This window comes from Mobula birostris, chromosome 11, assembly GCF_030028105.1.
Source record: "Mobula birostris isolate sMobBir1 chromosome 11, sMobBir1.hap1, whole genome shotgun sequence".
Taxonomy (NCBI): Eukaryota; Metazoa; Chordata; class Chondrichthyes; order Myliobatiformes; family Myliobatidae; genus Mobula; species Mobula birostris.
The window spans coordinates 36925376-37069554 of NC_092380.1; the positions used below are offsets into that span (position 1 = coordinate 36925376).

General features: G+C 45.5%; 1 protein-coding gene across 1 annotated transcript; it reads right to left on the bottom strand.

The window, feature by feature from the left end:
* Positions 1-30432: 30432 nt before the first annotated feature.
* LOC140204656 (uncharacterized) lies at positions 30433-103915 on the bottom strand. The gene is given in 10 exon segments (XM_072271352.1): positions 30433-32916; positions 34449-34564; positions 39192-39391; positions 58769-59722; positions 62497-62621; positions 68359-68466; positions 92978-93086; positions 97330-99455; positions 103258-103399; positions 103854-103915. Coding segments are annotated over 8 exon segments (5076 nt in total). The 5' UTR covers positions 98767-99455; positions 103258-103399; positions 103854-103915; the 3' UTR covers positions 30433-30889.
* Between the last annotated feature and the right edge of the window lie 40264 nt (positions 103916-144179).

The window sequence follows — 144179 nt, forward strand, 5'->3', positions numbered from 1 at the left end:
ATTCACCCTGGGATGCCATCTGGTGTAGTGAAACCAAGAAAAAAAAAGAAAGGCACAATCATCAACTCCCAAATTTCACCTCCCCACCAAAAAAAAAGAACAAAAATGGACTAGGCACATCAACCCCCACATCCCTCCTCCCACACAAAAAACAAACAAAACAGATTAGCCATATCGACATGCCACCCCCCCAAATCGCTCCTCCCACACATAAAACTGAACAAAATCGCAGCCAAAAAAGTCATTCAAAAAGGAAGCAACACACATCAAAGTTGCTGGTGAACGCAGAAGGCCGGGCAGCATCTCTAGGAAGAGGTACAGTTGACGATTCAGGCCGAGACCCTTTGTCAGGACTAACTGAAGGAAGAGTTAGTAGTCTCTTACTAACTCTTCCTTCAGTTAGTCCTGACGAAGGGTCTCGGCCTGAAACGTCGACTGTACCTCTTCCTAGAGATGCTGCCTCGCCTGCTGCATTCACTAACAACTTTGGTGTGTGTTGCTTGAATTTCCAGCATCTGCAGAATTCCTGTTGTTTGCGATTCAAAAAGGAACACATGCACATGCGTGTGTGTGTGTGTGTGTGTGTGTGTGAGAGAGAGAAGAAGGCTGTCTAATACTCAATGTGCAGACAATAAAAACCACATCATGCTCATAAAAAGCCATAAAGAATAAAAGTATAAAATAACCCATTAAAAAAGACCGTGAAACACCGAATGATACAATGAAAAACCATCATGCAAACAGTAACTGTAACAGCAAATAGTGTTTCTGAACTGAAGTCCCATAGTTCAGTGCAGAGCTGAGTAAACATCATGAAGCAACAACCTGAACCAGCTCCCACCTTGCCTCCGGCCTCAACACTCTGACCTTTACAATGTGGCCCGGTGCTTAAATCTCCGTCCAAACAACAGTTCTGCCACTTGGAAACGCCAATCCTTGCCCTTTGATTCAGCCTGTAAATCTCTGTCCAAACATCATGTTCTGTAGCATCAAAGCACTCTGGGGCCTGGACCCCTTGGTTTCAATTTGGCCTGTGCCCAACCTTTCATGCTCTTCCACACTCTCGGTAACGGGGCCTACAACCTCACCGTGCCTTGGGAATGCCACATCAAATTATCTCCAAGTCCAAAGGGAAATTACAAACTATTACTCACGATGATCATTTGCCAGAAAAAGTATGGTTAACTAGGTATTTAGTTGCTTTCCTTGTTCCATTAGCCACCAGCTAGAAGTCGCTGAAGGTCACCAGAACCATCTTAAACTGGAAAAAGGGGGCAAAATAAATTCAACCTAAATCGTTTGTTTGCCTTCTCTGACTGAGGCCTCAGAGAGCTAAAGCCTACAATCTCCACATTGACACTGTCCACTCCAGTGCTGGCCACTTGATACTGGTTGCTCTGCTTGTTTTGATTGGTTCTTGCTAATCAATCCCAAACGCCAACCGGCTACTGCTAGAAGTCCAAAAAAATGCCGCAAGTCATTGCCATTAATACTTGATCAGTGATACCTGAGTGGATTATGTCCTCTCAAGCTCCAGCTGCCACTGCTCCAAGCTCCAAAACAAAAAACTGCCATGAGCCACTGCCTTTAATACTCAATCAGAGATGCCTGAGTGGATTGCATCTTCTCAAGCTTCTGATCTCTCCAATTGGCCACTGCTCAAAGCTCCAAAAAATTTCCAGCATTTTCCGACAGTCAGTAAGAGAGACAACATGGCAAATTTCAGGAACTTTGGCCATTAGGAGAAGCTTTAACGTTAGTTAAAAGGGAAATGAAGATGATGTCAGACATCAGAATGTGAAGCTGAGCATGGCTTTTGAGAAATATAAAGTAAGTGAGGACTATAGACCAGGAAACATCAGAGCAGAATTAGGCCAGTCTGTCCATCGAGTCTGATCTAGCATTCCAGCATGATTCAGTTAATATCCCTCTCAAGCTCATTTTCCTGCCTTCTCCCCATAAACTTTGACGCCTTTACTAACCAGAAACATATCAAACTCTGCATTAAATATACCCAATGACTTGGCCTCCACAGACACCTGTGGCAATTAATTCCACAGATTCACCACCCTTTGGCTAAAAAATTTCCAGTTCATCTCCATTCTAAGTTAACTTCCCTCTATTCTGAGGCTGTGCCCTCTGTCCTAGAATCCCCCACTATAGGAAACATCCTCTCCACATCCACCCAATTTAGGCCTTTCAATAGACTTCAATGAGATCCTCTCCTCATCCTTCTAAACTCCAGTGAGTAGAAGCCCAGAGCCATTAAATGATTCCCAGGTGCAGTCTAACCAATACCTTTTAAAGCCTCTGCATTACATCCTTGCTTTTATATTCTAATCCCCTCAAAATGAAAGCTAATATTGCATTTCCCTTCATTATCACCAAGACTGAAAACTGCTAGTTAACCTGCACTCCCACATACCTTTGCACCTGATTTCTGAATTTGGTCCACATTTAGAATATAGTCTACACCTTTATTCCTTCTGCCAAAGTTCATAATCATAAACTCCCTTACATTGTATTCCATCTGCTACTTCATTGTCCATCCTCCTAATCTGATCACGTCCTTCTGCAGACTCCTTCCATCCTCAATATCACCTGGCCCTCCACCAATCCTTTTTTGTCTGCAAACTTGGCCACAAAGCCATCAATTCCACTATCGAGATAACAGGCATATAACATGAAAAGAAGCGGTCTCAACACTGACCTCTATGAAACACCATTAGTCACCAGCAGCCAACTAGAAAAGGCTTCCTTTATTCTCACTCTTTGCCTCCTGCCAGCTAACCAAGGTGTCAGGGAATCTGGAGGGTTAAACGGGGCCATGAGATGTCCTTGGTGAGTAGAATTTAAGTGAATCCATGATTTTTATGTACACCAACAAACAAAAGGATACCTTGGGCAAAGTTAGGATAATGAATTCAACAAGTATTGTGCATTGTAATTCTGCAAGGAGGAGGATGTAGAGGACAGTGAGATCAGGGAGGATCATGCTGATGAGGTGTTAGAACTCCTGAAGAACATTAAGAGCCTGGAGCCCATCTTAGGTATTAGAGAAAGTCTAGAGAACAGACCAGTGGGGCTCGGCAAAGATCTTTATGTCCTCATTGGCCACAGGTGAGGTCCCAGAGCTCTAGAGAATAGTCATTGCTGTTCCTCCTTCAACACCACAATTTCTCACTTTTACATGATGCATAATCAGAGATATCAGAAGCAAGTTCTTTGTCTTTCTAGCAATAAGTAGTGAGGAAGGTAGAGAGATACAGGGAGAGAGTTTAAGAGCTTGAGGCCTGGGTCACCAATCTGAAGGTGCCAGCACTGATATGACGAATTGAATGGCCTTAGTTAATGATATTGGCTGATTTGATTTCAGAACTGCACCATACAGCAGGGAGATGATGAATGAAGTGTACTTGGAGCACAACAAGTCGAGGAAAATTAATTTTGAACACTGAACGTTCGAGATATTTGGAATTTAAAGCACAATCTAATAACAACAAGCCTTCCTTTTGCCACTAAGGAATGATGGTCAACCTTACACGGACAACATCCTCACCTTCTAGAGAAAATCTGCAGATGCTGGAAATCAAAGTAACACACACAAAGTGCTGGTGGCACTCAGCAGGCCAGGCAGTGTCTATGGAAAAGAGTAAACAGTCAACATTTCAGGCCAAGACCTTCTATCAGGCCTGGAAAGAAGAGATGAGGTCAAAGAAGGTGGGGAGAGAGGAGGAAAAAGTACAAGGTGGTTGGTGATAGTGAAACTGGGGGGGGGGGGTGGGTGTAGTAAAGAGTTGGAACACTGATGAAAGAAATAAAGGGCTGGAGAAGGGGGAATCTGATAGAAGACAGAAGACAGAACCATGGAAGAAAGGGAAGGAGGAGGAGTACCAGAGGGAGGTGCTGGGCAGGTGAGAAGATATGGTGAGAGAGAGAAATAGTGAAAGTGGAGGAAATAACCAGAAGTTCAGGAAATCGATGTTCATGGCATCGATCTGGAGGCTGCTCAGATGGAATATAAGGTGTTGTTCCCTCAACCTGTATGTGCCATGGACTGACATGTTGGAATGGGAATGGAAAGTGGAATTGAAATAGGTGACCATTGGCAGATCCCACTTTTTCTAGCAGACTGATAGGTGCTCGGCAAAGTGGTCTCCCAATCTATGTAAGGTCTCACCGATATACAGGAGGCCACACTAGGCGCACCGGACACAGTCTAAGACCCCAACAGACTCACAGGTGACATGTCGCCTCACCTGGAAGGACTACTTGGGGCTCCGAATGGTAGTGAGGGAGGAGATGTAGGGGCAGGTGTGGCACTTGTTCCACTTGCAAGGATAACTCTCCCAGTTTCACTTATCCCCTATTACCTTGTACTTCTTCCTCCCCTTCCCCCACATTCTTACTCCGACTTCTCATCTCTTTTCTACAGTCCTGATGAATGGTCTAAGTCCAAAACTTTGACTGTTTATTCTTTTCCATCGATGCTGCCTGGCCTGCTGAGTTCCTTCAGCATTTTGTGTGTATTGCAAAAGTATTCACCTTGTAAAATGAATGAGAGCAGGGAGACAGGAAGTGGGAAGATTGGGTGGAAATGTAATGGAAAAACCAAGTACCTGTTGCAGGTCTCTAATAATTTAACTGAGAATAAATAAATAATCAAGCAGGGTAACAGTTTGTGTCATTCTTTCCTCTTCAGTCCCACTTACTTCATTCTTTGCTCTTTATGAACTGTTTAGAGGGCATCTTATCCAGAGCCCATCTCAATAGTGAAATGAAGTGACCTGGGATTAGTGAGCCTGGGATTATTCTCACACGCCCTTTCTCACTCCTGAGGAAAGCAAAATTATTTCTCACCAGAGAGACTCTGGATTCATTCACTATGAATCATGGTTGTTGGTGAGGGAATTGGGTGAGCAGCTGCTGCCACCTGTCTGTGCTGCGCAATTTCCATTTCAGCACCATAAGACTATAAATATAGGAGCTGAATTAGGCTATTTGGCCCATTGAGTCCGCTCCACCATTTCAGCATGGCTGATCCAATTTTCCTCTCAGCCTCTCTCTCCTGCCTTGGCCACCACAGCTCCCTGTGGCAAAGAATTCCACGGATTCACCATTCAGTGCCTAAAGTAATTACTTCACAACTCTGTTTTAAAAGGACGCCTTTCTATTTTGAGTCTGTGCCCTCTGGTCTCACACTCTTCCACCAAAGGAATCATCCTCACCACACCCACTCTATCAAGGCCTTTCACCATTTCATAGGTTTCAATGACGTAACCCCCTCAATCTTCAGAATTCCAGTGAATACATAGAAACATAGAAAATAGGTGCAGAAGTAGGCCATTCGGCCCTTCAAGCCTGCACCGCCATTCGGTATGATCATGGCTGATCATCCAACTCAGAACCCTGCACCAGCCTTCCCACCATATCCCCTGATCCCTTTAGCCACAAAGGCCATATCTAACTCCCTCTTAAATATAGCCAATGAACTGGCATCAACTGTTTCCTGTGGCAGAGAATTCCACAGATTCACCACTCTCTGTGTGAAGAAGTTTTTCCTAATCTCGGTCCTAAAAGGCTTCCCCTTTATCCTCAAACTGTGACCCCTCGTTCTCGAATTCCCCAACATTGGGAACAATCTCCCCACATCTAGCCTGTCCAATCCCTTTAGGATTTTATACGTTTCAATCAGATCACCCCTCAATCTTCTAAATTCCAACGAGTATAAGCCTAGTTCATCCAGTCTTTAATCATATGAAAGTCCTGCCATCCCAGGAATCAATCTGGTGAACCTTCTTTGTATTCCCTCTATGGCAAGGATGTCTTTCCTCAGATTAGGGGACCAAAACTGCACACAATACTCCAGATGTGGTCTCACCAAGGCCTTGTACAACTGCAGTAGTACCTCCCTGCTCCTGTACTCGAATCCTCTTGCTATAAATGCCAGCATACCATTTGCCTCTTTCACCGCCTGCTGTACCTGCATGCCCACTTTCAATGACTGGTGTATAATGACACCCAGGTCTCGTTGCACCTCCCCTTTTCCTAATCGGCCACCATTCAGATAATAATCTGTTTTCCTGCTTTTGCCACCAAAGTGGATAACTTCACATTTATCCACATTAAATTGCATCTGCCATGAATTTGCCCACTCACCTAACCTATCCAAGTCACCCTGCATCCTCTTAGCATCCTTCTCACAGCTAACATTGCCGCCCAGCTTCGTGTCATCCGCAAACTTGGAGATGCTGCATTTAATTTCCTCATCCAAGTCATTAATACATATTGTAAACAACTGGGGTCCCAGCACTGAGCCTTGCGGTACCCCGCTAGTCACTGCCTGCCATTCTGAAAAGGTCCTGTTTATTCCCACTCTTTGCTTCCTGTCTGCCAACCAATTCTCTATCCACAGGCCCAGGGCTATCAAAAACTCTTCATATGACAAGCCATTCAATCCTGGATTCATTTTCATGAACCTCCTTTGAACCCTCTTCAGTTTCAGAACATCCTTTGTAAGATAAGGAGCCCAAAACTGCTCACACTACTCCAAGTGAGGCCTCACTAGAACTTTATAAAGTCTCAACATTACATCCTTGCTTTTGTGTTCTAGTCCTCTTCAAATGAATGTTAATATTGAATTTGCTTTCCTCACCACAGACACAAACTGCAAATTAACCTTTAGGGAATACTGCACAAGGACTCCTAAGTCCATCTGCACCTCAGATTTTTGTATTTTCTCTCCACTTAGAAAATTGTCAACCCTTTCTTCTACTAAAGTGTATGACCATACACTTCCAACACTGTATTCCATCTGCCATTTCTTTACCCATTCTCCTAATCTGTCCTTCTGTAGTCTCTCTTCCACAAAACTACCTGCCCCTCCGCATATCGTCTGCAAACTTTGCAACAAAGCTATCAATTCCATCATATAAATCATTGACATATAATGTAAAAATAATCGATCCCAACACAGACCCCTGTAGAACACTAGTCACCAGCAGCCAACCAGAAAAGGCTCCCTTTATTCCCATACTTTGCCTCCTACCCATCAGTCACTGCTTTATCCATGCTAGAAGCTTCTCTGTAATACCATGAGCTCTAACTTATTAAGCAACCTCATGCGTGGCACCTTGTGAAAGGCATTCTGAAAATCCAAGTACATCAACCCATCAACCGATTCTCCTTTGTCTATCCTGCTTGTTATTTCTTCAAAGAATTCCAACAGATTTGTTAGGCAAGATTTTCCCTCAAGGAAACCATGCTGACTACAGTCTATGTTACATGTGCCTCCAGGTACCCGAAGACCTCAGGCTTAATAATGGACTCCAACATTTTCCCAACCACAGAGGTCAGACTAACTGGCCTATAGTCTCCTTTCTTCTGCCTCTCTCTCTTCTTGAAGAGTAGAGTGACATTTGCAATTTTCCAGTTATCTGGAACCATTCCAGAATCTAGTAATTCTTTAAAGATCATTACTAATGCTTCCACAATCTCTTCAGACACTCCTTTCAGAATTCTGGGGTATACATCATCTGGTCCAGGTGACTTATCTACCTTCAGAACTTTCAGTTTCCCTGGAACATTCTCCTTAGTAATGGTAACTTCACACACTTCATGACCCCCTGACACCTGGAACTTCCACCATACTGCTAGTGATTTCCCCAGTGAAGACGGACACAAAACACTTATTCAGTTCATCCACCATTTCCTTGTCCTCCATTACTACCTCTCCAGTATTGTTTTCCAGTGGTCCAATATCCACTCTTGCCTCACATTTACACTTTATCTGAAGAAACTTTTGGTATCCACTTTAATATTATTGGCTAGCTTACTTTCCTATTCCATATTTACCTTCTTAGAAACATAGAAACAGAGAAAATAGGGGGAGTAGGCCATTTGGCCCTTCGAACCTACACCGCCATTCAGTATGATCATGGCTGATCATCCAACTCAGAACCCTGTGCCAGCCTTCCCCCGCCATACCCCCTGATCCCTTTAGCCACAAAGGCCATATCTAACTCCCTCTTAAATATAGCCAGTGAACTGGCCTCAACTGTTTCCTGTGGCAGAGAATTCCACAGATTCACCACTCTCTGTGCGAAGAAGTTTTTCCTAATCTCGGTCCTAAAAGGCTTCCCCTTTATCCTCAAACTGTGACCCCTTGTTCTGGACTTCCCCAACATCGGGAACAATCTTCCTGCATCTAGCCTGTCCAATCCTTTTAGGATTTTATTTGTTTCAATAAGATCCCCCCTCAATCTTCTAAATTCCAATAAGCCTAGTCGATCCAGTTTTTCATCATATGAAAGTCCTGCCATCCCAGGAATCAATCTGGTGAATCTTCTTTGTACTCCCTCTATGGCAAGGATGTCTTTCCTCAGATTCGGGGACCAAAACTGCACACAATACTTCAGGTGTGGTCTCACCAAGGCCTTGTACAACTGCAGTAGTACCTCCCTGCTCCTGTACTCGAATCCTCTTGCTATGAGTGCCAGCATACCATTCGCCTTTTTCACCGCCTGCTGTACCTGCATGCCCACTTTCAATGACTGGTGTATAATGACACCCAGGTCTCGTTGCACCTACCCTTTTCCTCATCGGCCACCATTCAGATAATAATCTGTTTTCCTGATTTTGCCACCAAAGTGGATAACCTCACATTTATCCACATTAAATTGCATCTGCCATGAATTTGCCTACTCACCTAACCTATCCAAGTCACCCTGCATCCTCTTAGCATCCTCCTCACAGCTAACACTGCCGCCCAGCTTCGTGTCATCCGCAAAGTTGGAGATGCTGCATTTAATTCCCTCATCTAAGTCATTAATATATATTGTAAACAACTGGGGTCCCAGCCTTGATCCTTGCTGTACCCCAGTAGTCACTGCCTGCCATTCTGAAAAGGTCCCGTTTATTCCCACTCTTTGCTTCCTGTCTGCCAACCAATTCTCTATCCACATCAATATCTTACCCCCAATACCGTGTGCTTTAAGTTTGCACACTAATCTCCTGTGTGGGACCTTGTCAAAAGCCTTTTGAAAATCCAAATATACCACATCCACTAGTTTTCCCCTATCCACTCTACTAGTTACATCCTCAAAAAATTCTATCAGATTCGTCAGACATGATTTTCCTTTCACAAATCCATGCTGACTTTGTCCGATCATTTCACCGCATTCCAAATGTGCTGTTATCACATCTTTGATAACTGACTCTAGCATTTTCCCCACCACCGATGTCAGGCTAACCGGTCTATAAATCCCCGGTTTCTCTCTCCCTCCTTTTTTAAAAAGTGGGGTTACATTAGCCACCCTCCAATTCTCAGGAACTAGTCCAGAATCTAAAGAGTTTTGAAAAATTATCACTAATGCATCCACTATTTCTTGGGCTACTTCCTTAAGCACTCTGGGATGCAGACCATCTGGCCCTGGGGATTTATCTGCCTTTAATCCCTTCAATTTACCTAACACCACTTCCCAACGAACATGTATTTCCCTCAGTTCCTCCATCTCACTGGACCCTCTGTCCCCTACTATTTCCAGAAGATTATTTATGTCATCCTCAGTGAAGACAGAACCAAAGTAGTTATTCAATTGGTCTGCCATGTCCTTGCTCCCCATAATCAATTCACCTGTTTCTGTCTGTAGGGGACCTATATTTGCCTTAACCAATCTTTTTCTTTTCACATATCTATAAAAGCTCTTACAGTCAGTTTTTATGTTCCTTGCCAGTTTTCTCTCATAATCTTTTTTCCCTTTCCTAATTAAGCCCTTTGTCCTCCTCTGCTGGACTCTGAATTTCTCCCAGTCCTCAGGTGAGCCACTTTTTCTGGCTAATTTGTATGCTTCTTCTTTGGAATTGATTTCCCTTGTCAGTCACAGGTGCACTGCCTTCCTTGATTTATTCTTTTGCCAAACTGGGATGAACAATTGTTGTAGTTCATCCATGCAACCTTTAAATGCTTGCCATTGCATATCTACCGTCAACCCTTTAAGTATCACTTGCCAGTCTATCTTAGCTAATTCATGTTTCATACCTTCAAAGTTACCCTTCTTTAAGTTCAGAACCTTTGTTTCTGAATTAACTATGTCACTCTCCATCTTAATAAAAAATTCCACCATATTATGGTCACTCTTACCCAAGGGGCCTCTCACGACAAGATTGCTAATTAACCCTTCCTCATTGCTCAATACCCAGTCTAGAATAGCCTGCTCTCTAGTTGGTTCTTCGACATGTTGGTTCAAAAAACCATCCCTCATACATTCCAAGAAATCCTCTTCCTCAGCACCCTTACCAATTTGGTTCACCCAATCTATATGTAGATTGAAGTCACCCATTATAACTGCTGTTCCTTTATTGCACGCATTTCTAATTTGCTGTTTAATACCATCCCCAACCTCACTACTACTGTTAGGTGGCCTGTACACAACTCCCACCAGCGTTTTCCGCCTCTTAGTGTTATGTAGCTCTACCCATATCGATTCCACATCCTCCCGGCTAATGTCCTTCCTTTCTATTGCGTTAATCTCCTCTCTAACCAGCAATGCAATCCCACCTCCTTTTCTTTCATGTCTATCCCTCCTGAATATTGAATATCCCTGAATGTTGAGTTCCCACCCCTGGTCATCCTGGAGCCATGTCTCTGTGATACCAACTATATCATATTCATTAATAACAATCTGCACTTTTAATTCATCCACCCTGTTACGAATGCTCCTTGCATTGACACACAAAGCCTTCAGGCTCGGTTTTACAACACTCTTAGCCCTTATACAATTATGTTGAAAAGTAGTCCTTTTTGATTTTTGCCCTGGATTTGCCGGGCTGCCACTTTTACTTTTCACCTTACTACTTTTTGGTTCTACCCTCATTTTACACCCCTCTGTCTCTCTGCACTTGTTCCCATCTCCCTGTTGTGAACTAACCTCCTCTCTCCTAGTCTCTTTAATTTGATTCCCACCCCCCAACCATTCTAGTTTAAAGTCACCTCAGTAGTCCTCGCAAATCTCCCCGACAGGATATTGGTCCCCCTAGGATTCAAGTGTAACCCATCCTTTTTGTACAGGTCATACCTGCGCCAAAAGAGGTCCCAATGATCCAGAAACTTGAATCCCTGCCCCCTGCTCCAATCCCTCAGCCACGCATTTATCCTCCACCTCATTGCATTCCTACTCTCACTGTCGCGTGGCACAGGCAGTAATCCCGAGATTACTACCTTTGCAGTCCTTTTTCTCAACTCCCTATTTTCTCCTTTCAGGACCTCTTCCCCTTTCCTACCTATGTCACTGGCACCTTTATGTACCACGACCTCTGGCTCCTCACCCTCCCACTTCAGGATATCTTGGACGCGATCAGAAATATCCCGGACCCTGGCACCAGGGAGGCAAACTACCATCCGGGTCTCTGGACTGCGTCCACAGAATCGCCTATCTGACCCCCTTACTATTGAGTCCCCTATTACAACTGCTCTCCTCTTCCTTCCCCTACCCTTCTGAGCTACAGTGCTGGACTCTGTGCCGGAGGCACGGCCACTGTCACTTCCCCCAGGTAAGCTGTCCCCCCCAACAGTATTCAAACAGGAGTACCTATTGTCAAGGGGCACAGCCACCGGAGTACTCTCTATTACCTGTCTCTTCCCCTTCCCCCTCCTAACCGTGACCCACTTGTCTGCCTCCCGTGGCCCCGGTGTGACCACCTGCCTGTAACTCCTCTCTATCAACTCCTCACTCTCCCTGACCAGACGAAGGTCATCGAGCTGCAGCTCCAGTTCCCTAACGCGGTCCCTTAGGAGCTGCATCTCGGCGCACCTGGCACAGATGTGGATGTCCGGGAGGCTTGGAGACTCCAGGGCCTCCCACATCCGGCACTGAGAACAATAAACTGCCCTCACACTCCTACTGCCCCTTTCCTCAAATAACAACAAAAAATGAATACCAAATCTTCCTCGCCTCGCCTGTTTCCACCTAGGCCCATTGAGCCAAAGCCCTTAAGCCTTCACTCTGCTCCCGGCTCACTCGACAGCCCGCAAACTATGCTGCCCGCTGTATAATGTTTAGTTGCCTTCTGTTGGTTTTTGAAAGCTTCCCAATCCTCTAATTTCCCACTATATTTTTACTCTATTATATGCCTGTTCCTTGGCTTTGACTTCTCTTCCAGGCCACGGTTGTGTCATCCTGCCTTTGAAGACTTTATTTTTTATTTTATTTGAGATTCAGCATGGAGCAGGTCCTTCTGGCTCTTCAAGCTGTACCACCCAGCAATCACCCATTTAATCCTAGCCTAATCATGGGACAATTTGCAATGACCAATTAACCTACCAACTGGTATGTCTCTGGACTGTGGGAGAAAACCAGAGCACCCGAAGGAAATCCATGCGGTCACGGGTAGTTTGTACAAACTCCTCACAGGCAGCAGCGGGAATTGAACCCAGCTTTCTGTACTATAAAGTGTTGTGCTAACCAGTACACTACCGTGCCAACCACATTTCTTCCTCTTTGGGATGTATATATCCTGTGGATTCCAAATTGTTTCCAGAAATTCCAGTCATTGCTGCTCTGTCACCATCCCTGCCAGTGTTATTTTTCAATCAATTCTGGCTAACTCCTCTCCCATGCCTCTGTAACTCCACTGTATTCCATTCTCTTAACTCCACTGTAACACTCATACATCAGTACAGTCAAACTCTTTCAAAATTGTGTTCAGCTTCTCTGCCTTCGCCTGGATCACCACATCCACCCAGAAACCAAAACCACTGCAGATACAACAGAGCTTGTATCTCGGACCTCCTGCTTGCTTGCTAAGTGTACGAACACCATACTTTGTCTGCATATGGAAAGAAAGTGGAAATGTTTCAATGACTTGGTTATGTTCAAAGACGTCGCCACATTAAAGATGAGGGATTTATTTTGTTTGTTAGTCAGAATTACAGTCCTCAGATTAAGGAATAATTTCAATTTGTTCTTCGTGGGTGGAGTAGCCTTGCTGCCATGTGGCAATGGTGGGTATTGCAAGAGGTCAAACCATGAACAGGAGAAAATCTGCAGATGGCTGGAAATCCAAGCAACACAAACAAAATGCTGGAGGAACTCAGCAGGTCAGGCAGCAACGATGGAAAAAAGTACAGTCGACGTTTTGGGCTGAAACCCTTCAGCAGGACTGGAGAAATAAAGCGGAGAAGTAGATTTAAAAGGTGGGGGGAGGGGAGGGAGAACCACCAAGTGATAGGTGAAACCTGGAGAAGGCCGGATGAAGTAAAGAGTTGGGAATTTGATTGGTGAGATAATGTGAGAGAGGGAAAAGGGGATGGAAAATGGATCCCCCACCAGAAGGCCTCAAAGCTTTCCGTTTTTTTTCTTAACCCCAGACCTCAAGAGTTCCCCTTCACCACTACTCTCCTCCACCTAGCGGAACTTGATCTCTCTCTCAATAATTACTCCTTCAGCTCTTCCCACTTCCTTCAAACAAAAATGGTAACCATGGGTACTTGCATGGGTCGCAGCTATGCCTGCCTACTTGTTGGCTACATGGAACAGTCTATGTTCCAAGCCTACACTGGTGACTGTCCGGCACTTTTCCTAAGCTACTTTGATGACTATAGTGGTGCTGCTTCCTGCACCCGTGCTGAACTCGACTTCATCCACTTTGCCTCCAACTTCCACCCTGCCCTCAAATTCACCTGGTCCATGTATGACACCTCCATTCCCTTTCTCAATCTTTCTGTCTCTATCCCTGGAGACAGCTTATCCACGGACTCCAACAGCTAACTAGACTACACCTCATCCCACCCTACTTGTAAATTTCTCAATTCCTCCATCTCTGTCACACTTGTTTTCAGAATGAGGCTTCTCATTCTAGAACAGAGGAGATGTCCTCCTTTTTCAAAGAAAGGGGCTTCCCTTCCTCCATCATCAACCCTGCCCTCAACCATATCTCTTCCATTTCACACGTTTGCTCCTACCCCATCCTCCCGCCACCCTATGGGATAGGTTTCCTCTTGTCCTCACCTACCAGCCTCTGTGTCCAACATATAATTCTCAAAAACCTCTGCCATCTCCAATGGAATCCCACCATCAACCACTTTTCCCCTCCACCACTTCTGCTTTCCACAGGGATCACTGCCTACATGACTCCCTTGTCCATTCTTCCCTCCCCACTGATCTCCTTCCTGGCGCAAGAGGAGATTCCCAATTATGGCCCTCCAGGTCCTCTTTTCATCCTGAGTTCTGTCAGGTCTCAGGTATTTCAATGGGGACATGCATCAAAAATGACCACTCACCCAGGATTGCTAGGACCCTCATGTTCATCAAGAAGATTCTGGTGGCCTGGAATGGAGGTCCAACAACTTATGCAAGCTTGCGAGCATGCACCCAGAACAAGGTGCCCGCACTCAACCTCTGGGGCTCATTCACTCCCTACCAGTTCTGGACATAACAAGGGCGCAAATCTGCATGGACTTTGTCAAGGGTCTTCCGTCTTCCAAGGGGAAGACTGGCATCGTGGTAATCATAGATCGTTTCTCAAAGGCCTGCAAATTCATTGCCTTAGAAAGCCCGTACCAGATCTTCAGGATCCACAGATTGTACCAGATTGCAGTTTTCAATTTGCATCACGTTTTTGGAGTGTGTTCTGTACACTGATTGGGGCAACAGAGAGTTTTTTCTCTGGATTTCACCCACTGTCCAACAGCTAGACAGAGTGGGTGAACCGGTATATGGAACAAAACCTGAGATGGCTCATCTCAGAAAAAACAGATGAGTGGTGCAATCATTTGATATGGACAGAGGTTGCCCACAACACACTACAGCATTCTATGCATGGGATGTCCCCGTCTGACTGCCAGTTTGGGTGTTATCTGCCACTCTTCCCTGAGCAGGAGGTCAAACTTAGGTTTCCGGTGGCTGAAGATCTCATCCAACGCTGCAAGGGAAAATGGACTAGGGCAAGAGAGATTTTGTTGGCCTCTATTTGGAAAGCTGAAATAAAGGTTAACTGCAAGAGAAGGCAGGACAAGTTTTGCAGCCTGGACAACATATCTGGCTGTCGACTCAAGGATTTGCCTCTCTGGGTGGGGAGTCTAGGAAAGTGGCATCCAGGTTCATTGGTCCCTTCAAAGCAGCTCCCAAAGACCCTCAAGATCTATCCCGCTTTCCACATTTCCAAATTAAAACCTGCAAATACCAGTCCTTTAACACCACCTCCATCAGCCCTGCCACACCCAGGTGTGATGATGGGGAACAGGTCTTCAACATAAAAGGAATTCTGGATCCACAAACAGTTCAGGGTGCTTGGCAGTTCATTGTAGACTAGGATGGATTTGAACCCAAGGAACAGTGCTGGCTAATGTAGCTTATGTGCAATTTGTTATAAAAACTGATCTTAACTTCTATGCACATGGAAATAACTGGTTCCAAAACACACCACACCATAGGATTTTGTTTATAATAAGTTACCACATTGTATTTTTGAGCAAAATAGAAATGTTATAGTTTTCCCTCCTGAATCATTCCCATGTATTGTGTGCAATCTCTATGAAGCCAGTGAATATGACTTTTCAGACTTAACTGGCACTATCATGCAAATGCATGTATAGTCAACAGGACCTTAGAATACATAAAACGAAGTTGTTTACAATAGACTCACACATTGCATTTTTCAGGAAATTGGCAATGTAGGCATTTTGCTCTGTAACGCTAGTACAGTTTACGTGCAATTTGTTATCAAAATGAATGTAGCTTCTATGGCCTAGGCTGCAATGCAAATTCCAAAACAATCCACCCTCTGATACTCCAAATAAAAATGTTTACAACAATTTACAAGCAATACACACAAAATGCTGGAGGAACTCAGCAGGCCAGGCAGCATCTATGGAAAAGAGTACAGCCAACTTTTCAGGCCAAAATCCTTCGGCAGATTCAAGAATAAAAGCTGAGGAGTAGATTTAAAAGGTGGGGGATGGAGAGAGAAACAAGAGAAAAAAGGAAAAAGGAAGACAAAGGAGATGTCTTCGTTTTTCAAAGAAAGGGGCTTCCTTTCCTCCACCATTAACACTGCCCTCAACCGCATCTCTTTCATTTCATGCACATCTGCTCTTACCTCACCCTCCCACCATCCTACCAGGGACAGGGTTCTCATTGTCCTCATCTACCACCCCACCAGCCTCCGCATTCAGCACTTAATTCTCTGAAACTTCCACCATCTCCAACGGGATCCCACCACCAAGCACATCTTTCCGAACGCCACTTTCTGCGTTCTGCAAGGATTGCTCCCTACATTCCTCCCCCCACCCTCCCACCCTCCGATCTCCCTCTTGGTACTTATCCTTGAAAGCGGAACAAGTGCTACACCTGCCCCTAGACCTCTTCCCTTTCTACCATTCAGGGCCCTAAACAGTCCTTCCAGGTGAGGCAACACTTCACCTGTGAGTCCTTTGGAGTCATATACTGTGTCCAGTGTTCCCAGTGTGGCCTCCTGTATATTGGTGAGATCCAATGTAGATTTGGAGACTACTTCACTGAGCACTGATGCTCCATCCACCAGAAAAAGCAGGATCTCCCAGTCCCACCTATTTTAATTCCACTTCCCATTCCCATTCCAATATGTCCATTAGTCCTGACGAAGGGTCTCGGCCCGAAACGTCGAATGTACCTCTTCCTAGAGATGCTGCTTGGCCTGTTGCGTTCACCAGCAACTTTGATGTGTGTTGCTTGAATTTCCAGCATCTGCAGAATTCCTGTTGTTTGCCAATATGTCCATCCTTGGCTTCCTCCACTGTCATGTTGAGGCCACACTTAGGTTGGAGGAACAACACCTTATATTCCGTTTGGGTAACCTCCAGCATGATGGCATAAGCATCGATTTCTCAAACTTCCAGTAATGCCCCCACCCACCCCCTTCACCATTTCCCACCCCTTTCTCCTCTCTCACCTTATTCCCTAACCACCCATCACCTCCCTCTGATGTTCCTCTACCTTTTCTTCTTCCATGGTCTCTGTCTCTTTCACCAAGTACTCCCCAGCTCTTTACTTGATCCGTCCCTTCAGGTTTTACCTATCACTTTGTGTTTTTCTCTTCCCTTCTCCCACCACCACGTTTTACATCTACTTCTCAGCTTTTTTTCTCCAGTCCTGCCGAAGGGTTTCAGCCCGAAACAACTGTACTCTTTTCCAAAGATGCTGCCTGCCTGCTGAGTTCCTCCAGCATTTTGTGTGTGTTGCTTGTATTTCCAGCATCTGCAGATTTTATCTTGTTTTTGATTGGACAACAAGTTATGAGTTTGTATTTTTGAGCAAAATACAAATCTATGCCATTTGCTTTGCAAGCAGTACTTTGTACTGCGCCCAATTTCTATAAAGTGAGTGCACATAATTCTTAGACTTAACTGGCACTGTCGGGCAAATGCATGTATAGACACCATGACTACAGAGTGAGTACAATAAAATTATCTACAATAACATCCCAAACACCAATTTTCAGGAAATTGGCAATGTAGGTGCTTTGCTCTGTTTACATTGGTATACAGTAGCCTATGTGCCATGTGTTTTGAAACTGAATATTACTTCTATGGCTTCAATTGCACATACAAATAGCTGGTTCCAATATACTCCACACTAAATAAAAATATTGGCAACAAGTTACCACTTTGTATTTTAAAGCGAAATAGAAATTGCATGCTTGATCTTCTGGAGACATAACATGACATTGTATAGTGTTTAATTTCTATGAAGCAAGTGCATGTAGCTTTCCAGACAACTGGCACTGTCATACAAGTGATGTATAGACATCAGGATCATAGAAAATATAAAACAGTTTATAATAACCTCCCACGTAGCATTTTTCAGGAAATTGGCAAGGGAGGTCTTTTGCTCTTACAACGCTAGTATAGTTGATGAGCAATTTGTTCTGAAACCAAATGTAACTTCCATGGACAAGACTGCAGAAATAGCTAGTTCCAGAACAGTCCACAGCATAAGATACTGTAAATAAAAATATTTACAAGTTACCACATCGTATTTTTGCGCAAAATAGAAATGTATGCTATTTCCTCAGTGAGCATGTGTACAATTTCCATTATTATTTTGTATATAACTCTTCAGACCTATCTGCACGTCTTGTCATCAGGACCAAAGAATGCAGAAAAATAAAGTTGTTTACAACGACTTCCCACACAGCATTTTTCAGGACAATGGCAATGGATGCCTTTTCCTCTGGTAACACGAGTACAGCTTATTAAACTGAATGTAACTTCTATGGCTTAAACTGCACATGCAAATATCTGGTTCCAAAACCAAAGGATACGCTACATATAAATGTTTACAAGTTACCACCTTGTATGTTTGAACAAAATCTAAATGTATGCTCTTTGTCTGGAAGCATCATGTTGTATGGTGCGCAATTTCACGTGAGACAGAGCGGTCACTTGGTGTAGGGTGGTCACGTGGGATAGTGTGGTCACATGGGATAGAAGGGTGGTCAAGTGAGTAGAGTGGTCACATGGGATATAGTGGTCATATGTGATACCTGCCTCCTGCAACCTCTGGATGACTACCTCCCCATAGCTCTGATCTATCATTTCCTCAGTCTCCCATATGAGCCAAAGGTCATTGAGCTGCAGCTCCAGTTCCATTAACACATTTTCTGAAGAAAAGCAGCTCAATGCACCTGGTGCAGATATGGTTATCCAGGAGGCTGTTGGTGTCTCAGAATTCCCACAACTCACACACAGAACTAAACACAGCCCTGGAGCCATTCTCACTACACTAACTGTGCCCTTACAGACAAGGAATAAAGAATAAAGAATAAGAAATTTTTGCCAGATACTTAGCTCACCCACATCTGATAGTCAAAGCCACTCTAATAGCAGCCCAATTTCCTGTGTCTTATTTGCCCTTTCTAATGAATCCTGTTCACTGATTGGGCACAGTCCAACTCCTGAAAACTACCATGAAGCACTAAGTCTGTTCATCTTCACCTCAAACTGATGTGAAATTGGAACTTCCTGTGCTCTTGTTCGCTGATTGAGCACATCCATCTCAGCAAATTCACACCATATTGAGATGGCTCACTTATTACGACTACAGAAAGCAATTCCCTGTCATCTAAACTGACCATACACCAGAAAATTTGCTTAATCCATACATGGGAACAGATTCACTCACTCAGGTGACCTGCAGATACACTAGTGAATTCCCAAAGGAGAGAGACAGATCAACTGTTCTGTGTCTGGGAAGAGATTTACCTGTCATCTGATCAGTTGACAGACAAGTGAGTTCACACTGGGGAGAGGCCGTTGATCTGCTAAGACTGTGAGAAGGCATTCACTTACTCAACACACCTAGTGACACACCAGTCACTTCACAGAGAAGAGGCAAGTTGATAAGTGAGTGTTGATGTCGAACTCTGCAATCATTGCTGATGCTCTTCACATCCAGTTCTGTACCCGGGTCACGGTACATGGGATGAGCCAGGATTAAGGATTTGGAGAATGGGGAAGTCAGGGTTGTCACAGAGCTTGTGTGTTGGTGGGGAAAGGAGATGGGCGGAATAAGGTGTCATAGAGACGGGAGGAATGGGTGACACTGAGACAACAACGAAGGGGTGTCCCAGAGACATAGGGAAAAGGGTCTATTCCAGACACCCGAAGGACAGTGGTAGTGGCGTGCTGTAGAAGGGGGTAGAGGAGGAAGAGGATGTTGTTGAGACTTGGAAGGGCATGACCCAGTTTGGGGTGAAGTGAAACAGATAGGGGAGGAGAGGAAAGGGGTGTCAAAGGCACAGGTTCAGGAGGAGGAAATGGTATCGATGAGGCAGGTGTGGAAGTGAGGAAGGGGGCATTCTGGAGAATGGTTGAGGAGGGGTGGGGGAAAGGGGCATCCTAGGAGTGTTGCTATGGAGTGTGAAAAGGTATTCTAGTGAAGCAGGCAGGGGTTGTCCCAGATACAAGAGGGGTAAGGAGTGCATAAATAGAGTTTGGTGGGGATGATAGGAGGAGAAAGTGGGGCATCCAATTGCTAGTGGGGTACAGTCGCCCCAGAGATGAGGCATCGCGGATGCAGGGAGGAAGAGGGCGTCGTGGAGATGTGGGGAATGGAGATGGAGATAGGGAGGGTCCATTTCAGAGACAGGGAAGGAGTCCTCCCAAGACCGGATGGGAGAGTGGGAGATTGGTGGCTGTCCAGACACAGGTGTGGTTAGTAGAGGGGACGGGGGAATTCCCATATATGGGAAGGGTGTGTCCCAGAGACAGAGGGGGTGGTGGTGAGTGGGGTATACACGGACGTAGGGCTAGAAGGCACATCTCCTGATGGGAAGGGCTGGAGGCATATTAGATGTGGGGGTGGGTAGGAAGGGCATGTCACAAAGACAAGGGGACAAATGACATGCGGAAGTGGCTGGGTATGGTTTAGGGAAAAGGGAGCTTCTCAGAGCCAGATAGAATGGCATGGAGTGACAGGAATGAAGGATGCACAAGAGGTGACTGTGGAAGGGAGGGTATCCCAAAGATGCTCTCAGAAATGGGGTGTCCCAAAGAGAGAATGGAGAGGGGGAACCACAGAGAGGTGCAGTGGTGGAAGAGACAACACAGAACTGGGGGAAAGGGGGTGATGAGATGGGAAGAGGAAAGGAGAATACAGAATTGAGAATAGGAGGCTGGGGGAGACAGTGATATGGGAGGGAAACAAGAGGAAGCCAGAGGCCTGAGGGCACTAAGGGATGGTTGAGGTGACCCAGAGACAAGGGAGGTGGGAAGAGGAGATGCAGATATGGTGACGGTGTAGACCCGGATTCGGAGAGGGGGTGGGGCAGAGGGAAGGAGATCTAGAGACAAGTGTAGGGGAAGGGCGGATACCCAGAGATGAGGGAAGGAGAAAGGAGATCCAGAGACAAGGGGAAGATTGCTACCCCCAAGGTGGGGTGGGAGAGGTGAGTGGAAGAGACAAAGAAATGACAGGGGAGGTGGTAAGGGGTGATCCAGAGATTCCAGTGAGATGAAAAGGGCCAGCACAGAGGAAGGGGAGGAGAGTGGGGTGGACTGACCCAGAAATGACAGGAGTGGCGGAAAGAGGGCACTTCAAAGACAGGAGGAGGGGGCAAGAGGGTGGCCTTGAATGGGGCAGGAAAGCAGGAGACACAAGGACAGGGAGTGAGGGGGAAAAAGGCAACACACTAAAGAGGATGGGGAAAGGGTGACCCAGTGATGAAAGTTGTAGGTTTGCAAGTGGACAGAGGGAAAGGGGAGTACCAGACTGCGTGGGGGAAAAGACAATGAAGGGAGAGACCTGGTGAAGAGGGTAAAGGAGGTAAAGCGTAATAGAGACTTTGGAGAGAAGAGGAAACCCAGAGACAGTGAGCTGAGGTGGGGCAGCCCAGAGACGGGGGTGCGACTGGTGGGGGGGGGGCAGCAGACACGGGGTTGCGGCTGAGGGGGGGGCAGACACGGGGGTGCGTCTGAGGGGGCAGACACGGGGCTGCGGATAAGGGGCAGACATGGGGGGGCAGAGATGGGGGTGCAGCTGAGGGGAGGGGGGCAGCCCAGAGACAGGGGTGGAAGAGGAAGGTGAGTGACCTAAGGAGGAGCTGGGTAACCCAAAAAATTGGTGAGTGGGGTGACGGGGAGAATGTTGGGGGCAGGAAGACCAAGAACGTGTAATATATGGTTCAGCCTGAAACATCGATTGTTTACTCTACTCCATAGATGTTCTCACAGTTCCTTCTGCACTTTGTGTGTGTAAATCGTGTGTAGTTTTGTTCGTTATTTTACTGCCCGTGGGAATGTATTATGATCTATGTATAAATAGAAACACTGGCAGGAACCAGAAGAGCAAAATGGCCTCATGAGTGTGCTGCAGAGACATAAGATCTAAACTAAAATTGATTTATTTATAACAGCTCCACAACATTTAACTGTAGTCCAATGAAAAGCTAATGTTATCAGAACCCCTCCAGTGATCAGTGATCAGGGTTCAGTTCCAGATGTCATGAACAACTGCAGGATTGAACACTCTTGAGCTTGCAACTGGATTCACTAAATGTGATAGTTGAAAATTGAATACTGAGTTAATTAAATGGCCTCCCCATGTGAACTAGCGGGTGTTTCAGCAGTTGAGCCGATGGGAGTAAACTCACACAGGTTAGATATACAGTCTGAGTTGAATTTGTTATCACCTCACAAGGTTAAATAAAAGAGTGAATTCCTTCTCACACATGGAGCGAATGAATGTCTCTCACTACTGTAAACTCGCTGGTGTGTCTGCAGGTGGGATGACCAAGGAAATTTCCTGACACATAAATAGGCTAAAGGTCTCACCCTGGTATGAACTATCTGATGTGTCAGTAGCTAAGATGACTAAATGAATCTCATCCCACACACACAGCAAGTGAATCACCTTTTCCAGTGTAAATTTTCTCATGTTCAGGTCGGACAACTGAATGAATCCATGCCCACAGTCTCTCTGTGATGTGAAATCCCTGATGTATCTTTAGGCTGGATGACCGAGTTTATCCCATTCCAAACAGCTAGCAATGGAATGGCCTCTGTGCAGACTGAACTCACTGGCGCTTCTGCAGTTTAGAAGACTAATTATATTCCTCCCTGCACAGAGAACAAGTTTTTCCCCGTTGTAAGTTCTCTAGTGCATTGTCATGTCAAATGACATTGAATCCTTCCCACATTCAAACAGTTGAGTGTTTAAGCTCTGGTGAAGATATGCTGGAGTGTTGGATCCAATGTGGTTCAATGAAAAGTTAAAACAGAAAACTTCATTTCAGACACAAAGCACTTTTACAACTCTGATGAGATACTTCTTCATCTCCTACAACCAATGAAAGATATATTGGTGTTACAAAGGAAATATCTGGTCACTTCTTAAATACCTGACAGACATTAGAACTGACGTGTTGTTGTGTCTGAGATTCCTATACACAGATTCTTTGCCTTTTCTACCCTGTAACAAGTTACAAAATATATCAATGGGTGAAGGACGGCATTTCATATGAGATAGTTTTAGTCAGCAAACTGTTACAGTGAGGCTCCACACAAGAGCACAAATCTGCAACTTCTAGCTTGTCACGGTTCAAGCATCTGAACTCAGCATCAACTTGCCTGACTGTCTACCTGTCTGTATCATAATGGGACAACACTACCCGTCGAAAGACCATAAACCATAAGATATAGGAGCAGAATTAGGCCAATTAGGCTGAGTCTGCTTTGCCATTTCATCATTTTCCTCTCAGCCCTAATCTCCTGCCTTCTCCCCATATCCCTTCATTCCCTGACCAATCAAGAATCTATTTTAAATATATGTAGACCTGGCATCCATAACTGCCTGTGGCAAAGATTTCCACAGATTTGCCTTTGGCTGAAGAAATTCCTCCTCATCTCCATTCTAAAAGGACGTCCCTCTATTCTGAGGCTTTGTCTTCTGGTTTTAGACTCTCCCACCATAAGAGATATCTTCTCCACATCCACTCTATCAAGACCTTTCACCGTTCAATAGGGTTCAATAAGAACATCACTCATTCTTTTGAACTCCAGTGAGTACAGGCCTAGCAATCAAACATTCCTCCTATGATACACTGTTCAATCCTGGAATTACTTTTGTGAATCTCTTCAGTTTCAGCACATCCTTTCCTTTTCTGGGACTCCAAGATAAGGGGCCTGAAACAGCTCACAATACTCCTCGAGAGGCCTCACCAATGCTTTATAAAGTCTCAACATTACATGCTTGCTTTTATATTCCAGTCCTCTTCCACACGAGACTCAACCTGCAAATTAACCTTTAGGGAATCCTGCACATCAGATTTCCGTATTTATTCTCCATTTAGAAAATAGTCTATCATTTTACTTCTTCTACTAAAGTGCATGACCATCCACTTCCCGACACTATTTCGTTAACCACTTCTTTGCCCATTCTCATAACCTGTCCAAGTCTTTCTATGTCCTACTTCCTCAAAACTACCTGCTCCTACACTTATCTTCAGATCGCCTGCAACCTTTGCAACAAAGTTATCAATTCTGCCATCCAAATCATTGACATACAACGCAAAAAAAAACAGTCCCAACACTGACCCCTGTGGAACACCACTAGTCACCAGCAGCCAATAAGAAAAGGCTCCCTTTATTCCCACCCTTTGCCTCCTGCCAATAAGCCACTGCTTTATCCTTGCTAGTATCTTTCCTGTAATACCACAGGCTCAAAACTTAAGCAGCCTCATGTGAGACACCTTGTCAAAGGCCTTTTGAAAATCCAAGTACACAACATCAACTGATTCTCCTTTGTCTGCCTTGCCTGTTATTTCTTCAGGCAAGACTTCCCCCTGATGAAACCATGCTGATTACACCTTATTTTATCATGTTCCTCGAAGCACCCTGAAATTATATCCAAACAATTGACTCCAACATCTTCCCAAACACTGAGGTCAGACTAACTGGTCTATAATTTCATTTCCTCTGCCTCTCTCCCTTCTTGAAGAGTGGAGTAACATTTGCAATTTTCCAGTCTTCCGGAACTATTCCAGAATCTCGTGATTCTTGAAACATCATTACTAATGCCTCCACAATCTCTTCAGCCATCTCTTTCAAAACTCTGCAATGTACACCATCTAGTCTACACTTCAGACCTTTCAATTTCCCAAGAACTTCTCCAATAATGGTAACTTCACACACTTCATAATCCCTAAACTTCCACCCTACTGCTTTGTGTCTTCCACAGTGAAGGCTGATGCAAAATCCGTCCAGCATTACCTCTCCAGCATCACTTTCCAGCAGTCTGATATCCACTCTCACCTCCCTTTTATACTTTATGTATCATCTTTAATATTATTGGCTAGTTTACTTTTGCATTCCACCTTTACCTTCTTAATGATTTTTAGTTGCCTTCTGTTGGTTTTTAAAAGTTTCCTAATCCTAACTTCCCATTAATTTTTGCTCTATTTTATGCCCCCTCTTTGGCTTTGACTTCTATAGTAGTCACGGTTGTGTCATCTTGCCTCTGGAACTTCTTCCTCTTCGGCATGTATATATTCCGTGCCTTCCATAATTGCTTCTAGAAATTCCAGCCATTGCTGCTCTGCCATCATCCCTGCCAGTGTTCTTTTTCAATCAATTCTGGCCTACTCCTCTCTCATGCCTCTGTAATTCCCTTAATCTACTGTACGACTGATACATCTGACTTAAGTCTCTCTTTCTAAAATTTCAGAGTGAATTCGATCATATTATGATCACTTTCTCCTAAGGGTTCTTTAACCTTAAGCTCTCTAATCAATTCTGTTTCATTGCACAATACCCAATCCAGAATAGCTGATCCCCAAGTGGATTCAACATCAAGTTGCTCTAAAAATTCATCCCATAGGCATTCTAAAATTCCCCTCTTGGGAACCAGCTCCAACTTGATTTTCCCAATCTGCCTGCATATTGAAATCTCCCATGACTATTATAACATTGCACTTTTGGCATGCATTTTCCATCTCTTGTTGTAATTTGTTTGGGGTTCTGTATACAACTACCACTGGGGTCTTTTTACTCTTGCAGCTCCTTAGCTCTATGCACAATGATTCAACACCTTCCAACCCTATGTCAACTGTTTCTAATTCTCATTTTTTACCAACAGAACAATGCCACCTCCTCTGACTTCCTGCCTGTCCTTTTGTTACAATGTGTATCCCTTGACATTGAGCTCCCAGCTATAACCATCTTCCAGCCATGAATCAGTGTTGCCTACAATATTAAATGTCAATACATAACTGTACCTCAAGTTCATCTACCTTACTCCATATACTGCGTGCATTCAAATATAACACCTTCAGTCCTGTATTCACCCTTTTCGATTTTGTGCACCTTTTACATTGCAACTCATCCTGTGGCAGTTTTACCCTATCATCCTTGCTAGGAGTCTCACCACACATTGCCTTTGTTTGTAAACCAACTACCTCAGCCTCAGCACTATCACTCCAGTACCCAGCTCCCTGCCAAATTAGTTTAAGCCCTCCTGAATAACTCTAGCCAACCTACCCACAAGGATATTGGACCACCTCGGGTTCAGGGTACAAAAGGGTGTAACCCGTCCCTTTTGTACAGGTCGTACCTTCCCTAAACAAGATCCCGATGATCCATAAATCTGAACTCCTGCCTCCTGCACCAGTTCTTCAGCCATGCATTCAAAGCATTCTGTTCTTACCCTTACTGAAGCGCAGCACAGGCAATCCAGAGATGACTACCCTGGAGGTCCTGCTTTTCCGCTTTCTACCTAGCTCCCTAAAATCTATCTTCAGGATCCCTTCACTTTGTCTACCTATGTCATTGGTACCAATGTGTACCATGACTTCTGGCTGCTCACCCTCACCTTGAGAATGCCATGGATCTGATCCAAGACATCTCCGACCCTGATTCAAGGGGGCAACATACCATCATCTCTATCGCATTCTCAGAATCTCGTCTCTGTTACTCTCACTGTGGAATCTCCTATCAACACTGCAGTCCTTGTCATCTCTCTGCTCTTCTGAGCTACAGCACGATCACTGCCAGAGATCCAATCACTGTGGCTCCCCCATGGTAGTTCATATACTTATTATTGAAGGGAATAAGTGTTCTCTGCACTGGCTGCGAATTTCCCTGACAGTCACCCCGTTACCTCTCTCCTGCAATCTAGGGGTTTGACTGCCTCCCTGTAGGTCCTGTCTATCACCTCCTGATTCTCCCATGAATCGAAGGTCATTGGGATAGTGCTCCAGTTCGCTAATACATTCTCTCAGCAGTGACAAACCTGTGCACTTGGTGAAGATGTGTTTATCTGGTAGATTTCCCACATCCTACGCACAACCATTCTCACTGAATTATTGTGCCTTAACAGATCAGGAATAAACAAATAAGATCGCAAAGAATGAAACTTACCGGATGTTTAACCCCAGCCAAGCCTGATGAGCAAAATCCACTCTAAAAATGGCACAGTCAAAAGAATGGCCGCTCCGTTTGCATTTGAGTTGCTGTATTATTATTGTCCCTTTCTAATGAATTCCTCTTGCTGATTGGTCATTCAACTCAGAAACTGCCACAAATCTCTGCCTTTTAAATCTCGATCTGAGTCCTGATTGAAAGGTAGTTCGTTTTTTTTACGCATCCCCTGACATTGATTGTCCAACTCAGAAAACTGCCGCATAGCTCTGCCTTTTTAAATGTGGAAAGGTAGTTTATTTTACATATTATTTGTGATTTGGTTCTGCTAGAGCTTAACAGTTCTGGGCAAGTATCACTGCCCTACCAGTATTTACCTGGCAACTTCTGATCATTGTGACCCTCAGGTGATTGATGGCTATGAACACAGTAATGGCAAAACAAATGAACGTCAAGAATAGTTGACTGGACTTTCTCGTTGGAGATTGTTAATGTGTGGAACTTTTGAGGTGTGAATGCTATAGGTCACATGGTACCCAAGAGAGAGTTGTTCATTATCATTGTACGCCCAAATTGAATAAAAGAAACACTGATCTCACAAAGGTGACCTGCAAACGAACCCAATGTGACACAAGGACTTAGTTTATCTCTGTGGTGCTTTTTTGTACTTGCACACTGGTTGTCTGACCTGTTAGTGGGGTCTTACATTGATTCTATCATGGTTATTGGACTTATTGAGCATTCCCACAAGAAAAATAATTTTGGGGTTGTATTTGGTGACATATATGTACTTTGACTTAAACTTGAAACTATAACTTTTCATCCAAAGTCTCAAACCTTTAGCTCTACCTAATAAGATCGCAGCTGTGCCTGAGAAGTACAACACATCCATTCCTGAAGCCTTTTGTCTACTGGATGTGTACCCAGCTTTCAGCAAACTTTGGACTCTCTGCACTTGCATGCTTGATTTGCAGTGATTGTACATTCTTCAGCTCAGAGATTTCCGGATAAGAACAGTGCTATTGAAAGTGTTTAGAGGAACAATATTCTTATAGGAACTCAGTTGCCAGCTTAACACAGCAAGCTTCCACAGGCAATATACTCAATGTCAACAGGCATTCTGTGTGTCAACAAAATAAATATCTATTTCTGTTACGCAGCTTCCAAATGTTGCAATTCTGCTACACATTTTCAAACTCCCAACCCACCCCCGCTCTGTTTCTTTGCTCCGCTTACCCCTACCAATGTGCAAAGACCAAAACTCTGCCCTGTGTTGACCTCGTCTCTGGTTTCTGACGCTGTTGCATTGAACACCCAACTTATGGTTCCACATCTGCTTTTAGACTTTACGGTGGTGTATTCAACAACTCCACTGTGTGAGACACAGCCCTTTGGAGTAAGTGAAAATGACCCATAACATTGAAATGGGCAGGGAACAAACACGAGAATATCTGCAGATACTGGGATTCCAAAGCAGCACACACAAAAAAGCTGGAGAAACTCAGCAGGCCAGGCAGCATCTATGGAAAAGTGTAAACAGTCATCATTTTAGGCCGAGACCCTTCATCAGGACTCATCAAGTGTCCGAAACATCAACTGTTTACTCTTTTCCACAGATGCTGAGTTCTCCAGCATTTTGTGTGTGTTACTTTGGGGTTAACAATGTCATTCTTCCTCAGCCCAGAGATTTAAGGGACAAACAACAGGTCAGACACAACTGCAGTCAGCTCACAATCTGAAGAAAGCCATGCAGGAGATTAAAGGGAAACCTCTTCACCCACAGTGGCAATTCTTTGGAACCCATCACCACAGGGAGAGTGAAAGGTGAACAGCAAACATGAATTTCAGAGCAATCAACAGGAATTCTGCAGATGCTGGAAATTCAAGCAACACACATAAAAGTTGCTGGTGAACGCAGCAGGCCAAGCAGCATCTCTAGGAAGAGGTGCAGTCGACGTTTCAGGCCGAGACCCTTCGTCAGGACTAACTGAAGGAAGAGTGAGTAAGGGATTTGAAAGTTGGAGGGGGAGGGGGAGATCCAAAATGATAGGAGAAGACAGGAGGGGGAGGGATGGAGCCAAGAGCTGGACAGGTGATAGGCAAAAGGGATACGAGAGGATCATGGGACAGGAGGTCCAGGAAGAAAGACAAGGGGGGGGGGGACCCAGAGGATGGGCAAGGGGTATATTCAGAGGGACAGAGGGAGAAAAAGGAGAGTGAGAGAAAGAATGTGTGTATAAAAATAAGTAACAGATGGGGTACGAGGGGGAGGTGGGGCATTAGTGGAAGCCAGAGAAGTCGATGTTCATGCCATCAGGTTGGAGGCTGCCCAGATGGAATATAAGGTGTTGTTCCTCCAACCTGAGTGTGGCTTCATCTTTACTGTAGAGGAGGCCGTGGATAGACATGTCAGAATGGGAATGGGATGTGGAATTAAAATGTGTGGCCACTGGGAGATCCTGCTTTCTCTGGCGGACAGAGCATAGATGTTCAGCAAAGCGGTCTCCCAGTCTGCGTCGGGTCTCGCCAATATATAAAAGGCCACATCGGGAGCACCGGACGCAGTATATCACCCCAGCCGACTCACAGGTGAAGTGTTGCCTCACCTGGAAGGACTGTTTGGGGCCCTGAATGGTGGTAAGGGAGGAAGTGTAAGGGCATGTGTAGCACTTGTTCCGCTTACACAGATAAGTGCCAGGAGGGAGATCGGTGGGGAGGGATGGGGGGGACGAATGGACAAGGGAGTTGCGTAGAGAGCGATCCCTGCGGAATGCGGGGGGGGGGGAGGGAAAGATGTGCTTAGTGGTGGGATCCCGTTGGAGGTGGCGGAAGTTACGGAGAATAATATGTTGGACCCGGAGGCTGGTGGGGTGGTAGGTGAGGACCAGGGGAACCCTATTCCTAGTGGGGTGGCGGGAGGATGGAGTGAGAGCAGATGTACGTGAAATGAGGGAGATGCGTTTAAGAGCAGAGTTGATAGTGGAGGAAGGGAAGCCCCTTTCTTTAAAAAAGGAAGACATCTCCCTCGTCCTAGAATGAAAAGCCTCATCCTGAGAGCAGATGCGGCGGAGGTGGAGGAATTGCGAGAAGGGGATGGCGTTTTTGCAAGAGACAGGGTGAGAAGAGGAATAGTCCAGATAGCTGTGAGAGTCAGTAGGCTTATAGTAGACATCAGTGGATAAGCTGTCTCCAGAGACAGAGACAGAAAGATCTAGAAAGGGGAGGGAGGTGTCGGAAATGGACCAGGTAAACTTGAGGGCAGGGTGAAAGTTGGAGGCAAAGTTAATGAAGTCAACGAGCTCTGCATGCGTGCAGGAAGCAGCGCCAATGCAGTCGTCGATGTAGCGAAGGAAAAGTGGGGGACAGATACCAGAATAGGCACAGAACATAGATTGTTCCACAAAGCAACAAAAAGGCAGGCATAGCTAGGACCCAATTTCAGAGGACTGGTGTGGAACAGAAATACTGGCGTGGAGCAGCTCGCTGAGTTACCTCCTTTATGTACACTGGATGTGATGTAGTTTCACTAAGTCCCTGAGATAAAGTTTAAAATAGAACTGATTTATTTGTCACTGATCCTGAGTATGAAACTACAGTCCCATTAAAGGTGAACAGCAGCAGAAGAAACTCCTCCCAGTCCCAGTGACCAGGATGCAGAACTGGGTGTGGTGAGCAGCAACAATAATTGAAGAGTTCGACACCAACAGTCACTTTTGAACTTGCCCCTGGACTAAGTAACTGTGATGGTCAAATATCCAGCATGCAGCATATTCAGCTCTTTCCCCAGTGTCAACTCGATAGTGTATCATAAGGTGGGAAAATGGAGTGAATCCCTTCCCACATTCAGGGCCTCTCTCCAGCACAAACCCACTGATGTTCCTTCAGTCGAAATGACCAACGAAAACCCTTACCACAATGGTTTCTTCATAGTCTGAACACACTGGTGTGCCAGTTGAGAATATGGTTCAATGCATCCCTTCCCACACACGGAACAGCATGAACTCACAGGTGTGTCTTTATGTCAGATGATCGACTGAATCCATTTCCACAGGCCGAGCAGTGAATGTCCGCTCCCCAGTGTGAACTTGTTGATGTAGTTTCAGTTAAGTTAACGCGAGTGAATTCCTTCCCACATTCTCAGTAGTTGAAAGGTTTCTCCCCAATGTGAACACGCTGGTGTGCCAATAGGGAAGATGACTGAGTGAATCTCTTCCCACATTCAAAGCAGATGAATGGCCTCTCTCCAGTGTGAACTCGCTGATGTACTTTCAGTTGCGATGACTGAGTGAATGCCTTCCCACAGTCTGAGCAGATGAACGGCCTCTCCCCAGTGTGAACTCGCTGGTGTGCCAGTAGGGAAGATGACTGCGTAAATCCCTTCCCACAGACTGAGCAGGTAAACGGCCTCTCCCCAGTGTGAACTCGCTGGTGTGCCTGTAGGTGAGATAACCGAGTGAATTCCTTCCCACAATCTGAGCAGCTGAATGGCCTCTCCCCAGTGTGAACTCGCTGATGTACCTTCAGTTGAGATGACTGAGTGAATCCCTTCCCACAGTCTAAGCAGGTGAATGGTTTCTCCCCAGTGTGAACTCGCTGGTGTGCCAGTAAGTGAGATGACCGAGTGAATTCTTTCCCACATTCTGAGCAGGTGAATGTCCTCTCCCCAGTGTGAACTCGCTGATGCAGCTTCATTTGAGATGACTGAGTAAATCCCTTACCACAGTAACAGCAGGTGAACGGTGTCTCCCCACTGTGAACTGACTGGTGTGCTTGTAGATGAGATGATCGAGTGAATCCCTTCCCACAATCTGAGCATGTGAATGGCCTCTCTCCAGTGTGAACTGACTGGTGTGTCAATAGGTCAGATGATCGAGTGAATCCTTTCCCACAGTCTGAGCAGGTGAACGGCCTGTCGCCAGTGTGAACTCGCTGGTGTGCCAGTAGGGAAGATGACTGAGTGAATCCTTTCCCACAGTCTGAGCAAGTGAACGGTCTCTCCCCAGTGTGAACTCGCTGATGTAGCTTCAGTTGAGATGACTGAGTGAACGCCTTCCCACAGTCTGTGCAGGTGAATGGTTTTTCCCCAGTGTGAACTCGCAGATGTGCTAGAAGGTGAGATGACCGAGTGAATCCCTTCCCACAGTCTGAGCAGATGAATGGTCTCTCCCCAGTGTGAACTCGCTGATGTACCTTCAGTTGCGATGACTGAGTGAATCCCTTCCCACAGTATGAGCAGCTGAATGGTGCCTCCCCAGTGTGAATGGACTGGTGTGCCAAAAGATCAGATGATCGTGTGAATCCCTTCCCACAGTCTAAGCAGGTAAACGGCTTCTCCCCAGTGTGAATTGTCTGGTGTGCCTGTAGGTGAGATGATCGAGTGAATCCCTTCCCACAGTTTGGGCAGGTGAACGGCCTCTCCCCAGTGTGAACTCGCTGATGTACCTTCAGTTGAGATGACTGAGTGAATCCCTTCCCACATTCTGAGCAGCTGAACGGTGTCTCCCCAGTGTGCACTGATTGGTGTGCCAGTAGGTCAGACGATCGAGTGAATCCCTTCCCACACTCTAAGCAGAGGAATGGCCACTCCCCAGTGTGAACAGATTGGTGTGCCTGGAGGTGAGACAATCGAGTGAATCCCTTCCCACAGTCTGAGCAGGTGAATGGCTTCTCACCAGTGTGAGCTCTTTGATGTGTCTGTAGGTGGGATGACTGAGTAAATCCCTTCCCACAGTCTGAGCAGATAAATTGCATCTCCCCAGTGTGAACTGACTGGTGCATCAATCGCTCAGATGACTAAGTGAATCTTTTCCAAGCTTCTGAGCAGGTAAACTGCCTCTCCCCAGTGTGATCTTGCTTGTGGGTCAACAGATCTGATGACCGAGTGAACCTCTTCCTACTTAGAACTGTTGAACAGTCTCTCTCCCTTGTCAAATCACTCGTGTCTCTGCAGATCAGCTGAGTGAGTGAACCTCTTCCTACACACAGAGTAATTGAACGGCTTCTCACTGCTGTAAATTTTCTAATATATTGTCAGCTTGGATGACAGAATGAATTGCTTTCCACAAACAGAACATGTAAACCATCTCACTGTGGTGTGAACTTGCTGATGTATCTTCAGGCTGGATGACTGAGTAGGTCCTCTCCCAGACAAAGAGCAGGCGACTGGCCTCTTCCCCCTTTGAGCTCACTGGTGTCTTTGTGGGTCAGTTGAGTAAGAGAATCCCTTATCACACTGAGAAAAGGAGAATGATACCTCCCTTCTATCAATTAACTGGCAAGTCATCAAGTCAGATGTCACAGTAAATCCGTGTCACAGTCAATGCAGTTGAAGAACTGATCTTCAGTGAACATATGCTGGTGTGTTAGCACCTGGGTTCCAATGGATTTCACGAGTTACAACAAAAAACTTCATTTCAGACACAAAGCATGCTTCCAGCTGTGGTTGAGATATTTCTTCATCTACAAGGGCCAACAGATAAATTGGTGTTACAAAGGAAATATTTGGTCACTCTTTAAATATCCAGACAGAGACCTTAGAACTGATGTGTTGTTGCATTTGTGATTCGTGTATACAATTTCTTTGTCATTTCTAACCTGTAAAAAGATTTACAAAAGACATCAATGGGTGAAGGACAGCATTTCAGATGAGATAACTTTATTCTCAATGGCGATGTCTGACATCACACTGTTACAGCGAGGTTCAACCCAAGCTGGAGGAATCAGGCATCCAGTTCTTTGACTGTCTTTCTGTCTGTATCAGAATGGACCATTCCTGCCCCTCTTCAATCTGTAACATGGCTGTTTGTCTCTCTCTACTTGTGTTATTTCAAGTTCTAGTCATGTCCCACAGCGCTACAAAGAGCACATGATATTACACAGCTGATCCTGGAGACTTTCTAATTACTCTGACCCCACCCGCAAGAGATTGGTGGTGGTAAACTCATTGATGATCATGCCAATGAATATGAAGGGGAGGAGGGCAGTATCTGAAGTGCGGCACTTTTGTGATATGAAAGCTACAAGTCACTTGTTAACCCGGTGAAAGGCGTTTGATATCATTTTGTACCCAGAGAGCTTTCTACAAAACAAGATCTCACGAGTCGTTCTACTCAGAGAAAGCGTTAAAACAAAAGTGATTTTCTCGAGAACTAAATGTGATGGAAAGATTTTGTTCTTTTATCCCCGGTAGCACTAATTGACATTTTCATTGACTGGAAGGTGGATTCTTTCCGAGATTAATTCGGAACGATATTTTTGTTCCGAGTTCCTAATCCTGGGATTTAGATAGATGGAGCTCGGCAGCTCATCCGCTGCTATTCCCTCCGACCCGTCAATTGGTCACCGTCCCAACCACGCGCATGCGTCGCAGAATGGCGGCAACACCTTCGCTCATCAGCAGAAAGGTCCTCAGGGCCCGGCTACTTGGGGCTGAGAGAGAGGGAAAGGACCAGGAATCCCGGGATGCAGGGCCACGGTGTGTTCGGAGCTCGCAACAATTGTCCCTCAGTCGCGATGCGGACGCCGGTGCCAATGAAACCCCCGCCCAAAACCCCGCTCTTACCTGCTGCCAATCCCTCTAGACGCCTGACGTACACTGAGCGCATGCGCGAGTTTCGGACACGGTCTGACACCACGCATGCGCGTTTGATCGCTGGGTCATCGTTGCTGAATTCTGCGCTGCAGAAAATGTTGGGGGAGCTCATCAGGTCAGGCAGCATCCATGGGAATAAATAAAGTGTCAACGTTTCAGGCTGTGCCCTTCTTCAGGTCTGATAAGGAAGGGGGAAGGACTCCCGAATCAAAAGGTAGTGGGGGAAGGGAAGCAGGATAGCCGGAAAGTGATCGGTGAAGTCAGGAGGGTGGGAAAAGTGAAGGGCTGGAGGGGAAGGAATGTGATGGGAGAGGAGAGTGGGCCATGGGGAGAGGGAAGAAGGAGGTACGCGGGGTGGGGCGGTGAGAAGAGGTAAGAGGCCAGAGGGATTTGTAAACCACAGTATAATATTTACATAAATTTCTGCTAACATTATTCCAGTAGGTGCAAAGACATTGTGATTTTAATATCTGCTTGTCATATAACATAAAAATGTACAACACAGGAATAGACCATTTGCCCCAAGATATTGTCTGAACCAGCTAAAAAGCAAATAAAAAAACAAACACTAATCCCTCCTACTTATACCATGGCTGTATCTCCCCATCCTACTTACATCCATGTGCCTATCCAAAAGTCTCTTAAAAGCCTCCAATGTATCTGCCTTTACCGCCATACCAGGCAGTGTATTTCAGGCATCCACGATTCTCTGAGTAAAAAACTTACCCCTCACATCCCCCTTGAACCTACCCCCTCTCACCTCCAATGGATTTCCTCTGGTATTAGACATTTTAACCCTGAGAATCAGATCTCACCTCAGCCTCCAACGCTCCAGAGAAAACAACCCAAGTTTATCCAGTCTCTCATAATAACACATGCCCTCTAAACCAGGCAGCATCTTGGTAAACCTGTTCTGCACTCTCTCCAAAGACTCAAGATCCTTCCTATAGTGAGGCAACTAGAACTGTATGCAATACTTCAAATGTGGCCTATACCAGAGTTTTATCAAGTTGCAACATAATCTCCTGATTTTTGAACTCATTGCCTCGACTAATAAAAGCAAGCATTCAATAAGCCTTCTTAACCACCCTTTCAACTTAGATCCCAAGTTCTCTCTGCTCAGCAACACTGTTAAGGTCCTTGCCATTCCTTTGTCAGTATTCTGCACTATCCACAACTGCACAAATCTTGGTATCATCCACAAATTTACTAACCCACCCATCTATATTTTCATCCAGGTCATTTCTATACATCACAAACAGCAGAGGTCCCAGTTCAGATCCCTGCAGAACACGACTAATTATAGACCTCCAGCTTGAATAAATCCCTTCAATCATTACCCTCTGTCTTCTATGCACAAGCCAGTCTGAATCCAAACAGCCAATTTGCCACTGACCCATGCATCCTAATCCTCTGGATTAGCCTCCCATGAGGGACTTTGTCAAACACCTTACTAAAATCCATGTAGACAACATCCATTGTCCTACCCTCATCAATCTCTCTCGTCACCTTGTCAAAAAACTCAATGAAGTGGTAAGGCGCAACCTGTCACATACAAAGCCATGCTGGCTCTCCTAATTAGGCCATGGGTTTCCAAATGCTTGCATATTCCTATCCATTAGACCACAAGACCATAAGACATAGGAGCAGAATTTGGCCATTTGGCCCATCAAGTCTGCTCCGCCATTCAATCATGGCTGATGCTTTTTTTTCTCAATTCCATTTCATGGCCTTCTCCCCATAACCCTTGATGCCATGTCCATCAAGAACCTATCAATCTCTACCTTAAATACACCCAGTGCCCTGGCCACCACAGCTGCAGGTGGCAACAAATTCCACGAATTCCCCACCCTCTGGCTAAAGAAATTTCAGCATATCTGTTTTGAATGGACACCCCTCTATCCTGAGGCTGTGCCCTCTTCTCCTCAACTCTCCCACCATAGGCACCATCCTTTCCACATTTACTCTGTCCAGGCCTTTCAACATTGGAAAGGTTTGAATGAGATCCCCCCCCCCCCACAATCGTTCTAAATTCCGGCGAGTACAGAGGGGGGACCACGTAAGCAAGCAATGGAGTAATGCGTGTGTGGCTGGGCTCCTGCCTAACCTTTATTTTATATTTAGTATAGCGCTTTCTTTCAAATCATATCAAAATAAGTAAATAAGTCGTCTAAGTACATACAGAGAGAGTTACTATGTTCTCTGACGTGTGGTAATGGCATATAAGCTTCGAAAATATAAATACACTGGGCCCACTAACACCAAGATGACCGACTCCCCAGCGCAGAGTTGAAGTGCTGACCGTGACCGCGCAAGTACTCCACCCTGCACAAATTCAGGCGAAATGGACATAGAAGACCTAAAGATTCAGCTCCTCTCAGAGCTAAAAACAGACATCTCTGCGGCGATAAGAGCTCAGCTGAAAAATGTCCTCACCGAAGATTTCAACTACATGAAAAACGAGCTGAAAAACACCCTCTCTGAAGATTTCAACTACCTGAAAAACGAGTTGCAGGTAGTAAGACACATCAAAGTTGCTGGTGAATGCAGCAGGCCAGGCAGCATCTCTAGGAAGAGGTACAGTCGACGTTTCGGGCCGAGACTCTTCGTCAGGACGAACTGAAAGAAGAACTAGTAAGAGATTTGAAAGGGGGAGGGGGAGATCCGAAATGATAGGAGAAGACAGGAGGGGGAGGGATGGAGCCAAGAGCTGGACAGTTCATTGGCAGAAGGGATATGAGAGGATCATGGGACAGGAGGCCCAGGGAGAAAGAAAAGGGGGAGGGGGGAAAACCCAAAGGATGGGCAAGGGGTATAGTGAAAGGGGCAGAAGGAGAAAAAGGAGAGAGAGAAAAAGAATGTGTGTATATAAATAAATAACGGATGGGGTACAAGGGGGACGTGGGGCATTAGCGGAAGTTTGAGAAGTCAATGTTCATGCCATCAGGTTGGAGGCTACCCAGACGGAGTATAAGGTGTTGTTCCTCCAACCTGAGTGTGGCTTCATCTTTACAGTAGAGGAGGCCGTGGATAGACATGTCAGAATGGGAATGGGACGTGGAATTAAAATGTGTGGCCACTGGAAGATCCTGCTTTCTCTGGCGGACAGAGGATGGCATTTTTGCAAGAGACAGGGTGAGAAGAGGAATACTCCAGATAGCTGTGAGAGTCAGTAGGCTTATAGTGGACATCAGTAGATAAGCTGACTCCAGAGATCTGGACTATTCCTCTTCTCACCCTGTCTCTTGCAAAAATTCCATCCCCTTCTTGCAATTCCTCCGTCTCCGCCACATCTGCTCTCAGGATGAGGCTTTTCATTCCAGGACGAAGGAGATGTCCTCCTTTTTTAAAGAAAGGGGCTTCCCTTCCTCCACCATCAACTCTGCTCTCAAACGCATCTCCCCCATTTCACGCACATCTGCTCTCACTCCATCCTCCTGCCACCCCACTAGGAATAGAATTCCCCTGGTCCTCACCTGCCACCCCACCAGCCTCCGGGTCCAAGATATAATTCTCCGTAACTTCCGCCACCTCCAACGGGATCCCACCACTAAGCACATCTTTCCCTCCACCCCCCCCCCGCTTTCCGCAGGGATCGTTCCCTATGCGACTCCCTTGTCCATTCGTCCTCCCCATCCCTCCCCACTGATCTCCCTCCTGGCACTTATCCTTGTAAGCCTAACAAGTACTACACATGCCCTTACACTTCCTCCCTCGCTACCATTCAGGGCCCCAGACAGTCCTTCCAGGTGAGGCGACACTTCACCTATGAGTCGGCTGGGGTGATATACTGCGTCCGGTGCTCCCGATGTGGCCTTCTATATATTGGCAAGACCCGACGCAGACTGGGAGATCATTTCGCTGAACACCTACGCTCTGTCCGCCAGAGAAAGCAGGATCTTCCAGTGGCCACAGATTTTAATTCCACGTCCCATTCTCATTCTGATATGTCTATCCACGGCCTCCTCTACTGTAAAGATGAAGCCACACTCAGGTTGGAGGAACAACACCTTATATTCCATCTGGGTAGCCTCCAACCTGATGGCATGAACATTGACTGTCCAGCTCTTCGCTCCATCCCTCCCCCTCCTGTCTTCTCCTATCATTTCGGGTCCCCCCTCCCCCTCCCACTTTCAAATCTCTTACTAGCTCTTCTTTCAGCTAGTCCTGACGAAGGGTCTCGGCCCGAAACGTCGACTGTACCTCTTCCTAGAGAAGCTGCCTGGACTGCTGCGTTCACCAGCAACTTTTATGTGTGTTGCTTGAAATTCCAGCATCTGCAGATTTCTTCGTGTTTGCAGGTAGTAAGAACCGTGTTAGCAAACAATGCGGCACAGATCCAAGTTGAGATTGACCAAGTAAGGGCTAATGTTAAGGACATGGAAGATGGTATATCATTGTGGTCAGATGAAATGGTATTGCTTCAAACCATCATAAACGCCCTGAAGTCAGAGCTGAAGGACTTAAATGATAAATGTGAAGATATGGAGGGAAGAATGCAGAGGTGCAATATCCGTAATTTAGGGGTTGCTGAGGGGCCTGAGTCAAGTTCCGTGGAGTCCATTTCTAAATTACTGTCAGAGGTGCTTAAGCTGGACAAAGACATTCTTATTGACCGCTCGCATCAGAGTCTCACATCAAAAAAAAACAGCAGTAAACTGCGTGCAATTGTAGTTAAACTACAATATTACCAGGACTGTGTCGATGTTTTACGTTGAGCCCGAAACCAGGCTCCGCTTAACTACAATAGGAAACCCATCGCTATTTTTCCAGACTACACCACAAGAGTCGCCAAAGCTCGAGCTGTGTTCACGGATGTCAGGAAACTGCTGCGTGACCAGCTGGGTATCCGATATGGTATACTGTTCCCTGCTCGACTCCACATTACACACAACGGGACGGAGAAAGAATTTCTGGATCCAGAGAAAGCCATGGCCTATGTAACAGAGCATATCGTCATGGCAGCAAAACACAGAACATGATTACGGACCAGTAATGCATTTTTCATATGTGGGACTCCGATGGGCTGTTCATAAACAATTACAGAATCGATATTCCCTGCAATGCCCAGAAAAAGTATTATGATTATCCTAGTCTTTTGTCATGAAAAGATGTTTTCTCTGTGGTCACTGTCGTTGAGAAGTTAAAACTTTTTTTTGCGGAAGGAATCTTTACAAGATTAGGATTAATTTTGATTCCTTCAATATGCTTAAACCAAATTGGATTCATCCCTCGGTAATTAGCAAATTCGTAATACCAGCTGTAAGTCTATATATACTATGTTAAAATTCCAAACTATGTTGATATTTATAAGCTGGGGGAATTTCTAGTACTATTCTTTTTTCTCTTGTTTCTTAATTTAGGGTGGGTTGGGCAGGAGCTCAACCTGATTTAGCTCAGAAGGCACCCAAGTAAACACTTAATGTGTGGATATGGTAATAAAGGGTTTTGGGTTCACCATGTTTGTATAGGTGATGAGGGTAGGGAAATTGCCAGACTATTTCTTTTTGTTTCATACTTAGCCTATCGTTGTTATGTATATTGTATATTGGGAGATTGTATAATATGTATATTGGGAGATAATATGTATATTGTATAATATGTATATTGGGAGATACCTATGTGATATTCTACCTCCTTCAGTTCCATATGGTTAATAATATTTCATCTTGGACAAACGGTTGCTCTGTCCAATTAGTGAGTTGGAATGTTAAATCTCTTAATCACCCTGTAAAACGTAAAAAGGTATTTACTCATCTGAAACACCTTAAAACTAATATAGCATTCCTACAGGAGACCCATTTGCGTATCTCTGATCTTTGTTGACTAAGAAAGGGATGGGTTGGTCAACTATTTCATTCTAATTTTAATTCAAAGGCCAGAGGAGGAGCTATAATAATTAGTAAAAATACGCAGTTTGTGGCAACGAGTGTTGAATCTGATCCAACTGGACGGTTTTTAATTGTAACTGGGCGACTATATGGGCTGCCTGTTATACTTGCCAATGCTTATGCACCGAATTGGGATGACCATATGTTTTTTAGTGATTTCTTCTCCAAGTTGCCAAACATTGTCACACATAAGCTCAACCTCGGAGGCGATTTTAATTGTGTCCTCTCTCCAATTTTGGACCGCATTGCAGCGAGGAATGTCCCTATCTCTAGGTCAGCACAGTCTATCAGACATTTCCTTAAAACATACCGAGTGGCTGATGTATGGCAGTTTCATAACCCTACCTCTCGGAGTTACTCTTTTTTCTCCTCAGTACATGGTTCCTATTTGCATATAGATTATTTTTTTATGGACACCAGCCTCCTCTCTTCTGTAACAGAGTGTGATTTTGAAGCCATAGTTATATCCAATCATAGTCCGCAGACTTTAATATTACATATCCCTACTACACAACCAAGTTACCGTCCTTGGAGGCTAGATCCTACTCTCCTTTCGGTTGAATGTTTTGTGAAGTATATTTATTCCAAAATAGAATCTTTTCTGAGAATTAATCAAACACCAGGGGTGTATCCATCAATTGTGTGGGAGGCGCTAAAGGCATATTTAAGAGGCCAAATAATCTCATTCTGTGCACATCGGAGAAAAATAAAGACAACATATTAAACAATTGACAAATCAGATACTGGAATTAGACCTCTCGCATAGCCAAGCATCCTCATCGGCTTTGCTCAAACAGCGTTTACTACTTCAGACCAAATACAATCTGTTAACAACTCAAGAAGCTGAATATCTTATCTCCAAGTTGCAATGTGAGTTTTATAGACATGGAGAAAAAGCAGGAAGGCTGCTAGCCCATCAACTGCGTCAAAAAATGGCCGGTCACGGTATACCTGAGATACGGGATGCACAAGGCATAAAACAAACAGATAATGTAGAAATTAACATTTACCAATCACTGTACTCCTCAGATTCACCCACCATCCCATCAGATCTAGATGATATCTTTAAAAAGCTATAAACATCCCATATATAGATCTGCATGTAGCTGCTGATCTGGAGAAGGCAATCACGACTCTGGAGATAGACTCAGCAATTAGGAGTATGCAGAGTGGAAAATCCCCAGGCCCAGATGGATATCCTTCTGAACTTTTAAAAAAGTTTTCCACTCAACTTTCCCCATTACTATCATCTGTTTTTGAAGAATCTTTTTTATCCCACTCCCTACCTCCACAATGCGTCAAGCAGTTATTCCATTAATTTTGAAAAAGAACAAAGACCCCCTTGATTGGGTGCTGTGTAATGAACCTGAGGCGATTAGGGAGCTGGAGGTGATGAAACCCCTTGGAGGTAGTGATCATAATATGATTGAGTTCAGTTTCAAATTTGAAAAGGAGAAGCTGGTATCAGGTGTATCGATATTTCAGTAGAACAAAGGAAATTACAGTGGTATGAGAGAGGAACTGGCCCAAGTAGATTGGAAAACATAGAACATAGAACATAGAATAGTACAGCACAGTACAGGTCTTTCGGCCCACAATGTTGTGCTGACCCTCAAACCCTGCATCCCATATAAGTTCCCACCTTAAATTCCTCCATATACCTGTCTAGTAGTCTCTTAAGCTTCACTAGTGGCAAGTTTCCACTGAGGCAAGGGGAGAAAAAAAACCAGAGGACATGGGTTAAGGGTGAGGGGGGAAAAGTTTAAAGGGAACATTAGGGGGGGCTTCTTCACACAGAGAGTGGTGGGAGTATGGAATGAGCTGCCAGACGAGGTGGTAAATGCGGGTTCTTTTTTAACATTTAAGACTAAATTGGACAGATACATGGATGGGAGGTGTATGGAGGGATATGGTCCATGTGCAGTGTATCTGCCTCCACCACTGACTCAGGCAGTGCATTCCACACACCAACCACTCTCTGAGTAAAAAACCTTCCTCTAATATCCCCCTTGAACTTCCCACCTCTTACTTAAAGCCATGTCCTCTTGTATTGAGCAGTGGTGCCCTGGGGAAGAGGTGCTGGCTATCCACTCTATCTATTTCTCTTATTATCCTGTACACCGCTATCACGTCTCCTCTCATCCTCCTTCTCTCCAAAGAGTAAAGCCCTAGCTCCCTTAATCTCTGATCATAATGCATACTCTCCAAACCAGGCAGCATCCTGGTAATTCTCCTCTGTACTCTTTCCAATGCTTCCACATCCTCCCTATAGTGAGGCGACCAGAACGGGACACAGTACTCCAAGTGTGGCCTAACCAGAGTTTTATAGAGCTGCATCATCACATTGCAACTCTTAAACTCTATCCCTCGACTTATGAAAGCTAACACCCCATAAGTTTTCTTAACTACCCCATCCACCTGTGAGGCAACTTTCAGGGATCTGTGGACATGTACCTCCAGATCCCTCTGCTCCTCCACACTACCAAGTATCCTGCCATTTACTTTGTACTCTGCCTTGGAGTTTGTCCTTCCAAAGTGTACCACCTGTTACATGCCTCAAGGAGATCTGTGGGGTTTTTTGTGAGAATAATGCAATGGTCTTTTGGAGGTCACCTGATGTAATTTTCCCACCGATGTGAGGTCACGTGATGATGTGCACCATGGGTATATAAGGGTAGACCCCAGATGACGCAGTCAGTTTTTAGTTTGTAGATTTCCAGGTAGAACGTGCTGTGTCTCCGTTTCTGTTGCGTGTTTCTTTTTGTGACGCAGTTTCATTTTTAAAACGGAGTGTTGCGTTCTATTGCAAGATACAATATTATTGAACTGGAAATTTTTGGCTAGATGTGCTGATTTACCCTACTCCAGCAGTAGAAGGGAGAGTGAAGATTTTATCGAAGTACAGGACTGAAGGATTGAGAGGAGTCGGCATCGTTCTGCAGTTTAACAAAGGACCAACCTTATTGAGTCTTCGTTGAAGGAGTAGTGACCTGCATCAGAGATAACCCTTGCCAAAAGAGTAGAGAGATCATGCTCTCTCTAAAAGAATTTAAGGTCAGTTGTTTTAAACTGTTCATTTACTGCATCGTGAATCCTTTGAACAGAACCAGCAGGAAAGTCTGCTGGACTTTCGAATTTACCGTTTTAAGAACTATATCTGACTTTATCGCTTTAAGAACTGTTTTTGCATTTAACGCTTTAAGGACCAGTGCCGAGTGACGATTAGTTGAACAGCTGCATAACGGTTAACTTCCGGTTAAAGTTTTCGTTTTTTTTAATCGTTTATCCGTGTTCAATAAGTGTTTGGTTGTTTTTATATAACCTGTCTCAATTGATGTTCATTGTTGCCGGTTACGTAACATAATCTGTGGAGGCTCGTCCGGGATGTTCTGATTTTGAGTTTAAGTGCTGGTAATTGCCATTTTGATTTGGAAAACGGAAATATCCAATTTTTTTTAGTTTGATTGGTGTGTGCGTTGTATTTGGCGACAATGGATATTGACGGGCTTTTGGACACGCCTAACTCGGGGTCTTTAGAGAATGCGAGAAAACTTGAGGTATTGGAGATTGCTAGGAAGTTGGATATTAAAGGAATTACAAAAAATTCCACTAAGGCTTTTATACAATGAAAAATTGCTGAGTATTATATTAATTTGAAATTGTTTGATGAGGAGGTGTTAGATAAGTTTCCAATGAGTAATCTGGAAATGCAGTCACATCTTGAACAGTTAAAGTTTGAAAGATTTAAAGCAGAAATGGAAGAAAGAGAGGCTAATAAAATAAGGGAATTTAAAGAAAGAAAAGCTGAAAACCAGAGGAAATTTGAGCTAGAGATGCAGAAATTAAAGTCTGGGAATCAGTCTTCTGGTTCTACAAAACAGTTTATTGCTAGTCATGAGGTTATTTTCAGCATTTCGAAATTATTGCTCTGAGTTTAAAGTGGCCGAAAGACCAATGGCCAGTGATGTTACAAAGTGTAATTAAAGACAAGGCACAACAAGTTTATACAGCTTTAGATGCTGAGCAAGCACTGGATTATGATATTGTTAAGCAGCATATATTAAAGGCATATGAGATGGTTCCGGAAGTGTATAGAGAAAGATTCAGAAGTTTGAAGAAATCGGTGGAAAAAACTTATGTGGAATTTGCCTATGAGAAATCTGTGCGTTTTGAGAGATGGGTTTCCTCTAAAAATGTGAATGGGGAGTATAATAAATTTAAAGAGTTGATTTTGCAGGAGGAATTTAAAAGAAGCATTCCTGTTGAAGTGAAAACACACTTAAATGAACGGGACACTGCTACATTGCAGGAGATTGCTAAACTAGCTGATGAGTATGTTTTAATTCACAAGAATAATTTTTCTCCAGGTAAAATTTTTAAAAGGAAAAATGGCACAGAGAATCAAGGTAAACCAGAAATTAAATCTGTAGTAAGAAAAGTAAGGATAAAGGGAGACGTGAAAGAAAGACATTTTGGTATTATTTGTAATTATTGTAAGAAACCTGGACATGTAGTAGCTAAACGCTTCCATTTGAGAAAGAAAGAGAAAGAAGTAGTCCCAGATGCTTGTGTGCAGCATATTGAAAAACCTGTAAAGCCACAGGATTCAGAAAATATTAATGAAGATGTGTCAGAGACTGACCAAGTTAAGAAGGGATATGAAAATTTATAACAGAAGGATTTGCATCCTTGAAAGAAGGATCCAATTCAGTACCAATAAGAATACTTAGAGATACTGGAGCTTCTCAATCACTAATATTAGACAGTGTGCTAAAGTTTAGTGATGAGTCTGACATTGGTGAGGTAAATTATATGAGGAGTTGGGAGTGCCCTTATGCCAGTACATTTACATAGAATAAATTTAAGGTCAGGATTAGTTACAGGGGTTGTTAAAGTAGGATTACAATCCACTTTACCTGTGAATGATGTTTGTCTTTTGTTAGGGAATGATTTAGCAGGTGGACGAGTTTTTCCTGAAGTGCATTTGACAATAAATTCAAATTCTGAGGAACCACAGAGGGATTCTAACACAGATTCTTCCTGTGTTGTAACAAGAGCTATGGCTAAAAAGACTGATGTAAAGGATGAGGTTGTTACCCATGACAGTTCAAATCAAGATTCGAATTTTGAGAATGTATCAGAAACTTTCTTACCTACATTATTTGATCAAGATTTTGGTGGTAAGTCTGACCAGGAAGATTTGTCTTTATCACGGAAGGAGCTGATAGCAGAGCAGGGTAGAGATCCTGAGATAGTTAAATTAAAAGAACAAGCTCTTCCAGATAGTGAAATTGAAAAAGTGCCAGTAGGATATTATTTTGAAAAGGGGGTATTAATGAGAAGGTGGAGATCGCCTACAATTCCTGCTAGTGAGGAATGGGAAGATAATCATCAGGTAGTAGTTCCTAAAATTTATCGAAATGAGATTTTAACTATGGCTCATAGTATTCCTTTGGGTGGTCATTTAGGTGTAAGGAAAACTATGAACAAAGTTTCTAAACATTTTTATTGGCCGGGTTTAAGACACGATGTGGTGACATTTTGTAGAACGTGTCATACGTGTCAAATTGTGGGTAAACCTAATCAGGTTACTCCAGTGACCCCACTGCAACCAATTCCAGTATTTGGTGAGCCGTTCTCAAAAATCATTGTAGACTGTGTAGGTCTTTTGCCAAAAACTAAAACTGGACATCAATATTTATTAACTATTATGTGTACAGCATCTAGGTTTCCAGAGGCAGTACCTCTTGGGAATATAACAGCAAAAACTGTGACAAAGGCTCTTATAAAATTCTTTACTTATTTTGGTTTGCCTAAGGAAATACAATCAGATCAAGGAAGTAATTTCATGTCTGGGTTGTTTCAGCAGATAGTTTATAAACTGGGAGCAAAACAGCTTATTTCCTCAGCCTATCATCCAGAATCACAAGGACCCTTGGAGAGATTTCATTCTACACTAAAAACTATGATTAGGACATATTGTGTGGAAAATGAAAAGGACTGGGATGAAGGTATACATTTACTACTTTTTGCAGTAAAGGAGGCAGTACAGGAATCATTAGGTTTTAGTCCTTCTGAAATTGTGTTTGGACACAGGGTTCGAGGACCTTTGGCCTTGTTGAAGGAACAGCGGATTAATAAAGAAGTACACACAAATTTGCTAGATTATGTTTTAAGATTTAAAGAAAGGTTGTATAAAGCAGGACTCGAAGGTGAGAGGAGTCGGCATCGTTCAGCAGTTTAATAAAGGACCGACCTTATTGAGTCTTCGTTGAAGGAGTAGCGACCTGCATCGGAGATAACCCTTCCCAAAAGAGCAAAGAGATCATGCAAAGGTTTGCTCTCTCTAAAAGAATTTAAGGTCAGTTGTTTTAAACTGTTCATTTACTGCATCGTGAATCCTTTGGACAGAACCAACAGGAAAGTCGCGTCTATGAAGAAATCCTTCTCCAGAGAAATCTCTCCCAATTGAACGTATAAATCTGTTGGACTTTCGAATTTACCATTTTAAGAACTATATCTGACTTTATCGCTTTAAGAACCAGTGCCGAGTGAAAATTTGTTGAACGGCTGCATAACAGTTAACTTCCGGTTAAAGTTTTTGTTTGTTTTTTTTTCATCATTTATCCGTGTTTAGTAAATGTTTGGTTGTTTTTATATAACTTGTCTCGATTGATATTCATTGTTGCCGGGTATGTAACATACCTCACACTTCTCTGGGTTGAACTCCATCTGCACTTCTCAGCCCACTTCTGCATCCTATCAATGTCTCTCTGCAATCTTTGACAATCCTCTACACTATCTACAACACCACCAACTTTTGTGTCGTCTGCAAACTCGCCAACCCACCCTTCTACCCCCACATCCAGGTCATTAATAAAAATCACGAAAAGTAGAGGTCCCAGAACAGATCCTTGAGGGACACCACTAGTCACAATCCTCCAATCTGAATGTACTCCCTCCACCACGACCCTTTGCCTTCTGCAGGCAAGCTAATTCTGAATCCACCTGGCCAAACTTCCCTGGATCCCATGCCTTCTGACTTTCTGAATAAGCCTACCATGTGGAACCTTGTCAAATGCCTTACTAAAATCCATATAGATCACATCCACTGCACTACCCTCATCTATATGCCTGGTCACCTCCTCAAAGAACTCTATCAGGCTTGTTAGACACGATCTGCCCTTCACAAAGCCATGCTGACTGTCCCTGATCAGACCATGATTCTCGAAATGCCTATAGATCCTATCTCTAAGAATTTTTTCCAACAGCTTTCCCACCACAGACATAAGGCTCACTGGTCTATAATTACCTGGACTATCCCTACTACCTTTTTTGAACAAGGGGACAACATTCGCCTTCCTCCAATCCTCCGGTACCATTCCCGTGGACAATAAGGACAAAAAGATCCTAGCCAGAGGCTCAGCAATCTCTTCCCTCACCTCATGGAGCAGCCTGGGGAATATTCCATCAGGCCCCGGAGACTTCTCTGTCCTAATGTATTTTAACAACTCCAACACCTCCTCTCCCTTAATATCAACATGCTCCAGAACATCAACCTCACTCATATTGTCCTCACCATCATCAAGTTCCCTCTCATTGGTGAATACTGAAGAGAAGTATTCATTGAGGAACTCGCTCACTTCCACAGCCTCCAGGCACATCTTCCCACCTTTATCTCTAATCAGTCCTACCTTCACTCCTGTCAACCTTTTTTTCTTCACACAATTGAAGAATGCCTTGGGGTTTTCCTTTACCCTACTCGCCAAGGCCTTCTCATGCCCCCTTCTTGCTCTTCTCAGTCCCTTCTTAAGCTCCTTTCTTGCTTCCCTATATTCCTCAATAGACCCATCTGATCCTTGCTTCCTAAATCTCATGTATGCTGCCTTCTTCCACCTGACTGGATTTTCCACCTCACTTGTCACCCATGGTTCCTTCACCCTACCATTCTTTATCTTCCTCACCGGGACAAATTTATCCCTAACATCCTGCAAGAGATCTCTAAACATCGACCACGTGTCTATAGTACATTTATCTGTAAAAACATCATCCCAATTCACACCCGCAAGTTCTAGCCTTATAGCCTCATGAATATTTTGCATCAGTCTTCACAATGGAAGACATTAGCAACATACCTGCTAGCCAGAGCTAATTAGGTACAGTCAAGATTACTAGAGAGAAAGTGCTTGGGAAGCTAAATGGACTAAGAATAGATAAATCTCCCGGACTGGATGAGGTGCACCCATGGGTTCTGAAGGAGGTGGCTTTGGAGATTGTGGAGGCATTAGAAATGATCTTACAGGAATCAATAGACTTTGGCATGGTTCCGGAGGACAGGAAGGTTGCAAATGTAGTTCCGGTGTTTACAAAAGGAGGGAGGCAGCAAAAAGAAAATTACATACCTATTAGTCTAACATCGGTAGTTGGAAAGTTATTGGAGTCGATCCTCAAGGATGAGGTTATGAAATACCTCAAGGTGCATGACAAGATAGGCCGAAGCCAGCATGGTTTCATGAAGGGGAGATACTGCCTCACCAACCTATTGGAATTTTTTGAGGTAATCTCAAATAAGATTGACAAGGGAGAGGCTATAGATGTTGTGTATCTGGATTTTCAAAAGGCCTTCGATAAGGTGCCGCGTAAGAGGCTGCTTAATAAGATGAGAGCCCATGGAATTACAGGAAAGATATTGGAATGGGTGGAGCATTGGCTGATAGGCAGAAAGCAAAGGGTGGGAATAAAGGAATCCTATTCTGATTGGTTGCTGGTTACTAGTGGTGTTCCGCAGGGGTCGGTGTTGGGACCACTTATTTTTACAATGTATATTGATGATTTAGATTATGGATTAAATGGTTTTGTGGCTAAGTTTGTGGATGACACCAAGATAGGTGGAGGAGCAGGAAGTGTTGAAGAAATGGAAAGGTTGCAGAGAGACTTGGTCAGTTTAGGAGAGTGAGCAAAGAAATGGCACCTCTGACTATCAACACAGGAGCCCCTTAGGGCTGTGTACTAAGTCCCGTCCTTTACTCCCTTATACCCATGACTGTGTTGCCACCCACGGTTCTAATCTGCTAATTAACTTTGACACTATATTGATGGGCCTTACCTCAAACAATAACGAGGTGGCCTACATGGAAGAAGTCATCTCTGACACAGTGGTGTCAAGAAAATAACCTCTCCCTCAATGTCGCAAAAATGAAGGAGCTGGAGGAATGGAGATGGGCTAACCCCTATTGACATCAATGGATCTGGGGTTGAGAGGGTAAACAGCTTTAAGTTCCTCGGCATTAACATCACCGAGGACCTCACATGGTCTGTACACCAGCTGTGTGGTGGAAAATGCACAACAGCGCCTCTTTCACCTCAAATGGTTGAGGAAGTTCGGTATGGGCCCCCAAACCCTAAGTACTTTCTACAGGGGCACTGGCTGCAGCACTGCCAGCTATGGGAACCGTACCTCCCTTAATTACAGGATTCTGCAAAGTGGTGCATATAGCCCAGCGCATCAGTAGATGTGAACTTCCCAATATTCAGGACATTTACAGAGACAGGAACATAAAAAGGGCCCAAAGGATCACTAGGGACCTGAGTCACCCCAACCACAAACTATTCCAGCTGCTACCATCCGGGAAAAGGTACCACAGCGTAAAAGCCAGGAACAACAGGCTCCAGGCCTCTTGCACCAGGCCATCAGACCGATTAAATCACAGTGGTTTGAGTGTATTTCTATGTTACATTGACTGTTCTATTTATTATATATTATTATAAATTATTATGATTGCACATTGCACATTCAGACAGAGACGTAACGTAAAGATTTTGACTCCTCATGTATGTAAAGGATGTAAGAAATAAAGTCAATTCAAATTCAGTCTGCTCCAATTCACCTACAAAAGCAACAAGTCTACAGCAGATGCTATCTCATTGGCTCATTGGAACATCTGGACAGCAAAGATGCAAACATCAGGATGCTCTTTATTGATTACAGCTCAGCATTTAATACCATCATCCCCTCTGAACTACTCAGTAAACTCCAAGACCTGGGCCTCAATAACCCTTTGTGCAATGGATCCTGGACTTCCTATTGTACTGGCAAAAACATCCCCTTCACAATCTCCATCAGCACAGGAGCACCACAGGGATGTGTACTTAGCCCCCTGCTCTACTCACTTTACACCTATGACTGGCTAAGTACAGCTCCAATACTATCTACAAGTTTGCTGATAACACTATTGTTGTGGGCTGTATCAAAGGTGGTGATGAATCAGCATACAGGACTGAGAAGGAATATTGAGAGGTGTAATAACAGCAGCAATGTCAATAAGACCAAGGAACTGATTGTGGATTTCAGGCGAGGGATCAGAGGTCCATGAGCCAGTTATCATCAGAGGTGAAGAGGTTCAGTAACTTTAAATTCCAGGGTGTCCAAGAGGACTTGTCTTGGACCCATCCATATAAATGTAATTGCAAAGAAAGCACAACAGCGTCTCTACTTTCCCAGGAATCTGTGGAGATTTGGCGTGTCATCAAAAACCTCGGCAAACTATAGATGTGTGGTGGAGAGTGTGCTGACTGGCTGCATTATGGCCTGGTAGGGAAGCACCAATGCCTTTGAGCAGAAAATCCTACAAAAGGTGGTGAATTCGGCCCAGTATATCACGGGTAAAGACCTCCTAACCATTGAGCTGAGCACATCTACATGAAATGTTGCAACAGGAAAGCAGCATCCATCATCAAAGATCCTCACTACCCAGGCAATGCTCTTTTCTCGCCGCTGCCTTCAGATAGAAGGTACAGGTGCATCAGGACTCCCACCACCAGGTTCAAGAACAGTTACTGCCCTTCAACCATCAGGCTCTCGAACAAAATGGGATAACTACCCTGAATTAAGGACTCACCATGCTCGTTATTTATTGCTATTTATTTTTATTTGTATTTGCACAGTTTGTTTACAGTTTACAATTCCTGATGTTTACAGATCCTGTTTAGTTACTGTTCTATAGACTTGTCAAGTACGCTCACAGAAAAATAAATCTCAGGGTTGTATGCGATGACATGTATGTCTTCTGATAATAAATGTTACTTTGAACTTTGACCTGATTCTGAACGAGACTCGCCTATCCATCATGGTCCCAGCGATGCACATGCGCTAAGGCAATGACGCCTCATCCCTTTCTCATGAGCAGAGAACTCCCGGGGGCTGGGGTACAGATCGTGGGGCAGAGAGATGGGGTAAGGACCGGGAATGTCCCGGGATGCGAGGATATGGTGTGTCCAGACCTCATAACAATTGTCCTCCAGTCGCGGTGCAGATGAAATGCCCACCCTGAGACCCGCTCCTACTTACTACCAATCTTCCAGAGCCTGTCGTCTACTGAGCGCATGCGTGATTTTTGGAGCGATTTGTGACCATTACACTGCCAAAAATTCCTGGAACTATTGACTGTGAAAATTATAGAACAATCAGTCTTATGAGTCACATAATAAAGATTTTGTTGAGAGTTGTTCTGAGTCGATAGATAGGAGCTACAGGGAGGTAGCTGCAGAAGGCAGGTAACTGTCAGGAGAAGGAAGGGAAATGGGCAGCCAGTGCAGATTACCCCTGTGGCTATCCCCTCAATAATAAATATACCACTTTGGTTACTATTGAGGGGGACAACCTACCAGTGGAAGCCACACCCAGAAGCCTTGGTATATGTTGGCCCCGATGACATTGGTAGCAAATGTGAGGAGGCCCTGAAGAGTGATTTTAGGCAGCTAGGTAGAAAACTGAGAAACAGGACCTCCACAGTAGTAATCTCTGGATTGCTGCCTATGCTACGCGCCAGTGAGGGTAAGAATAGGATGACTTGGCAGATGAATGTGTGCATGAGGAACTGGTGAAGAGGGCAGGAGTTCAGATTTATGGATCATTGGGATCTCTTCTGGGGAAGGTATGACCTGCACAGAATGGACGGATTACACCTGCGGGAAAATTTGCTAGAGTTGTTCAGGTGTGTTTAAACTAATTTGGCAGGGGGATGGGAATTGGAGTGACAGTGCAAAGGTTGAGGTAGTTAAGTTACAAACAGAGGCAATGTGCAGTGAGACTCCTAGCAAGGAGAGGCTGATATTAGGGCAAAATTGCAGTCAACAGGATGAGCTGCAATGTAAAAGGTGAACAAAATCTAAAAGGGTGAATACAGGACTGAAGATATTATATTTGAATGCATGCAGCACACAGATTAAGGTAGGTAAATTGTAGCACAGTTACAGATTGGCATGTATGACATTGTGGGCTTCAATGATTCATGGATAAAAGAAGATTATAGCTGTGATTTTAATATACAAGGCACAGGCAAGTAGGCAGAGGTGACATGGAATCAAACATGTTGAATCATTGTGGGGAAAAAGACCCTGATGGGTGTTATATACAGACCCCCAAAAAGTGGTAAAGATATGGTCTACAATGGGAGATAGAAAATGCATGCCAAAAGGGCAATGTTACAATAGTCATGGTGGACATCAATATGCAGAAAGATTGGGAAAATCAGGCTGGTGCTGGATCCCAAGAGGGGAATTTGCAGAATGCCTAGATGGCTTTTTAGAGCAGCTTATGGTTCAACCCACAAGGGGATCAGCTATTCTGGATTGGATGTTGTGCAATGAATCAGAATTGATTAGAGAGCTTAAAACAAAGGAACCCTGATGCTCCAGTGATCTCATAACATGATAGAATTCATCCTTCTATTTGAGAAAGAGAAGCTAAAGTCAGATATATCAGTAATATGGTGGAGTAAACGGAATTACAGGGGCGTGAATGAGGAGCTGATCAATGTTGATTGGAAGGGAACACAGCAATGGTTGCAGTTTCTAGGAGCAAATTGAAGGCACCTGATAAATATATCCCAAAGAGGAAGAAATGTTCTAATGGAAGGATGACACCACCGTGACTTACAAGTCAAAGCCATATTTTTATGTCATATGTCACTGATTTGGATGACGGAATTGATTTTTTTGTGATCAGGTTTGTGGATGATACAAACAAAGGAGGAGGAGTTTGTTTGGAGGAAGCAGAGAGGCTACAGAAGAATTTTGGACAGATCAGGAGAATGAGCAAAGAAGTGACAGGTGGAATATAGTGTTGAGAAGTGTATGGTCATGCACTTTGGTAGAAGGATTAAAAGCCTAGACTGTATTCTAAATGCAGTGAAAATTCAAAAATCTGAAATGCAAAGGAAAGATCAAAGGTTCATTTATTTTCAAAGAATGTATAAATTACACAAACTTGAGATTTGTTTGCTCACTGGTAGCCACAAAGCAAGACACCTGAAAGAAGCTAATTGAAGAATGAAACTAAAAAAAAAACTCTCAATGAGCAAGAGGAAGAAAAAAAATGCAAACAATTGAAATGAACAACAGCATTCCAAACTAAACTTGAGCCCTCAGATCTGAACCACAGAGCAGCATGGAGCAGGCCCAAAGCCTTGCTTATCAGTTCATTGTATTAGCTGGCAAGGAGCACAGCAGCTGGGCAATCTTCATAGCATCAGCACCATGGAGATGACCACCACAGAGAACAGCGATATCAGCTGTCTTTTCAGTCTATCTAGGCCAATGTTTAAATTGACCAAACAGCGAAACAGCAAGAGGCTCCAGTGCCCTGGAGAGAGGAATGAAGATTGCGGAGAACGAGCGAAATCGACTCTCGTCTCTGATCTGGGACAGCATTTAAATTGTCTAAACAGTGTGTTGTACCTCACACTAGGACCCAGGCACCACTGCTATAAAAGGCCCCCGGACCTAGACTCGCTCCATGCCAAAGCTGCTCTCAAACTCGGAGCCCAGAGTGATCCAACCTCACTCCTGGGCCAGTTGAATGAGTACCTAATGGTTTCTATCCAGACCCAACTTCTCCTTTCAGCACCCAGAGTGATACAAACTTGCCCATGGGCGTTGGGACTACATCTGTAATGATTCTGCAACACATCATCTCAGCTTATCCCCTGAACTCACCTCGCCATCACTTGCCCTTTCCCTGTTTGCATCAATAATTTACCTCAGAAAAGGTATTTTTAGTTATGTTTTTAGTCAAATATCTTAGATTGTTGACGACCAGAAGCTGTTGTACACATTCAGGGGATAATATGCAGGATCTTGAAAAGGTTAATTTGTAGGTTGAGTCCATAGCGAAGAAGGCAAATGCAATGTTAGCATTCATTTCCACAGGACTAGAATATAAAAAGCAAGGATGTAATGTTGAGACTTTATAAGGTACTGGTGAGGCCCCACTTGGAGTATTGTGAGCAGTTCTGGGCCCCTTATCTAAAAAAGGATGTGCTGACATTGGAGAGGGTTCAAAGGAAATTCACAAAAGTGATTCCAAGATTGAAAGGCTTATCATAGGAGGAGCATTTGATGTCTCTGGGCCTGTACTTACTAGAACTCAAAAGAATAGGGGTGGGGGCAGGATCTCATTGAAAGCTTTGGAATGTTAAAGGGCCTCGATAGAGGGGATGTTGAGAGGACATTTCCTATGTTGGGGGAATCTATGACCAGAAGATATTGCCTCAGAATAGAGAAACATTCACTTATAACAGAGATAAGGAGGAATTTCTTTAGCCAGACAGCAGTGAATCTGTGGAATTCATTGCCACAGGCCAAGTCATTGTGTATATTTAAGGCAGAGGTTGATAGACTCTTGATTAGCCAAAGCATGAAGGGATATGGAGAGAAGGAAGGAGATTAAGTCTGAGAGGGATATGGATCAGCCAAGATGAAATGGCAAAGCAGATTCCATGGGCCCAATGGCCTAATTCCCTAATTCTCCTCCTATATCTTGTGGTCACAAATTCTTTGTCATTTCTAACTTGTCTCAAAGACTTACAAAAGACATCAGTGAGTGAAAGACAGCATTTCAGGTGTGATAATTTTAGTCTTGACGGTGTTGTCTGACATCACTCTGTTACAGCGAGGTTCAACCCAAGTTGGAGGAACAACTTGTAGTGCTGTTGTGATGTAAAAGGTACAGGTCATTTGTTACCCAGGAGAAATGTACCCAGAGAGAATGGTACAAAACATGTTCTCATGGGTGGAAATGTCCTGAGTAAAAGGAGGTAAACACAGGTGATTTTCTCAAGAACTAAAGCTGCTTTTTTTCCCCAAGCAGTACTTGGATTTAGATATCTGGAGCTCGGCAATATCTGACAGATCCATCCACCTGCCCTTCCAAATCGCCCTACAGACTGGCAGGAAAGACCTGGAATGGTCACCCAGGTTGCCACTTTACCGTAAAATGCCCATGAACAGAGACGTATTTATTAGTCACAGTGTCAGCGACATGCATGTGCCACACAAATGGCAATACCACCATTACTTATCAGCAGGATACGCCCCAGGATCGTGCACCATTTCTGTCATCCATACTCATGTGCATTTGATCATTATCATAGTCACCAAATTCTGAAGGGCCACGCAAAATGCTGGAGGAACTCAGCATCTGTGGCAACAGTCAACATTTCCACCCAAGATCCTTCTTCAGGTCTGATAAGGAAGGGAGAAGTCAGAGTAAATAGATAGAGGGAGAGCAGAAGGAAGATGGTGAGTAAGTGATAAATGAAGTCAGGTGGGTGGGAGAAGGGCTGGCGAGGAAGGAATGTGATAGGAGAGGAGAGTGGACCATTGGGGAGAGGAAAGAAGGAGGGGCACCAGGGAGAGGTGATAGGCAGACGAGAAGAAGTAAGAGGCCAGAGGAATTTGTAAACCACAATGTAATATTTACATAGGTTTCTGCCACAGTAAAATTACTCCCCCCTGTTGCGCCCCAGGTGATCAGGAGGTGCAAACACATACACTTCTCCATTCCAAATTTACTTTGGAAATATGAATTTGAAGGCAGAATACAGAGTTAATGACAGGATTTCTAGCAATGTGAAGAAACAGAGATATTAGAGTCTACATCCATAGATCCCTCAAGGTTTCCATGCAAGTTGATAGGGTGGCTAAGATGGTGTATGGGATGTTGGCTTTCTTTACTCAGGTATTGAGTTCAAGAGCAGTGACATAACGCTGTAGTTCTATAAGATCCTGGTTATACATTATGTTCAGTTCTATGAGGGGTGATGGATAACTTCATGGTCTAAGGTAGAAGGAGTCAATTTTAGAAAACCTATCACATTTATTTTTCCTACATTTATACACTTAGTCCAGCGGTCATGGAGCATACGGATCCTTTCTTTGTAGAAGTCGGTATCTTGGGCCTCCAGAAAGTGATCCACAGCAGGAGTAATCGATAAGTTCATGGCCTAAGGTAGAAGGAGATGAGTTATTAACTTCAAACTGTCTGCATTTTCACTCAAAGAGTTGAACTGCACGTGCATGTAACAAGAGCTGTATAACCCTTCTACCTAAGGCCACGAACTTATGAATCACCCCTGCTGTGGACCACCTGGAGGTCCAAGACGCTTTTGTTACATGCACGTGCAGTTCAACACTTTGAGTGATAATGCAGAAGTGTGTACATGTAGGAGGGGACCATGTTGAAAAATAAATATGCTAGGTTTTCTAAAACTGACTCCTTCTACCCTAGGCCACGAACTTATCAATCACCCCTTGTATAGGAAGGATGTGGAAGCAAGAATACAGAGGGGCTTTACCAGGATAGAAAAATAGAGGGCTATGCAGGAGGGAACATTTAGGTTGATCTTGGAGATGATTCCACATCAGTACAACCTCGTGGGCTGAAGGACCTGTACTGTTCAATGTTCTAGTAACTCACATCTGACTAACGTTATTAAACCTGCCATGTTTCAATGAAATTTTCAGTTCAGGGTGTTGTTCTACCTGTCTGTAACATGATGGCACAATCTTGCCCAGCACTGATCTGTGATTTGGCTCAGTGTGCATCTGTCTATTCCTAGAGCTTAACAGTTCTGGGCACGTCCCACTGCCCAACCACGGCATCTACCTGGTGCTTACCCAGCTGCTCCTAGAGACTTTGTGATCATTGTCACCCTGACGTGATTGACAGTGGGGAACTCACAAAGTCACCTTACAAAGGTGATCTGCGGAGTAACCAAGCAAGACACTGAATTTGTTTTTCCTGTGCCACTCTAATTGACATTTTAATTCACTAGAAGCTGGACCCAGCTCCTTCTTTTGGGCCACAGTCCCATTAGCTACCGAGATATGGGCATCAGCTGGTCTGTTGTCGTCATCAAACCTGACCTTAATGTTCCATTTTAATTGGTAGAAAATAGTTTATCTACTTTAAGTTGGAGATATATTATATTTTCCATGTGAATCCTAAATCCTTACATAGCCTTTAAATCCACTGAATGCATATATGCCTTCGGGCACAACTTTGGATTATCAGGACCTAAGTACTTAATTCACTGTGATAGTATATTCTTAACCTCAGATTTCTGGGTAAAAACAGTGCCTTTGAAAGTGAGTACAAGCATTACCTCGTCGCTGCCAAACAGCATCTATCTGGTCAATATTTTTATAGGAGCTCAGTTGCCAGTTTAACACAACAAGCTTCCACAGGCAATATACTCAATGGCAACAGGCATTCTGGGTGTCAACAGTCAAATTCAAACCATTTTTTTAAATCTGTCAATCAGCTTCCAACTGTTGCAACTGTCATTTGTCGTTACCCCCTGTTCTCCTGCTCCTCATCATATCCTCTTACACCTCTCACTGTCTAGAAACTGAAACTCTGCCCTGTGCTGACCCGCCTCTGGTGTCTGACCCTGCTCCATTAAACATCCAACTTAACATTCCACATTCTGTTTTCAGACTTTAGAGCATACTCTCTATTCCAACAACCCTGTTGTGTGGGACACTGCCCTATGGAAGCAGTGAAAGTGACCCACAATGTTGAAATGGGCAGGGAATAAGGTGGTTAATTAACAATTGTATTCTTCCTCGGCCCAGAGACAGATGTAACTGCAATAGGCTCGTCTTCTTCAGTCTGCAGAAAGTCACGCAGGATATAAAGGGAAAACTTTTCACTCACAGAGTGGTGACTGTTTGGAACCCATCACCACAGAGAGAGTGAGAGGTGAACAAGAAGAATTTAAAAGGACTGTCATTGAACATAAAGACTGTCATGGACCAACTGGGTGGAGTTGACTCTCTAATGTACACTGGGTGTGCTATAGGTTCACTGAGTACCTGAGACAGAGTTTAAAATAAAACTGATTTATTTGTCAGAGATCCAGAATATTAATCTCCAGTCCCATTAAATGTGAACATCAGCAGAAGAAACTCCTTCCAGTCCCAGTGACCAGGGTGCAGAACTGGGTGTGGTTAGCAGCAGCAATAATTACAGAGTTTGACACCAACAGTCACTTCTGAACTTGCCTTTGGAATCAGTAACTGTGATGGTTAAATATCCAGCATGCAGCTTATTTAAACCTTCTCCCCAGTGTGAACTCCGTAGTGCTTCCGAAGGTTGGATGAATGATTGAATCCCTTCCCACATTCAGAGCAAGTGAACGGCCTCTCCACAGTGTGAACTTGATAGTGTGCCACAAGGTTGCATGACTGAGAAAATCCCTTCCCACATTCAGAGCAGGTGAATGGCCTCTCTCCAGTGTGAACCCGCAGATGTTGCTTCAGGTAAGATGAGTGTATAAACCCCTTCCCACAATGTGAGCAGGTAAATGGTTTTTCCCCAGTGTGAACTCGCTGGTGTCTCAGAAGGCTAGATAACTGTGTGAATGCCTTCCCACAGTCTGAGCAAGTGAACGGTCTCTCCCCAGTGTGAACCCTCTGGTGTGCCAGTAGGTCAGATGATCGAGTGAATCCCTTCCCACAGTCTGAGCAGCGAAACGGCCTCTCCCCAGTGTGAACCCGCAGATGTACCTTCAGATGAGATGACTGACTGAATCCCTTCCCACAATGTGAGCAAGTGAATGGCCTCTCTCCCGTGTGAACTGACTGGTGTATCAGTAGGTCAGATGATCGACTGAATGCCTTCCCACATTCAGAGCAGGTGAACAACTTCTTCCCTGTGTGAACTTGATAGTGCGCCACAAGGTTGCATGACTGAGAAAATCCCTTCCCACATTCAGAGCAAGTGAACGGCCTCTCTCCAGTGTGAACTCGCAGATGCAGCTTCAGGTGAGATGAGTGAATGAATCCTTTCCCACAGTGTGAGCAGGTGAATGGTTTCTCCCCAGTGTGAACTCGCTGGTGTCTCAGTAGGCTGGATATCTGTGTGAATGCCTTCCCACATTCTGAACAGCTGAACGGCCTCTCACCAGTGTGAACTCTTTGGTGTGCCAATAGGTCAGATGATCGAGTGAATCCCTTCCCACAGTCTGAGCAGGCAAACTGCATCTCCCCAATGTGAACTGACTGGTGTGACTATAGGTGGATTGACAGAGTGAATCCCTTCCCACAGTTTGAGCTGGTGAACAGTTTCTCACGTGTTTACTCGGTGTTGAGTCTGTAGATGGGATGACCGAGTGAATCGCTTCCCAGTCTGAACAGAGAACACTCTCCCCAGTGAGAACTTTCTCACGTGTCAGCAGATCAGATTATCCAATAAATCTCTTCCCATACATGGAACAATTGAACAGTCTGTTTCCTTGTGACTCACTGGTGTGTCTGTGGATCGGCTGAGTGAGCGAATCTCTTCTTACAGATGGATCAAATGAATGGCCTCTCACTGCTGTGAAACTTCTGTTGTATGATCAGCTTGGATGACAGAATGAATCGCTTCCCGCAGACAGAACAGACCAACAAATGCTGGTGTGTTCTCAGCACCCCGGTTCCAGTGGACTCACTGAGTTCAAAGAAAAAACTTCATTTCAGACACAAAGCACATTTCCCGCTGGGATGAGACACTCCTTCATCTCCTAGGATCAACAAAAGATATATTGGTGTTACAAAGGAAATGTGTGGTCACTCCTTAAATACCTGGATAGGGACATTGGAACTGACGTGGTGCTGTTCTTGAGATTCCTGCACACAAATTCTTTGCGGTTTCTCACCTGTAAAAAGACTTACAAGACACATCAATGGGTAAGGATAGCATTACAGATGAGATCATTTCAGCCTCCATGCTGAAGTCTGACATCACACTGTTACAGCGAGGTTCAACTCAAGTTGGAGGAACAACTCTTGATCTTCTAACTGAGCATGGATCAGGCATCTGGACTGACCATCCAGTTCTCTAACTGTATTTTCTGTCTGTATCACAATGGACCATTCCTACCCATCTTCAGTCTGTGACGTGGCTCAGTCTGTCTCTCTCCATTGGTATTATTTCAAGATCTGGACATGTCCCACAGCGCTACAAGAGCACATATTACATAGCTTTCTTTTTTTTCTTTTCAAATCTTTTTACTGTATATACAGGAAAAATAACATGAGTACATCAAAGTAACAACACTTACAATGCCTTAAAAAAACCATTATCTTAAAGATTGAAAACAAATTTAGTGATAACAAAAAAAACCTACTAAGCAGAAAAGTGAGAAAAAAAAAGAGAACCCATTAGGTGTACTACCCCGGAGTTATGCGTCATACAAAAAGCTTCTAAAAATAAACATCAAACCACCAGCAACAAAAGAAAATATACTAAAAAAATTTACAATTAGATTGTGGAAAAATTGTATCAATTTTTGTATCTCGTCCTAGAGATGCTGCCTGGCCTGCTGTGTTCACCAGCAACTTTTATGTGTGTTGCCTGAAATTCCAGCATCTGCAGATTTCCTCGTGTTTGCGTTTTTAAAAATGCTTAATTGTATGTTTGCTAATTGCTAATAGAGGATCAAAATAAGGAATTTGACTCTTTGGAGCAATCATTGGAGGTGTGGGCACTTCACACAAGTATAACAATTCCATCTGGGGTCTCAGGCTGGCAGCAATTGTTTTGTTTTGATTTAGGATCAAGTTTTGCTGCTACATTTTGTCAGCAAGGATTTCAACAGTTATACCAAACGAATAGCAGCTTGTGGCAAGTACAACCTTTTTTTGTCGTTCACACTGTGTGTTTGGTTTGAAACATAATTTTGAAGAGGCCAAAGAGGCCAGAGGCTCAACAATCTCCTCCCTCGCTTCCCACAGTAGCCTGGGGTACATCCTGTCTGGTCCTGGTGACTTATCCAACTTGATGCTTTCTAAAAGCTCCAGCATATCCTTTTCTTTACTACCTACATGCTCAAGCTTTTCAATCCGCTGCAAGTCATCCCTACAATCGCCAAGATCCTTTTCCGTAGTGAATACTGAAACAAAGTATTAATTAAGTACCTCTGCATCTCCTCCGGTTCCATACACACTTTTCCACTGTCACACTTGATTGGTCCTGTTCTCTCACGCCTCTTGCTCTTCACCTACTTGTAGAATGCCTTGGGGTTTACCTTAATCCTGTTCGCCAAGGCCTTCTCATGGCCCCTTCTGGCTCTCCTGATTTCATTCTTAAGCTCCTTCCTGCTAGCCTTCTAATCTTCTAGATCTCTATCATTACCTAGTTTTTTGAACCTTTCGCAAGTTCTTTTCTTTTTGACTAGATTTACAACAGCCTTTGCACACCACAGTTCCTGTACCCTACCATCCCTTCCATCTTATTGGAACATATCTACACAGAACCCCACGCAAATATCCCCTGAACATTTGCCGCATTTCCTCCATATGCTTCCCTGAGAACATCTGTTTCCAATTTATGTTTTCCAAGTTCCCGCCTGATAGCCTCATATTTCCCCTTACTCCAATTAAACATTTCCCTAACTTGTCTGTTCCTATCCCACTCCAATGCTATGGTAAAGGAGATAGAATTGTGATCACTGGTAAAGGAGGTAGAATTGTGGCTGCCTAGGGAGCTCATGGCTGTTATCATCAGAGCGGTGTACATTCCACCACAGGCTGATACTGACCTGGCTCTCAAGGAACTGTACGAGACCATCAGCACCCTGGAGACTGTACTCCCGAAGGCTGCCTTCATCGTCACCGGTGACTGGAATAGAGTGTTGCTGACTAAAGTCTCTGTGAAGTTTTGTCAATACATCCAGGTGAGCACACAGGGAGATAGCACACTCGACCACTGCTACCCTCCCTTCTGCAATGTTTACAAAGCGCTCCTTCGCCTGCCATTTGGAAAATCAGATCATTCCTCCATCTTGTTGCTGCCAAAGTACACGCAGAAGCTGAAACAAGCGGCAGCCATAGTTAAAACTGCCCACTGTTGGTCCAACCAATCGGTCTCCATGCAACAGGACTGCTTTGATAACGTCAACTGGAATGTTTTCCATGTTGAGGATGTCTGCAAGTTCACAAGTGGGGTCATGAGTTTCATCCAGAAGTGCATCAAGGATGTTATCCCCCAGAAATCAGTCAGGGTCTATCCAAACCAGAAACCCTAGATCAACTGTTCTGTGCAAGCAGCACTTACCGTGCAACACAGAGCTTACGTTGCCAGTAATTAGCAGGAGCTCAAGAAATGCAGCTACGACCTCAAGTCATCAAGGCAGCAAAACAACAATAATCAGACTTGCATGGTCTGTACACACCGGCTGTGTGGTGAAAAAGGCACAGCAATGCCTCTTTCACCTCAGACGGTTCAAGAAGTTTGGTATGGGCCCCCAAATCCTAAGAACTTTCTACAGGGCCACAATTGAGAGCATCCTAACTGCCTGGTATGGGAACTGTACCTCCCTCAATCACAGGACCCTGCAGAGAGTGGTATCGACAGCCCAGCGCATCAGTAGATATGAACTTCCCACTATTCAGGACATTTACAGAGACAGGTGTGTAAAAAGGGCCCAAAGGATCATTGGGGACCTGAGTCACCCCAGTCACAAACTGTTCCAGCTGCTCATCCAAAAAACGGTACCGCAGCATAAAATCCGGGACCAACAGGCTCTGGGATAGCTTCTTCTATCAGGCCATCAGACTGCATAATTCATGTTGACACAACTGTATTTCTATGTTATATTGACTATCCTGTCGTACATACTATTTATTATTAATTACTATAAATTGCACATTGCACATTTAGATGGAGACGTAACGTAAAGGTTTTTACTCCTCATGTATATGAAGGATGTAATAAAGTCAATCAATTCAATACAAACTTTGAAGGCCTCCACTTACAAGTACACCTTCGTCAGAAAACAGCCTGTCCCAATCCACACTTGCCAGATCCTTTCTGATACCATCAAAATTGTCTTTCTCCAATTTAGATTTTCAGCCTGTGGACCAGATCTTTTTCCATGTTTACCTTGCAACTAATGACATTATGATCGCTAGATGCAAAGTGTTCCCTACACAAACTTCTGTCACCTGCACCGTGTCATTCTTGAATAGCAGATTAAGTATCATACTCTCTCTGACACATTTTGACCAAGTTTATCCCATCTAGTCCTTTTACAGTGTGGGAATCCCAGTTAATATGTGGAAAGTTAAAATCACCTACTATAACAACCTTTTGTTTCTTGCAATAGTTTGCGATCTTTTTACAAATTTGCTCCTCTAATCCCTTGGACTACTGGGTGGTCTGTAATATAACCCCATTAATGTTGTCATACATTTCTTATTTCTCATTCCACACATAATGCCGCACGAGTTCTCTAGTCCGTCCTGCTGTGACATTTTCTCTGACTAGTAACGCCACCCCTCTCCTTTAATCTCTCCCACTCTTTCATGTCTAAAACAATGGAACCCCTGAATATTGAGCTGCCAGTCCTGTCCTTCCAACATCCAAACCTGATTAATGGCTACAAAATAATTCCAGGTGTTGAGCAATGTCCTGAGCTCCACTGCCTTTCCTGCAACTCTTCTTGCATTGAAATATACGTGGATCAGGACACTAGTCACACCATGCTCAAACTTTTGATTTTCGATGTTATCTGAGGCCTTAACAACCTCTGTCAACACAAGAAGGAAGAACAATAAACTGTTGGTTGGGGAGGTGGGGAGTTTACCTACAGCTTTTTTGCCCTCTCTGACTGAAGCTTCAAAATCTCCATACCAACTTTGTCCACGCTATTGTTAGCCGCTCTGCTTCCCCACTTTAATTTGCTCTTGACAATCAATCTTCTGATTGCCTGCTGCTCAAAGTTCCAAACTGCCAAGAGTTGCTGCCTTTTTTATTCAATTGGCAAACCTGAGTGACCTACGTCTTCTCAGGCTTTGAATATGACATGAGTTGAACATGCCTGCTAATATGAAGATTCTTGTAAATAAATTACCCAATTAACTTAGAAAAGAATGAAGATCAGCAAAGTATGAACTGTAAAAAAGGCACAACCTTAAGGTTAATTTCACTGACGGTGTTGGCTTTATTGAAAGGCAAGTAAACATTGTTACACACCCAGTGTTTGGGGAGGTATACAAAGCTACATCCCAGTAGTAAGTAAAGGTGTGAATAAAACTGGATGACAAATTCAGTCTAAGGCTACTGGAGGCACTGTGACTGCTGTGAAGGGAAAGTAAGGCTGAGTCCAGAACTAACGATAAGGTTTGTCTATTCTGCCAAGGTGAACATACTTTTTTTATCCATGCTCCAAACTGATGAAAAAGGTTCAGAAAGAGAAGTATGCTTCTGAAAGAAAATTGTGTCTACTTTGCTTGCTTGTGTCGGGGACACATCAGCAAGGATTGCAAGATTCACCTTTCATACAAAGTATGCGAGGGCAAACAACCCAGTATACTTCATATTCACTCCGTTAAAAAGAGTGCAAATTTGAAACAAACACAACAGCGAGTAATGCCCTGGTAACTAATGGCCTTATGGGGGCTGGTGATCATGATTGTAAACTTACTGTAATTCCAGATCAGGTGAAGTCTAAGAAGAGTATCAAGATGGTGAGTACTTATGCTTTCCAAGATCAAGGAAGCACAGTGAGTCTCATGAACAAGCTCAACCTGACAGGAAAAGAACAGTCTTTTATGCACCATGAGTCAAGAGAATGTCAACAGCTACATTGTTTCAGGATTGGAAGTAGCTGGATGGTGAAAGCTATTGTGAACTGCCTAACATCTATACACAGGAAAGTATGTCTGTCCAGAAAGGGAACATTCCTTGTCAGAGATCTTCAAGAATGGTCTCACCTGAAACCTGTTTATTTGCTGCAATTCAACAGCTGATAGAGATGAATATGCCTAAGGTGTTTGAGCTGTTGCAAGTGATTCAGTGTTAATAATGGACCCTATGCAATCAGAACAATGGTAGGTTGGGACTCCAGTTTTGTTCAGATGAGCTTTGGCAGCAGAGGTTCAAAACAAATTTTCCTGAATGCAGTTATGAGGGACAACCTGGTTTGGCAGAAGATCACTGCTTACCAAAGAGGACATTTGTGTGAATTCTGCGATTCAGGTGAGTTGAGACATTTTCATTCTCTCATTGCCACAGTCAGAAGTTTCTGCCTGCTTCAAAAGGGCAAAAATCATACCAGTGCCCAACTTGCTCCGCTCTTCCTGGGTGATGAAGTGCTTTGAGAGGTTAGTTATGGCTAGAATTAACTCCTGTCTCAGCAAAGACCTGGGCCCACTGCGATTTGCAAATCACCACAATAGGTCTATGCAGGTGTGATCTCACCAGCTCTTCACGCAACCTTGAATATCTTGACAATACTTCTGTCAGGATACTGTTTCTTGACTACAACTCAGCGTTCAACATGAGTGGAGTCGGAGTGGTGATCTTGAGGTCTTAGGACTTTGAGGCTTCAGTCAGAGAAAGGAAAAATAGAAAAGCTCAAGGTGGAAGTTTTTCTTCTTCCCATCTTTATATTTGCTCAGCTAGGACAGCAGAGATGCCAGATGGGGCAGTGAAACGCTCCTGTTGCAGAATAGAACATAGAATAGTACAGCACAGTACAGGCCTTTCGGCCCACAATGTTGTGCCGACCCTTAAACCCTGCCTCCCATATAACCCCCCCCACCTTAAATTCCTCCATATACCTGTCTAGTAGTCTCGTAAATTTCATTAGTGTATCTGCCTCCACCACTGACTCAGGCAGTGCATTCCACACACCAACCACTCTCTGAGTAAAAAACCTTCCTCTAATATCCCCCTTGAACTTCCCACCCCTTACTTTAAAGCCACGTCTTCTTGTATTGTATTGTACGAGGAGTTGGCCAGAATTCATTGGAAAAGAACACTGGAAGGGATGATGACAGAGCAGTAATGACTGGAATTTCTGGAAGCAATTTGGAAGACACAGGATACATACATTCCAAAAAGGAAGAAGGATTCTGAAGGCAAGATGGCACAACCATGGCTAAAAGCCAAAGACAGGGCAGGTAATAGAGCAAAAATCAGTGGTAGGGTAGAGGACTGAGAAGCTTTTAAAAACCAACAGAAGGTGAAACTTAAAAAGTAATCAAGGTAAAGGAATACAAAAGAAAGCTAGCCAATACTATTAAAGAGGATACCAAAAGTTTCTGCAGATACATAGCGTCTAAAAGTAAGGCGAGAGTGGATAACGGACTACTGGAGAACGTTGCTGGAGAGATAGTAATGGGGGAGAAGGAAACGGTGGACAAATTGTTCCAGGTGTCAGGGGCATGAATTGTGTGAAGTTACATGAACTGTGTGGATAGGAACATGAATGTACGGAAGATGGAGGGATACGGATATTATGTAGGTAGGAGAGATTTATGTTTGGGGTTGGCTCTTTAGCTGGTTCAGCACAACATCGTACACTGTACTGTTCTATGTTGTAACAGAATAAATATTTTGTATCAGTCTTCACTGTGCAGTATGACACTAGCAGTACGCTGGAAGTTCGAGTGTTGCAGGGACAGAAGTGAGTGAAGCTGCCATTACTCGGGAGAAACAACACACAAAATGCTGGAGGAACTCAGCAGGCCAGGCAGCATCTATGGAAAAGAGTACAGTTGACATTTTGGGACAAGACCCTTCAGCAGGACATCCGCAGATTTTCTCTTGTTTGTGATTGGGAGAAGGTGCTTGGGAAACTGAAAGGTCTGAAGGTAAATAGTCACCCGGACCCAATAGTCTACACCCCAGGGTTCTAAAAGAGGTGGCTGAAGAGATTGTGGAGCCATTATTAATGATCTTTCAGGGACTGGAAAATTGCTAATGTCACCCCACTCTTCAAGAAGGGAGAGAGGCAGAAGAAAGGAAACTATAGGCCAGTTAGTCTGAGCTCAATGATTGGGGTTGGAGTCGATTATGAAGGATGAGGTCTCAGGGTACTTGGAGGCACATAATAAATAGGCTGTAGTCAGCATGGCATGAAGAGTGAGCAATTTCAAGTTCCTGGGTATCAACACCTGAGGATCTATTCTCGGCCCAACATATTGATGCAGCTATAAAGAAGATAGACAGTAGTTGTATTTCATTATGAGCTTGAGAAGATTTTGTTTGTCATCTAAAACACACAAAAACTTCTATAGATGTATTGTGGAGAGCCTTCTAACTGGCAGCATTACTGGTGTGCGGGGGGGAGGCGGGGGGTCTGTTACACAGGTTGGAAAGAAGCTGTGAACTCACTCAGCTCCATCATGGGCACTAGCCTCCCCAGCATCCAGGACATCTTCAAGGAGCAATACCTCAAAAAGGCAGCACCCATCATTAAGGGCCCCCATCACCCAGGACATGTGCCCTTCTCGTTGCTAACATCAGGAAGGAGGTACAGGAGCCTGAAGGCGCACACTCGATTCAGAAACAGCTTCTTCCACTCTGCCATGTGATTTCTGAATGATGGACGTTGAACCCACGAACACTACCTCACTATATTTCCCCACTACATATTACATATATATTTACTGTAATTCAGTTTGTAAATGTATTGCATTGTACTGCTACCGCAAATAAAAACAAATATCACGACATATGCCGGTGATATTAACCTGATTCATCCGCTCATGAGCAGAACGTTCCCCAGGCCCGGGTATGGATCGTGGGGCTGACAGAGAGGGAAAGGACTGGGAATGTCCCGGGATGTGTCCGGAGCTCGCAACAACTGTCCCTCAGTCGCGATATGAACGCCGGTGCTGACGACACTCCCGCCCGGAGACCGGCTCCTACCTACCGCCAACTCGCCACAGCTCGTCGTGCACTGTGCGCATGCGCGATTTACAGGCCTTCGCGGAGCCGTTTACCCCTGCGCATTTGATCACTGGGTCACCAACGGCGAAGTCTGAAGCGCAGAGGTTTGTGGGTACGCATTGACGGTGTTTGCAAGCGCTGCTTCTGCACCACATTTCTCAAAAGCTGTCGATGTTATTATGCAGAAAACTCCCACAAACAATATACTCAATGCCAACAGGCAATCCGTGTGACAACTGTCAAAATCTAACTGATTGACAATGCAGATATAAAACACAAGGGATTCTGCAGGTGCTGGAAACAAACCGTAGAGCAATACCCACAAAGTGCAACAGGAATTCAGCAGGTCAAGCAGCATCTGAGCAGAGGATTAAACAGTCCAGGCATGGTGAAGTGTCTCTGCACAAAACGTCAACTTCCTCTCCATAGATGCTGCCTGACCCACTGAGTTCCTCAAGCATTTTGAAAATATAAACCTCTTATTCTGAGTCAATCAATTTCCATATGTTGCTGATCTTTCATTTGTAGCCTCATCCTCCTAGTCTGATTCCCTCGTCCTACTCCTCGTAAACTCTAGCCTCCAAAGCTTCAGAGGCTGTGTTCCCGACGCTGCTCTAACGAAGAATTACCCACCATTCTGCTGTCATACTTTAGAGGGGAGTGTTGTATTGCAACAACACTCAGTGTTCATCCGTGTTTAATAAATGTTTGGTTGTTTTTATATAACCTGACTCGATTGATATTCATTTTGCTGGTTATGTAACAGAAATTGTGGGGGCTTGTCCAGATCTTGTTCCAAAATTTTGAGCTTAAGTGCTTGTTTATTTGCCATTCTGATTTGGAAAAGGGAAATACCCGATCTTTTTTTAGTTTGATTGGTGTGTTAGTGGTATTCAGCTGCAATGAATATTGACGACTTTCTGGATTCACCTGACCCGGAGTTTTTAGCGAATGCGAGAAAACCTGTTGTATCAGAGATTGCTAGGAGGTTGGATATTAAGGGAATTATGAAGAGTACCACAAAGGCCTTAATTCAAGGAAAAATCGCTGAGTGTTATATAAGTTTGAAAGCGTTTGAGGATGAAGTGTTAGATAGGTTTCCAATGAGTAATCTGGAAATGCAGTTACATCTTGAACAAATAAAGTTAAAGCAATTAGAAGCTGATTTGGAAAGAAGTCAGTTAGAAGCTGAAAATAAACAGAAGGAATTCAAGGCTAGAGAGGCCCATAAAATAAGGGAATTAAAGAAAGAGAAGCGAAAACCAGAGGAAATTTGAGCTAGAGATGGAGAAATTAAAGTCAGGAAATCATCTTCTCGTTCTAAGAAACAGTTTATTGCTAGTCGTGAGGTTATTTTGGCTCCTCCATTTAATGAAGCTGAAGTGGACAAATATTTCCAGCATTTCAAAACTATGGATCTGAGTTTAGGGTGGCCAAAAGAGCAATGGACAGTGATGTTACAAAGTGTAATTAGAGGAAAGGCACAACAAGTTTATACTGCTTTAAATGCTGAGCAACCACTGGGTTATGATATTGTTAAACAGCATATATTAAAGGCATATGAGCTGGTTCCAGAAGCGTATAGAGAAAGATTCAGAAATTTGAAGAAATCTGTGGAAAAAACTTATGTGGAATTTGCCTATGAGAAATCTGTGTGTTTTGAGAGATGGGTTTCCTCTAAAAATGGGAATGGAGAGTATAATAAATTAAAAGAGTTGATTTTACTGGAGGAATTTAAAAGGAGCATTCCTGTTGAAGTGAGAACATACTTATATGAAAGGGACACTGCTAAATTAGCTGATAAGTATGCTTTAAATGATATCGTATCTGTTAAATAGAGGCTGTGGGTAATTCTGATTTGATGAAGATGGACGTGAAAGCACAGAGGAACATCTGGAAAAATTACTGAAACACCTGAGATAGTTAAATTAAAGGAGCAAGCTCTTCCAGACAGTGAAATTGAAAAAGTGCCAGTAGGATATTATTTTGAAAAGGGAGTATTAATGAGAAAGTGGAGTTCGCCTATAATTCCTGCTAGTGAGGAATGCGAATTTAATCACCAGGTAGTAGTTCCTAAAGTTTATCGAAATGAGATTTTAACTGTGGCTCATAGTATTCCTTTGGGTGGTCATTTAGGGGTAAAGAAGACTAATGTGACGAAAGAGGGTTACAAAAGTACACATAGACTAAGATGTTAACTGTCCTGTGTTAGCACCAGTGGGATCAACAGTTGATCTGCCACCTGTCTTCAGGAAAGAGAGATAAGTAAGACAATGGAGCAGCATTTGGAAATGTTAATGAAGAGACGAGAGAGTTTAACGGAAGGAGACACCAGTCTGAGTATTGTCAAGACCGGCTCCTTTTGAACCCTGAACTGTTTGAAGTGTGATGGACAGGCGATACCCCAGCAGGGGGATAAAAAGGGGCAGGTTCGCTAAGACACCACACACGACACCACGACGTAACGAGATCCTGGAAGCGGCGCGCACCCACAAGTCTGTGGGAGTTTTGGAGGTCTGGTCGCAGGACCAGCCATAGACGCACAGGGTGGAAAGATACGGTCGGCGGGAACCTGGTGTGTGTCCGCCCTTGCCTGGGTGCTGGGTTCACCGCTGAAGAACGATCGTGTCTGGAATGGAGGGGTCACAGTTGGTGACCTCAGAAGACATTACAAAGGGCTCGCCCGAAAGCTAACTGCGAGGAATATCGAAGGTCTGTTTGGAATCCAATTTGCATATCCATTCGTTCTCTCTCTCTCTCCAATGGCACGACGGCGGTTACTGCGAACTGAACTAAACTGAACCCTGTCACTTGTGATTGATCATCTTACCCCTAGACTGCGATAGAGCTTGATTGACCCTATTATCATAGTTCTGTGTTCATGTGTGTTTATTCATTGCTAACCTGTTGCATTTATATCCTTACTATTAGAGTACTGCGTTGCTTATTTCTTTAATAAAACTTTCTTAGTTCCAGTAAACCAGACTCCAACTGAGTGGTCCATTTCTGCTGGTTTGGCAACCCAGTTACGGGGTACATAACACTAGGAACAAAGTTTTTAAACATTTTTATTGGCCTAGTTTAAGAAAGGATGTGGTGACATTTTGTAGAACGTGTCATACGTGTCAAATTGTGGGTAAACCTAATCAAGTTATTCAGTGGCCCCACTGCAACCAATTCCAGCATTTGGTGAGCCGTGCTCAAAAACATTGTAGACTGTGTAGGTCCTTTGCCAAAATCTAAAACTGGACATCAATATTTGTTAACTATTATGTACACAGCGTCTAGGTTTCCAGAGGTAATACCTCTTAGGAATATAACAGCCAAGACTGTGACAAAGGCTCTTATAAAATTCTTTACTTATTTTGGGTTGCCTAAGGAAATACAATCCGATCAAGGTAGTAATTTTATGTCGGGATTGTTTCAGCAGACAGGTTATAAACTGGGAGCAAAGCAGATTATCTCATCAGCCTATCATCCAGAATCGCAAGGAGCCTTGGAGAGATCCTATTCTACTTTAAGAACTATGATTAGGACATATTGAGTGGAAAATGAAAAGGACTGGGATGAAGGTGTACATTTACTACTTTTTGTAGTAAGGGAGGCAGGCAGTACAGGAATCATTAGGTTTTAGTCCTTTTGAACTTGTGTTTGGTCATAGAGTTCGAGGACCTTTGGCCTTGTTGAAGGAACAGTGGATTAATAAAGAGGTACACACTAATTTGCTAGATTATGTTTTACAATTTAAAGGAAAGTTATATAAAGCTTGTAGCTTGGCAAAAGAAAATTTAAAATTAGCTCAAGAGAAGATGAAGACTTGGTATGATAAGGAAGCTAGAATGAGGTTATTTAAGCCTGGAGATAGGGTGTTGGTTCTTTTCCCGGTGCAAATGAAACCACTGCAAGCTAAATTTCATGGTCCTTATGAGATTAAATCGAAGGTAAATAATGTGGATTATGTGATAAAAATCCCAGATCGAAGAAAGCCAACATAACTATGTCATATAAATATGATAAAACCATATTATGAGAGAGAAGCTACTACTATGACTGTTGTGATCAATAATGAATCTGATCTTTCTAAAACCTTAATGGATGATTCATCTGAAACTCATTTTAAACCCAACATTATTTCAGCTAGGTTACCAAATTCAAAAATTCTAGAAAATATTGATGAGAAGTTAGCTCATTTACAGCCAGAGCAGAGAGAGCAGATGAAACAGTTAATTTTTAAATATAGAGATTTATTTCCAGACGTTCCTAGATGAACCACCATAGCTTCACATGATGTAGATGTTGGAGATGCGAATGAACAGGGAAAAATGTGAACATGCCGAACAAGAAATTAAGTATATGTTAGAGAATGATATTATTAGACATTCTAATTCGAATTTGAGTTCACCATGTGTTATGGTGCCTAAGCCAGGCAATAGTATTATATTTTGTACAGATTACAGGAAAGTGAATGCTGTGACAAAAACTGATACATATCCAATCCCTAGGGTAGGTAATTGTGTGGATAAAGTTAGACAAGTCAAATTCCTTACGAAGATTGATTTGTTAAAAGGTTATTGGTATGTTCCATTGATGGATAGAGGTAGAGAGATTTCTGCATTTGTAACCCCATCTGGGTTGGATGAATATAATGTTCTTCCATTTGGGATGAAGAATGCACCAGGTACTTTTCAGAGGATGATTAATAGTGTGATTCATGGATTAAAAGATACAGATGCCTATATTGATGATTTAGTTACAGGAAATAATACGTGGAAAGCACATATTACTGCGGTGGAGAAACTATTTGAGGGACTTTCAAAAGCTAACTTAACTATTAACTTAGCTAAAAGTGAATTTGGGCATGCCACAGTGACTTACCTTGGTTAAGTTGTGGGTCAAGGAAAATTAGCTCCTGTTCAAGCAAAAGTTCAGGCAATTTTAGAAGTATCCACTCGAACTGGTAAGAAAACTCTCAGAAGATTCTTGGGTATGGTAGGATATTACAGAAAATTTTGTAAGAATTTTGTGAGTATTGCTCTTCCATTAACTAATCTCTTGAAGAAAAATGAAAAGTTTGTTTGGACAGAGTCTTGTCAGGAAGCATTTGATAAATTGAAAACTATAATATGTAGTCAACCTGTACTCAAATCTTCTGACTTTGAAAAACCATTTTTGTTAGCTGTAGATGCTAGTGATGAAGCTGCAGGAGCAGTGTTATTTCAAAGAGATGATGGTGATGAAGTTGATCGTCCAGTAGCTTATTTTTCTAAGAAATTTAATGTCCGTCAAAGAAATTATTCAAAATAGAAAAGGAATTATTATCTCTTGTATTGGCTTTATAACATTTTGAAGTGTATGTTAATACTACTCATAAAGCACTCACAGTTTATACCGATCATAATCCATTATCGTTTTTGAGTAAGATGAAAATCAAAAATAGAAGATTATTAAATTGGAGTTTAATGTTACAGGAGTACAATGTTTTGATCACTCATATTAAAGGTAAAGATAATGTGATTGCTGATTGTCTAACTAGATGTTAAATGTACAATGAAAATTTTTGTTATGGAGTGGTATTTTAACATTTGTAACACTCCTACTGTATATTAGTTTGTAAAGTGCTGAAAGACAATACTGTGCATATTGTGTATGTTGTAAATTTTATGCCTTTGTATTTTTTGTGTAAATTATTAATAGTTAAAATTTTGTTCCTTAAGAGACCAATTTTCTTTTTGGAGGGAGGTGTTACATACCTCAAGGAGATCTTGTGACTTTCTTGTGAGAATGATGTAATGGTCTTTTGGAGGTCACCTGATGTAATTTTCCCACCGATGTGAGGTCACGTGATGACATGTTTACCATGGGTATAAAAGGGAAGACCCCTGGTGACGCAGTTAGTTTTCCAGCTAGAACGTTAGTCAGTGTCTCCGTTCCATTGCGTATTTGTTTTATGACGCAGTTTCATTTTTAAAACGGAGTGTTACATTCTATTGTAAGGTACAATAGTGCTGGATTGGCAGTTTACCCATTTCTGCCAGATTTGTTGATGTACCTTTTTAGTAGTATTGGAGAGTGAAGACTTTATCGAAGTACAGGATACGAAGGATTAAGAGAAGTCGGTAATGTTCGGCAGTTTAATAAAGGATCGACCTTATTGAGTCTTCGTTGAAGAAGTAGCGAACTGCATCGAAGATAACTCCTGCCAAAAGAGAAAGGTAGTTCATGCAGGATTCACTCGCCAGAAGAAAAGTCAGTTGTTTTAAGCTGTTTATTTCCCTCATCATGAATCCTTTGGACAGAACCAGCAGGAAAGTCGTGTCTATGAAGAAATCCTTCTCCAGAGAAGTCTCTCCCAATTGAATGTATAAATCTGTTGAACTTTCGAATTTACCATTTCAAGAACTGTATTTGACTTTACTGCTTTAAGAACTGTTTTTGCATTTATCGCCTTAAGATCCAGTACCGAGTGGTGATTTGTTGAATGGCCGCATAGCAGTTAACTTCCAGTTAAGGTTTTCATTTGTTTTTTTTTAATTGTTTATCTGTGCTTAATAAATGTTTAGTTGTTTTTATATAACCTGACTTGATTGATATTCATTGTTGCCGATTACATAACAGACCCTATTGTACTTCTACCACTGTCACTGGCAGTGCATTCTATGCACCCACCACTCTCCGTGTGAAGAACTTACCCTGACATCTCCTCTGTACCTACTTCTGAGCACCTTAAAACTGTGCCCTCTCATGTTAGCCATTTCAGCCCTGAGAAAAAGCTTCTGACTGTCCACATGATCAATGCCTCTCATCATCTTATACACCTCTATCAGGAAACCTCTCATCCTCCTTCACTCCATAGAGAAAGGCCAAGTTCACTCAACCTATTCTCATAAGGCATGCTCCCCAATCCAGGCAACATCCTTGTAAATCTCCTCTGCACTCTGTCTATAGTTTCCATATCTTTCCTGCAGTGAGGCAACCAGAACCAAAACAGTGGGGTCTTTAATATTTAACATACTTTAACATTTTTCCTTGGCCCAGAGCCCTGAGGAATGAGGAATATTTGGGACAAATCCGCAGTGAACTCACCTTCCTCTGCAGTTTGCAGAAAGCCATAGAGGAAATTCAAAGTAAACCTCTTCACCCACAGACTGGTGACCACTTGCAGCCTGACATTATGGGGTGAGTGAGAGGTGAATAACAGTGATAGTTTTTTAAAAAACAGATGTGGAATAGGAGCACGAGTAGGAACTAGCTGGATCAAGTGGTCTCTCTACTGTACATTGACTGTGCGACAGGGACGGGAAGCACCTGAGATACAGGATTTGAAATAGAACTGATATATTGTCACAGATCCACTATATTAGACATCAGTTTATTTTAAGACTAACATCAGGAGAAGAAACACCTCCAATGCTCAGTGACCAGGACCCACTCCTGGGCAAGATGAGCTGCCGCCAATATCTGCAGATCTGACATTGACAGTCCCTTGTGAACTTACTAGCTGAATTCAGTCACCATGATGGTTAAGTTAATAAAGAGCTCATTTGAACTTCCTCCCTGATGTGAAGTTGCTGGCTTTTCAGCATTTGAGATGGTAGAATAAATTTCTTTGCTGATGTAGGACACTAAGTTTGTCCTCTACGTATTGTGAACACTAGAGCCTCACAAAGTGGGTTAACTGAATAAGTCTCTTCCCACACTAAGAAAAGGTGTGAACCTACACTAATAGAAAGAGACAAACTGAGCCAAGTGTAATGACTAACAAAAGAAAATTGGCAGAGGCTGGAAATCAAAGTAACACGTAAAATGCTGAAGGAACTTAGCAGGCCAGGCAGTATCTTTGGAAAGGAATAAACAGTTGACATACTGGGCCGAGACCCTTCATCGGAACTGATATGCTATTGTGTTTGAGATTCCAATACAGAAATTCTTTTCCTTTTGTACCCTGTAAAATGTTTGAAAAGAAGGTCCATAAGACCATAAGACAAAGGAGCAGAAGTAGGCCATTCAGCCCATCGAGTCTGCTCCGCCATTTTGTCATGAGCTGATCCATTCTATCCTATTTAGTCCCACTGCCCCGCCTTCTCACCATAACCTTTGATGCCCTGGCTACTCAGATACCTTAAATACGCCCAATGACTTGGCCTCCACTGCTGCCCGTGGCAACAAATTCCATAGATTCACCACCCTCTGACTAAAAAAATTTCTTCGCATTTCTGTTCTGAAAGGGCGCCCTTCAATCCTGAAGTCATGCCCTCTCGTACTAGACTCCCCCATCATGGGAAACAACTTTGCCACATCCACTCTGTCCATGCTTTTAACATTCGAAATGTTTCTATGAGGTCTCCCCTCATTCTTCTAAACTTCAAGAAATACAATCCAAGAGCGGACAAATGTTCCTCATATATTAACCCTCTCATTCCCGGAATCATTCTCGTGAATCTTCTCTGTACCCTCAGGTCAATGGGAGAAAGACAATATTTCAGTTGAAGTAGTATTAGTCTTTATGATATCACACTGATACAGTGAGACCAAACACAGTTTGAAGGAACAACACCTCACTTCTAACTGGGAATAGTTCAGACATCCAGACACAACATCAACATTATCTGTCTTCCTCTCTATATCAGAATGGGTCTTTCCTGCCCTTTGTCAATCTGTGACTTGGCTCTGTTTGTCCTTTCATTAGTATAGCTTCACATTCTGGGCATGTCCCATAGACCTAAAAGCCTACAGTATGTACACGGCTGCTTCTGGAGACATTCTGATTATTGTGACCTCACTGGCATTTGGCGGTGGTAAATGCAGAGTCAGCAAAACCATTGAAGCCCAGGAGTAGATGATTCGGCTTTCTTTTGCAGATTGACACTGTGTGGCACTTTTGTGGTGTGAATGCGACTGGTCACTTGTTATTCAATATGTGCCTAGAGAAAATAAAAGAAAAACATGGTCTCAGTGCCAGAGAGTCAGGACTACAGGATGTTGAACAAAGATGATTTCCTCAATGAGCAAAGGTAACACAATGATTTTGTTCACTGTCCATTTCTCTCCATAGACGCTGCCTGACTCACCCAGTTCCTGCAGTGTTTGTGTGTGGCTGGAATAATTTTCAGACAGGAAGGATATAACTTTTGGAGTACCCAGTGATCGGCTCTTGACCAGAGTTGTTCACAGGATAATGACCGTGAGGAGGGGATGAGATGCAAGATGTCCAAGTCTGCTGATGTCACAGAAACAGTGGAAAAAAATCTGATGATGATTCTACATCAAGTGGTTCAGAAGGTAGCTTTAAGTTGCATGGGTGCACAGCAGCACAGTAACTGAAATGCTCCCACATGCCACGCTCTTTTATATAATGTTGATTTAACTTTGAAATGATTAGCATTAACTATCCTTGATGATGTTTTAGAAGACCATGCATCTCTTTGAAAGTTCCTTCAGAAAAAGTGTTTGAATACAATTGAAGGATTGCAGAATGCAAAAGCGATTATTTGTAGCATGCTGGAATGTGTCTGGCCTATCAATAACACCCATCAGGGTCTTCTAACTTTACAGATTCTTGACTCTATCCACAATGATTCTATATCTTCCAATCCTATATCACCTCTTTCCAAAGATTTGATTTCATTTTTTAACACCAGAGCCACTCCTGCTCTGCCTTCCTATCTGTCCTTTCAATATCTTGTGTATGCAGGGACATTAAGCTCCCAACTGCAATTGCCTTTCAGCCACAACTCTGCAGTGCCCCAACATCATACCTGCAAATCTCTAACTGCGTTACAAGATAATTCACCTTATTCTGTATACCGTATGAAGGATGAACAAGTGGCTGAGGAACTGGTGTAGGGAGCAGGGTTTCAGATTTCAGGATAATTGGGACCTCTTCTGGGGCAGGTGGGACCTGTACAAGAGAGACGGGTTACACTTGAACTACAGGGGGACCAATATCATTTCAGGGAGGTTTGTTAATGCTTTTGGGGGGGCTTTAAACTAGATTTGCAGGGGGATGGGAACCACAGTACCAGAGCTGACAGTGTGGCTGGGGTGAAAATAAATGATGTTAAAAGTTCAAGCAAATCCACTAATAGAAAGGTTGTGAGTGGTGGTAAAAATCTTCTGAGGTGTATATATTTCAATGCTAGGAGTATTGCAGGGAAGGCGGATGAGTTGAGGGCGTAGATTGACATGTGGAATTATGACGTTGTAGCAATTAGTGAAACTTGGCTACAGGAGGGGCAGGACTGGCAGCTTAATATTCCAAGGTTCCGATGTTTCAGATGTGATCGAGGCAGAGGAATGAAAGGTGGGGGAGTGGCATTGCTTGTTAGGGAAAATATTACAGCAGTGCTCAGGCAAGACAGATTAGAGGGCTTGTCTACTGAGTCCTTGTGGGTGGAGCTGAGAAACAGGAAAGGTATGGCCACATTAGTGGGATTGTATTACAGACCACCCAATAGTCAAAGAGAATTGGAAGTGCAAATCTGCAGAGAGATAGCAGGCAACTGCAGGAAACATAAAGTTGTGGTGGTAGGGGATTTTAATTTTCCATACATTGATTGGGACTCCCATACTGTTAGGGGTCTAGATGGTTTAGAGTTTGTAAAATATGTTCAGGAAAGTTTTCTAAATCAATATATAGAGGGACCAAGTAGAGGGGATGCATTATTGGATCTCCTGTTAGGAAACGAGTTAGGACAAGTGACAGAAGTCTGTGTAGGGGAGCACTTTGGTTCCAGTGATCATAACACCATTAGTTTCAACTTGATCATGGACAAGGATAGATCTGGTCCTAGGGTTGAGGTTCTCAACTGGAAGAAGGCCAAATTTGAAGAAATGAGAAAGGATCTAAAAAGCGTGGATTGGGACAGGTTGTTCTCTGGCATGGATGTGATTGGTAGGTGGGAAGCCTTCAAAGCAGAAATTTTGAGAGTGCAGAATTTGTATGTTCCTGTCAGGATTAAAGGCAAGTTGAATAGGAATAAGGAACCTTGGTTCTCAAGGGATATTGCAACTCTGATAAAGAAGAAGAGGGAGTTGTATGACGTGTATAGGAAGCAGGGAATAAATAAGGTGCTTGAGGAGTATAAGAAGTGCAAGAAAATACTGAAGAAAGAAATCAGGAGGGCTAAAAGAAGACATGAGGTTGGCTTGGCAGTCAAAGTGAAGGATAATCCAAAGAGCTTTTACAGGTATATTAAGAGCAAAAGGATTGCAAGGGATAAAATTGGTCCTCTTGAAGATCAGAGTGGTCGGCTATGTGCGGAACCAAAGGAAATGGGGGAGATCTTAAATAGGTTTTTTGCGTCTGTGTTTACTAAGGAAACTGGCATGAAGTCTATGGAATTAAGAGAAACAAGTACTGAGATCATGGAAACTGTACAGATCGAAAAGGAGGAGGTCCTTGCTGTCTTAAGGAAAATTCAAGTGGATAAATCCCTGGGACCTGACAGGGTGTTCCCTCGGACCTTGAAGGAGACTAGTGTTGAAATTGCAGGGGCCCTGGCTGAAATATTTAAAATGTCGCTGTCTACAGGTGAGGTGCCGGAGAATTGGAGAGTGGCTCATGTTGTTCCATTGTTTAAAAAAGGATCGAAAAGTAACCCGGGAAATTATAGGCCAGTAAGTTTAACGTCGGTAGTAGGTAAGTTATTGGAGGGAGTACTAAGAGACAGAATCTACAAGCATTTGGATAGACTGGGACTTATTAGGGAGAGTCAACATGGCTTTGTGCGTGGTAAGTCATGTTTGACCAATTTATTGGAGTTTTTCGAGGAGGTTACCAGGAAAGTGGATGAAGGGAAGGCAGTGGATATTGTCTACATGGACTTCAGTAAGGCCTTTGACAAGGTCCCGCATGGGAGGTTAGTTAGGAAAATTCAGTCGCTAGGTATACATGGAGAGGCGGTAAACTGGATTAGACATTGGCTCGATGGAAGAAGCCAGAGAGTGGTGGTAGAGAATTGCTTCTCAGAGTGGAGGCCTGTGACTAGTGGTGTGCCACAGGGATCAGTGCTGGGTCCATTGTTATTTGTCATCTATATCAATGATCTGGATGATAATGTGGTAAATTGGATCAGCAAGTTTGCTGATGATACAAAGATTGGAGGTGTAGTAGACAGTGAGGAAGGTTTTCAGAGCCTGCAGAGGGACTTGGACCAGCTGGAAAAATGGGCTAAAAAATGGCAGATGGAGTTTAATACTGACAAGTGTGAGGTATTGCATGTTGGAAGGACAAACCAATGTAGAACATACAGGGTTAATGGTAAGGCACTGAGGAGTGCAGTGGAACAGAGGGATCTGGGAATACAGATACAAAATTCCCTAAAAGTGGCGTCACAGGTAGATGGGGTCGTAAAGAGAGCTTTTGGTACATTGGCCTCTATTAATCAAAGTATTGAGTATAAGAGCTGGAATGTTATGATGAGGTTGTATAAGGCATTGGTGAGGCCGAATCTGGAGTATTGTGTTCAGTTTTGGTCACCAAATTACAGGAAGGATATAAATAAGGTTGAAAGAGTGCAGAGAAGATTTACAAGGATGTTGCCGGGACTTGAGAAACTTAGTTACAGAGAAAGGTTGAATAGATTGGGACTTTATTCCCTGGAGCGTAGAAGAATGAGGGGAGATTTGATAGAGGTATATAAAATTATGATGGGTATAGATAGAGTGAATGCAAGCAGGCTTTTTCCACTGAGGCAAGGGGAGAAAAAAACCAGAGGACATGGGTTTAAGGTGAGGGGGGAAAAGTTTAAAGGGAACATTTAGGGGGGGGCTTCTTCACACAGAGAGTGGTGGGAGTATGGAATGAGCTGCCAGATGAGGTGGTAAATGCAGGTTCTTTTTTAACATTTAAGAATAAATTGGACAGATACATGGATGGGAGGTGTATGGAGGGATATGGTCCGTGTGCAGGTCAGTGGGACTAGGCAGAAAACGGTTCGGCACAGCCAAGAAGGGCCAAAAGGCCTGTTTCTGTGCTGTAGTTTCTATGGTATGGTTTCTATGGTTTCTATGGTATGTATTCAAATATAATACCTTCAGTCCTGTATTTGTCACCCTTTTCAATTTTGTTCCCTATTACACTGCACCCATCCCACTAACTGCAATTTTTCCCTCTCATCTGCCTGACCTTCCTGACAGTCTCACTATGCACTATCTCTGCTTGTAAACTAACATCTCTTCCTTCAGCCCTTTCACTCCGATTCCCATTCCCCTGCAAAATTTGTTCAAACCCTCTCCAACAGCTCTAGCAAACCTGTTCACAAGGATGTTAGTCGCCCTCAGGTTCAGGTGTAGCCTGTCCCTTTTGTATAGGTCATACCTTGAGAATCACTACCCCTGCCCTAGTTCCTCAGCCACACATTCATCTGCCAAGTCATCCTATCCTTTTCCTCACTGGCATGTGGCACAGGCAGTAATCCAGAGATTGTTACCCTGGTGGTCCTGCTTTTCAGCTTTCTGCCTTACTCTCTAAGTTCTCTCTGCATGACCTCCTCTCTTCTCCTTCCTACATCATTGGGACCAATATATACCAAGACTGGCTGCTAACTCTCCCACTTTAGAATGTCGTGGACACAATGCAAGACATCCATACCCGGGCAGCTGAGAAACAACATACCATCTGGGTCCCTCTATCGCATCCAAAGACTTTGCTATCTACTCCTCTAACAATGGAATTTCCTGTGACCACTGTACTCTTCCTCAGCCCACATCCCTTTTGAGCCACAGCACCAGACTCAGTGCCAAAGACCCAATCCCTGGTAAGGTTTCCCCACCAACAGTATCCAAAGTGGTACACTTGTTATTTAGAGCAAGAGCCACAGGGCTGTTCTATACCTGCTCCTGTTTCCCTTTCCTCTCCTGGCAGTCACAAATTCACCTGCCTCCTGCACCCTAGCGATGACTACCTCCCTGTAGCATCTAGCTATCATCTCCTCAGTTTCCCATATGAGCCAAAGGTCATCGATTTGTAGCCCCAGTTCCTTAACATGTTCTCTGAGGAGCTGCAGCTCGGTGCGCCTGCAGCAGATGTGGAATTCCCAGATCTCACACAGAGAACAAACCTCAGCCCCTGGAGCCATTCTTACTGCCCTAACGATACACTTACAGATGAAGAATGAACAAGAAAAAGCTGACCAGATACTTATGTCGCCTATGCCTGTTGAGCCAAGGCCAAAATCTCTCCGCTCTAACACTGCCACACTCCAACAATGGCCGCTTCACCTGTCCCTGCCTTATTTTTATTTGACCTTGCTAATGAATCGCAAACTCCGATTAGCTGTTGCTCTTGCTCTGAAAAAACAGCTAGTTGCATTGATTTTTAAAGCTTTCTGCTCAATCTGGGTGAAGACTGTTACTTTTGCCTCTGTTGCCCATTTTCAAGCTCCTACTTTCTCCCTGTAACCCTTCACGGCCTTACTAATCAAGAACCTATCAAACTCCACTTTAAATATACTCACTGACTTGGCCTCCACAGCTGGCCGTTGCATTAAATTCCACAGATTCACTTTTACCTGGCTAAAGAAATTCCTCCCCATTCTGAAGTGATGTCCTATTCTGAGGCTGTGCCTCTGGTCCTAGATTGCACCACTATAGGAAACATCCTCTCCACATCTACTCTATCTGTGCCCTCTAGTCCTGGACTCCCTCATTATAGGAAACATCCTCTCCGTGTCCACCCAGGGGGTTCCTAACCTTGTTATCCCATAGACCAATACCATTAATCAAGGGGTTCTTGGACCCCAGATGGGCTTTTCAATATTGGAGAAACCACCACCCCCTTCCCCCGCATTCTTCTAAACTCCAGCAAATATAGCCCCAGAGCCATCAAATGTCCCCCATATGTTAACCTTTGATTACCGGAACGTCCTCTGGGCACTCTACAATGCCAGCATATCTTAGATAAGGGACATAAAACTGCTTTCAATACTCCAATTTTTGTTTGACCAATGCCTTATAAAGCCTCTGCATTAAATACTTGCTCTTATGTTCTGTTCCTTTCCAAGTGAATGCTATGATTATATTTGAGTCACTTTATGTAAACACAATCAGTCTAATCAGAATTTGAATTTATTGTGTTTTTATTGTTTTCTTTATGTATATTGTTTTTATGCTGCATCAGATCCGGAGAAACATATTCCGAAACTCACGCCAGCACTCAGTGGATGCCAGGCTCTGGAGGATCGGCAGTGGGTAGGAGTGGGGTTCCGGGTGGAGATTTCATCAAAGTGCAAGGTAAATGTTATTATCAGAGTACCCTTATGTCACCACATATAACCCTGAGATTCATTTTCCTGCAGGCATACAGCAAATCTATAGAATAGTAACTATAACAGGATCAATGAAAAATGAAATAGAGCATAGGACAACAAACTGCAAATGCAAATATAAATCAATAGCAATAAATAATGACAGCATGAAAAAACAAGATAAAGAGTCCTTAAAGTGAGACCATCGGTTGTGGGAACACTAGAAATAGAATGAGTGTAGTTATCCCCTTTTGTTCAAGAGCCTGAGGTTGAGGAGTGGTAACTGTTCTTGAATCTGGTAGCGCGAATCTTGAGGCACTTTGTACCTTCTACCTGATAGCAGCAGCAAGAAAAGAGCATGGCCTGAGTGGTGATGATAGATGCTGCTTTTCTATGGCAATGTTTCATGTAGATGGGCTCAATGGTTGAGAGAGCTTTACCCCGATATAGCTGGCTGAATCCATTATCTTTTGTGAGATTTTCCGTTCAAAAGCATACCAGGCTGTGATGTAGCCAGTAAATACACTCTCCACTACACATCTGTAGGTTTGTCAAAGTTTTTGACGTTATGCCAAGTCTCCTTAGACTCCTAAGTAAGTACAGGCATTGTTGTGCTTACATTGCAATTACGTTTATATGATGTGTCCAAGGCAGGTCCTCTAAGATAGTCACACCCAGGAATTTAAAGTTACCAACCTCTCCATCTCTGATTCTCCAATAAAAACTGGCTCACAGACCTCTGGTTTTCTTCGCCTGAAATGCAGAATCAGTTCCTTGGTCTGATTGACATTGACTGAGAGGTTGTTGTTATTACACCACTCAGCCAAATTTTCCATCTCCCTCCTGTATGCTGATTCATCACCTCCTTTGATACAGCCCACAACAGTGGTGTCATCAGCAAATGTGTATATGGCGTTAGAGCTGTACTTAGCCATACGGTCATGGGTGTAAAGTGGGTAAAGCAGGGGGGTAAACACACATCCCCATGGTGATCCTGCGCTGACAGAGATTGTGGAGGAGCTGTTTTTGTCAAACCAAACTGACTGGGATCTGCAAGTGAGGAAATCCAGGATCCTATTGCACAAGGGGGTATTGAGGCCCAGGTCTTGAAGTTTACTGATTAGTTTTAAGGGGATGATGGTATTGAATGCTGGGCCTCCTGATGTATGCACCTTTGCTGTCCAGATGTTCCAGGGTTGTGTGAAGAGAATCTGATGTGGGCCTGTTGCTCTGGTAGGCAAACTGAAGTGGATCCAAGTCACCACTCAGACAGGAACTGAAATACTTCAACACCAGCCTCTCAAGACACTTCATCACTGGATGTAAATGCCACTGAGCGATAGTAATTGAGACAGTCTACCACGTTCTTCTTGGGCACTGGTAGAATTGAAGCCTGCTTGAAGCAGGTAGATACCACATACTGCCAAAGTGAGAGGTTGAAGATATCTGTGAACACAGTTGGCTGGCTCTGGCCTTCAGCACTTGGCCAGTTATTCTGTGTTTTCCTTGGATTCACTCTCCTGAAGGCAGCCTGCACATCATCTTCACATCTTGAGACTAAAGGACCAGAATCAGAATCAGGTTTAATACCACCAGCATATGTTGTGAAATGTGTTAACTTTGTAGCAGTAGTACAATGCAATACAGGATAAATATAGAAAAAAAACTGAATCACAGTAAGTTTATATGTGTATATTAAATAGCACAACTAAGTAAGTAGTACAAAAACAGAAATAAAAAAAGTAATGAGGTAGTGTTCATGGGTCAGTGTCCACTTAGAAATCAGATTCCAGAGGGGAAGAAGCTATTCCTGAATAATTGTGTGCCTTCAGGCTTCTGTACCTCCTTCCCCATGGTAACAATGAGAAGAGGGCATGTCCTGCTGATGGGGGTCCTTAATAATGGATTGCTGCCTTTCTGAGGCACGGCTCTTTGAAGATGTTCTGGATACTACGGAGACTACTGCCCATGATGGAGTTGACTAATTTTACAACTTTCTGCAGCTTAGTTTGGTCCTGTGCAGTAGTTCCCCCTGCCCCCCCGCCCCACCCCATACCAGACACTGATGCAGCATGTCAGAATGCTCTTCATGGTACATCTGTCAAAGTTTTTGAGTGTTTTAGGTGACAAACCAAATCTTCTCAAATTCCTAATGAAATATAGCCACCGTCTTGTCTTCTTTATAACTACATCCATTTGTTGGGACCATGTTGGGTTCTCAGAGATCTTGACACCCAGGAACTTGAAATTGCTCACTCTCTCCACTTCTGATCCCTCTATGAGGATTGGTGTGAGTTTCCTCATCATACCCTTCCTGAAGTCCACAATCAGCCCTTTGGTTTTACCGGCAGTGAGTGCAAAGTTGTCACTACGACATCACTCAACCAGCCGGTATGTCTCACTCCTATACGCCCTCACATCATCATCTGAGATTTTGCCAAACATGGTTGTATCATCAGCAAGTTTATAGATGGCATTTGAGCTATGCCTAGCCACACAGTCATGGGTGCAGAGAGAGCTGAGAAGTGGGATAAGCATCTATCACTTAGGTGCGACATTGTTGATTGTCAGTGAATCAGAGATGTTATTGCAACAAGTACCATAACAGACAGCATCATCAGTCGGTGAGAACCTACTCAGGGGAGCTACAAAAACACAAGTGAACAACTGTCTAACCCAAGCTAAAATGTAACAATAAATGAGCTTGAATATCCCACCATAATCCCACAATTGCATTTTGAAAGAACTATAAGTAGTGTTGTCTGCTAGGGACGCTGGGACCAGTTATCAACTGTGCCCCGGAGCACAACAGTATGCCTGTCCAGTGTCCACGGAGAGAACATTCTCACCTGAAGCATGTCCGTTAGCCAGAGGTTGATTTGGAAATTGAGCTGCTGAGGGGAATGAATGTTCCTAAGGCGTTGCAGCCGTTGCAAGTGATTTACAGTATTAATAATTGACATAGAACATAGAACATAGAAAACCTACAGCACAATACAGGCCTTTCGGCCCACAAAGTTGGGCCAAACATGTCCTTACCTTAGAAATTACTAGACTTCCCCATAGCCCTCTATTTTTCTAAGCTTGATGTAACTATCCAAAAGTCTCTTAAAAAACCCTATTGTACCTGCCTCCACCACCGTTGCCGGCAGCCCATTCCACGTACTCACCACTCTCTGAGTAAAAAACTTACCCTTGACATCTCCTCTGTACCTACTCCCCAGCACCTTAAACCTGTGTTCTCTTGTGGCAACTATTTCAGCCCTGGGAAAAAGCTTCTGACTATCCACATGATCAATGCCTCTCACCATCTTATCCACCTCTATCAGGTCACCTCTCATCCTCTGTTGCTCCAAGGAGAAAAGGCCGAGTTCACTCAACCTATTCTCATAGGCATGCTCCTCAATCCAGGCAACATCCTTGTAAGTCTCCTCTGCACCATTTCTATGGCTTCCACATCCTTCCTGTAGTGAGGTGACCAGAACTGAGCACAGTACTCCAAGTGGGGTCTGGCCGGAACCCTATATAACTGCAACATTACCTCTTGGCTCCCAAATTCAATTCCACGATTGATGAAGGCCAATACACCATACACCTTCTTAATCACAGAGTTAACCTGCACAGCTGCTTTGAGTGTCCTATGGACTCGGACCCCAAGATCCCTCTGATCCTCCACACTGCCAAGAGTCTTACCATTAACACTATATTCTGCCATCATATTTGACCTACCAAAATGAATCACTTCACACTTATCTGGGCTGAACTCCATCTGCCACTTCTCAGCCCAGTTTTGTATCCTATCGATGTCCCACTGTAACCTCTGACAGCCCTCCACACATCCACAATACCTCCAACCTTTGTATCATCAGCAAACTTACTAACCCATCCCTCCACTTCCTCATCCAAGTCATTTGTAAAAATCATGAAGAGTAAGGGTCCCAGAACAAATCCCTGAGGCACTCCACTGGTGACCGACCTTCATGCAGAATATGACCTGTCCACAACCACTCTTTGCCTTCTGTGGACAAACCAGTTCTGGATCCACAAAGCAATGTCCCCTTGGATCCCATGCCTCCTTATTTTCTCAATAAGCCTTGCATGGGGTACCTTATCAAATGCCTTGCTGAAATCCATATACACTACATCTACTGCTCTTCCTTCATCAATGTGTTTAGTCACATCCTCAAAAAATTAAATCAGGCTCGTAAGGCATGACCTGCCCTTGACAAAACCATGCTGACTATTCCTAAACATATTATGCCTCTCCAAGTGTTCATAAATCCTGCCTCTCAGGATCTTCTCCATCAGCTTACCAACCACTGAGGTAAGACTCACTGGTCTATAATTTCCTGGGCTATCATCCATGCTGGGTTGAGCGTCGAGCTAGCAACTCGACCTCGTAAAAAAGAAATTGCCTGCTACAGAAACATCAACAGCAAAAAGTTGACGGTCTATGCTCTCCCGTGAGTTTAAAAGGCAATTTCCTTTCTTTAACCTATCTTTTTCTTGAATAAAGGAATAACATCCGCAACCCTCCAATCCTCCGGAATCTCTCCCGTCCCCACTGATGATGCAAAGATCATCACCAGAGGCTCAGCAATCTCCTCCCTCGCCTCCCACAGTAGCCTGAGGTACATCTCATCTGGTCTCGGCAACTTATCCAACTTGATGCTTTCCAAAAGCTCCAGCACGTCCTCTTTCTTAATATCTACATGCTCAAGCTTTTCAGTCTGCTGCAAGTCATCACTACAATCACCAAGATCCTTTTCCATAGTGAATACCGAAGTAAAGCATTCATTAAGCACCTCTGCTATTTCCTCCAGTTCCATACATACTTTCCCACTGTCACACTTGATAGGTCCTACTCTTTCACGTCTTAGCCTTTTGCTATTCACATACTTGTACAATGCCTTGGGGTTTTCCTTAATCCTGCCTGCCAAGGCCTTCTCATTGCCCCTTCTGGCTCTCCTAATTTCCTTCTTAAGCTCCTTCCTATTGGCCTTATGATCTTCTAGATCTCTAACATTAGCTAGCTCTCTGAACCTTTTGTAAGCTTTTTTTTTTCTTCTTGACTAGATTTATTACAGCCCTTGTACACCACAGTTCCTGTACCCTATCATAACTTCCCTGTCTCATTGGAATGTACCTGTGCAGAACTCCACACTAATATCCCCTGAACACTTGCCACATTTCTTCCATAATTTTCCCTGAGAACATTTGTTTCCAATTTAAGCTTCCAATTTCCTGCTTGATAGCCTCATAATTCCTCTTACTCCAATTAAACACTTTTCTAACTTGTCTGTTCCTATCTCTCTCCAATGCTATTGTAAAGGAGATAGAATTATAGTCATAGTCATACTTTATTGATCCCGGGGGAAATTGGTTAAAGAAAGGAAATTGTCTTTTAAACTCACGAGAGAGCATAGGCCATCAACTTTTTGCTGTTGATGTTTCTGTAGCAGGCAATTTCTTTTTTACGAGTTCGAGTTGCTAGCTCGATGCTCAACCCAGCATAGATGGAAAGCATGCCAGGGGAGCCGGCTAGGTTCGAACTCGGGAGCTTTCGCTCCAAAGTCTGGCGCTGATGCCACTACGCCACCAGCCAGCTCTCCAATTATGATCACTATCTCCAAAATGCTCTCCCACTGAGAGATCTGACACCTTACCAGGTTCATTTCCTAATACCAGATCAAGTACAGCCTCTCCTCTTGTAGGCTTATCTACATATTGTGTCAAGAAACCTTCCTGAACACACCCAACGATCTCCACCCCATCTAAACCCCTTGCACTAGAGAGATGCCAATCGATATTTGGGAAATTAAAATCTCCCATCACGATAACCCTGTTATTATTACACCTTTCCAGGATCTGTTTCCCTATCTGCTTTATACAATTAGAACAATGTTGGGATGACTCTGAATAGACCACTGAAAGGAAACAATGGTGATGGGGGACACTATGCATAGCCTGAGCTGACAGTTAACAGAATCTCAGTTTTGAACTTGGATGAGCTTTGACACTGCAGTTCAAGGCAGGCTTCCCTGAATGCAGTCAAGATGAACAATTACTGGAAGTTGGAGAAATCAATGTTCATGCCATCAGGTTGGAGACTACCCAGATGGAATATAAGGTCTTGCTCCTCCAACCTGATTGTGGCTTCATCATGGTTGTAGAGTAGATCATGGACTGACATGTCAGAATGGGAACGGGAAGTAGAACGGGGTGGCGACCAGGAGATCCTGCTATTTCTGGTGGACGGAGTGTAGGTGCTCAGCAAAGTGATCTCCCAATCATTGTTGGGTCTCACCGATATATAGGAGGCCACAGCGAGAGCACCAGATAAAGTAGATGACTCCAACAGACACCTCTCCTATTTGTCGAGACCATATGGAACTATCCTTGAAGAAGGGGAGGAAATTGGGATACCCGAGAGATGGGACTGAATGGAGAGTTGGTGTCCCAGAGTGTTGGTCAGGTAGGGATATCACTGAGTGGGATATGAGGAAGATGGGATGCCTTAGTGACTGAAGAGATCGGGGGAGGGTGAAGAAGGTGTGTGGAAGGCCCACTCGGGCCAGGAGAAGTGTATTAGGAATGTGGAAAGGTGATCACAGATGGTTGGATGAAATGGGTGACACAGACAGGTGTGGGAGTGGGGAGGGGAGAGGAATCACAGACACAAGTTCAGGAGGAGTGATAGGCATTCCAGAAGCAGGAGTGAGGGGGAATGGTGCATCCCAGAGGCAGGTGTAGGAAAGAGAATGGTATTTTTCCAGTGATGGGTTGAAGAGCATTGGTGGAGTGGGGTGGAAGAGAGTCCCTGAGATGGGGGCATGGAGGGGTATCTCAGGGACGTGGGCAATGGTCATCCCAGAGGCAGGAGGGGGAGGGTATCCAGAGATGGAATTGGAGTTGATTGGAAGAGGAAGGGTAGTATTTCATTCTGGGTAGGGAAGGGTTGCCCTGGAAGCAAGAAGGGTGTACGAAGTGTGTCAAACATGTGGAGATGAGTGTGGGGATGTGGGGAATGAAGATCAGAGTGCGGACTGTTCCCATGATGGGATGGGATCATCCCAAAGATCGGATGGGAGAAGGGGGATATGGGTCGTCTAGAAATGGTGGGTTTATAGGAGGGAGGATGGTGTGTCCTAAAGTCTATGCTGAAGCAGATTCTCAGATATGGGGAAGTGGAAGGGGAAAGGGAGTGTCCCAGATCGAATGGTGTCCCATGAATGAGTGGAGATGGTGTGGGGAAAAGCGTGACATCCCAGAGACAGATGTGATAGGATGATGAGGTGGGGGAAAGGCGGTGGCTCTGGAGAGGTGGAGTTGATATCACAGAGATGCTCTGGGAAAGAGGGTGTTCCAGAGATCTAATGGGGTGCGGGAAGCAGCTGTGGAAGAGGCAACACTGTGGAAAGAGGGTCACCCAGAGATGGGAGAAGGGGAGATATGTACAGGGAATTGAAGGGGTAAGAGATTGAGTCTCAGAGAAATGGACAGAGAGTCTAGCAAAGTGATAGGGGGATGGGGACAGATGAGATCCAATGGCCTGTGGGGCAGTGAGGGGGAGAAGAGCCAACTCAGGGACAGGAAATTGGGAAGGGGAGGCTCAGAGACTGGTAAGGAGGAGTGACCCGGAGACTGAGGGAGGAAGGAGACTCAACGATGAGGGGAGAGGGAAAGAGAAGATCTAGAGAATAGGGAAGGGGGATTGAGGAGATCCAGAGATGAGGGAACAGAAAAGGAGGAGAACAGAGATGAGGGAAGGGGTGCAACCAACAGATGGGAGTGGAAGGACAATAGGAGATCTGGAGATGTAAGTGAGTGGGGAAGGGGAGAAGCAGTAACGAGTGGGAAAGGGTGACTCTAGAGAGAGGAAAGGGGACAACATAGAGGAGGGAGGTATGGGGGAAAGTGGTGATCCAGATATGGGTGGGTGGGGTGATCCAGAAACTTCGGCGGTGGGGGAAAGATGGTGACCCAGAGATGGGTTAGGAGGTGGGGATAAGAGCGTGACCTTGAGTGGGGGCTGGGAAATTTGGTGACCCAAGGACAGAGGATGAGGGGAGAAGGTGCGTCCAAGGAATGGGCTATCAGAGATGGTAAGGGGTGAGCCAAAGATGGGAGGGGTGAGTGGGATTTAGAAGGGGGAAGTGGTGAGTCAGTGATGGAAATAGTGCGATTGGAGAAAGGGTGAGACCTAGAGATGCAAAGGGTGGGGAAAGGGAGGGTATGTCTCAGACTGAGCAGAGGAATGGGTTGATCAACAGATGGGGGAGGGAGGAAGGGAGCGACCTAGTGAAGGAGGGGGTGGTAAACTGGTGACAGAAACATCGGAAGAATGGAGGCAGTCTAGAGATGGGTGGTGAGAGGAAAGTGAGAGACCCAGAGAAGGGACAGGGGAGAAGAGTGTGGAGTGATCAAAGGACCGGTGTGAGGGCTGTCCCAGAGACTGGGTATGGGGGTGTGGGTGACACTGAGATGGCGAGGGGTGGGCAAATGGAAGACCTAGAGAGCTTGTCTTGGCCTGAAATATCGACTGTTTATTGTCCTCCATAGACATTGCCTGAGTTCCTCCAGCACTTTGTGTGTGTAAATTGTGTGTAGTTTTGTTGGTTATTACCGCCTGTAAGAATGTATCATGATAGATTACATGCACTCTGTGCATAAGAATTCAATGAACAGAAACACAGGCAGGGATCAGAGGGGCAGAATGACCTCTACTGTACATTGAGTGAGCTGAGAGTCAGTAAGAACCTGAGATACAAGATTTTAAAAATAACTTATTCATTGATGACAGATCTACCATATTTAAATTCAGTCCAATTAAAGACTAATGTCATCAGAACAAACCCCGTCTCATGTTCAGTGACCAGGGTTCAGTTCCAGGTGTGATGAACAGCAGCAATAACTACAGAATCTGACAACAGTCACAATTGAACTGGCAACTTGATTCACCAAACGTGATAGTTAAAAACTGAATGTTGAGTTATTTAAACTCCCTCTCCTTTGTGAACTTGCTGGTGTTTGAACAGTTGGGTTGATGGAGTAAACCTCTTTATTTACACAGGACGGGTGCGTGCAGCCTCTCAGAGTGAACTTGCTATTGCCGCACAAAGTGGGATCCCTGAGTGAATCCCTTCCCACACTCTGAGCAGGTGTATGATCCATCCCCAGTGTATCATAATGTGGGAGAAATGAGTGAATCCCATCCCACACATGGAGCAAATGAACGGACTCATCCCAGTGTGAACTCACTGGTGTGTCTGCAGGTGGCATGTGTCTGCAGGTGGCATGACCAAAGAAATTCCACCACATACAAAGAGCAGGCGAGTGGCCTCTCCCCACCGTCACCTCTCTGATGTGTCAGTTGCTCAATTGACTGAGTGAATCCCATCCCACATTCAGAGCAGGTGAATGTCCTCTCCCTGATTTGAATTTTCTGATGTGATTGTTTGGACAACTGAATGAATCCACCACCACAGTCAGAACAGGGACACTGATCTCTGTGGCACAAACTCCATGATGCATCTTCAGTCTGGATGACTGGCTTTGATGTGCTTCCCTCAGAAACGCAACTGGGTTCCAGGTGATGCTTTCTGAGATGTTATCGAAATTCTGAGATTTATGGATTGGACTGTCGTTCAAACTAGCTGTAGTTCATATTGACCTCTTTCAGTTCAATTTTATTTTCAAGCTCTTGCCCTTTCTTTCTTTCTTGTTGCCGATTGGCGGCCTGGAGGTTTGGGGTTTGATGTTCTCGTTGCCTATGGGCGATCTGTTAGTTTTTGTGGAGGGTTTGGGGTTTGTGAGCCTTGGTTTCTTTTTTCTTTTTGTGTCGGGGGGAGGGCTACATGTCTTTTCCTTCAACTACTTCTGTTTTTTCTGTATTTTATGACTAAAGGAGAAGATAAATCTCAGAGTTGTATTCTGCATATACTTTGATAATGAAACGAACTTTTGACTGAGTTCATCCTACTCACCTAGCAAGGGAATTGCCTCGCCACAGTGTGAACTCGCTGGTGTTTCTGCAGGTTGGAACACTGAATATACCACTTCCCACACACAAAGCACAGAGCAGGTGACAGAAATCTCCCCACTGCGGACTCATCGGTGCGTCTGCAGGCTGGATGAATAACTGAATCCCTTCCCACACTCAGAACAGGTGAGCTCTCTAGCGCATAATCATGTCAGATGATGTAGTGAATCACTCCCACACTTCAAGCAGTTGAGCATCTGATCTCTGGTGAAGTTATGCTGAAGTGTTCTCAGGGCCCTGGATCCAATGGGTTTCAACGAGAAGTTAAAACAGAAAACTTCATTTCAGATACAAAGCAGATGACAAACAAGAGAAAATTTGCAGATGCTGGAAACCTGAGCAACACACACATAATGCTCGAGGAACTCAAAAGGCCAGGCAACATCAAAGCAGATGCATGTTTCAAGCAGGGATAACATGTGCATGCTTTATGAATGACGAACAACTAATATACTGCTGTTAGAAAGGAAATATCTGTTCACTCCTTCAATAACTTGGAGAAATTTTACACAATTTTTCTACAGGTTGTTTCATCCAAAACTCATCCCTACACTGAACATGTGTCCGTGTTCTTCTTTTATGACTGGTATGGTATCTATCTAGATGCTATCTCACATCTCGGAGGCCACATTCAAACATTCATGGTATTCCAGTGCTGGTGAACTGATAGAGCAGAACTGATGAGCTGTTGTGTTTGAGATTACCATACACAAATGCTTTGCCTTTTGTCTCTACAAAGTTTAAAAAATTATTAATGTGTGAAGAACAGTGTATCTCATGAGACAGTTTTAGTCTCCAAGGTGGTGTCTAACATCTCTCCATTACAGTGAGGCACACAAGCTAAGAGAACAAATCCTCAACTTCTATTGATCACAGTTCAGGCATCTGGACTCAGCGTCAAATTGCCTGACCATCTATCTGTCTGTATCATGATGGGACAATCCTGCCCATCATCGATCTGTGATTTGGCTCACCATTCCTAGAGCCAGGTATTATTTTTGCACAGGATGAAAATCGCTTTTTTAAATTTTGGAGGGGACCCTTATTTCATTCTTTATCAGTAAATAAAATAAGAGGGGTATCTATTTTTATTAATTCTACAATCCTCTTTGTTCATTTAAATACTGTTATTGATTTAATTGGAAGATATTTAATTGTCACTGGTTTGTTATGTGGTGAAAAGGTGGCTTTGGTATGTGTATATGCACCTAATATAGATAGTCCTGAATTTTTTTAAGAAGCTATTTTCTGTATTGCTGAATTTAAATGAATATAAGTTGATTATGGGCGGTGACTTTAACTGCTGTCTCAATCCCTTATTGCGGAAATTAAAAAAGGATGGTGGTATGGCTTTGCCTAACTTTAGAATGTACTATTGGACAATTAATATTCAATATATTACTTCTTGGATTCACAATTTAGATATACATGAATGTCCTTCATGGTTGGATTTGGAGGAAAACTCGGTGAAAGGATTCTCTTTGGCCTCTTTACTGGGAGCTCCTCTTCCCTTTTTGTTTTCTAAGATTGGTAGACAAGATTTTAATCCCATTATTAAACATAGATTAAGAATTTGGTTTCAATTTTGTCGATTTTTTGAGTTAAACAATTTTGTTCTTTCAAGTAATATCCATTTCAATTATTTTTTAAAACCATCAATTTTGGATAAGGCCTTTTTAATTTGGAAAACCAAGGGAATAATAACTTTTTCAGATTTGTTTTTAGGGGACTGTTTAATGTCTTTTTCTCAGTTAGTGGATAAATATGATTTATCTAATGTACACTTCTTTAGATTTTACAAATTCGGGATTTTTTTATGTGGTTTGTTGACAAATTAGCCTTCTGCTTATCCACCTAATATGACTACTTGTTGAAGACCATGTTGAACTTACTTAAAAAGTACTTGGCTGAGTAGCATTGCCTGTGAGCTAACTACCTCTTGAAGACCATGCTGAGCTTATTTAAGATAGATTTTCTCTGTTGATACGCTCTCTTTTGGTTTAAACCGTTTCAAAAAGGGTTGATAGCTATAATCTATAAACAGTTATTGAACTCACGAATGATATCAAATGGTAAAATTAAATGTGCTTGGGAATCGGAATTTCAAGAGTCATTTTCAGATAATCAATGGAGTAAAATTTTTCATTTGGTTAACAGCTCACCTATTTGTGCCCATCATTCTTTGATACAGTTCAAGGTAGTGCATCAGGCCCATACGTCAAAGGATAAACTAGCGCGTATTTTCTCCCATATCAATCCTATTTGTGACAGATGTAATACTGAGCTGGCCACTTTAACTCATATGTATTGGTCTTGTATAAAGCTAGATAACTTTTGGAGAGATGTTTTTAAAATACTATCCAAGGTTTTGGATTTGGATCTACAACCTAATTTGCTTATTGCAATTTTTGGGATTATCCCATCGGAAGCGAGAAATATTCCTGTTTCCGCTCAACGTATGATAGCCTTTTCGACCTTACTGGCTAGGAGAGCCATTTTATTGAAGTGGAAGGATTCTAATCCACCTACGGTCTTTTATGGGCTCTCCGCCATTATGTCCTGTTTAAGTTTAGAGAAAATAAAAAGTTGAACACTTGATACATCCTTTAAATTTGAACAAATCTAGCGACCTTTTATCCAATATTTTCATTTAATTTGATTTATTACTCTTTCAATCTTTTCTTCCCGAAGCTTTAGATTTGATCAGAAAGTCCTTTTTTCTTTTTTTTTGGTTGTATCCTCAAAATGGACTGCCCAGTCCCTTTTTGTCATTTTTGTTTTTTTTTAATAGTGTAGTGGGTTTTTTCCCTCTTCATTCAAAACTCAATGTTTTTTTTTCTTTTCTCTTCATAAACTGATAAGAGAATTGCTATTTTCATTTTTTTATTATATATTTTTTACTAGTTTAATAATATCTATGATTTTGACAATGTCTTTCTTAATCTCGGTTTATATTGTTACTGATATATATATTTGAGATAATTCTCCTCATGATTGTATTTATGCTCCTTTTAAATCAATAAAAAGATTAATAAAGAAAGACTTTAGAGTACAGTGGTGTTATTATAACAACCCCTTCCTTTGGAAGGAGTGAAAATGACCCATAACATTGAAATGGACAGGGAATAAGGTGGTTAACTACTAATGTTATTCTCCCTTGGCCCAGAGATTTGAGGGGCAAAGAACAGGTCAGACATAACTGCAGTCAGCTTGTCTTCTTCAGTCTGCAGAAAGTCATGTACGAAATTCAAAGGAAACCTCTACACCCATTGAGTGGGGACTGCTTGGAACCGATCACCACAGGGAAAGTGAGAGGTGAACAGCAGGGAAGGATTTAAAAGGACTGACATGGAACAGAAATACTGGTAGGGACCAGCTGGGCAGAGCTGACTCCCTACCTGGGTGTGTTGCAGATTCATTAAGTACCTGAGACAGAGTTTAAAATAGAAACAATTTATTTGTCACAGATCCAGAATATTAAACTACAATCCCATTAAAGGTGAACATTGGCAGAATAAACTCCTTAAGTCCAGTGACTAGGGTGCAGAACTGGGTATGATGAACAACAGCAATAATTACAGAATTTAATACTAACACTAAATAGTGAACTCGCCTCTGGATTCAGTAACTGTGATGGTTGAACATCCAGCATGCAGCCTGTTTAAACTTTTTCCCCAGTGTGAACTCCATAGTGTTTCCGAAGGTGGGATGACTGACTGAACCCCTTCCCACATTCAGTGCAGGTGAACGGCCTCTCCCCAGTGTGAACTCGCTGATGTACCTTAACTTGAAATGACCAAGTGAATCTCTTCCCACAGTATGAGCAGGCGAATGGCCTCTCTCCAGTGTGAACTCGCTGATGTAGCTTCAGTTGAGATGACCGAGTGAATCCTTTCCCACAGTCTGAGCAAGTGAATGGTTTCTCCCCAGTGTGAACTCGGTAGTGGTTCAGAAGTTGGGATGACTGACTGAATCCCTTCCCACATTCAGAGCAGGTGAACGGCCTCTCACCAGTGTGAACACGTTGATGTACTTTAACTAGAAATGACCTAGTGAATCCCTTCCCACAGTCTGAGCAGGTAAATGGTCTCTCCCCAGTGTGAACTCGCTGATGTACCTTCAGTTGAGATGACCCAGTGAATCTCTTCCCACAGTCTGAGCAGGTGAACGGCCTCTCCCCAGTGTGAACTGACTGGTGTGCCAGTAGATAGGATGACCGAGTGAATCCCTTCCCACATTCAGAGCAGATGAATGGCCTCTCCCCAGTGTGAACTCGCTGATGTACCTTAAGTTCAAATGACCCAGTGAATCGCTTCCCGCAGTCTGAGCAGGTGAATGGCCTCTCTCCAGTGTGAACTGACTGGTGTTGTAACAGTTCATTTGACCGAATAAATCCCTTCCCACATTCAGAGCAGGTGAACGGCCTCTCCCCAGTGTGGATTCGCTGGTGTACCTTCAATTGAGATGAAGCAGTGAATCCCTTCCCACATTCTGAGCAGGTGAATGGCCACTGCCCTGTGTGAACTGACTGGTGTGCCAGTAATTGGGATGACTGAGTGAATCCCTTCCCACAGTCGGAGCAGGTGAATGGCCTCTCCCCAGTGTGAACCCGCTGGTGTACTAATAACTCAGATGATCCAATGAATCCCATCCCACACACGGAACAGGTGAATGGCCTCTCCCCAGTGTGAACTCGCCTGTGTCTCAGTATGCTGGATAAGCGTGCGAATGCCTTCCCACAGTCAGAGCAGGTGTATGGCCTCTCACCAGTGTGAATACGCTGGTGTACCTTCAGTTGAGATGAGTGAGTGAATCCCTTCCCACAGTCTGAGCAGGTGAACAGATACTCCCCAATGTGAACTGACTGGTGTGCCAATAGGTTATATGATCGAGTGAATCCCTTCCCACATTCTGAGCAGGTGAATGGTCTCTCCCCAGTATGAACTGACTGGTGTCTCCATAGACTGGATGAATGAGAGAATCCCTTCCCACAGTCTGAGCACGTGAACGGACTCTCCCCAATGTGAACTGACTGGTGTGACTGTAGGTGGGATGACTCAGGAAATGCCTTCTCAGAGTCTGAGCAGGTGAATGGCAACTCCATACTGTGAACTGACTGGTGTACCAATCAGACAGATGACCGACTGAATCCCTTCCCACAGTTTGAACAGCTGAATGGCCTCTCCCCAATGTGTAGTCACTTGTGTGTCAGCAGATCAGATGACCCAGTGAATCTCTTCCCACATGGAATAATTGGAAGTTTCTGTGAGTTGACTGGTTTGTGTGAGGGTCAGCTGAGTGAGTGAATCTCTTTTTACACAAGTGAACAGATTCTCACTGCTGTGAATTTTCTGATGTATCGTCAGCTTGGATGACTGAATGAATTGTTTCCTGCAGACAGAACAGGTGAACCATCTCACCACGGTATGAACTTGCTGATGTATCTTTAAACTGGATGACTGAGTAGATCCTGTCCCACACAAACAGCAAGTGAATGGCCTCTCTCTTCTATAAATTTACTGGTGTGTCAGGATCTCGCTGAGTGAGAGAATTCCACACTGAGAGATGAAGAATGATGTCTCTCTGCTATCAGTTCTCCAGCAATTCATCAAGTCAGATGTCAGACATAGGAATCCCTTGTCCAGTCAATGCAGTTGAAGAATTGATCTCTAGTGAACAAATGCTGGTGTGTTCTTGGCACCCCAGTTCCAGTGGATTCACTAATTTAAAAGAGAAAACTTCATTTCAGACACAAAGCACCTTTCCAGCTGGGATGAGATACTTCTTCATCTCCTAGGATCAACAACAGATATATTGGTTTTACAAAGGAAATATCTGGTCACTCCATCAATATTGGACAGAGGCAGCAAAACTGATGTCTTGTTCTGATTGAGATCCCTGTACTCAAGAGTCAATGTGTAGTGTGACTGCTTGCAAGGGCAAGCTGATGATGGGACAAAGCAAAATTGCAGTCAATGGGATGGGTTGAAATGTTAAACAGGGTCAAAATCGAAAAGAGGGTTGAATACGGGACTGAAGGTGGTATATTTGAATGCACAGTATACGGAATAAGGTCTATGAATTTATAGCGCAGTCAGATTGACAGGTATGATGTGGGCATCACTGAATTATAGCTGAAAGAAGATTATGGTTGAGAGCTTAACATCGAAGGATACGCTTTGTATCAAAAGGACAAGCAGATAGGGAGAGGGAGTGGTGTGACTTGATAAAAAAGTAAATTAAATTTTTAGAAAGAGGTGACGAAGATTCAAAGTGCAGGATTGTTGTGGGTAGAGCTAAGGAACTGCAAGAGTAAAAAGACCTCAATGGGAGTTACATACAGACCCCCAAACAGTAATAAAGATGAGGTCTAAAAATGACAACAGGGGATAGAAAATGCATGCCAAAATGGCAATGTTACGATAGTTATGGGGAACTTTAATGTACAGGTAGATTGGTAAAATCAGTTTGGTGCTGGATCCCATGAGTGGGATTTTGTGGAATGCCTACAAGATGGCTTTTTAAGTGCAGATTGAACCCACTAGGGATCAGCTGTTCTGGATCTTGTGTTGTTTTATGAACTAAAATTGATTAGCGAGCCTAAAGAACCCTAAGGAAACAGTGATCATAATATGATATAATTCACCCTACAATTTGAAGAGAAGCTAAAGTCAGATGTATCAGTATTACAGTGGAGAAAGGGAAATTAGAGGCATGAGAGAGGAACTGGTAAAAATTGATTGGAATGGGAACACAAGCAGGGACAACAGCAGAACAGCAATGGCTGGAGTTTCTGGGAGCGATATGGAAGGCATGGCACAGATGCATCCCAAAGAAGTATTCTAAAGGCAGGATGATGGAACCATAGCTGACAAGAGAAGTCAAAGTCAAAGTCAACATAAAAGCCAAAGAGAGGGCATATAATAGAGCAAAAGTTAGAGGATTGGAAAGCTTTTAAAAATCAACAGAAAGCAACTAAGAAAGTCATGATGAAAAATAAATTGGAAGATAAATGGAAGCTAGCCTGTAATATTGAGGAGGATATGAAAAGATCCTTCAGATATATATAAAAGAAAGGTGAGAGTAGACATTGGACTACTAGAAAATGATGCTGCAGAGGTCAAAGAAATGGTGGGAGAGAGGTTAGGTTGCAACTTTATAAAACTCTGGTTAGGCCACATCTGAAGTATTGTATAGTTAAGAAGGATATTGAAGTTTTGGAAATGGTGCAGAAGAGGTTTACCAAGATGCTACCTGGTTGAGAGGGCATGTGTTATCATGAGAGACAGGATAAACTTGGGTTGTTTTCTTTGTTGTGTCAGAAGCTGAGGGGAGATTTGATAGAGGTTTATAAGATTATGAGATGTATAGATAGAGTAGACAGGGAATATCTGTTTCCCAGGGTTGAAATGTCTACCCTGCGTGCATTGAACACGAGAAGGGGTAGGTTCAAAGGGAAGTGTTTTTTTTTTACTCAGTGAATGCCTGGAATGCGCCACCTGGTATGGTGGTAAAGGCAAATAAATTAGAGGCTTTTAAGAGACATTTGGATGGGCACACGAACGCAAGGAAGATGGAGGGATACGGACATTATGTAGGTAGGAGAGATTTATGTTTGGGTTTGGTTCTTTAGCTGGTTCGGCACAACATCGTGCACTGTGCTGTACTGTTCTATGTTCTAACAGAATAAATATTTTGTATCAGTCTTCATTGTGCAGTATGACACTAGCAGTATGCTGGAAGTTCGAGTGTTGCAGTGGCATAAGTGAGTGAAGCTGCCATTACTAGGGAGAAGCAACACACACAAAATGCTGAAGGAACTCAGAAGGCCAGGCCCCATCTATGGAGAAGAGTGCAGTCAACATTTTGGGACAAGACTATTCAGCAGGACATCTGCAGATTTTCTCTTGTGATTGGATTACGAGGGAGAAGGTGCTTGGGAAGCTGAAGGGTCTAAAGGTAGATAAGTCACCTGGACCTGATGGTCTACATCCAAGGGTTCTGAAAGATATTGGTGAAGAGATTGTGAAGGCATCAGTAATAATCTTTCAAGAATCAATTGATTCTGGCATGGTTCCACAGGACTGAAAATTGCAAATGTCAATGTCACTCCACTTTTCAAAAAGGGAGAGAGGCAGAAGAAAGGAAACTACAGTCCAGTTAGTCTGACCTCAGTGGTTGGGAAGATGTTGGGAGTCGATTATTAAGGATGATGTCTCAGGGTTCTTGGAGGCAACATGGCTTCCTCAAGGGAAAATCCTGCCAGACAAATCTTTTGGAATTCTTTCAAGAAATAGCAAGAAGGAGAGACGAAGGAGAATCGGTTGATGTTCTGAACTTGGATTTTCATAAGGCTTTTGACATGGTGCCACACGAGTCTGCTTAACAAGCTGTGACCCCATGATATTACAGGAAAGATTCCAGCATGGATAAATAAATGGTTGATTGGCAGAGGCAAAGAGTGGGAATAAAGGGAGCCTTTTCTGGTTGGCTGCCAGTGACTAGTGGTGTTCCACATAGGGTCTGTGTGGGACCAGTTCTTTTTACTTTATATGTCAATGATATGGATGATGGAATTTATGGTTTTGTGGCACAGTTTGTGGATGATACAAAGACAGGTGGAGAGGCAGGTAGTATTGAGGAAGCACAGAGACAACAAAAGGACTTAGATTAGGAGAATGGGCAAAGTAGTGGCAGATTGAATACACTGTCAGAACTGTATGGTCATGCACTTAGGTAGAAGAAATAATAGTGCATACTATTTTCCAACTAGAGACAAGTTTTCAGAAGTCTGAGATACAAAGGGACTTGGGAGTCCTTGTGCAGGATTCCCTCAAGGTTAAGTTGCAGGTTGAGTCTGTGGTAAGGCAAAAAATGTGATGTTAGCATTCATTTCGAGAGGATTAGAATATAAAAGCAAGGATGTAATGTTGAGGCTTTATAAGGCACCGGTGAGTATTAAGAGCAGTTTTGGGCCCTTATCTAAGAAAGGATGTGCTGGAATTGGAGAGGGGTCAAGGGAGCTTGACAAAAATGATGTGTGTGTTGTTTGACAAAAATGATTCCAGGATTGAAAGGTTTGCCATATGAAGAACATTTGATGGCTCTGCGCCTTTATTCACTGTAAGTCAGAAGAATGAGGGATGACCCCATCGAAACCTATCGAATGGTGAAAGGCCTCGATACAGAGAATGCGGAAAGGATGTTTCCTATGGTGGGGGAGTCTGAGATCAGAGGACACGGACTCAGAATAGGGAGGAGATTTTAGACCGGAGATGAGGTGGAATTTCTTTGGCCAGAGAGTGGTGAATCTGTGGAATTCGTTGCCACAGGCAGCTGTGGAGGCCAAGTCATTGGGTATATTTAAGGCAGAGATTGATAGATTCTTGATTAGTCTGGGCATGAAGGGATACGGGGAGAAGGCAGGAGACCGGGGCTGAGAGGAAAATTCTGCTCCTATGGTACACAAATTCTTTGTCACTTCTAAGCTGTAAAGAGTTACAAAAGACATCAAAAAGGGAAAGGACCGAGACGGTGGGTCCGGACATAACAATTGTCCTGTAGTCGGGGTGTGGACGCCGGAACCCACTCCTACCTGCTGCCAATCCGCCTCAGCCTGGTGCCCATTGAGCGCATGCGCGATGTCCGGGCACCACTAGGACCCCTTACGCATGCGCATTTGTTCGCGAGGTCACCGTACACAAAATGGTGCAGTAATTCAGCAGGTCAGGCAGCATCTATGGAAATGAATAAACACTCAAAGTTTTGGACCGAGACACTTCTTCGGGTCTGATAAGGAAGGAAGAAGACGCCAGAATAAAAAAGGTACTAGGGGAGAGGAAGCAAGATAGCTAGAAGATGATAGACAGGTGAGAAGAGGTAAGAAGCTAGAGGGAATTGTAAACCACAGCGTAACGTTTACAGGGGTTTCTGCCACGGTAACAACATCAACAAGGGAACATCTGCAGAGGCTGGAAATCCAAAAGCAACACACACAAAATGCTGGAGGAACTCAGCAGGCCAGGCAGCATATGGAAAAGAGTACAGTCGACGTTTCGGGTGAGATCCTACAGCCTGCTGAATTCCTCAAGGATTTTGTGATGGTAACATTTCTCCCCTTGCTGAGCCCCAAGTGGACAGAAGGTGCAAACATATCATGATGGTTCCCTCTGGAAAAGTGCAGTTATTTACCTTGGAAGTACGAATTTGAAGGCAGAATACGTGGGTAATGCCAAGCTTTTAGCACTGTGGAGGAACAGAGCAATACTAGGATCCTCATCTAAAGGTCCCTCATGTTTTCCACGCAAGTTAAAGGTGGTTAAAAAGGCGTTTTGTGTGTTGGACTTCATTAGTCAAGGATGAGTTCCAGACCAGTGAGATAATGTTGCAGTTCTACAAAATCCTGGTTAGACCACATTTGGAGCAGAATGTTCTGTTCTGTGTATTGGAAAAATGTGGAAACATTAGAGAGGGTACTGCCAAGATTAGAAAGCATGTATTATGAAGACACGTAGAGCAAGCTTTTTTCTTTGGAGTGAACACTTTCTTTGAGGTCTCAGTCTCAGGTATTCCCATTAACTACCAAGATATGGATATCAGCTGGTTCTTGTCATCAGACCTGATCTTAATGTTCCACTTCAATTGGTAGAAAATCGTTTACTGGCTTAACTTGCAGATACATTGTAAGTTCTTCATGCAAGATAAATCACATTATACTTTTTACGTGAGTCACAAATCCTTTGGTTTTGTTCTCGGTACCTGCCCACTCAATTCACAGTGATAGTACATTCTTGAGCTCAGAGGTTTCAAGGTAAGAATGGTGTCATTGAAAGAATTTACAAACATAGTCTCTTCCCTGCCAGTAACACAGCAAGCCTCCACAAGCAATACATTCAAATGTCTACTGCCATTGTGTGTGCCAACAGTCAAAATCAATCTAATTTTATTTCTGTCACTCAGCTTCCAAATGTTGCCACTCTGTCATTCATTGCCACCCCTACTGCTCGTCATTTTCTCTTACACCTCCCACTGTGCAAAGACAGAAACTCAGCCCTGTGCTGATCTGCCTCTAGTTTCTCACCCTGCTCCATTGAACATCCCCAAATTAATGTTCCATGTTCTGTTTTCAGATTTTGGAATACAGTGTATTCCAACAACCTTGCTGTGTGAGACACTGCCTTTTGGATGAAGTGAAAATGACCCATGATGTTGAAATAGACAGGGAATAAGGTGTTTAACTACTAATGTTATTCTTCCTCGGCCCAGAGATTTGAGGGACAAACAACAGGTGCAGTCAGCTTGTCTTCTTCAGTCTGCAGAAAGTCATGCAGGAAAATCAAGGGAAACCTCTTCACTCACAGGGTGGTAACTGTTTGGAACCTATCACCACAGGGAGAGTGAGAGGTGAATCACAGGGAAGGATTTAAAAGAAATGCCGTGGGACAGAAATACTGGCAAGGACCAGCTGAGCCGAGTTGACTCCCTAATGCAGGGGTCCCCAACCTTTTTTGCGCTGCAGTCCGGTTTAATATTTACGATATTCTTGCGGACCAGCCGACAAGGGTGGGGGGTGGGTGGAGGTATTCAAGTTCAACAGTGTATAACAGGGAATGAGGAAAGGTGCATCTGACTCATATTGTTTCATATCGCTAAATCATATCGTTTCCTTGCAGCCTGGTAGCACATCTTTGCGGCCCGGTGGTTGGGGACCACTGCCCTAATGTGCACTGGGTGTGATGTAATTTCACTAAGTACATGAGAGAGAGTTTAAAATAAAACTGATTTATTTGTCAGAGATCCTAAATATTAAACTCCAGTCCCATTAAATGTTGCCGGCTGGTGGCGTAGTGGCATCAGCGCTGGACTTTGGGGCGCAAGGTCCTGAGTTCGAATCCAGCTGGCTCCCGTGCATGCTTTCCATCCATGCTGGGTTGAGCGTCAAGCTAGCAACTCAACCTTGTAAAAAAGAAATTGCCTATGCTCTGTCATGAGTTTAAAGGCAATTTCTCTTCTCTCCCATTAAATGTGAACATCAGCAGAAGAAACTCCTCCCAGTCTCAGTTCCAGGGTGCAGAACCGGGGGTGGTGAGCAGCAGCAATAATCGCAGTTTAACAACAACAGTCACTTGTGAACTTGCCTCTGGATTCAGCAACTGTGATGGTTAAATATCCAGCATGCAGCTTATTTAAACTCTTCCCACAGTGTGAACGCAGTAATGCGCCACAAGCTTGCATGACTGAGTGAATCCCTTCCCACATTCAGAGCAAGGGAGAGGCCTCTCCCCAGTGTGAACTTGCTGATGTAGCTTCAGCTGAGATGATTGAGTGAATTCCTTCCCACATGCAGAGCAGGTGAACGTTTTTTTTTCCCCAGTGTGAACTCGGTGGTGTACCAAGAGCTTATATATTTCAGTAAATTCCTTCCCACACATGGAACGGGTGAACGTTCTCTCCCTTGTGTGAACTGGTGTGCCTGTGGGTCAGATGATCGCGTGAGATACTTCCCAGAGTCTGAGCAGGCAAACGGTCTCTTGCCAGTGTAAAGTCACTGATGTACAACGTTTGTACCTTCAGATGAGATGACTGAGTCAATTCCTTCCTAGAGTCTGAGCAGGAGAACAATCTCTCCTCAGTGTGAACTCACTCGAGTGTCAGCAGATCAGCTGACACAGTCAATCTCTTCCTGCACACAGAACAATTGAGCAGTCTTTTCCTTGTGAACTCACTGGTGTCTGCGGATCGGCTGAGTGAGTGAATCTCTTCCTAAACGCAGAGCAAGTGAACGGCTTCTCACTGCTATGAATTTTCTGTTGTATCATCAGCTTGGATGACAGAATGAATCGCTTCCCACAGACAGAACATATCAGCAAATGCTGGTGTGTTCTCAGCACCCCGGTTCCAGTGGACTCACTGAGTTCAAAGAGAAAACTTCATTTACGTAGAACATAGAATAGTACAGCACAGTACAGGCCCTTCGGCCCACAATGTTGTGCCGACCCTCAAACCCTGCCTCCTATATAAGCCCCCACCTTAGATTCCTCCATATACCTGTCTAGTAGTCTCTTAAACTTCACTAGTGTATCTGCCTCCACCACTGACTCAGGCAGTGCATTCCACGCACCAACCACTCTCTGAGTAAAAAAAACCTTCCTCTAATATCCCCCTTGAACTTCCCACCTCTTACCTTAAAGCCATGTCCTCTTGTATTGAGCAGTGGTGCCCTGGGGAAGAGGCGCTGGCTGTCCACTCTATCTATTCCTCTTATTATCTTGTACACCTCTATCATGTCTCCTCTCAGCCTCCTCTCCAAAGAGTAAAGCCCTAGCTCCCTTAATCTCTGATCATAATCCATACTTTCTAAACCAGGCAGCATCCTGGTAAGTCTCCTCTGTACCCTTTCCAATGCTTCCACATCCTTCCTATAGTGAGGTGACCAGAACTGGACACAGTACTCCAAGTGTGGCCTAACCGGAGTTTTATAGAGCTGCATCATTACATCGCGACTCTTAAACTCTATCCCTCGACTTATGAAAGCTAACACCCCATAAGCTTTCTTAACTACCCTACCCACCTGTGAGGCAACTTTCAGGGATCTGTGGACATGTACCCCGAGATCCCTCTGCTCCTCCACGCTACCAAGTATCCTGCCATTTACTTCGTACTCTGTCTTGGAGTTTGTCCTTCCAAAGTGTACCACCTCACATTTCTCCAGGCTGAACTCCATCTGCCACTTCTCAGCCCACTTCTGCATCCTATCAATGTCTCTCTGCAATCTTTGACAATCCTCTACACTATCTACAACACCACCAACCTTTGTGTCGTCTGCAAACTTGCCAACCCCCCCTTCTACCCCCACATCCAGGTTGTGAATAAAAATCATGAAAAGTAGAGGTCCCAGAACAGATCCTTGTGGGACACCACTAGTTACAATCCTCCAATCTGAATGTACGCCCTCCACCACCACCCTCTGCCTTCTGCAGGCAAGCCAATTCTGAATCCACTTGGCCAAACTTCCCTGGATCCCATGCCTTCTAACTTTCTGAACAAGCCTACCGTGTGGAACCTTGTCAAGTGCCTTACTAAAATCCATATAAATCACATCCACTGCACTTCCCTCATCTATATGCCTGGTCACCTCCTCAAAGAACTCTATCAGGCTTGTTAGACACGATCTGCCCTTCACAAAGCCATGCTGACTGTCCCTGATCAGACCATGATTCTCTAAATGCCTATAGATCCTCTCTCTAAGAATCTTTTCCAACAGCCTTCCCACCACAGACGTAAGGCTCACTGGTCTATAATTACCCGGACTATCCCTACTACCTTTTTTGAACAAGGGAACAACATTCGCCTCCCTCCAATCCTCCGGTACCATTCCCTTGGACAACGAGGACATAAAGATCCTAGCCAGAGGCTCAGCAATCTCTTCTCTCGCCTCGTGGAGCAGCCTGGGGAATATTCCGTCAGGCCCTGGGGACTTATCTGTCCTAATGTATTTTAACAACTCCAACACCACCTCTCCCTTAATATCAACATGCTCCAGAACATCAACCTCACTCATATTGTCCTCACCATCATCAAGTTCCCTCTCATTGGTGAATACCGAAGAGAAGTATTCATTGAGGACCTCGCTCACTTCCACAGCCTCCAGGCACATCTTCCCACCTTTATCTCTAATCGGTCCTACCTTCACTCCTGTCATCCTTTTTTTCTTCACATAATTGAAGAATGCGTTGGGGTTTGCCTTTACCCTACTTGCCAAGGCCTTCTCATGCCCCCTTCTTGCTCTTCTCAGCCCCTTCTTAAGCTCCTTTCTTGCTTCCCTATATTCCTCAATAGACCCATCGGATCCTTGCTTCCTAAACCTCATGTATGCTGCCTTCTTCCACCTGACTAGGTTTTCCACCTCACTTGTCACCCATGGTTCCTTCACCCTACCTTTCTTTATTTTCCTCACCAGGACAAATTTATTCCTTACATCCCGCAAGAGATCTCTAAACATCGACCACATATCCATAGTACATTTCCCTGCAAAAACATCATCCCAATTCACACCCGCAGGTTCTAGCCTTATAGCCTCATAATTTGCCTTTCCCCAATTAAAAATTTTCCTGTCCTCTTTTCAGACACAAAGCATGTTTCCAGCTGGGATGAGACACTTCTTCATCTCCTAGGATCAACAACAGATATATTGGTGTTACAAAGGAAATATGTGGTCACTCCTTAAGTACCTGACTAGGGACATTGGAACTGACGTGTTATTGTGTTTGAGATTCCTGTACACAGATTCTTTGTCATTTCCAACCTGTAAAAAGATTTACAAAAGACATCAACAGGTGAAGGACAGCTTTTCAGGTTAGATCATTTTACTCTCGATGGTGATGTCTGACATCACACTGTTACAGTACAGTGAGGTTCAACCCAAGTTGGAGGAACAACTCCTGATCATCTAACTGACTAACCATCCAGTTCTCTGACTGTTTGTCTGTCTGTATTAGAATGGTCCATTCTTGCCTGTCTTCAGTCTGTGACGAGGCTCAGTTTGTCTCTCTCCATTAGTATTATTTCAGATTCTGATCATGTCCCTCAGCGCTACAAAGAGCACATGATATTACACGGCTGATCCTGGATAGCTTCTTATTGCTTTGACGCTTAAGACTATAAGATATAGAAGCAGAATTAGGCCATTCGGCCCAAGTCTGCTCTGCCATTTCACCATGTCTGATCCCATTTTCCTCTGAGCCCCAATCTCCTACCTTCTCCCTGTATCCATTCATGCCTTGACCAGTCAAGAATCTATCAACCTGTGCATTAAAAATACACAAAGACTTGGCCCCCACAGCTGCCTGCGGCAACAAATTCCAGTTTCATCAGTCTCCGGCTGAAGAAATTCCTCATCTCCATTCTAAAACGGACACTCTTCTATTCTGAGGCTCTGTCCTCTGGTCTTAGACTCTCCCACCAAAGGAAATATCCTGTCCACATTCACTCTATCAAGGCCTTTCACTATTTGCTAGATTTCAATGAGGCCACCCCTACTCTTCTGAATTCCAGTGAATACAGGCCCAGAGCCATCAAATGCTCTTCATATAACAAACCTTTCAGTCCCAGAATCATTTTCATGATCCTCCTTTGACCCCTTTCCAAAGTCAGCACATTCAGTTTCCCAAGAACCTTCTTTTGAGTAATGTTAATTTCACACACTTCATGACTCCTGACTCCTGGAGCTTCCACCATACTGCTAGTAGCTTCCACAGTGATGCAAAATACTTATTCAGTTTGTCCACTATTTCATTGTCCCTGTTGCTAACTCTCCAGCATTATTTTCCAGCGGTTCGATATCCACTCTCTCCTCTCTTTTACACTTCATGCATCTGAAGAAACTTTTGGTATCCTATTTAATATTATGGGCTAGCTTACTTTTGTATTCCATCTTTAACTTTTAATGACTTTTTTAGTTGCCTCTGTTGGTTTCCAAAAGCTTCCCAATCCTCTAACTTCCCACTAGTTTTTGCTCTGTTATATGCTCGTTTTGACTTTGACTTCTTTCGTTAGCCACGGTTTTTTCCTTTAGAATACCTTTTCCTCTTTGGAATGTATATACCCTGTGCCTTCCAAATTGCTTCCAGAAATTCCAGCCAATGCTGCTCTGCCATCATCCCTGCCAGTGTTCTTTTCCAATCAATTCCAGCCAATACCTCTCTCATGCCTCTGTAATTCCTTTTACTCAACTGTAATAATGATACATCTGACTTTAGCCTCCCCTTCTCCCATTTCAGGGTGAATGCTATCATATTATGATCACTTGCCCCCAAGGGTTGACGGTGGTGAAATAACCCCCCCCAGCTGATTGATGGTGGTGAACTCATCAATGGTAATGTCAATGAATATGAAGGGGAGGGCAGTTGTCTTTCTATTTGGAGTGTAGCACTTTTGTGATGTGAAAGCTGCAGGTCTCTTTTTACTTAGAACAAAGTTGTTTGCTATCACTATCAGAGAGACTGGTACAAAACATATTCTCATGTGGAGAAAGGTCCAGAACAAGAGGAGGGAAAACAAAGGTGATTTTCCCAAAACCTAAAGCTGATGGAAGGAAATTGTTCTGTTTTCCTTGGATTTGGACAGCTGGAGCTTGGCAGTGTCTGATAATTCCATCCACTTGCACTTCCTAACACGCCCTACAGACTGGCAGAGGAAGACCTGGGAAGTGTGACCTATGGCAGACTCTCTACTCAGAAATGCTCATGAGCTAAAGACCTGTCTATTGGTCATTGTCCCAGCGAAGCGATGTGCGGCAGAAATGGCAGCAGCACCCTCTCTCATCAGCAGAAAGCTCCCTGGGGCCCAGGTATGGATTGTGGGGATGAGAGAAAAGGAAAGGACAGGGAATGCCCCTGGGTGTGGGCTTGCAACAATTGTCCCTCAGCTATGGTGTGGATGCCGGTGCTGATGAAATCACCGCTCAGTGACCCGTCCCTGCCCACTGTCGATCCTCCTCTGTCTGGTGTCCACTGAGCGCATGCGCAGTATTTGTGATTCTCCTGCGTGCCGAAGGCGGATTCTGAGGTATGGAGGTTTCTGTATCAGCAAGGTGCATTGAATGTACTGTATCTGCAAGCCTTGGTTCCACGCCACATGTCTCAAAAACAGTCAGTGGTTTTTTCTTTGTACAAAACTCAGCAGTTCTAACACTGCAAGCTCCCACAAACAATATACTCAATGTCAACGGGCATTCAGTCGAAGTCCAATCCACTTACCAATGCTGGCATAAAACGCAATTTATAAAACTACAGATTCTGCAGCTCCTAGAAATATCGAACAACACACACAAAGTGCTGCAGGAACTCAGCAAGGCAAAGAGCATTTAAGCAGAGGAATAAACAGTCTAGGCGTAGTGCAGGGTCTTGGCCTGAAACAGTTTTATTCCTCTCCTAACTTGTTGAGTTCCTCCAGCATTTTGCAGAAATAAACCTAATTTTCCCATCAATCAGTTTCCAAATGTTGCTTATCTTTCATTTGTAGCCTCATCCTCCTGGTCTGATTTCCTCTTCTACTCCCTATAAATTATCCTCCACCACATCTAGAGCCCTAAAGCCCTGATTTGTGCAGGACCCTCTTTTGTTCCTGACCCTGCTCCATTGAAGATTTACCCACTATTCGGCTCGCATACTTTAGAGGAAAGTATTGTATTGCAACAACCCAGATGTGTTGGAAACCAGTGAAAATGACCCAAAGTGTTGAAAAGATCAGGGAATTTACCTACCTTGGCCCAGAGCCCAAGGAATGAGAATATTTGGGACAAATCCGCAGTGAACTCACCTACTTCTGCGGTCTGCAGAAAGCCATAGAGGAAATTCAAGGTAAACCTCTTCACCCACAGACTGGTGACCAGTTGTAACCCATCATCACAGAGAGAGAGTGAGAGGTGAACAGTAGAGATGGATTTAAAAGCACTGATGTGAAACAGGAACATGAGCAGGTACCAGATGGACTGAGTGGCCTCTATACAGTAAGCACCTGAAACACAGTATTCGTAATAGAACTGATTTTTTTGTCACAAATTCACAATATTATACACAGTCCATTTTAAAGTGAACATTAGTGGAACCGCCCCCTCCCCCAATGCAGGGTGACCAGGGTTCACTCCTGTTGTGATGAGCAGCTGCAATACCTGCAGAACAAAGGCATAGAAAAGTACAGCCCAGAAACAGGTCCTTTGACCTACTTAGTCCACACCAAGCAGATCCCTTTTTTCTATAGCACTCCTCAGTGCCTGACCATTCAGTGTGTAAGTATACCTCGGTTGGTTCTACCGAAGTGCAACACTGCATTAAATTCCACCTACCATTTTTCAGCCATTTTTTTTCCTTCTGGTTCAGATCCCACTGTAAACTCTGATAGTCTTCCTTCTGTCTACTACAGCTCCAATCTTGGTGTATTCCGCAAATTTGCTGAGCCAGTTAAAAACATTATCATCCAAATTATTAACATAGATGACAAACAACAATGGACCCAGCGTCGATCCCTGTGGCACTCTACCAGTCAGAGAGGCAACCATCTACTACCACTCTCTGGCTTCTCCCACAAAGCCAATGTCTAATCCAATTTACTATCTCATCTTGAAATCTGAATAACTGAACCTTCTTGACCAACCTCCCAGACAGAACTCTGTCAAAGTCCATGTCGACAACATCCACTTCCCTACCTTAATCAACTTTCCTAGTACACCTCTACTTCCTCAGAAGTCTGCAGTGATCCGGCATTACATCAAACACTTTGACAAACTGCTATAGATGTGTAGCAACACACATGAAAAATGCTGGTGAATGCAGCAGGCCAGGCAGCATCTATAGGAAGAGGTACAGTCGACGTTTCGGGCCGAGACCCTTATTCAGTACTAACTGAAAGAAGAGAGTAAGAGATTTGAAATTGGGAATGGGAGGGGGAGGGGGAGGGGGAGATCCGAAATGATAGGAGAAGGGATGGGGGGATGAATGGACAAGGGAGTCACGTAGGGAGCGATCCCTGTGGAAAGCAGAAGGTGGGGGGAGGAGGTCCCACCGATCTCCCTCCCTGCACTTATCCTTGTAAGCGGAACAAGTGCTACACATGCCCTTACACTTCCTCCCTTACCACCATTCAGGGCCCCAGACAGTCCTTCCACGTGAGGTGACACTTCACCTGTGAGTCGGCTGGGGTGATATACTGCGTCCGGTGCTCCTGATGCGGCCTTCTATATATTGGCGAGACCCGATGCAGGCTGGGAGACTGTTTCGCTGAACACCTACGCTCTGTCCGCCAGAGAAAGCAGGATCTCCCAGTGGCCACACATTTTAATTCCACATAGCCACACTCAGGTTGGAGGAACAGCTTATATTCCGTCTGGGTAGCCTCCAACCTGATGGCATGAACATTGACTTCTCTAACTTCCGTTAATGCCCCACCTCTTCTTCATACCCCATCCCTTATTTATTTATTTAGTCCTGACGAAGGGTCTCGGCCTGAAACGTCAACTGTACCTCTTCCTATAGATGCTGCCTGGCCTGCTGCGTTCACCAGCATTTTTTGTGTTTGTTGCTTGAATTTCCAGCATCTGCAGATTTCCTCGTGTTTGCGGTTCTATAGATGTATAGTGGAGAGTGTAGTGACTGGCTGTATCACAGTCTGGTATGGAAACGCTAATACTTTTGAACAGAAAATCCTGCAAAAGGTAGTGGATTCAGCCAGTAAATCACAGGTAAAATGCTCCCAACCACTGAGCACATCTACTTGAAACGCTGTTGTAGGAAAGCAGCATCCATCATCAAAGATCCTCACCACCCAGGCCATGGTCTTTTCTTGCTATTGCCATCAGGTAGAAGGTACAAGAGCCTCAGGAATCACACCATCAGGTTCAGGAACAGTTACTACCCCTCATCTATCAGGTACTTGAACAAAAGGGGATAACTACACTCACTTGTCTGACAATTGAGATAATCCCACAACTCATCTTATCTCATGTTCTCATTATTTATTGTTATAGTATTTGTTTATTTTTGTATTTGCATAGTTTGTTGGCTTCTGCACTCTGGTTGATCTTTCATTGATTCTGTTATAGTTACTATTCTGTAGATTTGCTGTATGCCCGCAGGAAAATGAATCTCAGGGTTGTATATAGTAACATATATGTACTCGGATAATAAAATTTACTTTGAACTTTGGACTACATCTGAAAGTCATGGGTTAAGGGTGAAAAGTGAAAAGTTTAAGGGGAACATGAGGGGAAACTTCTTCGTTCAGAAAGGTCATGAAGCTGCCAGCGCAAATGGTACAAGTGAGCCTGATTTCAACATTAAACAGACATGTGGATAGGTACATGGATGGTAGGGGTGTAGAGAGTTATCAACACATGGAATTACACATGGCGCAGGTCAGAGGGAGTAGGCAGTTTAAATGGTTCAGCATGTACTAGATGGGTCGAAGGACCTAACTGTGTGCTGTACTTTTCCATAACTCTATGACTCTATACAAGTTTTCAGTCTGCCCTGACTGAGCACATTGTGCCATTTTCCCTGAATAGTAATGCCACCCCTCTTCTTTTAATCCCTCCCACTCTGTTGCGCCTAAAACAATGGAGCCAAGGAACATTGAGCTGCCAGTCCTGCCCCTCCTGTAAGCAAGTTTCACTAATGGCTACAATATAATTCCATGTGTTGATCCATGCCTGAGCTCAACTGTCTTTTCTACGATACTTCTTGTATTGACATATGTGCAGCTCAGGACACTAGTCCCACCATTTTTGATTCCTGAATTTGTGTGGGGTTTAACAACATTTCTCCACAACCTCTCCACTATCTCCCCTTCTTCCTTCTCCCATCTTCAACCCTCCTCCTCTTCATGGACACCCCGCTCTGGTCTTCTATCTGCTCTGGATCTCTTTATCGCTAACTGCCGATGGGACATCAACCATCTCGACTTCACTGCACCTTGTTCCACTCCTTCGGAACGCTCTGCTCTCCACTCCCTCTGCACTAATCCTAACCTTATTATTAAACTCGCCGATAAGGGGGGTGCTGTTGTAGTCTGGCGTACTGACCTCTACCTTGCCGAGGCACAGCGACAACTCGCGGATACCTCCTCTTATTTACCCCTCGATTGTGACCCCACTAAGGAGCACCAGGCCATTGTCTCCCACGCCATCACCGACTTTATCCGCTCAGGGGATCTCCCATCCACTGTTACCAACCTTATAGTTCCCACACCTCGCACTTCCCGTTTCTACCTCCTACCCAAGATCCACAAACCTGCCTGTCCTGGCAGACCTATTGTCTCAGCTTGCTCCTGCCCCACCGAACTCATTTCTGCATACCTCGACATGGTTTTATCCCCCCTTGTTCAATCCCTTCCTACTTATGTTCGTGACACTTCTCACGCTCTTAAACTTTTTGATGATTTTAAGTTCCCTGGCCCCCACCGCTTTATTTTCATCATGGATGTGCAGTCCCTATATACTTCCATCCCCCATCAGGAAGGTCTCAAAGCTCTCCGCTTCTTTTTGGATTCCAGACCTAATCAGTTCCCCTCTACCACCACTCTGCTCCGTCTAGCGGAATTAGTCCTTACTCTTAATAATTTCTCCTTTGGCTCCTCCCACTTCCTCCAAACTAAAGGTGTAGCTATGGGCACCCGTATGGGTCCGAGCTATGCCTGCCTTTTTGTTGGCTTTGTGGAACAATCTATCTTCCGTGCCTATTCTGGTATCTGTCCCCCACTTTTCCTTAGCTACATCGACGACTGCATTGGCGCTGCTTCCTGCACGCATGCTGAGCTCGTTGACTTTATTAACTTTGCCTCCAACTTTCACCCTGCCCTCAAGTTTACCTGGTCCATTTCCGACACTTCCCTCCCCTTCCTAGATCTTTCTGTCTCTGTCGACAGCTTATCCACTGATGTCTACTATAAGCCTACTGACTCTCACAGCTATCCGGACTATTCCTCTTCTCACCCTGTTTCTTGCAAAAATGCCATCCCCTTCTCGCAATTCCTCCATCTCCGCCGCATCTGCTCTCAGGATGAGGCTTTTCATTCCAGGACGAAGGAGATGTCCTCCTTTTTTAAAGAAAGGGGCTTCCCTTCCTCCACTATCAACTCTGCTCTCAAACGCATCTCCCCCATTTCACGTACATCTGCTCTCACTCCATCCTCCCGCCACCCCACCAGCCTCTGGGTCCAACATATTATTCTCCATAACTTCCGCCACCTCCAACGGGATCCCACCACTAAGCACATCTTTTCCTCCCCCCTCCCCGCTCTCCGCAGGGATCGGTCCCTACGCGACTCCCTTGTCCATTCGTCCCCCCCCATCCCTCCCCACTGATCTCCCTCCTGGCACTTATCCTTGTAAGCGGAGCAAGTGCTACACATGCCCTTACACTTCCTCCCTTACCACCATTCAGGGCCCCAAACAGTCCTTCCAGGTGAGGCAATACTTCACCTGTGAGTCGGCTGGGGTGATATACTGCGTCCGGTGCTCCCGATGCGGCCTTCTATATATTGGCGAGACCCGACGCAGACTGGGAGACCGCTTTGCTGATCACCTACGCTCTGTCCGCCGGAGAAAGCAGGATCTCCCAGTGGCCACACATTTTAATTCCACATCCCATTCCCATTCTGACATGTCTATCCATGGCCTCCTCTACTGTAAAGATGAAGCCACACTCAGGTTGGAGGAACAACACCTTATATTCCGTCTGGGTAGCCTCCAACCTGATGGCATGAACATCGACTTTTCTAACTTCCACTAATGCCCCACCTCCCCCCGTACCCCATCTGTTATTTATTTTTATACACACATTCTTTCTCTCACTCTCCTTTTTCTCCCTCTGTCCCTCTGACTATACCCCTTGCCCATCCCCTGGGTTCCCCCCCACTTGTCTTTCTCCCCGGACCTCCTGTCCCATGATCCTCTCATATCCCCTTTGCCAATCACCTGTCCAGCTCTTGGCTCCATCCCTCCCCCTCCTGTCTTCTCCTATCATTTTGGATCTCCCCCTCCCCCTCCCACTTTCAAATCTCTTACTAACTCTACCTTCAGTTAGTCCTGACGAAGGGTCTCGGCCTGAAACGTGAACTGTAACTCTTCCTAGAGATGCTGCCTGGCCTGCTGCGTTCACCAGCAACTTTGATGTGTGTTACTTGAATTTCCAGCATCTGCAGAATTCCTGTTGTTCTCTCCACTATCTGTTCTGACTCTGGTTCTCATCCCCTGCAACTCTAGTTTGAACCACCCTGTGCAGCACCAGCAAAGCTTCCCACTAGGATATTATTCCCCTTCTACTTCAGATGAAAACCATCTCTTCTGTACAGGTCACACCTTCCCTGCAAGAGAGCCCAGTTGCCCAAAAACTTGATGCCCTCCCTTCTACACCAACTCCTTAGCCACATGTTAAACTGTATAATCTTCCTATTTCTGGCCTTATTTGTCCCGCTTGGTGGAGCAATGATATCAGCACCGGACTCCGGAGCGAAGTTCCCAAGTTTGAATCCAAGTCAGGTTGAACATCGAGCTAGCAACTCAGCCTCGTAAAAAATAGCTTGCTACGGAAACACCGTCATGACGGTGCCCTGATAACTCTACTGCCGAGTTAAGGGCTATTCTTCTTCTGGCCTTACTAGCACTCGGTGTGGGTAGCAATACCAAGATCACAACCCTGTAGGTCCTGCCCTTTAACTCCCTGAACTCACTTTGCAGAACCTCATCACTCTTCCTACCTATGTACCACAACCTCTGGCTGTTCACCATCTGATGTAAGAACGCTGAGAATCTAACATTAACAGTCGCTCATGAACTTGCAATTGGATTCAGTCAGCATGATGGTTAAAATTCTTACATTCAACTTATCTGAACTTCCTCCCTGATGTAAAGTTGCTGGTGTTTCAGCAGGTGGGATAATTTATTTGCTGACTTGGGACAGAAGTGTGGCATCTACATATTGTGAATTTGCTGGAGCCTCACAGACTGAGTTAACTGAATGAATCTCTTCCCACACTCGGAACAGGTGTATGGCAACTTCCCTGCATGAACCGGTTGGTGTTTCAGTAGCTCAGGAGACTAAACAAATCCCTTCCCACACTTGAAATAGATGAACAGCCTCTCCCCACTGGGATCTCTCTGGTGTTTCAGCAGATTAAGAGTAAGTGAGAGTAAGAGTTCGGTTTGTGAGAGTAAGAGTTCAGCACGGACTAGAAGGGCCGAGATGGCCTGTTTCCGTGCTGTAATTGTTATATGGTTATATTAGATTGAATATTTGGATGAATCATGTCCCACACACAGTGCAGGTGAATGGCCTGTCCCTGTTCTGAACTTGCAGCTACAAAGGCCAAGCAAGTCTTTTCCAAAATGAGAGCCTGTGAATGACCTCACTCCTATCATTTATCAGGTCAGATCATGGATGTGTATACTTATTTGGGTTCTCCTTGCTACATCTGGTGTGCTGCCGGCTCAAGCATCTCCTCCACATTCAAGGACTGGTGAACTGACACAGCAGAACAACACTCAAAAAGCTGGAGGAATTCAGCAGGTCAGGCAGCAGCTATGGAAATGTACAGTGTTTTGGGTTGATCCCTGCTTCAGGATTGAAAAAGAAGGGTGAAGACTCCAGAATAAAAATGTGGAGGGTGGGGAAGCTAGAAGGTGATAGATGAAGCCAGGTGGGTGGGAAAGGTAAAGGGTTAGAGAGGAAGGAATGTGATAGAAGAGGAGACTGGATCTCTAGGAGAAAAGAAAGGAGGCAGGGACCGGGGGGGAAGTGATAGAACTGACATGCTGTTGTGTTTGAGATTCCCATACAAAAATCCTTCGACTTTTCTATCCTGTAAATAGGTGAAAGACAATATTTCAGCTAAGATAATTTTAGTCTTTTTGGTGACCTCTGATATCACTTTGTTACAGTGAGGCTCAACACCTTTTGGAGGAACTGCACCTCATCTTCTAACTGGAAAAATTCTGTCTTTCTGAACATATCATAATAGGTAATTTCTGCCCTTCATCAACCTGTGATTCAGCTTAGTTTGTCTCTCTTCATTAGTATAGGTTCCCATTCTGGACATGTCCCACAGAACTACAGTATGTACATGGCTACTTCTGAAGGCCTTCTGATTATTGTGACCTTCCAGGCATTTGACAGTGGTAAACTTCAATGCCATTGAACCACAAGAGTAGGTGTTTAAAATTCATAGTTCAAGTAAATTTTATTATCAAAGTACATATATGTCAACATATAAAACCCTCAGATTCATTTTCTTGTGGGCATACTCAATAAATCTATAGAATAGCCAATAACAGAATCAATGAAAGACCACCCAACTGGGGCGTTGAACCAGTGTGCAAAAGACATCAAATTGTGCAAATACAAAAAGAAGAAATAATAATTAAAAATAAATAAATAATAAATTTTGAAGACATGAGATGAAGAGTCCTGGAAAGGGAGACCACTGATTGTGGGAACATTTCAGTAATGGGGCAAGTGAAGTCGAGTGAAGTTATCCCCTTTGGTTCAAGACCGTGATGGTGTGAGTCTTGAGGCTCTTGTACCTGCTTCCTGATGGTAGCAGTGAGAAGAGATCATGTACTGGGTGGTGTGGGTCTGTGATGATGGTTGCTGCTTTCCTGCGACAGCATTTCATGCTGATGTGCTCAGTAGTTGAGAGGGCTTTACCTGTGGTGGACTGAGCCGTATCCACTATTTGTAGGATTTTCTGTTCAAGGGCATTGGTATTTCCAAACCAGGTGTGATGCAGCCAGTCAATATATCCTCCACTACACAGCTATAGAAGTTTGTCAAAGTTTTGGATGTCATTCTGAATCTCCACGAACTCCTAAGGTAGTAGAGACACTGCCACACTCTCTTTGTAATTGCACTTATGTGATGAGTCCAGGACAGGTCCTCCAAAATAATAACACCCAGAAATTTAAAGTTGCTAACCCTCTCCACCTCTGATCCTCTGCCAAAGACTGGCTCATGGACCTCCGGCTTAATTCTCCTGAAGCCTATAATGATTATAGGCTTTCTCATTATAGATTGACACTGTGTGGGGCTTTTGTAGTGTGAATGATACTGGTCATTTTTTACCCAGTACAATATTATGTACCCAGGAATAGAAAAAAAATATGGTCTTAGCAGAGAGTCAGAACTACAGGATGTTGAACAAAGGTGATTTCCTCAATGAGCAATGATTTTGTTGAGTGTCCATTCCTCTTCATAGGTGCTACTGACCCACTGAGCTCCCGCAGTGTTTTGTGTGTGGCTGGAGTATGTGGGTTGATTTCAGAGTGGAAGTAGGTAATTTTTGGAGTACTCAGTGATTGGTTCTTGACCACAGTTGTTCAAGGCAGACAGTACATTGGCCTTTATACCATAGGAAGTGGAATTTAGAAACTGGCTGGTGTTGTTACCATTGCACAGGGTGTTAGTGAGGCCATGCCTGGAACTTTGTGCATGGTTTTGGTCCCTGAGCTAATCGATACTATAAGAATAATATTGGAGGCAGTCCTGAGGAGCTTCACCAAGTTATTCCTGGATTGAGCAATCTGTAAAGTGGGCCTGAATTTAGAGTATATTCACTTAAATTTCTAAGGGGCCTTGATAGGGTATCTGCAGGAACCTCAACCTCAGCCTTCTGCTCAGGGAAGAGTGGTGGAGAATACCGGAATTGGCATTCAAACAGGGGCATCCATGCGTAGAATGCTGAAGTGTGTTGTTGGTGATCTCTGCCCACATCAAATGATGGCACCACTCGTCTGTTCTTTTCCTGAGCCCAGGCATCCCAGAGTTCATTCCACGTTCTTGTTCACTTGTTCCATCTGGCCATTGCACTGCGGGTGAAATCCTGAGGAAAGGATCGGTGCAGCCCCAATCAGGGTACAGAATGCCTTCCAGAAACATGACACGAACCGGGGATCAAGATCTGACACAATGTCGTCTGGAAATCCATGGATCCTGAAGACCTGATGAAGGTCAATCTCGGCTGTTTCTGCTGTTGATGGTAGTTTGTCCAATGCTATGAGTTTGCAAGCTGTCGAGAAGCGATCCACAAACGACATGATGATGGTCATCCCCTTGGAAAGCGGAAGTCACATGATGCCATGCTTGGGCTACCCCTCAACCTCTTGAGATGGTTCCACTTTTGCTGTGCCAGGCAATTATCGAGGCAGATGAAATGATCAATCAGAGCCTCTAAGTCCTCTACCAGCTCTCCCATGGCAAGGACATCCTTTAGTTTGCCTCAGAGTCCATGGTGGTACAGACTGTCCAAGGCCTTCCCTTTCCAGCCATATACCTCGGTCAAAGTCCAAAACTCCATTGTGTAGTCGACTACTGACCGACTAACCTTGATGCACCTCCATGAGATGGTCCAGGGCTCTGTTAGCACCAACAGGGTGACAGAAACCTCCATATCACGAACTCCTCCATATCAGAGCAGATCTCTGACCTCCATTCCCAAAGCGAAGTGATCCAGGCCAGGGCTCTCCCTGTCAGGAGACAGATAATAAAGGCCACCTTTCCGCACTCTGTGGGAAACCTGGACAGCTGGAGTTCAGACGTCAATGTACACCAAGTGAGGAAGCCACGGCAACACCTTATCTCCAGGCTTAAATGACCTCATCCTAGCTTCCTTATCATACCACATCTTCATCTTCTCTTGAGATAATTTTAAATTTTCCTTGGCCAAACTACAAACTTTGTACAATCTGTCTTTAAATTTCAAAACATAATCTAACAATCTAGTGTGTACTTCTTTATTAATCCACTGTTCCTTCAACAAAGCCAAAGGTCCTCGAACTCTATGTCCAAACACGTTCAAAAGGACTAAAACCTAATGATTCCTGTACTGCCTCCCTTACTGCAAAAAGTAGTAAATGTATACCGTCATCCCAGTCCTTTTCATTTTCCACACAATATGTCCTAATCATGGTTTTTAGTGTAGAATGAAATCTCTCCAAGGCTCCTTGTGATTCTGGATGATAGGCTGAGGAAATAATCAGCTTTGCTCCTGGTTTATAAACTATCTGCTGAAACAACCCAGACATAAAATTACTACCTTGATCTGATTGTATTTCCTTAGGCAACCCAAAATAAGTAAAGAATTTTATAAGAGCCTTTGTCACAGTTTTAGCTGTTATATTCCTAAGAGGTACTGCCTCTGGAAACCTAGACGCTGTGCACATAATAGTTAATAAATATTGATATCCAGTCTTAGTTTTTGGCAAAGGACCTACACAGTCTACAATGATTTTTGAGAATGGCTCACCAAATACTGAAATAATAGAGTAACCTGATTAGGTTTACCAACAATTTGACACGTATGACACGTTACCACATCTTGTCTTAAACTCGGTCAATAAAAATGTTTAGAAACCTTGTTCATAGTTTTCTTTATACCTAAGTGACTAACCAAAGGAATACTATGAGCCATAGTCAAAATCTCATTTCAGTAAATTTTAGGAACAACAACCTGATGATTAACTTCCCATTCCTCACTAGCAGGAATTGTAGGTGATCTCCACTTTCTCATTAATACCCCCTTCTCAAAATAATATCCAACTGGTACTTTTTCAATTTCACTATCTGAAAGAGCGGAAGGTGGTGAATAGGAAAGTGGTGGATATTAGGTGAGCGTGGAAATAGGAGAGCTGTGGGGATTAGGGGAAGGTGGGGAATAGGAGAGTGGTGGTGATTAGGGGAAGGTGGTGAATAGCAAAGCGGTGGGTATTAGGTGAGGGTGGGAATAGGAGAGAGGTGGGGATTAGGAGAGAATGGGGAATAGGAGTGTGGTGGGGATTAGGTGAGGGTGGGAATAGAGCGGTGGGGATTGGGGTAAGGTGGGGAATAGGACAGTGGTGGGATTTCGGGGAGTGTGGCGGGGATTAGGTGAGAGTGGGATAGGAGAATGGTGGGGTGGTGGGGATTAGGGGAGGGTGGGAATAGGAGAGTGGTGAGGTTTTGGGGAGAGTGGTGGGGATTAGGGGAAGGTGGTGAATAGGAAAGTGGTGGGTATTAGGTGAGGGTAGGAATAGGAGAGTGGTGGGGTTTCAGGGAGAGTGCCGGTGATTGGGTGAGGGTGGGTATAGGAGAGTGGTGGGGTTACGGGGAGAGTGGTGGGGATTAGGGGAGGGTGGGAATAGGAGAGTGGTGGGAATTAGGGGAAGGTGGGGAATAGGAGAGTGGTGCGGTTTCGGGGAGACTGGGAATAGGAGAGTGGTGGGGTTTTGGGGAGAGTGGTGGCGTTAAGGGGAAGGTGGGAATACGGGAGTGGTGGGGTTTTGGGGAGAGTGGTGGGGATTAGCAGAGGGTGGGAAATAGGAGCATGGTGGTGATTAGGGGAAGGTGGGGAATAGGAGAGTGGTGGGGATTAGGGGATGGTGGGGAATAGGAGAGTGGTGGGGATTAGGGGATGGTTGGGATTAGGACAGTGGTTGGGATTAGGTGAGGGTGGGAATAGAGCGGTGGGGATTGGGGGAAAGTGGGGATTAGGAGAGTGGTGGTGATTAGGGGAAGGTGGTGAATAGGAAAGTGGTGGGTATTAGGTGAGGGTGGGGATTAGGAGAGTGGTGGTGATGAGGTGAGGGTGGGTAAAAGGGAGCGGTGGGGATTAGGGGAAGGTGGGGAATAGGAGAATGTTGGCGATTAGGTGAGGGTGGGAATAGGAGAGCGGTGGCAAACGGTAAGGTGGGGAATAGGAGAGTGGTGGTGATTAGGGAAAGGTGGTGAATAGGAAAGTGGTGGGTATTAGGTGAGGATGGGAATAGGAGAGTGGTGGGGATTAGGGGAGAATGAGGAATAGGAGAGTGGTGGCAATTATGTGAGGGTGGGAATAGGAGAGTGGGGTTTTGGGGAAAGTGGTGGGGAATAGGGGAAGGTGGGAATAGGGGAAAGTGGTGGGGAATAGGGGAGGGTGGGAAAGAGGAGAGTGGTGGGGATTAGGGGATGGTGGAGAATAGGAGAGTGGTGGGATTAGGGGATCGTTGGGAGTAGGACAGTGGTTGGGATTAGGTGAGGGTGGGAATAGAGCGGTGGGGATTGGGGGAAAGTGGGGATTAGGAGAGTGGTGGTGATTAGGTGAGGGTGGGGATTAGGGGAAGGTGGGGAATATGAGAGTGGTGGTGATTAGGGGAAGGTGGTGAATGGGAAAGTGGTGGGTATTAGGTGAGGGTTGGAATAGGAGAGTGGTGGGGTTTCGGGGAGAGTGCTGGCGATTAGGTGAGGGTGGGAATAGGAAAGTGGTGGGGTTTTGGGGAGAGTGGTGGGGATTAGGGGGGGTGGGAATAGGAGAGTTGTCGGAATTAGGACAAGGTGGGGAATAGGAGAGTGGTGTGGATTAGGTGAGGGTGGGAATAGAGAGGTGGTGATTAGGGGAAAATGGGGATTAGGAGAGTGGTGGGGATTAGGGGAAGATGGGGAATCTGATAGTGGTGGTGATTAGGGGAAGGTGGTGAATAGGAAAGTGGTGGGTATTAGGTGAGGATGGGAATAGCAGAATGGTGGGGATTAGGGTAAAATGGGGAATAGGAGAGTGTTGGGGATTAGGTGAGGGTGGGAATAGGAGACTGGTGGGGTTTTGAAGAGAGTGGTGGGGATCAGGGGAGGATGGGAATAGGGGAGTGTAAATGTTTCGGGGAGAGTGGTGGGGATTAGGTGAGGGTGGGAATAGGAGAGTAGTGGAGTTTTGGGGAGAGCAGTGGGGATTAGGGGAGGGTGGGAATAGGAGAGTGGTGGGGTTTCTGGGAGACTGGGGATAGGAGAGTGGTGGGGATTAGGTGAGGGTGGGAATAGGAGACTGGTGTGGTTTTGGGAAGAATGGTGGGGATCAGAGGAGGTTGGGAATAGGAGAGTGTAAAGGTTTCAGGGAGAGTAGTGGGTGGGGATTAGGGGACAGTGGGAAATAGGAGAGTGGTGGTGATTAGGGGAAGGTGGGGAATAGGAGAGTGGTGGGAATTAGGGGAGGGTGGAGAATAGGAGAGTGGTGGGGATTAGGAGAGTGGTGGTGATGAGGTGAGGGTGGGTAAAAGGGAGCGGTGGGGATTAGGGGAAGGTGGGGAATAGGAGAGTGTTGGCGATTAGGTGAGGGTGGGAATAGGAGAGCGGTGGCAAACAGGGTAAAGTGGGGAATAGGAGTGTGGTGGTGATTAGGGGAAGGTGGTGAATAAGAAAGTAGTGGGTATTAGGTGAGGATGGGAATAGGAGAGTGGTGGGGATTAGGGGAGAATGGGGAATAGGAGAGTGGTGGCGATTATGTGAGGGTGGGAATAGGAGAGTGGGGTTTTGGGGAAAGTGGTGGGGAATAGGGGAAGGTGGGAATAGGGGAAAGTGGGGAATAGGGGAAGGTGGGAATAGGAGAGTGGTGGGGTTACGGGGAGAGTGGTGGGGATTAGGAGAAGGTGGGAAAGAGGAGAGTGGTGGTGATTAGGGGACGGTGGGGAAGAGGAGAGTGGTGGGGATTAGGGGATGGTGGAGAATAGGAGAGTGGTGGGGATTAGGGGATCGTTGGGATTAGGACAGTTGTTGGGATTAGGTGAGGGTGGGAATAGAGCGGTGGGGATTGGGGGAAAGTGGGGATTAGGAGAGTGGTGGTGATTAGGTGAGGGTGCGGATTAGGGGAGGGTGGGAATAGGAGAGTTGTGGGAATTAGGGGATGGTGGGGAATAGGAGTGTGGCGTTTTGGGGAGACTGGGAATAGGAGAGCGGTGGGTATTAGGTGAGGGTGGCAATAGGAGAGTGGTGGGGTTTTGGGGAGAGTTGTGGGGATTAGGGGTGGGTGAGAATAGTAGAGTGGTGGGTTTTCGGGAAGTGTGGTGGCGATTAGGGGAGGGTGGAGAATAGGAGAGTGGTGGTGATTAGGGGAAGGTGGGGAACAGGAGAGTGGTGGGGCTTTGGGGAGAGTAGTGGGGATTAGGGGATGGTGGGAATAGGAGAGTGGTGGGATTTTGGGGAGGGTGGTGGGGATTAGGGGAGGGTTGGAACAGGAGAGTGGTGGAAGTTACGAGAAGTTGGGGAATAGAAGAGTGGTGGGAATTAGGGGAAGTTGGGGAATAGGAGAGTGGTGGGGTTTCGGGGAGACTGGGAATAGGAGAGTGGTGGGGATTAGTTGAGGGTGGGAATAGGAGACTGGTGGGGTTTTGCGGAGAGTGGTGGGGATCAGGGGAGGTTGGGAATAGGAGAGTGTAAAGGTTTCGGAGAGAGTGGTAGGGATTAGGTGAAGGTGGGAATAGGAGAGTGGTGGGGTTTCGGGGTGAGTGGTGGGGATTAGGGGTCAGTGGGAAATAGGAGAGTGGTGGTGATTAGCGGAAGGTGGGGAATAGGAGAGTGGTGGGGATTAGGGGAGGGTGGAGAATAGGAGAGTGGTGGGGAATAGGAGAGTGTTGGCGATTAGGTGAGGGTGGGAATAGGAGAGCGGTGGTGAACAGGGTAAGGTGGGGTATAGGAGAGTGGTGGTGATTAGGGGAAGGTGGTGAATAGGAAAGTGGTGGGTATTAGGTGAGGATGGGAATAGGAGAGTGGTGGGGATTAGGGGAGAATGGGGAATAGAGTAGTGGAGATTATGTGAGGGTGGGGATAGGAGATTGGTGGATTAGGTGAGGATGAGAATAGTAGAGTGGTGGGGTTTCGGCGAGTGCTGGGGATTAGGTGAGGGTGGGAATAGGAAAGTGGTGGCGTTTCGGGGAGAGTGGTGGGTATTAGGTGAGGATGGGAATAGCAGAGTGGTGGGGATTAGGTGAGGGTGGGAATAGCAGAGTGGTGGGGATTAGGGTAAAATGGGGAATAGGAGAGTGGTGGGGATTAGGTGAGGGTGGGAATAGGAGACTGGTGGGGTTTTGAAGAGACTGGTGGAGATCAGGGGAGGATAGGAATAGGGGAGTGTAAATGTTTCGGGGAGAGTGGTGGGGATTAGGTGAGGGTGGGAATAGGAGAGTAGTGGAGTTTTGGGGAGAGTGGTGGGGATTAGGGAAGGGTGGGAAATAGAGTGGTGGGGATTAGCTGAGGGTGGGTATATGGGAGCGGTGGGGATTAGGGGAAGGTGGGGAATAGGAGAGTGGTGGTGATTAGGGAAGGCGGTGAATAGGAAAGTAGTGGATATTAGGTGAGGGTTGGAATAGAGGGGCGGTGGGAATTAGGGGAGAATGGGGAACAGGGGAGTGGTGGCGATTAGGTGTGGGTGGGAATAGCAGAGCGGTCGGGATTAAGGGAGGGTGGGAATAGGACAGTGGTGGGGTTTCGGGTAGAGTGACGGGGATTAGGTGAGGGTGGGAATAGAAGAGTGGTGGGGTTTTGGGGAGAGTGGTGGGGATTAGGGGAGGGTGCGAATAGGAGAGTTGTGGGAATTAGGGGAAGGTGGGGAATAGGAGAGTGGTGGGGTTTTGGGGAGAGGTGGGGATTAGGGGAGGGTGGGAATAGGAGAGTTGTCGGAATTAGGGGAAGGTGGGGAATAGGAGAGTGGTGGGGTTTTGGGGAGAGTGGAGGGGATTAGGGGAGGGTGGGAATAGGAGAGTTGTCGGAATTAGGAGAAGGTGGGGAATAGGAGAGTGGTGGGGATTAGGTGAGGGTGGGAATAGAGCGGTGGTGATTAGGGGAAAATGGGGATTAGGAGAGTGGTGGGGATTAGGGGAAAGTGCGGAATCTGAGAGTGGTGGTGAATAGGAAAGTGGTGGGTATTAGGTGAGGATGGGAATAGCAGAATGGTGGGGATTAGGGTAAAATGGGGAATAGCAGAGTGGTGGGGATTAGGTGAGGGTGGGAATAGGAGACTGGTGGGGTTTTGGGGAGAGTGGTGGGGATCATGGGAGGATGGGAATAGGAGAGTAAAGGTTTCGGGGAGAGTGGTGGGGATTAGGGGAAGGTGGGGAATAGGAGAGTGGTGGTGATTAGGGAAGGTGGTGAATAGGAAAGTAGTGGATATTAGGTGAGGGTTGGAATAGAAGGGCGGTGGGGATTGGGGGAGAATGGGGAATAGGAGAGTGGTCGCGATTAGGTGAGGATGGGAATAGGAGAGTGGTGGGGTTACGGGGAGAGTGGTGGGGATTAGGGGAGGGTGGGAATAGGAGAGTGGTGGGAATTAGGTGAGGGTGGGAATAGAAGAGTGGTGGGGTTTTGGGGAGAGTGGTGGGGATTAAGGGAGGGTGCGAATAGGAGAGTTGTGGGAATTAGGGGAAGGTGGTGAATAGGAAAGTGGTGGGTATTAGGTGCGGGTTGGAATAGGAGAGTGGTGGGGATTAGGGGAGGGTGGGAATAGGATAGTGGTGGGGTTTCGGGGAGAGTGGAGGGGATTAGGGGAGGGTGGGAATAGCAGAGTTGTGGGAATTAGGCGAAGGTGGGGAATAGGAGAGTGGTGGGGATTAGGAGAGTGTGGAGAATAGGAGAGTGCTGGGGATTAGGGGAGGGTGGGGATTAGGTGACGGTCGGAATAGGAGAGCGGTGGCGATTAGGGGAAGTTGGGGAACAGGAGAGTGGTGGTGATTAGGGGAAGGTGGTGAATAGGAAAGTTGTGGATAGTAGGTGAGGGTGGGAATAGAAGAGTGGTGGGGATTAGGGGAGAATGGGGAATAGGAGAGTGGTCACGATTAGGTGAGGGTGGGAATAGGAGAGCGGTGGGAATTAGGGAAAGGTGGGGAATAGGACAGTGGTGGGACTTCGGGGAGAGTGGTGGGGTTTGGGTGGTGGTGGGAATAGCAGAGTGGTGGGGTTTTGGGGAGGGTGGGAATAGGAGAGTGGTGGGGATTAGGAGAAGGTGAGGAATAGGAGAGTGGTGGTGTTTTGGGGAGACTGGGGATAGGAGAGTGGTGGATTAGGTGAGGGTGAGAATAGTAGAGTGGTGGGGTTTCGGGGAGTGTGCTGGGGATTAGGTGAGGGTTGAAATAGGACAGTGGTGGGGTTTCGGGGAGAGTGGTGGGGATTAGGGGAGGGTGGGAATAGGAGAGTTGTCGGAATTAGGAGAAGGTGGGGATTAGGTGAGGGTGGGAATAGAGCGGTGGGGATTAGGGGAAAATGGGGATTAGGAGAGTGGTGGGGATTGGGGAAGGTGGGGAATCTGAGAGTGGTGGTGATTAGGGGAAGGTGGTGAATAGGAAAGTGGTGGGTATTAGGTGGGTGTTGGAATAGGAGAGTGGTGGCGTTTTTGGGAGACTGGGAATAGGAGAGTGGTGGGGATTAGGTGAGGGTGGCAATAGGAGAGTGGTGGGGTTTTGGGGAGAGTTGTGGGGATTAGGGGTGGGTGAGAATAATAGAGTCGTGGGGTTTCGGGGAGAGTGGTGGGGATTAGATGAGGGTGGGAATAGGAAAGTGGTGGGGTTTTGGGGAGAGTGATGGGGATTAGGGCAGGGTGGGAATAGGAGAGTTGTGGGAATTAGGAGAAGGTGGGGAATAGGAGAGTGGTGGGGATTAGGAGAGGGTGGAGAATAGGAGAGTCCTGGGGATTAGGGGATGGTAGGGATTAGGTGACGACGGGAATAGGAGAGAGGTGGTGATTAGAGCAAGGTGGGGAATAGGAGGCTGGTGGCAATTAGGTGAGGGTAGGAATAGGAGAGCGGTGGTGATTAGGGGAAGGTGGTGAATAGGAAAGTTGTGGATATTAGGTGAGGGTGGGATTAGAAGAGCGGTGGGGATTAGGGGAGAATGGGGAATAGGAGAGTGGTCGCGATTAGGTGAGGGTGGGAATAGGAGAGCGGTGGTAATTAGGGGAAGGTGGGGACTAGGACAGTGGTGGGGCTTCGGGGAGAGTGGCATGGTTTGGGTGAGGGTGGAAATAGCAGAGTGGTGGTGTTTTGGGGAGACTGGGGATAGGAGAGTGGTGGTGATTAGTTGAGGGTGGGAATAGTAGAGTAGTGGGGTTTCGGGGAGAGTGCTGGGGATTAGGTGAGGGTGGGAATAGAGCGGTGGGGATTAGGGGAAAATGGGGATTAGGAGAGAAGTGGGGATTAGGGGGTGAGGAATCTGAGAGTGGTGGTGAATAGGAAAGTGGTGGGTATTAGGTGAGGGTTGGAATAGGAGAGTGGTGGGGATTAGGGGAGGGTGGGAATAGGACAGTGGTGGGGTTTCGGGGAGAGTGACGGGGATTAGGTGAGTGGTGGGGATTAAGGGAGGGTGCGAATAGGAGAGTTGTGGGAATTAGGGGAAGGTGGTGAATAGGAAAGTGGTGGGTATTAGGTGCGGGTTGGAATAGGAGAGTGGTGGGGATTAGGGGAGGGTGGGAATAGGATAGTGGTGGGGTTTTGGGGAGAGTTGTGGGAATTAGGGCTGGGTGAGAATTGTAGAGTGGTGGGGTTTTGGGGAGAATGTTGGGAATTAGGTGGAGGGTGGGAATAGGAAAGTGGTGGGGTTTCGGGGAGAGTGGTGGGGATTAGGGGAGGGTGGGAATAGCAGAGTTGTGGGAATTAGGGGAAGGTGGGGAACAGGAGAGTGGTGGTGATTAGGGGAAGGTGGTGAATAGGAAAGTTGTGGATATTAGGTGAGGGTGGGAATAGAAGAGTGGTGGGGATTAGGGGAGAATGGGGAATAGGAGAGTGGTCGCGATTAGGTGAGGGTGGGAATAGGAGAGCGGTGGGAATTAGGGAAAGGTGGGGAATAGGACAGTGGTGGGACTTCGGGGAGAGTGGTGGGGTTTGGGTGGTGGTGGGAATAGCAGAGTGGTGGGGTTTTGGGGAGGGTGGGAATAGGAGAGTGGTGGGGATTAGGAGAAGGTGAGGAATAGGAGAGTGGTGGTGTTTTGGGGAGACTGGGGATAGGAGAGTGGTGGATTAGGTGAGGGTGAGAATAGTAGAGTAGTGGGGTTTCGGGGAGTGTGCTGGGGATTAGGTGAGGGTTGAAATAGGACAGTGGTGGGGTTTCGGGGAGAGTGGTGGGGATTAGGGGAGGGTGGGAATAGAGCGGTGGGGATTAGGGGAAGATGGGGAATAGGAAAGTGGTGGGTATTAGGTGAGGATGGGAATAGCAGAGTGTTGGGGATTAGGGTAAAATGGGGAATAGGAGAGTGTTCGGGATTAGGTGAGGGTGGGAATAGGAGACTGGTGGGGTTTTGGGGAGAGTGGTGGGGATCAGGGGAGGATGGGAATAGGAGAGTGTAAAGGTTTCGGGGAGATTGGTGGGGATTAGGTGAGGGTGGGAATAGGAGAGTCTTGGGGTTTCGGGGAGAGTGGTGGGGATTCGGGGAGGGTGGAAAATAGGAGAGTGGTCGTGATTAGGAGAGTGGTGGGGATTAGGTGAGGTGGGAACAACAGAGTGGTGGGGTTTTGGGGAGGGTGGGAATAGGAGAGTGGTGGGGATTAGGGGATGGTTGGGATTAGGAGAGTGGTTGGGATTAGGGGAAAGTGGGGAATCTGAGAGTGGTGGTGATTAGGGGAAGGTGGTGAATAGGAAAGTGGTGGGTATTAGGTGAGTGTTGGAATAGGAGAGTGGTGATGCTTAGGGGAGGGTGGGAATAGGACAGTGTTGGGGTTTCGGGGAGAGTGACGGGGATTAGTTGAGGGTGGGAATAGGAAAGTGGTGGGGTTTCGGGGAGAGTGGTGGGGATTAGGGGAAGGTGGGGAATAGGAGAGTGGTGGGGTTTTGGGGAGAGGTGGGGATTAGGGGAGGGTGGGAATAGGAGAGTTGTCGGAATTAGGGGAAGGTGGGGAATAGGAGAGTGGTGGGGTTTTGGGGAGAGTGGAGGGGATTAGGGGAGGGTGGGAATAGGAGAGTTGTCGGAATTAGGAGAAGGTGGGGAATAGGAGAGTGGTGGGGATTAGGTGAGGGTGGGAATAGAGCGGTGGTGATTAGGGGAAAATGGGGATTAGGAGAGTGGTGGGGATTAGGGGAAAGTGCGGAATCTGAGAGTGGTGGTGAATAGGAAAGTGGTGGGTATTAGGTGAGGATGGGAATAGCAGAATGGTGGGGATTAGGGTAAAATGGGGAATAGCAGAGTGGTGGGGATTAGGTGAGGGTGGGAATAGGAGACTGGTGGGGTTTTGGGGAGAGTGGTGGGGATCATGGGAGGATGGGAATAGGAGAGTAAAGGTTTCGGGGAGAGTGGTGGGGATTAGGGGAAGGTGGGGAATAGGAGAGTGGTGGTGATTAGGGAAGGTGGTGAATAGGAAAGTAGTGGATATTAGGTGAGGGTTGGAATAGAAGGGCGGTGGGGATTGGGGGAGAATGGGGAATAGGAGAGTGGTCGCGATTAGGTGAGGATGGGAATAGGAGAGTGGTGGGGTTACGGGGAGAGTGGTGGGGATTAGGGGAGGGTGGGAATAGGAGAGTGGTGGGAATTAGGGGAGGGTGGGAATAGGACAGTGGTGGGGTTTCGGGGAGAGTGACAGGGATTAGGTGAGGGTGGGAATAGAAGAGTGGTGGGGTTTTGGGGAGAGTGGTGGGGATTAAGGGAGGGTGCGAATAGGAGAGTTGTGGGAATTAGGGGAAGGTGGTGAATAGGAAAGTGGTGGGTATTAGGTGCGGGTTGGAATAGGAGAGTGGTGGGGATTAGGGGAGGGTGGGAATAGGATAGTGGTGGGGTTTCGGGGAGAGTGGAGGGGATTAGGGGAGGGTGGGAATAGCAGAGTTGTGGGAATTAGGCGAAGGTGGGGAATAGGAGAGTGGTGGGGATTAGGAGAGTGTGGAGAATAGGAGAGTGCTGGGGATTAGGGGAGGGTGGGGATTAGGTGACGGTCGGAATAGGAGAGCGGTGGCGATTAGGGGAAGTTGGGGAACAGGAGAGTGGTGGTGATTAGGGGAAGGTGGTGAATAGGAAAGTTGTGGATAGTAGGTGAGGGTGGGAATAGAAGAGTGGTGGGGATTAGGGGAGAATGGGGAATAGGAGAGTGGTCACGATTAGGTGAGGGTGGGAATAGGAGAGCGGTGGGAATTAGGGAAAGGTGGGGAATAGGACAGTGGTGGGACTTCGGGGAGAGTGGTGGGGTTTGGGTGGTGGTGGGAATAGCAGAGTGGTGGGGTTTTGGGGAGGGTGGGAATAGGAGAGTGGTGGGGATTAGGAGAAGGTGAGGAATAGGAGAGTGGTGGTGTTTTGGGGAGACTGGGGATAGGAGAGTGGTGGATTAGGTGAGGGTGAGAATAGTAGAGTGGTGGGGTTTCGGGGAGTGTGCTGGGGATTAGGTGAGGGTTGAAATAGGACAGTGGTGGGGTTTCGGGGAGAGTGGTGGGGATTAGGGGAGGGTGGGAATAGGAGAGTTGTCGGAATTAGGAGAAGGTGGGGAATAGGAGAGTGGTGGGGATTAGGTGAGGGTGGGAATAGAGCGGTGGGGATTAGGGGAAAATGGGGATTAGGAGAGTGGTGGGGATTGGGGAAGGTGGGGAATCTGAGAGTGGTGGTGATTAGGGGAAGGTGGTGAATAGGAAAGTGGTGGGTATTAGGTGGGTGTTGGAATAGGAGAGTGGTGGCGTTTTTGGGAGACTGGGAATAGGAGAGTGGTGGGGATTAGGTGAGGGTGGCAATAGGAGAGTGGTGGGGTTTTGGGGAGAGTTGTGGGGATTAGGGGTGGGTGAGAATAATAGAGTCGTGGGGTTTCGGGGAGAGTGGTGGGGATTAGATGAGGGTGGGAATAGGAAAGTGGTGGGGTTTTGGGGAGAGTGATGGGGATTAGGGCAGGGTGGGAATAGGAGAGTTGTGGGAATTAGGAGAAGGTGGGGATTAGGAGAGGGTGGAGAATAGGAGAGTCCTGGGGATTAGGGGATGGTAGGGATTAGGTGACGACGGGAATAGGAGAGAGGTGGTGATTAGAGCAAGGTGGGGAATAGGAGGCTGGTGGCAATTAGGTGAGGGTAGGAATAGGAGAGCGGTGGTGATTAGGGGAAGGTGGTGAATAGGAAAGTTGTGGATATTAGGTGAGGGTGGGATTAGAAGAGCGGTGGGGATTAGGGGAGAATGGGGAATAGGAGAGTGGTCGCGATTAGGTGAGGGTGGGAATAGGAGAGCGGTGGTAATTAGGGGAAGGTGGGGACTAGGACAGTGGTGGGGCTTCGGGGAGAGTGGCATGGTTTGGGTGAGGGTGGAAATAGCAGAGTGGTGGTGTTTTGGGGAGACTGGGGATAGGAGAGTGGTGGTGATTAGTTGAGGGTGGGAATAGTAGAGTAGTGGGGTTTCGGGGAGAGTGCTGGGGATTAGGTGAGGGTGGGAATAGGAAAGTGGTGGGGTTTCGGGGAGGGTGGTGGGGATTAGGTGAGGGTGGGAATAGAGCGGTGGGGATTAGGGGAAAATGGGGATTAGGAGAGAAGTGGGGATTAGGGGGTGAGGAATCTGAGAGTGGTGGTGAATAGGAAAGTGGTGGGTATTAGGTGAGGGTTGGAATAGGAGAGTGGTGGGGATTAGGGGAGGGTGGGAATAGGACAGTGGTGGGGTTTCGGGGAGAGTGACGGGGATTAGGTGAGTGGTGGGGATTAAGGGAGGGTGCGAATAGGAGAGTTGTGGGAATTAGGGGAAGGTGGTGAATAGGAAAGTGGTGGGTATTAGGTGCGGGTTGGAATAGGAGAGTGGTGGGGATTAGGGGAGGGTGGGAATAGGATAGTGGTGGGGTTTTGGGGAGAGTTGTGGGAATTAGGGCTGGGTGAGAATTGTAGAGTGGTGGGGTTTTGGGGAGAATGTTGGGAATTAGGTGGAGGGTGGGAATAGGAAAGTGGTGGGGTTTCGGGGAGAGTGGTGGGGATTAGGGGAGGGTGGGAATAGCAGAGTTGTGGGAATTAGGGGAAGGTGGGGAACAGGAGAGTGGTGGTGATTAGGGGAAGGTGGTGAATAGGAAAGTTGTGGATATTAGGTGAGGGTGGGAATAGAAGAGTGGTGGGGATTAGGGGAGAATGGGGAATAGGAGAGTGGTCGCGATTAGGTGAGGGTGGGAATAGGAGAGCGGTGGGAATTAGGGAAAGGTGGGGAATAGGACAGTGGTGGGACTTCGGGGAGAGTGGTGGGGTTTGGGTGGTGGTGGGAATAGCAGAGTGGTGGGGTTTTGGGGAGGGTGGGAATAGGAGAGTGGTGGGGATTAGGAGAAGGTGAGGAATAGGAGAGTGGTGGTGTTTTGGGGAGACTGGGGATAGGAGAGTGGTGGATTAGGTGAGGGTGAGAATAGTAGAGTAGTGGGGTTTCGGGGAGTGTGCTGGGGATTAGGTGAGGGTTGAAATAGGACAGTGGTGGGGTTTCGGGGAGAGTGGTGGGGATTAGGGGAGGGTGGGACAGGAGAGTTGTCGGAATTAGGAGAAGGTGGGGAATAGGAGAGTGGTGGGGATTAGGTGAGGGTGGGAATAGAGCGGTGGGGATTAGGAGAGTGGTGGGGATTAGGGGAAGATGGGGAATAGGAAAGTGGTGGGTATTAGGTGAGGATGGGAATAGCAGAGTGTTGGGGATTAGGGTAAAATGGGGAATAGGAGAGTGTTCGGGATTAGGTGAGGGTGGGAATAGGAGACTGGTGGGGTTTTGGGGAGAGTGGTGGGGATCAGGGGAGGATGGGAATAGGAGAGTGTAAAGGTTTCGGGGAGATTGGTGGGGATTAGGTGAGGGTGGGAATAGGAGAGTCTTGGGGTTTCGGGGAGAGTGGTGGGGATTCGGGGAGGGTGGAAAATAGGAGAGTGGTCGTGATTAGGAGAGTGGTGGGGATTAGGTGAGGTGGGAACAACAGAGTGGTGGGGTTTTGGGGAGGGTGGGAATAGGAGAGTGTTGGGGATTAGGGGATGGTTGGGATTAGGAGAGTGGTTGGGATTAGGGGAAAGTGGGGAATCTGAGAGTGGTGGTGATTAGGGGAAGGTGGTGAATAGGAAAGTGGTGGGTATTAGGTGAGTGTTGGAATAGGAGAGTGGTGATGCTTAGGGGAGGGTGGGAATAGGACAGTGTTGGGGTTTCGGGGAGAGTGACGGGGATTAGTTGAGGGTGGGAATAGAAGAGTGGTGGGGTTTTGGGGAGAATGTTGGGAATTAGGTGGAGGGTGGGAATAGGAAAGTGGTGGGGTTTCGGGGAGAGTGGTGGGGATTAGGGGAGGGTGGGAATAGAGCGGTGGGGATTAGGGGAAAATGGGGATTAGGAGAGAAGTGGGGATTAGGGGAAGGTGAGGAATCTGAGAGTGGTGGTGAAATGGAAAGTGGTGGGTATTGGGTGAGGGTTGGAATAGGAGAGTGGTGGGGATTAGGGGAGGGTGGGAATAGGACAGTGGTGGGGTTTTGGGGAGAGTGGTGGGGATTAGGGGTAGGTGAGAATAGTAGAGTCGTGGGGTTTCGGGGAGAGTGGTTGGGATTAGGTGAGGGTGGGAATAGGAAAGTGGTGGGGTTTCGGGGAGAGTGGTGGGGATTAGGGCAAGGTGGGAATAGGAGAGTTGTGGGAATTAGGAGAAGGTGGGGAATAGGAGAGTGGTGGGGATTAGGAGACGGTGGAGAATAGGAGAGTGCTGGGGATTAGGAGATGGGGAATAGGTGACGGTGGGAATAGGAGAGCGGTGGTGATTAGGGAAAGGTGGGGAATAGGAGGCTGGTGGCAATTAGGTGAGGGTAGGAATAGGAGAGCGGTGGGAATTAAATGAAGGTGGGGAATAGGACAGTGGTGGGGCTTCGGGGAGAGTGCTGGGGAGTAGGTGAGGGTGGGAATAGAAGAGTTGTCGGAATTAGGAGAAGGTGGGGAATAGGAGAGTGGTGGGGATTAGGTGAGGGTGGGTATAGGGTGGTGAGTATTAGGGGAACATGGGGATTAGGAGAGTGGTGGTGATTAGGGGAAGGTGGTGAATAGGAAAGTGGTGGGTATTAGGTGAGGATGGGAATAGCAGAGTGGTGAGGATTAGGGTGAAATGGGTAATAGGAGAGTGGTGGGGATTAGGTGAGGGTGGGAATAGGAGACTGGTGGGGTTTTGGGGAGAGTGGTGGGGATCGGGAGGATGGGAATAGGAGAGTGGTGGAATTTCGGGGAGAGTGGCGGGGATTAGGGGAGGGTGGGAAATAGGAGAGTGGTGGTGATTAGGAAAGTGGTGGGGATTAGCTGAGGTGGGTATATGGGAGCGGTGGGGATTAGGGGAAGGTGGGGAATAGGAGAGTGTTGGCGATTAGGTGAGGGTGGCAATAGCAGAGCAGTGGAGTTCAGGATAAGGTGGGGAATAGGAGAGTGGTGGTGATTAGGGGAAGGTGGTGAATAGGAAAGTGGTGGGTATTAGGTGAGGATGGGAACAGGAGAAAGGTGGGGAGTAGGGGAGGATGGGAATAGGAGAGTGGTGGGAATTAGGGGAAGGTGGGGAATAGGAGTGGGGAGAGTGGTAGGGATTAGGGGAGGGTGGGTATAGGAGAGTTGTGGGAATTTGGGGAAGGTGGGGAATAGGAGAGTGGTGGTGATTAGGGGAAGGTGGTGAATAGGAAAGTGGTGGGCATTAGGTGAGGATGGGAACAGGAGAAAGGTGGGGATTAGGGGAAGGTGGGGAATAGGACAGTGGTAGGGCTTCGGGGAGAGTGGCGGGGTTTGGGTGAGGGTGGGAATAGCAGAGTGGTGGGGTTTTGGGGAGGGTGGGAATAGGAGAGTGGTGGGAATTAGGGGAAGGTGGGGAATAGTAGAGTAGTGGGGTTTCGGGGAGAGTGCTGGGGATTAGGGGAGGGTGGGAATAGAGAGTTGTCGGAATTAGGAGAAGGTGGGGAATAGGAGAGTGGTGGGGATTAGGTGAGGGTGGGTAGAGCGGTGGGGATTAGGGGAAAATGGGGATTAGGAGAGTGGTGGGGATTGGGGAAGGTGGGGAATCTGAGAGTGGTGGGGATTAGGAGAGGGTGGAGAATAGGAGAGTCCTGGGGATTAGGGGATGGTAGGGATTAGGTGACGGCGGGAATAGGAGAGAGGTGGTGATTAGAGCAAGGTGGGGAATAGGAAAGTGGTGGGTATTAGGTGGGTGTTGGAATAGGAGAGTGGTGGCGTTTTTGGGAGACTGGGAATAGGACAGTGGTGGGGATTAGGTGAGGGTGGCATTAGGAGAGTGGTGGGGTTTTGGGGAGAGTTGTGGGGATTAGGGGTGGGTGAGAATAATAGAGTCGTGGGGTTTCGGGGAGAGTGGTGGGGATTAGTTGAGGGTGGGAATAGGAAAGTGGTGGGGTTTTGGGGAGAGTGATGGGGATTAGGGCAGGGTGGGAATAGGAGAGTTGTGGGAATTAGGAGAAGGTGGGGAATAGGAGAGTGGTGGGGATTAGGAGAGGGTGGAGAATAGGAGAGTCCTGGGGATTAAGGGATGGTAGGGATTAGGTGACGGCGGGAATAGGAGAGAGGTGGTGATTAGGTGAGGGTGGGAATAGGAGAGCGGTGGTAATTAGGGGAAGGTGGGGACTAGGACAGTGGTGGGGCTTCGGGGAGAGTGGCGGGGTTTGGGTGAGGGTGGAAATAGCAGAGTGGTGGGGTTTTGGGGAGGGTGGTAATAGGAGAGTGGTGGGAATTTGGGGAAGGTGGGGAATAGGAGAGTGGTGGTGTTTTGGGGAGATTGGGGATAGGATGTGGTGCTGATTAGTTGAGAGTGGGAATAGTAGAGTAGTGGAGTTTCGGGGAGAGTGCTGGGGATTAGGTGAGGGTGGGAATAGGAAAGTGGTGGGGTTTCGGGGAGGGTGGTGGGGATTAGGTGAGGGTGGGAATAGAGCGGTGGGGATTAGGGGAAAATGGGGATTAGGAGAGTGGTGGGGATTAGGGGAAGGTGGGGAATCTGAGAGTGGTGGTGATTAGGGGAAGGTGGTGAATAGGAAAGTGGTGGGTATTAGGTGAGGGTTGGAATAGGAGAGTGGTGGGGATTAGCGGAGGGTGGGAATAGGACACTGGTGGGGATTCAGGGAGAGTGACGGGGATTAGGTGAGGGTGGGAATAGAAGAGTTGTGGGGTTTTGGGGAGGGTGGCAATAGGAGAGTGGTGGGGATTAGGGGAAGGTGGGGAATAGGAGAGTGGTGGTGTTTTGAGGAGACTGGGGTTAGGAGAGTGGTGGATTAGGTGAGGGTGAGAATAGTAGAGTGGTGGGGTTTCGGGGAGAGTGCTGGGGATTAGGTGAGGGTGGGAATAGGAAAGTGGTGGGGTTTCGGGGAGAGTGGTGGGGATTGGGGAGGGTGGAGAATAGGAGAGCTGTGGATTAGGGGAGTGTGGGGATTAGATGACGGTCGGAATAGGAGAGCGGTGGCGATTAGGGGAAGGTGGCGAACAGGAGAGTTGTGCTGGTTGGGTAAGGTGGTGAATAGGAAAGTTGTGGATATTAGGTGAGGGTGGGAATAGAAGAGTGGTGGGGATTAGGGGAGAATGGGGAATAGGAGAGTGGTCGCGATTAGGTGAGGGTGGGAATAGGAGAGCGGTGAGAATGAGGGAAAGGTGGGGAATAGGACAGTGATGGGACTTCGGGGAGAGTGGTGGGGTTTGGGTGGTGGTGGGAATAGCAGAGTGGTGGGGTTTTGGGGAGGGTGGGAATAGGAGAGTGGTGGGGATTAGGGGAAGGTGGGGAATAGGAGAGTGGTGGTGTTTTGGGGAGACTGGGGATAGGAGAGTGGTGGATTAGGTGAGGGTGGGAATAGGAAAGTGGTGGGGTTTCGGGGAGTGTGGTGGGGATTGGGGAGGGTGGGAATAGGAGAGTTGTCGGAATTAGGACAAGGTGGGGAATAGGAGAGTGGTGGGGATTAGGTGAGGGTGGGAATAGAGCGGTGGGGATTAGGGGAAAATGGGGATTAGGAGAGTGGGGGATTAGGGGAAGATGGGGAATAGGAAAGTGGAGGGTATTAGGTGAGGGTGGGAATAGCAGAGTGGTGGGGATTAGGGTAAAATGGGGAATAGGAGAGTGGTGGGGATTAGGTGAGGGTGGGAATAGGAGACTGGTGGGGTTTTGGGGAGAGTGGTGGGGATCAGGGGAGGATGGGAATAGGAGAGTGTAAAGGTTTCGGGGAGATTGGTGGGGATTAGGTGAGGGTCGGAATAGGAGAGTGGTGGGAATTAGTGGAGAGTTATGGGGATTAGGGCTGGGTGAGAATTATAGAGTGGTGGGGTTTTGGGGAGAGTGTTGGGGATTAGAGGAGTGTGGGAATAGGAGAGTTGTCAGAATTAGGAGAAGGTGGGGAATAGGAGAGTGGTGGGGATTAGGTGAGGGTGGGAATAGAGCGGAGGTGATTAGGGGAAAATGGGGATTAGGAGAGTGGTGGGGATTAGGGGAAGGTGGGGAATCTGAGAGTGGTGGTGATTAGGGGAAGGTGGTGAATAGGAAAGTGGTGGGTATTAGGTGAGGATGGGAATAGCAGAGTGGTGGGGATTAGGGTAAAATGGGGAATAGGAGAGTGGTGGGGATTAGGTGAGGGTGGGAATAGGAGACTGGTGGGGTTTCGGGGAGAGTGGTGGGGATTAGGGGAGGGTGGGAAATAGGAGAGTGGTGAGGATTAGGGGAAGGTGGGGAATAGGAGAGTGTTGGCGATTAGGTGCGGGTGGGAATAGCAGAGTGGTGGGGATCGGGGTAAGGTGGGGAATAGGAGAGTGGTGGTGATTAGGAGATGGGGAATAGGTGACGGTGGGAATAGGAGAGCGGTGGTGATTAGGGAAAGGTGGGGAATAGGAGGCTGCTGGCAATTAGGTGAGGGTAGGAATAGGAGAGCGGTGGGGATTAGGGGAAGGTGGGGAACAGGAGAGTGGTGGTGATTATGGGAAGGTGGTGACTAGGAAAGTAGTGGGTATTAGGTGAGGATGGGAACAGGAGAAAGGTGGGGATTAGGGGAGAATGGGGAATAGGAGAGTGGTCGCGATTAGGTGAGGGTGGGAATGGGAGAGCGGTGGGAATTAGGGGAAGATGGGGAATAGGACAGTCGTAGGGCTTCGAAGAGAGTGGCGGGGTTTGGGTGAGGGTGGGAATAGCAGAGTGGTGGGGTTTTGGGGAGGGTGGGAATAGGAGAGGTGGGAATTAGGGGAAGGTGGGGAATAGGAGAGTGGTGGTGTTTTGGGGAGAATGCTGGGAATTAGGTGAGGGTGGGAACAGGAAAGTGGTGGGGTTTCGGGGAGAGTGGTGGGGATTAGGTGAGGGTGGGAATATAGCGGTGGGGATTAGGGGACAATGGGGATTAGGAGAGTGGTGGGGATTAGGGGAAGGTGGGAAATCTGAGAGTGGTGGTGATTAGGGGAAGGTGGTACATAGGAAAGTGGTGGGTATTAGGTGAGGGTTGGAATAGGAGAGTGGTGGGGATTAGGGGAGGGTGGGAATAGGACAGTGGTGGGGTTTCGGGGAGAGTGACGGGGATTAGGTGAGGGTGGGAATAGAAGAGTGGTGGGGTTTTGGGGAGAGTGGTGGGAATTAGGGGAGGTGGGGAATAGGAGAGTGGTAGCGTTTTGGGGAGACTGGGAATAGGAGAGTGGTGGGGTTTTGGGGAGAGTTGTGGGGATTAGGGGTGGGTGAGAATAATAGAGTCGTGGGGTTTTGGGGAGAGTGGTGGGGATTAGATGAGGGTGGGAATAGGAAAGTGGTGGGGTTTCGGGGCGAGTGGTGGGGATTAGGGCAGGGTGCGAATAGGAGAGTTGTGGGAATTAGGAGAAGGTGGGGAATAGGAGAGTGGTGGGGATTAGGAGAGGGTGGAGAATAGGAGAGTGCCGGGGATTAGGGGATGGTGGGGATAGGAGAGAGGTGGTGATTAGGGTAAGGTGGGGAATAGGAGGCTGGTGGCAATTAGGTGAGGGTAGGAATAGGAGAGTGGTGGTGATTAGGGGAAGGTGGTGAATAGGAAAGTTGTGGATATTAGGTGAGGGTGGGATTAGAAGAGCGGTGGGGATTAGGGGAGAATGGGGAATAGGAGAGTGGTCGCGATTAGGTGAGGGTGGGAATAGGAGAGCGGTGGTAATTAGGGGAAGGTGGGGACTAGGACAGTGGTGGGGCTTCGGGGAGAGTGGCATGGTTTGGGTGAGGGTGGAAATAGCAGAGTGGTGGTGTTTTGGGGAGACTGGGGATAGGAGAGTGGTGGGGATTAGTTGAGGGTGGGAATAGTAGAGTAGTGGGGTTTCGGGGAGAGTGCTGGGGATTAGGTGAGGATGGGAATAGGAAAGTGGTGGGGTTTCGGGGAGAGTGCTGGGGATTAGGTGAGGGTGGGAATAGGAAAGTGGTGGGGTTTCGGGGAGGGTGGTGGGGATTAGGTGAGGGTGGGAATAGAGCGGTGGGGATTAGGGGAAAATGGGGATTAGGAGAGAAGTGGGGATTAGGGGGTGAGGAATCTGAGAGTGGTGGTGAATAGGTAAGTGGTGGGTATTAGGTGAGGGTTGGAATAGGAGAGTGGTGGGGATTAGGGGAGGGTGGGAATAGGACAGTGGTGGGGTTTCGGGGAGAGTGACGGGGATTAGGTGAGGGTGGGAATAGAAGAGTGGTGGGGTTTTGGGGAGAGTGGTGGGGATTAAGGGAGGGTGCGAATAGGAGAGTTGTGGGAATTAGGGGAAGGTGGTGAATAGGAAAGTGGTGGGTATTAGGTGCGGGTTGGAATAGGAGAGTGGTGGGGATTAGGGGAGGGTGGGAATAGGATAGTGGTGGGGTTTTGGGGAGAGTTATGGGAATTAGGGCTGGGTGAGAATTGTAGAGTGGTGGGGTTTTGGGGAGAATGTTGGGAATTAGGTGGAGGGTGGGAATAGGAAAGTGGTGGGGTTTCGGGGAGAGTGGTGGGGATTAGGGGAGGGTGGGAATAGCAGAGTTGTGGGAATTAGGCGAAGGTGGGGAATAGGAGAGTGGTGGGGATTAGGAGAGTGTGGAGAATAGGAGAGTGCTGGGGATTAGGGGAGGGTGGGGATTAGGTGACGGTCGGAATAGGAGAGCGGTGGCGATTAGGGGAAGTTGGGCAACAGGAGAGTGGTGGTGATTAGGGGAAGGTGGTGAATAGGAAAGTTGTGGATATTAGGTGAGGGTGGGAATAGAAGAGTGGTGGGGATTAGGGGAGAATGGGGAATAGGAGAGTGGTCGCGATTAGGTGAGGGAATAGGAGAGCGGTGGGAATTAGGGAAAGGTGGGGAATAGGACAGTGGTGGGACTTCGGGGAGAGTGGTGGGGTTTGGGTGGTGGTGGGAATAGCAGAGTGGTGGGGTTTTGGGGAGGGTGGGAATAGGAGAGTGGTGGGGATTAGGAGAAGGTGAGGAATAGGAGAGTGGTGGTGTTTTGGGGAGACTGGGGATAGGAGAGTGGTGGATTAGGTGAGGGTGAGAATAGTAGAGTGGTGGGGTTTCGGGGAGTGTGCTGGGGATTAGGGGAGGGTGGGAATAGGAGAGTTGTCGGAATTAGGAGAAGGTGGGGAATAGGAGAGTGGTGGGGATTAGGTGAGGGTGGGAATAGAGCGGTGGGGATTAGGGGAAAATGGGGATTAGGAGAGTGGTGGGGATTAGGGGAAGATGGGGAATAGGAAAGTGGTGGGTATTAGGTGAGGATGGGAATAGCAGAGTGTTGGGGATTAGGGTAAAATGGGGAATAGGAGAGTGTTGGGGATTAGGTGAGGGTGGGAATAGGAGACTGGTGGGGTTTTGGGGAGAGTGGTGGGGATCAGGGGAGGATGGGAATAGGAGAGTGTAAAGGTTTCGGGGAGATTGGTGGGGATTAGGTGAGGGTGGGAATAGGAGAGTGGTGGGGTTTCGGGGAGAGTGGTGGGGATTAGGGGAGGGTGGAAAATAGGAGAGTGGTCGTGATTAGGAGAGTGGTGGGGATTAGGTGAGGTGGGAACAACAGAGTGGTGGGGTTTTGGGGAGGGTGGGAATAGGAGAGTGGTGGGGATTAGGGGATGGTTGGGATTAGGAGAGTGGTTGGGATTAGGGGAAAGTGGGGAATCTGAGAGTGGTGGTGATTAGGGGAAGGTGGTGAATAGGAAAGTGGTGGGTATTAGGTGAGTGTTGGAATAGGAGAGTGGTGATGCTTAGGGGAGGGTGGGAATAGGACAGTGTTGGGGTTTCGGGGAGAGTGACGGGGATTAGGTGAGGGTGGGAATAGAAGAGTGGTGGGGTTTTGGGGAGAGTGATGGGGATTAGGGGTAGGTGAGAATAGTAGAGTCGTGGGGTTTCGGGGAGAGTGGTTGGGATTAGGTGAGGGTGGGAATAGGAAAGTGGTGGGGTTTC